The sequence below is a fragment of the Manis javanica genome, chromosome 6 (assembly GCF_040802235.1).
Source record: "Manis javanica isolate MJ-LG chromosome 6, MJ_LKY, whole genome shotgun sequence".
NCBI lineage: Eukaryota > Metazoa > Chordata > Mammalia > Pholidota > Manidae > Manis > Manis javanica.
In genome coordinates, this window is record NC_133161.1 from 120046514 (window position 1) to 120190692 (window position 144179).

General features: G+C 39.8%; 2 protein-coding genes across 2 annotated transcripts; both read right to left on the reverse strand.

Moving 5' to 3' along the window:
• Positions 1–1358: 1358 nt before the first annotated feature.
• On the reverse strand, positions 1359–69285 carry TMEM123 (transmembrane protein 123). Its single transcript, XM_073240012.1, has 6 exons — positions 69019–69285; positions 67382–68039; positions 63186–63242; positions 7288–7617; positions 5973–6126; positions 1359–3653 (listed from the first exon to the last, which is right to left on the reverse strand). The coding sequence occupies exons 1-6, from the start codon at positions 69283–69285 to the stop codon at positions 3629–3631; spliced, it is 1491 nt and encodes a 496-aa protein (XP_073096113.1). The 3' UTR covers positions 1359–3628.
• A 56901-nt stretch (positions 69286–126186) lies between these two features.
• Positions 126187–134565, reverse strand: MMP7 (matrix metallopeptidase 7). Its single transcript, XM_073239397.1, has 6 exons — positions 134380–134565; positions 132042–132268; positions 131808–131956; positions 130356–130484; positions 128649–128810; positions 126187–126475 (listed from the first exon to the last, which is right to left on the reverse strand). The coding sequence occupies exons 1-6, from the start codon at positions 134485–134487 to the stop codon at positions 126447–126449; spliced, it is 804 nt and encodes a 267-aa protein (XP_073095498.1). The 5' UTR covers positions 134488–134565; the 3' UTR covers positions 126187–126446.
• Positions 134566–144179: the final 9614 nt, after the last annotated feature.

Genomic DNA, 144179 nt, shown 5'->3' on the forward strand with positions numbered 1-144179 from the left:
GATGTCATTAGCTTTAGGCCTGTCATATATGGCGTCTATTATGTTGAGGTACATTCCTTCTATACCTAATACGCCAAGTTTTATCATGAACAGATGTTGAATTTTTTCAAATTCTATTTTTTTCTTTCATTTATAATATGGTGTATTCACATTGATTTGTGTGTGTCAGATCATCCTTGCATCCCAGGGATAAATCCCAGTTGATCCTTTTAATGTGCTGCTGAATTTAGTTTGCTAGTATTCTATTGTGAATTTTTTACAGTGATTCATCAGGGACATTGATCTGTAGTTGACTTTTCTCAATTTGGGATTAGGATAATGCTGGCCTTGTAAAATGAGTTTGGGAGTGAACTTTGGTTATTATGAAGTTTGAGAAGGACTGGCAATTTTTTCTTTAAATGTTTGGTAAAATTTTCCAGTTAAGCCATCTGTTCCTGGAATTTTCTTTGTTGGGAGATTTTTGATTACTGATTCAATCTCCCTACTAGTAATTGGTCTGTTCAGACTGTTTCCTGGATTCAGTCTTGGGTAGGGTTTGTCTTTCCAATAATTTTTCCATTTCTTCTAGAGCTATACTCAGCATTGAGCTGGACTGTGACTCACTCCCCTGCTTGGGCAGAGGTAGACCTGTCTTCAAGGCTGGTAAAGCTCTCCATTTGAGGGCCTCAGTCAGGCAGACCTGCACCCCACTAAGTTCCCTGTTCAGACCACACCACCAATTTGATTCTGTAGAGAGCACAGTGCTGGTTAGGACACTTGGGTGCTGCAGGTAGGAATCTGGCCTGCCAAGATCCAAGTAGTAGTTGTTGCAAGCCCATTCACCCTTTTCCATCACAATCAGATTCCCAGTGGGCAAGTTCAGCAGATTTCCAGGGTTAGACTAGAGTGAGAAGCAATCCATAATGCTGGGGGGGCTGGATGGCCACTCTGGGCTCTCTCTTCCCAGGGAGGCACCTAGGCTCAGAGGAGACCTCTCAGAGTGGTGCTGTGTTATCCTATACGTTAATGCATTTGTAGTTTTATTTACACAGGGAATGGTAGTTTTTTTTTCTCTACCATGAATATTTTTATAATTCTATCCATCAGAATGAGGTGGCTTCAAATGTAAATCCTTTGATCAGTGCTTCTCAGAATCACCTGTTAGGAGGCTGGTAGGCTCCACCCCAGAGCTTATGATTCACTAAGTCTAGAGTGGGGCTCAAGAATTTGCAATTCTAACAAGTTCCCAGGTGCTTTTGCTGGTTGAGGCAGCCACACTCATAGTGTCAGTTTAGCCCCAAGAATCTGCCTCTGTTTTGGGCTTTTTCTGTTCATTTCTACTTGCATTTGATGAAAGATGCAAACTATACACACAAAACTCTGAGATGGAGAACAAAATTTTATTCTAAAAATAGATCTCAGTAACAACAAAATACACCAAAAGCTGGTCATTATAGTAAAAAGAAAGGTACAGAAATTTGCTTTAAATTTTTTTTCTGAAAAAATACAAAATTATACTGTCAGTATATCTGAATTATTCATTTTATGGCTTAACCAAAGAAATTTTAAAATCATAGACTGGATTCTGCCTGCTATTTAGACATAGATCTGGATTGCTTTTATCTTCAAGTAAATATATTTTCAAGGAATGAAAACAAAATTGAACATTTGCTTAAGTAAGCATTATTAGGGATATGAATTTATGCTTGGGAAATACTGGTTTGCATCACCATTTCCCTCAATTTTTGTAGATAACCAAAAAAACTGCATCAAAGTACTCCTATTTGAAAGTAACAAATTATACAACTTATATACAAAGAAAAGGTGTAACTAAATTATTTCAAACCCAAAGCACAGGAAAGGCATATAATGAGATTTAGTACTTAAAAAGTGGTTTTACTTCTTCAAAGTGCTAACAAATACTCAAGAAAATTTCAGGCCTGTACCTTCAGCACTTGAAGTACTGAAATGTCAAGAATGCAGGAGACAAAGTGAAAATTAGAAGGCCCTGGTCACTATAAAACATACCTGAAGTACATTTTGTGAAAGGACAGCAATTAGGGCTAATTTAGTAACATACAACTCAGCTGCTGGACCACATCTCTTTTCAAATTAATGTAAACACATGTGGTCCATAGTTCCTGCACACTGCATGTGTCACATTACACCTTACAACCATATTTTGGATAATTCTTATTCACATTTGTCACTTTAACTGGCCATAATGCAGAGTAAGTAGAAATCCTTTTATATCAATATTCCTGACATGGCATGCTCTGAAAACCAGAAGCTGATTACAAGTTACATTAATTTCTATGAAACACAGGTGCATATTTATTAGGACATCTTAGCTTTTTTGGATTATCAAAAATTGGTGTGACTTAGTAGGACTAAATACTTTTGTCAAAACCTGACCCTGAGTTTTGAGTGCTGTAATATAAACTGTAAAACAGAACACAGTCCAAAATAATTTGGCTAATATTGGTGTCCCTACAATACTGTGATTTTTCCATCTGTTAACATAATGTCTCTTCAATAAGGGAACAAGAGGAGTGGTCTGAAGAATACCCACATAAAGATGCAGGGAAGAACCACTGTTTGAAAACTTGATATGAATTTATTCCAAAAACCACTGGTATCTTAGTATAAAAATCGTGTTTCCCCAATCCTTGAGTAAAATCAGCAGTGTGTGAAAATGCAGCATTTTCATCCTGTAGGTTTGGTAGCCTGAGGGGAGCCCACAATCCCTGGCTTGACAAACTGCATTAACCTACAGTTCTAAGTATAGTTCTAAATGTTTTGGAAATCACATAAGAGTTTAAGTTAGATGTGTTTACACTAAACATTTGTAGATCTACATCTCTTAAAAATATTTACTAAGTATAAAATTAGTAGCTGAATATGAAATAAAGCAATTTCCAGTGGTGACAATATAGCAAATAACCTGTTTTTACTACCAACAACTATGTCTTTATCATGTTAAACATCACAATTCACTGAAATTACACAGAAGAAAAAAGTTTTATCAACTGCTATTGAAAGCTCAAAAGAACTTAAAAAATAACAGGTTAACAGGACTAAGCCCAGGGTATTGTTTCTGGTTTTGATTTGGGGGTGGGGGAGCTGGGGGAATCCTAAACCAAGTATTCAGCTTGAAAACATAAAATATTGATGCCTAAGGCTGATTTACTTGTATAATTTCTCTTGTGTGGTACTAGTAATTAGGGTATATCCAACTCTGAACGGCATTAGTTCTTTGTACAACAAAGGTACTCAGAACTCCTAAATGCACTGAGAAACTCCTTATTTGGATGCCCACATGACATTGTGTGCCCTTCAATGGTGAGGTCTTCCAATTACCAGCCATAGCTAATGCCACAAAAAAATGGGACAGGACTTGTCATATATATTTCCTCAGAGTGAATATAACTCTTCCAGTAACTGCTCTGAATGTTCATTTAAAAACACAAGCCAAACTTTTTTTACCTTTAGTAATCATCACAAATCTTTACATATTTATATAATACACTGTATATTATATGCATTGCCTGTTTATACTATTTTCAAGAACAGAATATTGTTTTAAATAATCAGCCAAAATTAACTGACAGGGCCCATCAGTCACGTTTTCCACTGGTCCGTGGGTTCCTTAAATGATGGCATCATGTTCATCACTGTAATATATCAAAAGTTAAAATTACTTTTTGTATTTGTACCCAAACTACTTATATGTTCATATGTTTAAATAAAGTACCAAATAATTTCAAGCTTCAGAATCAAAACTGTCATTGTTTTGTATAAAATTTCTTAAGTACCTGGTTTACTTGTAGTGTTTAAGGAGTCAAGTGGTGGTTCAGAATGTCAAACAGACCTCTACCCAAATCTGCTGTGCCTCTTAGTGGCTGTGTAACTTTCCACCAGTTTACTATAATCCTCTTTAAAAAAGCAAGCAACTGTCATTTCTTGAGGGTTTACAGGGCCAGGTGTTACACTGCAGACTTTCCATCCCATTTAATCATCTCAGCCCCCTATGCAGAGGCTCAGAAGCTAACCAAGCGTATGAACTCGTCTCGAGCACTGTCTGCTGTGCTGCTGCTTCCTTTATTTAGGCATATGGGAAGGCACCTTCTAATCAGCAGTAAAACCAGACTCAAAACTAAGTCTGCCCCAAACCCCATCTCTTAACCATTTCACTCGTAAGAAACACAGAAGCTAATTTAATCAGTGTTATTATCCAAAAAATGAAAACCAGAAATAACTTATTATGAGATAAAGAAAGCCTGTTTCTAATAGAACAAATATTGTCTTTCTTACGGAATGTGGTATTAAAAATAACTTCAAAGTAACTATTTGCTTTAAAATGCACAATTTTTTTATGTAACACTATGAGAAACAGCCAATTAATTAAACTAAAACACAATGGTTTCTCATCCCATAGACTAAGGTAAATCCTAATTTCACAAGTGTTAAAATGTGGAAAAAAACAAACGTGAACTTAGACTGAACTAATTAATGGTATTTTCATCTACTGGTTCCTATGTGAAAATAAGACTCCTATTAGAGTCAAACTCTGTCAGCACAGTTCCATCTAACTTCCTCCATGGGGCAAGTAGCATTATATGGTCATATATATATATATATATATACACACACATGAGGAGAAAGTAACCCATAAAGCTAAAATTACATACTTGGTAATTAAGGCAGTTTAAAATAGAAGAAGCACAGTTTAATTTACTTGCTTCACTGTTTTAAAGCCTCAACTATATCAATAAATGTTTTTAAAAATATTACATTACCAAAAAATGAGTGGCACTTAATTTAATATAATTAAAATGTGCCTGGTGAAATTTACCAAGAAAACAGATGGTAAATATTTCTAGAAACAGTGATCTCAAAAAATATTTCAAAGCTTAAAGCATTTTTAAAAATTAACTATTTAGTCACAGTTGCCTCAAATACTTTTTTCTTTTATGGGTTGATCTAAAAGGATGAATCTGAATATGCTTTTAATCTGGCAAAACACCACTGCGATATCCTTTTAAAGTGATTTTGATTTGAAAAGGCAACTGAATTTAAATGTAATTTTTAAGTTGTTTTTTTAATTCAATGAAAAATTTGATAAACATTTTCATACTATATTCCTTTTCTAGAAATTCATAATTCACAACAACACATCGGAGGCTTAGATTCTTCCAGCAAAGTAACTTGTTCTATTGTACTTTGTTCAATATTTCACAGATTTTCTGACACGGAAAGTATGTGGCACATGTATGTGTATTACACCTTGAGCAAATTTTAGAAAATGATAACCTGTTCTATGGTGTTTATATACACTATCAAAAGAATGAGCTGGCATTGCACATACAAAGCTCAAAAGAGAAAACCAGAAGGACTATGTTAAAGAAACAAAGCTGGGCAATAATACTTCCCCAAACTGTAAGACTGATACAATTATATGAAAAGGTGGACATGACTTACTGACTGGGCCTTGATAAAGCTCACCTGAAAGAGGTAACATATTATTCTACAGTAAAACTAACAATTAATTTGATACAGTGAATTATTAGGGAAAATAAGGCTGCCAGAAGAACTTTCGTTTGTCTCTTCATAGAAGGCAAAAATCATGTTTTTACCAAACATATTATTTTAATGCTACTGACAAACACAGGACACACTAGGTCAGCAGCCTGGTAAAACCTGTATTTCTTAGGATCAGAGGAATAAACAAGTGAAAAGGATTGGCTTAACTTGGTTCTTTGGTAAAAAAAAAAAAATGTATGACACCAACATTTACATTTTTACACATGTACACATCCATTTTAATTTGTAAATATACTCATAAGCTTGTACACAGTTTACTATGGGCATATAGGATTAATGGGAATAAAACTCAAAAATCTACAAATTATTCATCACTGGCCCTACTTTAATACTCTTGATATTTAAATAAACAGAAATAATAATAAAAGCCCTGACCAATCAAAACTCACATGGTTCTATACCGAATGCCTCTTCTCGAATAATACATTTTGCATCCAATATAAAGAACAGATAGAATTCCCAGTGTTAATACAATACCACCAACAAAGCTGCCAGAGTCAAACTTCGATCCTTTATTTTCTTTAGAATTAATAGTAGCTGTGACTGGAACAGAACAAAAAAAATAGGCTTTAGTGCCTTTTAAAGACATTGTAATAAGCTAAAACTAAGTTTTTCTATATAAGAAAGCTGAATTGGGGGTGGGGGGGGACCTAAGCATAGAAAGTTGGTCTCCAGCCTACTCCGCGTCCAGCGCCTGCCTTGGCTCTAGCTTTCTTTGGTTCATCCACACGCTTCTTAAGGAACCCCCAGCGCCTGCAACCCCAGGACGTGAGGGTGCTTGGTGGTGCTGGACTTGGCCATCTACCAAAACCTCAGAGGCAGCAAGATTTGGAGGAAGTTTTTTCTTATCAATCCTCTTAAGAGTTCTTGCCTTAACAGCATCAACAGGCCTGGGCAACAGCTGAAAATCTTGAAACTGGGTCCAGTTTGAGTAAATAATTCTAACTAAAGTTTCTCCTTTTGAATAAATTGGGAATTTTAACTAGTTTGGTTTTATTATGTCACAGCCTCTGAGACACTGAACGTAAATTGCAGTAATCAAGAAAATATACGGAGAATATATGAAAACAAAAGAAACCACAAAGTCTATTTGTTTTGACAGGTGTGATCATCATTAGCTTTTACACAGAACTTCAACTTGGAGTAACTTAAAAAGAAAATCTTAACATTTTGAATTCATAGTTTCCTTCACAGGCATTGTATTTTAAACAAATGCAAAAAATGGAGTGCTGAGACTGATACTACATTCGTGATCATAGCTAATGCCACTTGAAAATATCTTTATAAGGGAGCTGAAATAGCTCATTTGGGAGAGTTATTTTAGACAAAAGATCTAAAAATATCTGCATGGCACAAATGAAATCAAACCAAAGTTCATGATTTCAGTTTAGAAATCATGTAGACTACCTCATGATAGAAAGGAATTAGGCAGGCTCAAAGAATAGGTATGACAAGATTTTCAAACCATGTAAAATAAAATTCCCTGTTAGGATAAATTACTTATTCACACATGGGTCTTATAGACTCATTATTTGGCATGATTAGTTTGGAAACTCGTTTGAAGATACTAGGTCAATCTACTATTTTCCTGGTCTCTACAAATACTTTAATTGGAAATCACTGTCAAAATTTTTCTGTTCTTATACATGTGGCACTGAACAACTATTTTCAGCATAGGAAAAATAGGTGAATTTTCATACATACTTGTTACTGATGAAGAAATAGATGTCACTGAACTATTGTGGGTTGTGGTCAGCTGGGATGTGTTTTGTGAAGCACTTGTTATCTTGGGTGTAGACTTTGACGTGATGGAAGTTGTATTTGTTAAGACTCCTGGTGGTGTCATTTTAGATGCTGCTGTGGATTTCAAGGTAGTGACCGTCACATTCTTTGAGACCGAGGAAACGGGAGTTGTAGATAGTTTTGCTGTGGGTGTCATGGCGGTGACTGTCACATTCTTTGAGACTAGAGAAACTGGAGTTGTTGATGGTTTCACAGTGTTGTTGGAAGATCTAGTTGTATGGCTGGTAGTTTCTGCAAGAGTATCAAGGAACATTAAAACTGGAGCGAGGACTTAGGGAATTAAGATCCGACCTCACTGTGGTGTTCATGGTCAACCGTAAAGAAAGGCTTAGCAAATACAGCAGCATGAAGGATACTAGCCCATTAATACTTCGCACTATACAGCAATAAAATATCTCAAACTAATAAAATACTCAACAGAGACTAGGCCTATGTTTACATATAGTTAGGAATTTTTGTGAAGATACGAAACAAAATCCAGAGGATTGAGTTCCATCAGAGTTCAATATAGAAATAATGTCTTAACCATCTGTCTCAACATCTTACCATATTTCATTACAAATGATGAATCTGTGACATGGAAGAATGATGAATCACCCACTGAATGGATGCACTAGCTATGCATACGAGAAGGGTTTTTAAAGTTTCGCTGCCACATGCCTCCACAGAGCTTTGAGGATAAGCAGTAGCTGCATGGTTCTAACCCTGGAGTAGGATGTGAGCATGAGAGAGATTGTTGTTAAGGGAAAGATCAACTCCCTACAGTGCGTTAGGAAGTGAAATACCATCGCAGAAAGTGTAGCTTGTTGGAAATTCCACACTGGTGATGATTTTCCATCATTGGGAGGACATTTCTAAAACGATTTCTTGAGGCTTTAAAAACCCAAAAGCCGATTTTATATAGGAGAATCACCGGTATTGATTTAAAATAAACTAGAACAACTCCTTAGTTCATACCTGAATCAAATTTTTCTTTTTTGCTATAAAATAATACTGTTACGTCCATGAAAAGGAAAAGGTACCAATCATGTCACTATTCCTTAAATTCCTATGAACAAATGTCTTTTGTTCCCCATGTGGAAAAATGTTTCCTTTTTTATATATGAAATATGTCATATGACCAAAAGCAAACCTTTCTGTGTTAATCTTACTTCATACTGAATCTTCTTTGGAGCTCCACAACTTAACTGATGTTTACAACTAATGGTACCAAGTTACAGTAATTTAGTATATACTGCCAAAGGAGTGAAAAACTTTAATAGCTATTTGCCCTTTTAATATGATGTAATTTATTTCTGTATTTGTTTTCTACTTTCCAAGTTTATTTGCAGGTTTATTGGCTTCTGATGTTTCCGGCATACTCCCACTTTACTCTCTGTCCAAGTGCTAAAGTGGAAAGAACTAGTAAGCAGCGAGCTTGCCCTTCCCCAGTGAGGCAGTGCCTGCAAGTTCCCTCTTCCACCACTGCTGTTAGGCACCAGTGATTACTTCATGTATTACCATCCTGCCGTCTATGATTATTTTGGACTTTCACTGAAAGACTTCCCATATTTATTTTCAATTTAGCTGTACAGGCTGGTTTTAACAGTGCTGCTTGTTTGCATACCGCTTTTACTATTCAAATTCCTGTTACACTTCCTTCACAGGTCTCTACTGTATGGTCATCTATTCTACTGAGTATTAATCTAATTTTTTTAAAAAGCCAAAATAGTATTTTTGTACTCTACAGACCAATAAATTGTAATTATTCAAATACATGATACAAATTCTATGAACTTAAATCTTACTATTCAATTCTGAATGTTCCATATAGAGATATAGTAATACACTTTAGAATGGAAATAATCACTTTTATTTTAAATCAGTGAATGAATCCTACTGTAGTGAAATTAAATACAGCAAAGAACCAGTGTATATCATATCTTTGAAACAGAATGGTATTTGCAGAGTAGAACAATAAACACAATGCTGCTTTTAACAGTGTTAACACCCACAGACCACTCCCCTCTCTCCACCATAATAATAAATTCTCAGAGATGCTATACAAAGTCACATGTGCAAAAAAGGTGCGATGTTAACAGGTTAGTTCTCCACTAAGAAAATCCAAATGTGCTAAGAAACTAAGCAGCTAAAATTTTCTACAAACTGACAAAACAGGCAAGTGTTTTGTATTAAACCGTGTTTAATGATGTTTAAATGTGAAAACTGCAATGCAAAGATGCTTTAAGGTCAGAACTCACATCTGGTAACCCAATCCTCGTCTGTAGTATAAGTGAACGGCCATTAGTGCTCCTCTGCAAGTGAAACCCTTCCTCCGTGGAAGTCTGGATGATCCCTCTCCCATAGCTGTTTACCTGCTGGCTGGTGCGTGTGTGCGTGCGTGTGTCAGTTAGAACCTGCAGAAATCCAGCAGGACAGACCATCCAGGACTCGCAAAGGGTTGCGCCCTACCTGACTCTGCCAGTCTCAGCCACTGAGTTTCCAGCTTCTGACAGGCAGAAGTTGAAAGTTCTCATCATAAGGAAATAAAAATTTTGTGACTAAGTATGGTGGCAGATGTTACTGTGGCGATCATTTCACAATATACACAGGCATCAGATATCACACCGCACACATGGAACTAACATATCAGTCATATCTCAATTAAAACAAAGTACTAAAAACAAGATCAAAACAAAAGAAGTTGTAAAGATCCCAAATGGGTGTTACTGGGTGTTTCAGTGTGCTGTGTCCACTCCCACCTCTGCCCGTGGAAGGAAGATGAGTGCCCCCCCTCACCCCCAGCCACCCTGGAGCGGCTTCAGGAGAACCACCTGTGGAACAGGACTGGCATCTCCCGGACTGGATGGGACACAGACTGGGACTTGACTCAAGCCTGGCCAGTCGGTGTAAAGGTGAGCTGCTGGGGCCGAGCTGGCTCCATCTCTCGGAGCTGGAAGTGGACTCTCCACTGATCACAAAGGCGCTCATTTCCCACGAACCCAATCAGACCCCATGGAAGACAGCTGGAAAGAGGGTGTCTCAACAGATGGCCTCCCAACAGAGTTCTGCACAGAGGGAGCTGACCAGCAGAGGGGTAGAACACCAAAAGCTAGGGCCAAGGGCGGGTGGGGTGGCGAGTGGGGATCAGCTGGAGGAGGCCCCGCCGTACCACGGGAGCTGCGGACAGGCTCCAGCTGAAGGGGCTCCCTGGGGAGGTACACGCCTGCCAAATGCTACGCCAGGTGGAAACACGGCAGCCAGCAGCCCCTGCCTTTCCTCCCTTAGAGACCTTTAGGCCTGATCCTGTCAGCGTCACAACCCACAGAAGTGAGGGGGAGAAAGGCAGAGCAAAGGAGGAAGACGACAGCGTCACCTTCCCCACAGCAGGCCCAGGCTGGCAGAGGGCAGGAATTCTGACTCAGCACACAGTTCCTTACTGTAATATTATTCTAGAAAGGGGAGGCCCCACCATTCAGGGAACCGGACACCTTACCGATCCCACCTCAGCTGCTTCCGGTGGGAGGGTGTTCATGCTTACTGTTCCGGGCTAACTCTGCTCCCCCACCATGCAAAGTCATATGTTGAAGTCCTAACTCCCAGTACCTTCAGGTGTGACCTTATTTGAAGACAGGATCTTCACAGAATAAGCAAGTTTAAATGAAGTCATTAGGATGGGCCTTATAAATGGGGAAACAGGGTTGAGTAACTGGTGTCTTTATGACAGGGAACATTTGGAGATGGACACACACATGGAAGAACACCATGTGCAGATGAATGCAGACCTCAGGGGGATGGTTCCCCAGGACACGGGGTGCCAACGACGGCCTGCAAACCACCAGAAATCGGGTGTGCGCATGGAACAGGTTCTCCCTCAGGGACCTCAGGAGGAAGCAACCCTGCTGACTTTGGATTCGATCTTGGATTCGGGCCCCCAGAACTGTGAGATGATGCATTTCTGTTATTTGATCCGCCCAGTGTGTGGCCCTTTGTTACGGCAGGCCAAGCAAACTAGAGCGCTCAGGTTCACCGTTCTTTTCGGTTCTGACAATGTGTGTCTGTGCAGCTGTACAAGTGGTACTTAGTAGTGGCCGGACTGAGCTGGTTTGTTTTACAGATCTTTGAAACGAATTACTGTGAGATGAATTAATTCAGCAATATTTGTCAAACCACTCTCAAAACTTGTTTGAATAAAACTTTGAGGTCATCTATAGATTTCAATTGGAGATACAAGGATTTCTTGATTTCTGGACTTTTAACTCCTGGTTTTAACTAAAAATTCAGAGGAAAATGACATGAAAGGCTGTGACGGTGGCATCGATGCACCTTCCTTCCCAGCAGCTGCAGCGCTCAGGAGCAATGGGGGGTAGGAGCTCAAACTCCCATCGGCTCAGCCATTGCTCGCTGGGCCGCCTTAGACAGGTTAAACTCTCCTTCCTCGTCTATAAATAGGAATTTACAAGGGCTTGGGAGAATTAACAGATAATTTGTACTGAGCACTGAGTAGAGCACCTGCTACAGCAGGAAGTGTTCAGTGAACGTCTGTTCTCTGTTTTAGCACTGGTTTTATTACATGTATCCCCCCTACAGAGCTGCACTGTGAAGCTCCCTCCCTACAGAAGGCTCAGGAGAGGGCACTCCCAGGGTCTCCTAATGCCACGAGCATCACTGCCAGCTGAATAACACCACATCAAAGAGGATACTCCTGGGCTTTGTTTCTTCAGTTCACCTATGCAATTCTGCAAACAGAAAAAAACTGATGTCCACGCCTTTTGCTATTAACACCTGCTGGCCACCTTATTACCACAAAGCCAAGGCCACTAGGAAGCAGCCTGTTCTTTTCCTAGGACCAAGTAAAACCACTCGCCCTCTTCAAAGTCTGGATTCATTCCAACTATCTCTGTATAACCATGATGTGTTGAAATAACTTTCCTTACTCCTATAACCTCGAGTCCAAAAATAATCTAAGTGCCATTTTTTTTTTCCTTTAACCTAAATAGTTCAAAGTTAGGGGGACAATTCATGTTCATGAGGGCATCAAATACACAAACCAGAGTTCAAAATATATATCAATTTAAACAAATATCAGTTATTTCTAAACATGATAGTAGTATTTTTTCATTTTTTACTACAGTTATCAAAAATACAGATGTCAAAAAGACATGAGCATAAATTTCTGATGCCACAGTTATTTTGAGAGGTCTGTGATTCTAAACACAGTCTTCAGCTTCAGTAAATTAAAGGGTAACTACTCATGTGTGGCTCTGTGGATATTTTTAAACATGAGAGCTTTCTTCCTGTGTGGAGGCTAAACAGTAGTGTAATTCCAGAAACATTCATTATTTAGAAAGCAGAGAGGACTTTCCTCATTGCACAAAGGCAACAGACTCATCCCAGAAATTCTTCTCGATTCAGATTCTCTGAGGACCAAAAATCCACACCGAAAAATCTAGATTCAAATCTATCTGAAATCTTTTGAAAAATCTACATTCAAAAAATCTGAGAAAACCATTTTTTAGAATAAGCCTTATCATAAAAGTGTCCATTTTCTGAAAATCAAATGTATCTTAATAGTTCCTAAATTTCTAAATTCACTAATTAAAATTTCAAAAGGAACTATATATATATATATATATATATATATATATATATATATATATATATATAAACACAGAAAAATAACAATTGGGGAGTTTTAAATAAGTTACAGTGTATCTGTAATAAATTTTATTTCCACACCTAGTTATACCATCATTTATTTGCTCTACCAAGATCTTACTGGATATTTGTTTACACTAGCAAGAACTGAAAGAGGCATTCTCAGTCAAAGCAACTGTCTGCCTTAAGGACAGTGAGCATAACAGGGAGACACAGACGTGTCTGTTTAAGGAAATTCAGTCTGAAGGGTGATGCTGTTGGTGCCCAGAGCTGTATGGAGAGCAGCTGAGTAGAGGGTCAGAAAAGCAGCGTGGCTTTTCAAGGCGGTCAGACTGCCAAGACACAAGGCCTGATGTGGCTGGGGCTGTGCAGACAATGTCCAGGCTTGGTCTTGTCAGAGGTCTCGCCCATGCGAGTCCATCACCACACATTCAATGTACAATCAGGAATCCTAGCTAATTACAAAAAAAGGCAAGAGTCACAGTCACAGAGCATCAGGCAAGACTGTATTATTTTTCCTCTGTTTCTGCTCAAAACCTTCTAAGTCTCTCATCCTGGCAAGCTCGCTCTTCATGGCACAGAATTCACTGTTTGCCATCCCTCCCCATACACCAGGCAGGCGGGCTTCTCACCGCCCAAGAACCAGCCACGCTCCTCCCAGCACTTGCTTAGTACCTACTCCACGCCAAGAACTTCACTAGGAGGCTCTGCAGACACAGGAAAGCAGCGATCCTTACTTGCAGGGAGCCCATGGCCCAGGAAGGAAGACAAGGGAACAGTACAGTTATACTACGGTGCCAGGGACTAGCTCCGTTTTCCCCAGGAACCTCTTTGTACAGCACTGTATTTTTATTTCTCTGAACTGTGTATTGTAATTACTATTGAAAATTCGTATACCTTGTTTAATCTTTTCAATGGAACTAGCTAGTTTTTAACTGTTAAGAACTACACATTGTATTTTCATTTTGCTTCTACAAAGGGCCAGGCAGTTTGGGGAGAACTTAATCATTTCTAGCATGTGCTCCCAACTGTGCAAGGAACCAGGGAGAAGACCCAAAAGGGTCCAAACAGTTCACGTGACAGAGAAGGCCCCCGTCTCCCTCGCTGCCCCATCTTCTGCGGCTCTCTGCTGCCCCTGCAGGCCTAGCTCCCCACCGTCCCTGGCACGCAGTCCACCTCCAGGTGTCTAACGCTCTGCTCTATTGCGTTCTCTGCCTGGAATGCTTCCCACCCACTCTCGGCCTGCTGAAGTTGTGTTCACCTTCAAGGCCCAGCCTGGAGCTCACAGTAAAGGTACAGTAAAGGGACTACACAGGCCACTTGAAGACAAACATTATCAGACTAGATAAAAAAACATGACCTTGTTACAAGTGATCTCTCTTAAACATAAGATACAGAAAAGCTGGAAAGTACTGGAAGTAAAAGCAGAGAAATAATTATACCATAAAATTACTAATCAGAAAGGTGATGGGTGGCTCTGGCTCAAGACGGCAGTACAGGAAGACCTGAATTCGCTTCTCTCACCGACACTCTGGATCCACAGTGACATAAGGAATGATTTCCTTTGCGGGGAAAAACCCCAAACTAACAACAACTCCCATACGTTGGGCAAATGAGGCAAACCCACAGTGACGTGGGCTGGGGAGGCTGGGGCCCTCTCACCATGATCCCACCCCTGGCGCAGTGAACTGCTGTTGAGAGGGAACTCGAAACCTGCAGCTTCTCCCAGAGGAGTGAAGGGATCAGATCCCTCATCAGGTACCCCAACTTTTAAAACCTATACCAGAGAGACAAGCCCTCAAAAATCTGGCTTTGAAAACCAACTGGGCTCACACCCAGGATATGAAGATGACTTTTAAAGGGCTCACACCCTCAGACTCACAGCCCCAGGGACCAGCCAGAGGTGCCCAGACTTGATGTGAAGGAGGCTCATGTGCTCACGTTAAAGCACTGGCCTGAGTGACAGGCATCTACTTTCACACACACCCAGGAGTGTGGAGGGTACTCTCTGGGAATGGAGGCTGGCAGGTGCCATCCTTGCGTCCTTGCCTAGCTAACCAGAGTCTCCCAGAAAGGAGTTGGTACCTTCCTCTGGTGCCCTGGGTCCTGTGACGGCCTCCAGTGAACACCTCTTGATCTCCTGGCTCCAGTGGCCAGCAGGGTATATACTCATAGGTCCCACAGCACTGTAACTATGGAGAAAGAGCTCTTAACTGGCTATCACCCCCAGGACACAGCAAGAGGCAACAATCCCACCAGCTCAGACTTTCTGTGAAAGAAGCAGCCTACCAGTTTATCTCTATAGCCGTTGGCTTCTAATCAAAACACACCTACAGGCTGACTGTACCTCTTCCCAGAGGCCTCAGCAGGCAGGCGCTGGCTTTGTGCATGCTCCCTCAGTCATGCTGCAGAAAAAGAGTATATCCTGGAGGAAAATCTTACATGTATCTGGTGCCCTGGTTTTTACCTCTGATGCCCACATTTTGCAGCTACCACCCAGGGGATGTCCCTTGATCACCTGGCTCCGATGGCATTGGGGGCTTCTATTCTGGGTCCCATAGAACTGTAACAAATGAAGAGAGCTCTTGGCTGGCTGCCACCCCAGGCACTGTACAGATGGCAGACTGATACACACCCCAAGTCTTTCTATGAAGGAGGCCTATTTGCTTCTCCTGAAGCTTTGGCCTCAGGGTCAGTCTTCTGGCTTGGCACACACCTAGGGGCCTACTGAGGTGCACTCTGCTGACAGAGCCCAGCGGGCACCATCTTTGTACTCTCCCTCTGCCCTGATGCAGATCGTTGGTATCTCCTGGAAGGATGCTGCTGTATTCATTCATCTGGTGCCCCATGGGACTTATGCTTGCAGTCCCACAGGACTGTATGTAATTTGCATGCTTTAAAAGCTACTACCTGAGGATCTGGTTTATAATCAACCTGAATCTAGGTGCTGACTGAGATCGTCCCCTTTGCAACATAGGTCTTGGCATACACTCAACTGCTGGGGTCCACTAAAAATACACAGGTTGCTTAACAACCACAAAGGTCTGAGCGACAACCAAGAGCTAGAGCAGGGTTAAATGATAAGATTCATCTCCTGCACTTCAACACTGGGAGGGAGGGCTGTTTTACCTACTGCTGAACACCAACAGACAGTAAAAGAAAATGAAGAAACAGAGGAATACATTTCATAGTAAAAAGCATGATAAAACCTCAGAATAATTTCTTAGTGAAGATACATGATTTATCTGATAGAATTCAAAATAATAGTCATAATGATGCACTGTGAGCTCAGGGGAAGAATGGATGAACACAAGAACTCCCACAAGAAAGAGAAAATTTAAGAAAATACAAAATAGAAGCGATAGAGCTGAAGAATACGATAACTGAATTGAAAACTATACTAAAGGGGTTGAACAGCAGATGAGATGAAACAGAAGGATCAGTGGAACTCATAAGAGCAGCAAAAAGAATAAAAGGGAAGATAGCTTAAAGGAATTATGGGACAATATCAGGCAGACTAACGTTTATATTACAGGATTTCAGGAGGAGAGGAAAGGGGCAGAAAGTTTATTTGCAGAAATAATGACTGAAAACTTCCTCAGCCTGGACTTTCAGATCCGGGAAGTCCAGATAGTTCCAAAAAAGATGGACCCGAAGAGACCCACACTGATACGTCATAAATAAAACATCAAATGTTCAAGACAGGGAGGGAATCTTAAAAGCAGTGAGAGAAAAACAACTTGTTACATACCACAAAACCCCATAAGACTACCAGCACATTTTTCAGCAGAAAATTTGCAACCCAGAAGGGAATGGCACAATATAGTCAAAATTCTGAAAGAAAAAAAAACAAAACTTTCAACCAAGAATACTCTACCTGGCAAAGCTGTCATTCACAATTGAAGGAGAAATAGAGTTTTTCATAAAAGGAAAAGCTAAGGGAGGTCATTACCACTAGACTGGTCTTATAAGAAATGTTAAAGGGGATTCTTTAGGCCTAAACTCAAGGGTGCTGATTAGTAGTAATAAAACATAAAATAATAAATCTGTCTGGGAAATGTAAAATCCAGAATCTAATGTTGTGAAGGTGGTGGATCAATCATTTATAAAGTTAGTATGAAGGTTAAAAGACAAAAGTAGTAAAAAGAACTATAATTACAACAATTATCTAAAAGATATACAAGATGAAAGATGTGACATGAAAAACATAAAACATGGTGGGAGGAGAATAAATATGTATAGCTTTAGAATACATTCAAGCTTAAGTTGTTATCAATTTAAAATGGACTGTTATAAATATGGTGTTATATGTAAGCTTCATGGTAACCTCAAAGCAAAAAACCCATAGAAGAGAGACAAAAGGTAAAAAGAGTTTTATAAGCATAATACTAAAGAAAGTCATCAAACCACAAAGAGAGCAAAAGAAAGAACAGAGAAACTACAAAACATTTAACAAAATGGCAATAAGCACATACTTATCAATATTTCCTTTAAATATAAACAGACTAAATTTTCCAGTCAAAAGACACAGAATGGCTGAATGGATAAAAAATCAAGACCCATCTATGTGCTGCCTACAAGAGATTCACTTCAGGTATGTTTATAGCAATAAGTGCCTACCTCATGAAACAAGAAAGATCTCAAACAACCTAAACCTTTACAGCTCAAGGAACTAGAAAAAGAGCAAAGTCCAAAGTCAGTAGGAGAAAGGAATAAAGATGAGTGGAAATAAAAATGAAAGAGACTAAAAAGACAACAGAAAGATGAATGAAACTAAGGGATGGTTCTTTGAAATAAGAAACAAAATCAACATTTAGCTAGCCTTACCAAAAAGCAAGAAGACACAAAATCAGGAAAAAAAAAGAGATGTTAAAATGGATGCCACAGAAATACAAAGACCTGCAGGAGACTACTATGGCAATTATACACCAATAAATTGGACAACCTAGAAGAAATGGATAAAATCCTAGGAACATACAACATTCCAAAACTGAGTCATGAAGAAATAGAAAATCTGAACAGATCTATTACTAGTAAGGAAGACTGAATAGGTAAACAACTTCCCCTGCCCCACCAAAAGTCCAGATCAGACAACTTCATTGGGAAATTCTACCACTCAGAGAAGAATTAACACCAATCTTTCTCAAACTTCCAGAAAATAGATGAGGAAATACTTCCAAACTCATTTTACAAGGCCAGAATTACCCTGATACCAAAACCAAACAGATGCCACAAGCAAAGAAAATTACAGCAAAATATTCCTGAAGAACACAGATGCAAAAATCCTCAACAAAATGTGAGCAAACCATTCAACAATACATGAAAAAGATCAACAACATGATCAAGTGGGATTTATTCCAGGGATGCAAGGATGGTTCAACATCCACAAATCAATGTGATACGCCACATGAACAAAACAGGGACAAAAATTATATCATGATCTCAACAGATTCATATGATCTCAACAGATACATGAAAAGCAATCTGATAAAATTCAACATCTAATTATGATAAAAATGCTCAACAAAGTGGGTAGAGGGAATGTACTTAAACATAATAAAGGTCATGTATGACAAGCCCACAGCTAACATACTGAACACAGTGAAAAGCTCAAAACTTTTCCTGTAAGCTCAGGAGCAAGACAAGGATGCACATTCTTGCCACTTTTATTCAACATAGTATTTAAAGTCCTAACCTGAGCAATCAAGCAAGAAAAAGAAGTAAAAGCAAACTGAAGGGGAGGAAGAAGTAAAAATGTCATCATTTGTAGATGACATGATATTATATGTAGGAAACCCTAAAGATGCCACCAAACACTGTTAGAACTAATAAATGAGTTCAGTAAAGTTTCAGGATTCAAAATCAATACACAGAAATCTGTTGCATTTCTATACACTAATAAAGAACTATTACAAAGAGAAATAAGAAAACAATCCCATTTACAATTGCATCAAAAATAAAATACCTAGGAATAAACCTAACCAAGGAGGTGAAAAATCTGAACTCTGAAAACTCTAAGACACTGGTGAAAGAAATTGAAGAAGACACAAATGGAAAGATACACTGTGCTTATGGATTGGAAGAATATTGTTAAATGTCCATACTACCACAAGTAATCTATATACTCAGTGCAACTTCAATCAAAATTCCAATGGCATTTCTCACAGAAAAAGAACAGTCCTAAAATTAGTATGGAACCACAAAAGACCTAAATAGCCAAATCTGGAGGTATCATGCTCCCTGATTTCAAACAATATTACAAAGCTGTAGTAACCAAAGCAGTATAGTACTGGCATAAAAATAGAGGCAAAGGTTCATGTTAGAAGAATAGAGAGTCCAAAAATAAGCCCACACTTACATGGTCAATTAATTTATCACAAAGGAGCCAGGAATATACAATGGGGCAAGGATAGTCTCTTTAATAAAAGGTTCTGGGAAAACTGCACAGCCACATGCAAAAGAATGAAACTGGATCACTGCCTTACATCATACATAACAACACTTAACTCAAAATGGATTAAGACCTAAATATAGGACTTGAATCCATAAAATTCCTAAAATAAAAACATGTGCAGTAAGCACTTTGACCTAGGTTATGGCTATGATTGTTTTTCGGATCTGACATCAAAAGCAGAGACAATAAAAGTAAAAGCAAGTGGAGCTACATCACATGAAAAAGCTTCTGTAATGCAAAGGAAACCATCAACAAAATGAAAGGGCAACCTATTGAATGGGAGAAAATACTTGCAAATCATGCATCTGTTAAGTGGTTAATATATATAAAGAAGTCATGCAACTTAATAGCAAAAAATATAAACAAACTGATTTTTAAAAGGGCAGAAGATCTGAATAGAGACTTTACCAAAGAAGAAATACAGATGTTCCAACAGGCACATGAAAACATGGTCATCACTAATCATCAGGGAAACACGAATCAAAACTACAATGAGGTATCACCTGGTACCAATTAAATAGCTATCTTCAAAAAGACAGGAAATAACAACTGTTGGTGAGGATGTGGAGAAAAAGGAACCCTGTGGAGAAAAAGGAACCCTTGTGCACTGTTGGTGGGACATTAAATTAGTGTAGCCACTATGGAAAACAGTATGGAAGTTCCTTAAAATATTAAAAGTAGAAATACCATAATATCCAGCAATTCCATTTGTGGGTATTTATCCAAAGATAACAAAAAGACTAACTTGAAAAGGTTATGCCATGTTCATTTCTGCCTTATTTGCAATAGCCAAGATAGGCAGACAACCTAAGTGTCCACTAATACATGAATGGATAAAAGAAAATGTATAAATACATGTACACAACATAGTATTATTCAACTATAAAAAAGAAGAAAATCCTGCCATTTGTGACAACCTGGATGGACCTTGAGGGCATTATGCTCAGTGAAATAAGTCAGACTGAGAAAGACAAATACCATATAATCTCACTTGTATGTAGAATAAAAAAAATACAATAAGGTCATATGTAAAGAACATATAGAATGGTGGTTACCAGAACTGGAGGATAAGGTCAAAGGGGGTCAAAAGGTAAAACTTCCAGTTATAAAAATAAATAAGTCATGAGGATGTAATGTACAGCATGGCGACTATAGTTAATAATATAGTACTGTATGTCTGAAAGTAGCTGAGAGGAAATTCTTTAAAGTTCTCATCACAAGTAAAAATATTTTTGTAATTATGCATAGTGATGATGGATGTCAACAAGAGTCCCTGTGGTGATCATTCTGTACTATATACAAATATCAAGTCATTATGTTGTACAACTGAGACTACTATGTTATATGTCATTTATCCCTCAATAAAAATAGAAAGCAGGTGATGAAACTGTGTTAACAATAATCATATGCAATAGTCTTGAAGACAAAAAGCATTAGTGGAAATTTTTTTTAAAAAGAAAGGGTAAGCAACCTAAGTGTCCATCAGTAGATGAATGGATAAAGAAGATGTGGTACATATACACAATGGAGTATTATTCAGCCATAAGAAGAAAACAAATTCTGCCATTTGCAACAACATGGATGGAGCTAGAGGGTATTATGCTCAGTGAAATAAGCCAGGCGGAGAAAGACAAGTATCAAATGATTTCACTCATATGTGGAGTATAAAAACAAAGAAAAAACTGAAGGAGCGAAACAGCAGCAGGCTCACAGAACCCAAGAATGGACTAACAGTTACCAAAGGGAAAGGGACTGGGGAGGATGGGTGGGAAGGGAGGGATGGGGGGCAGGTAGAAAGGGGGCATTACGATTAGCATGTATAATGTGCCCATTCACTTATTCACACATAATTCAATGACTGATTCATTCAACACTGAGTATCCAACTAAATGTCAGGCCCTGAGATACAAGGATTAATACATCTCCCTGTCTTCAAGTACTTGGTTTGGAGGAAGGAAAGACAAATAGAGACATTTTAGAGTATTTCATGGGGAGGCCTAGAAACAAATGAACAAAATGCTGTCCTAGCTAAAGCTGAATTCAGTTAAATTCAGCAAACATAAATAAATTTAACAAAATTTATTACACATTAAATATATATATGTATATTTACTAGTTGCCTATTTATTAAGACACATGCTAAATATTACAAGTGATTTGAAGGAAAACCCATCTAAGGATCTTTAAATTCAGTATGGAATACTAGACATGCATATTTTCTATTATTCAAGTATAATACAGATATTTTATACAAGGTAGAATACATGCAGTTAGTACACAAACAACAGAAAACTAGTATTTAAATGGAGGAAGAGTGTGGGGAAGGTGACTTTCAAGTAGGTCTTGGGTTGGAAAGGATGTAAAACAGCAAGATAAAGAGAGGTAGAAGGTTATTCCTGGGGGACGAAACTGCACAAGGACCCTGAGATGTGCAGGAAGGGCAAGAAGCTTTAGCTGAGTATGTTATCTGCATTCATCCCACCAGTTTTTCCCAGTATTTGTTAGACGTGAGCTGGCCACTGGAGATACGATGGAGACAAGATATGCAAATGCCTCCAGTTCTCATGGGCTCTAGTTCGGGTAAAGTCTGAGACAAAGAGACAATATAATTTAAAAATAATGTACTAGGGAATGGGAGAGGAAGACTGGATGGGTAGGCTGGGTCATCCATCACATGGAAGGCCTTGTTACCCTACTTTGGAACAGTTAGGCTGGGAACAACATTTAAGATCTGATGGAAATAAAAGATGGGGATGTAATGATGGCCAGGAGAGCAGAGAGGGGACCATCTGAGTATTTTACGTAAGAGGTGGGGCAGTGGCACAGATACTGTGATTCTCTCAGTAAGGCCGTGTATGCCCCAGCACTACCAGGACCTGGTAACAACAGTATGATGCGTTTAAAGAGCTTTAATTCCATGGTCAAAGATCATATAGATCAGGGTCAACAAATTATGGCTTGTAAGTCCAAATTCGGCCCACCCTGTTTTTGTACATAAAGCTTTCCTGGAACACAGCCACCTTTTTGTTTACATACTGTTTATGGCTGTTGTGCTCCAACAGAATTCAAGTTGATCTTGCTTTGGGATAGAGACCCTGTGGCCCCCAAAGTCAAAGATACTTACTCTTTGGCCCATCACAGAAAAAGTTTGCTAATTCCTGACACAGGTTTTTCGTCTGTTTAATAAGTGTTAATAGTTTGCAAGGTTCCTGTGAGAATCAAGTACATAAAAACTACACACTACCAGACTCATCTCTAACAGAAGTATTTGTGATTTCACACCATAAAGCATTGCTGCAATTATTTTAGGTCAGAAAACACCTTGACCATAAAGGTTTTTCTCAGGGAAGTATCCATAGCATACATGGCTTGGAGCAATGTAACTCCCTGGTATTCCCTCCCAAGATAAACTAGTTGCAAAATTATTCCTATGTCTCTATATGGGGGAGACTTCCTGTATGGCTGGGGTTCTCATCAGAGTCACCTGGGTCAGGTATGCCTGGGTCAAGCACACCTGGATCAGGTACCGCCTGGGTCAGGTGTGCCGCCTGGGTTAGGTGTGCCACCTGGGTCAGATGCCGCCTGGGTCAGGTGCCGCCTGACATTTAATTGCTCTGGGGAGGAGCCTATGTGATTCCAGTGGGCAGCCAGCATTAGAACCCTGCTGTGTAGGATTATTAGTTATACTTACTAGTTACAGTTAACCAATTTATAAATCAGGAAGTGTCAATTTATAAATCACCATAAGTGATTACTTTGGTTTTAAAACTATTTGAAGATGTTCAGTCCAACAGAACCAGTAATACACTATGACCATTCTTGGATAATAATGACAAAATGATGCCATCTACTTAAAACAGAGAGTGCTTGTCTGTTTATTCTAATAGGAAGCATGCATCTAATTCCTCCCAAAGGGTACAAAATGATGAAGAAACATTTATACAGAAAGGGAGGAAAGGAGAGGGTAGGGCAAGAGACATATGTCTATTTTACTCAACTGTAAACTCCCTGAACCATGAGAGAGCTCTTCCAACTCTGGCTCTTGCACTATTACTAAGATGCAGGTTTTGTTATTTTATGAGCACTTCTTGACAATTTAGTCCATAATGTCTTTCCTACAAAGGCAAAGACTAAAAAAAAAGTCTACAATCTGTAAATACTCTGTATTGTTCCTGACAGTTCTTCATGAGGTGGTACATACAGGTGAAACAATGGCCAAGAGAGGAGTACAGTGCCCACTACCTGCCTACTCTTGGGAGTAAAACATTCACTTGAAAGGTCCAGGCCTGTAAGAAATTGAATCCATAGTTAGATGAAAGGATCTATATATGGAGGGTACTCCAGGAGTTGCCCTTTTAAAAAATGGGATACACCGTGATCCAAAACAACCACAGATGGAGAAATGATAAAGGTAAGTAAGTCAGAAAGGGTAAGTACCGCTGTCTGAGTAGCTGCGGAGTCAGGCTATGTCCCCTGTACTAAGCTTAATACACAGGAGTTTAACATGAGGGAGAGTTTTTGGATCCATGGCCTTGTCCAAGAACGACTTGGGATCCAGAGCATATTAGCTTCCTACTGCTGTGTAACAAATTACAACAAACTTAGTGGCTTATAAGGCCACCATTTATTAGCTTGCAGTTGTGGAGGCGAGAAATATAAATGTGGGCCAGATGGGTCTATGGAGGCTCTTGGAAATAATCTGCTTTCAAGCTCATTTGGGCTGCTGGTAGTAATATCCTTGAACCTGTGGGTCTAAGGTCCCCATTTTCTTGCTGGCTGTCAGCAGGAACCACTTCATACTCCTAAGGCCACCTGCATGCACTTGGCCCCTCCATCTTCAAAGCTAGCAATCGCATGTTCCTCTATTTCAAATCTCTCCAATTTCCTTTCTGTCACCAGCCAGAGAAAGCTCTTTGCTTTTAAATGGCTCATATGATTAGGTTAGATCCATTCAATAAACTGTTTTAAGCTTAACTGTTTAGTAACCTGAATTACACCTGCAAAATCCCTTTTGCCAGCTAAGATAACACCGTCATGGGAATGATGTCTTATCATATTCACAGGTGAGGGAATTCCACACAGAGTGAGGGTCGCCAGTGCGGGTTTGGGAGGGCATCTGGGAGTTTTGCCTGCCACCAGAGTTTTGGGTCAAGTTGATCTTGCTTTGTAAATTTGGGAAAACTAAACTCCTAGCTGTCAAATGGGAGAGAGCATTAGCAACTTCTCTCTGAATTCAAACGTTCAAAAGTCAGAGTTGGCCCCCAACCACAGGTGGGCTAATGTTCTCCTATATGAATTTACTGAACATACTTTTTTCTTTGAGGCTATGGAAATCTTCCAGTATGCTTTCAGTTTATTAAGAGCCGTGTTTCCCCATGTCCTGAATAACTGCTTATTTGCTACTAACAGCTTATTGTCAAATCAGGGTCAATCATGTCCTGTGTCACCTGGACACAGAATTAATCTAATGTTGTGAGGCAAGGCAGCCTTCTCCTTAATCACCCAAGGGGAAGTTTTACATGGTCCTCTAGCAATCAAATCACCGAGAGAATCAGCAAGTCTCCTCATCTATCATCTCTCAGCCACCTCAACTCCCCAGGGCATCTACATTTCCAGGCTGTTAGACCATGGTCTCTCTGTAAGCATTCTTTGAACTACTTTCCTTATTCACTATAGTCCATACCATCCCTTGCTCTTGAAGATATGACTATTTGAGTGGGCTCCTGGGGCTCCACTAGGAGAACAAAGAGATGACTGATTTAGGAATAGATTTATTAATCTAAAAAGAGAATTTAATTTATTTATGAACAGAAATCACTGGTGCAGATTAAAAGCATCTGCTATAAAGATGGGGGCGGTGTAGTTTTGCCTGCATTTCTACCTGGGAGGTAGCATTACCAGTTCTCTCCATCAGTTCTTTCACATTTCCCATCATGCTTGGAATAGTTTTTCAGTATTGGAAAGAAGATGAACTGTTTCTCCCTTGTTTTAAGCCTCAGAATATTAATGCTGAGAATATGCTTTAAGTGTCTGTGAGAATTTTCATTTTCCATTCCAGCTACATGTTGACACCAAATTTCTCTCTGTAGAAACTTAGAAAATATATTAAAAGATAATGGCAAGGGAATTCAAGATGGCAGCGTGAGAGGTGAGATGGAGAATTCCTCCCAAAACCACAAATAATAGGAAAATATAGTTAATTACTATAATTAACCCTAAAACAGCAGCAAGAAAGAAGGCTGAACCAGACTGCATGCAGACATCATGAACAGAGCAGACCTCAGGAACACAGGGTAACTTACGAAAGCCTTTATCAGGCGGGACCCAAGCCCTTCCCCCACCCCAGCACATAGGCAGGAGGAAGAGAAATGGGGTAGGGGAGGGGGTGGAAACCTGGGACTGCTGAACACTGAGCCCTGGAGGTCTGGTTTGTGAGCAGAAACCTATATTGTGTGGTGCTCTGGACATTGGGGAGCTCAGACAGGTGGAGTGCTTGGGAGACTGAGATTCTGGTCATTTGTGGAGGACGGGGATCCACACCCAGCCACTCTGGGACAAGGTAAAGGCAGGCAGTCTGAGAGGCTTCCTTGCAGCGAGAGCACTGCTGAAGGAGTGGGGTTTGCACGGAACTTGCTGTGTGGGGGAGGGGAGAGCTGGACAAGGTTGTCTGGGTGCACTCGGCCCAGCTGGCTGGGAACTTTGAGGAGGTTCAGGTGCCCCATCCCCCTGGCTGCCTACTCAGCTCCGAGGCCCCCCCCACTGTGACACGCAGCCTGCTGTGCCTTCCTCCTAGCCTGCCGGCACCGGTTCACAAATGGGCAATCACTACGCTGGCATCAGGCCAGCCAGAAGGAGGCTCAGCCTACAACAGCTATAGACGCAAAGCACAGAGGCTTACACCTGTGTGCTTGGCCCGCTGGCTCTGACACTTGAGACAGGCACCACAGATGGGAATCAGGAAACAGATCTTTCCTCCCCCCAGGCACCAGCTCTGCTCCGCTACAACCCCCAGCCTCACTCTAGGGACTGAGCAGCTTCAGAGACTGGAGCTTCTGGGCACTAGTGGGCACCACACAGAATTATGAAATGTCAAAAGAACATGGTTCAGACCAAAATCTCACAAACCCCAGAAAAAGGGCCTAATGAAACTGAACTTACCAATCTGCCTGAGAGTTGAAAATAAAAATCATAAACATGCTTATGGAGGTACAGAAAAATATTCAAGAACACAGGAACGAATTTAAGTCAGAGATTCAATCATTAGGAAATTCCATATCTGAAATGAAACATACAATGGAGGGATTTAAAAACAGATTAGATGCAGTAGAAGAGATGGTAAATGGAATAGAAATTAGAGAAGAGGAATACAAAGAAGTTGAGGCACAAAGAGAGAAAAGAATCTCTAAGAATGAAAGAATATTGAGAGAACTGTGTGACCAATCCAAACGGAACAATATTCGTATTATAGGGGTACCAGAAGAAGAAGGAGAGAGAGAAAAGGGATAGAAAGTGTCATTGAGGAGGTAATTACTGAAAACTTCCCTAATCTGGGGAAGGAGATAGTCTCTCAGGCCATGGAGGTGCACATATCTCCCAACACAATGGACCTGAGGAAGACAACACCAAGACATATAATAATTGAACTGGCAAAGATCAAGGATAAAGACAGAGTATTAAAAGCAGCCGGAGAGAGAAAAAAGATCACATACAAAGGAAAACCCATCAGGCTATCATCAGACTTCTCAACAGAAACCTTACAGGCCAGAAAGGAGTGGCACGATGTATTTAATGCAATGAAGCAGAAGGGCCCTGAACCAAGAATACTCTACCTGGAAACATTATCATTTAAATTTGAAGGAGTTTGATTAAACAATTTTCAGATAAGAAAAAGGAGAGAATTTACCTCCCACAAACCACCTCTACAGTGCATTTTGGAGGGACTCCTATAGATGGAAGTATTCCTAAGGCTAAATAGATGTCACCCAAGGGATAGACAAAGAGCACAGAATATGATTCATAACATACAAAGAATGGAGGAGGAAAAAAAAAAAGAAGAACCTTTAGGTTGTGTTTGTAATAGCACATGAAGTGAGTTAAATTAGACTGTTAGATATTAATGGAATTACCCTTGAACCTTTGGTAACCACGAATCTAACCTGCAGTGGCAATAAGTACATATCTGTCAATAACCACCCTAAATGTAAATGGTCTGAAAGCACCAATCAAAAGACACAGAGTCACTGAATGGATTGAAAAACAAGACCCATCTACATGCTGCCTAGAAGCAACTCACTTCAAACCCAAAGACATACACAGATGAAAGTAAAGGGATGGAAAAAGATATTTCATGCAACTAATAGGGAGAAAAAAGCAGGAGCTGCAGTACTTGTATCAGACAAAATAGACTTCAAAACAAATAAGTCACAAGGGACAAAGAAGGACATTACATAATGATAAAGGGGTCAGTCCAACAAGAGGATATAATTATGACAAATATCTGTGCACCCAAAACAGGATCACCTATGTATGTGAAACAAATACTAACAGAATTAAAGGGGGAAATAGAATGCAATGCATTCATTTTAGGACACTTCAACACACCACTCACTCCAAAGGACAGAACTGCCAGACAGAAAATAAATAAAGAGACAGAGGCACTGAACAACATATTAGAACAGATGGACCTAACAGACATCTACAGAACACTCCATCCAAAAGCAACAGGATACATATTCTCAAGTGCACATGAACATTTTCAAGAATAGATCATATACTAGGCTACAAAAAGAGCCTCAGTAAATTCAAAAAGACGAAATTCTACCAACCAGCTTCTCAGATCACAAAGGTATGAAACTAGAAATAAATTACACAAAGAAAATGAAAAAGCCCAGAAACACATGGAGGATTAATAACATGCCCCTAAATAATCAATGGATCAATGACCAAATAAAAACAGAGATCAAGCAATATATGGAGACAAATGACAACAATAATTCGACAACACAAAATCTGTGGGACACAGCTAAGGCCGTGCTAAGAGGGAAATAGATTGCAATACAGGCGTATCTCAGGAAAGAAGAACAATCCCAAATGAACAGTCTAAAGTCACAATTAATGAAACTAGAAAAGGAAGAACAAATGAGGCCCAAAGTCAGTAGAAGGAGGGATATAATAAAGATTAGAGCAGAAATAAATAAAATTGAGAAGAATAAAACAATAGAATCAATGAAAGTAGGATCTGGTTCTTCAAGAAAATAAATAAACCCAAGCCAAACTAATCAAGAAAAAAAGAGAGTCTACACACATAAACAGAATCAGAAATGAGAAAGGAAAAATCACTACAGACACCACAGAAATACAAAGAATTATGAGAGAATACTATGAAAAATTTTATGGTAACAAACTGGATAACCTAGAAGAAATGGATAACTTTCTAGAAAAACACAACCTCCCCAGACTGACCGAGAAAGAAACAGAAAATCTGAATAGACCAATTATCAGCAAAGAAATTGAATTGGTAATCAAAAAACTACCTAAGAACAAAATGCCTGGACCAGATGGTTTCACTGCTTAATTTTATCAAACATTTTGTGAAGACATAATACCCATTCCCCTTAGAGTTTTCCAATAAGTAGAAGAGGAGGGAATACTTCCAAACTCATTCTACAAGGCCAACATCACTCTAATACCAAAACCAGGCAAAGACACCACAAAAAAAAAGAAAATTACAGACCAATATCCCTGATGAACATAGATGCAAAAATACTCAACAAAATATTAGCAAACCAAATTCAAAAATACATCAAAAAGATCATCCATCATGATCAAGTGGGATTCATCTCAGGGATGCAAGGATGGTACAACATTCAAAAATCTATCAACATCATCCACTACATCAACAAAAAGGAGGACAAAAACCACATGATCATCTCCATAGATGCATATGTTGAAAAAGCATTTCACAAAATTCAACATCCATTCATGATAAAAGCTCTCAACAAAATGGGCATAGAGGGCAAGTACCTCAACATAATAAAGGCCATATATGACAAACCCACAGTCAACATTATACTTAACAGCAAGAAGCAGAAAGCTTTTCACCTAAGATCGGGAACAAGACAAGGAATTCCCACTCTTCCCACTTTTATTCAACATAGTTCTGGAGGTCCTAGCCACAGCAATCAGACAAAACAAAGAAATACAAGGCATCCAGATTGGCAAGGAAGAAATCAAACTGTCCCTGTCTGCAGATGACATGATATTGTACATAAAAAACCATAAAGAATCCACTCCAAAACTACTAGATCTAGTATCTGAATTCAGCAAAGTTGCAGGATACAAAATTAATACACAGAAATCTGTTGCATTCCTATACACTAACAATGAACTAGCAGAAAGAGAAATCAGGAAAACAATTCCATTCACAATTGCATCAAAAAGAATAAAATACCTAGGAATAAACCTAACCAAGAAAGTGAAAGACCTACACCCTGAAAACTACAAGACAGTCTTAAGAGAAATTAAAGAGGACACTAATCAAGAGATTCATCCCATGCTCTTGCCTAGGAAGAATTAATATTGTCAAAATGGACATCCTGCCTAAAGCAATCTACAGATTCAATGCAATCGCTATCAAAATACCTACAGCATTCTTCAACAAACTGGAACAAATATTTCTAAAATTCATATCGAACCACAAAGACCCTGAATAGTCAAAGCAATCTTGCTTCCCAACTTCAAGCTCTACTACAAAGCCACAGTAATCAAGACAATTTGGTACTGGCACAAGAACAGACCCACAGACCAGTGGAACAGAATACAGAGTCCAGATATTAACCCAAACATATACAGTCAATTAATATATGATAAAGGAGCCATGGACATACAATGGGGAAATGACAGCCTCTTTAACAGTTGGTGTTGGCAAAACTGGACAGCTACATGTAAGAGAATGAAACTGAATTATTGTCTAACCCCGTACACAAAAATAAACTCAAAATGGATCAAAGACCTGAATGTAAATAATGAAACCATAAAACTCTTGGGAAAAAAACAGACAAAACTCTCTTGGACATAAACATGAGCAGTTTCTTCATGAACATATCTCCCAAGGCAAGGGAAACAAAAGCAAAAATGAACAAGTGGGACTATATCAAACTAAAAAGCTTCAGTACAGCAAAGGATACCATCAGCAGAATAAAAAGACATCCTACAGTATGGGAGAATATATTCATAAATGACAGATCCGATAAAGGGTTGACATCCAAAATATATAAAGAGCTCACGCACCTCAACAAACAAAAAATCAAATAATCTAATAAAAAAATGGGCACAGGATCTGAACAGACACTTCTCCAAAGAAGAAATTCAGATGGCCAACAGGCACATGAAAAGATGCTCCGCATCGCTAATCATCAGGGAAATGCAAATTAAAACCACAATGAGATATCACCTCACACCAGTAAGGATGGCCAACATCCAGAAGACAAACAACAACAAATGTTGGCAAGGTTGTGGAGAAAGGGGAACCCTCCTACACTGCTGGTGGGAATATAAGTTAGTTCAACCATTGTGGAAAGCAAGATGGAGGTTCCTAAAAAAACTCAAAATAGAGATACCATTTGACCCAAGAATTCCACTCTTAGGAATTTACCCTAAGAATGCAGCATCCCAGTTTGAAAAAGACATATGCACTCCTATGTTTATCGCAGCACTATTTACAATAGCCAAGAAATGGAAGCAACCTAAGTGTCCATCAGTAGATGAATGGATAAAGGAGATGTGGTACATATACACAATGGAATATTATCCAGCCAAAAGAAGAAAACAAATCCTACCATTTGCAACAACATGGATGGAGCTGGAGGGTATTATGCTCAGTGAAATAACCCAGCAGAGAAAGACAAGTATCAAATGATTTCACTCATCTGTGGAGTATAAGAACAAAGAAAAAACTGAAGGAACAAATCAGAAGCAGAATCACAGAACCCAAGAATGGTAACTAACAGTTACCAAAGGAAAAGGGATTCGGGAGGATGGGTGGGAAGGGAGGGATAAGGGGGAAAACGGGGCATTATGATTAGCACACATAATGTAGGGGGGTGGGGACATGGGGTAGGCAGTATATACAGAGAAGAGAAGTAATGACTCTATAGCATCTTACTACGCTGATGGACAGTGACTACTATGGGGTATGTTGGGGGGACTTGATAATGGGGGGAATCTAGTAATCATAATGTTCAAGTAATTGTACATTAACAATATAAAAAAAAAGATAATGGCAAGGATGATTTTTACACAGATATATGCATATATATACATATGTTATAGATGCACTATATATAAATATGCCCCTCGACACTGTGTCTTAGAAACTGTGATGGACATTTTCTGTTTGTCCCACCAGATGCCCTTGCTGTCCATGTCCTGCCTGCCCTGTGCCCTGAGAGGGGACCCTTGGGAGTTGCACTAACAGGCTTCCTTGCTTTCTACGCTTCTGGCTTAGTTTGGCCAGAGGGATAGCAATTATTTGTGGGTGCTTTATATTCCCCCTCATCCTTATTAGCTTGTGTAACTACTTTGACTGAAAGGACAGTGTCTTGTAGTGTTTAGGGACAGATGTGACCTGGAATGAGCCCACAAAACGGAGCCCAGTCCTGTGTGCTCTACAGCTATTTGCCTGAGCCACTCATATTTATTTAATGAATACTTAAACAGTGCTCATTCTGAGCCAGATACTGTTCTAAATATTTTATAAATATTAGCAATTTCCATAATGATCTTAGGAGATGTATGGTCACCCCCACTTTACAGATTAAACTGAGGCACAGAGAGATTCAGTGACAAGCACAAACTCATAAGGGGAGGAGCCAGGATTTGAACTTAGGCAGTCCAGCTCAAGTGTCTGTTCTTACTCACCATGTTAGGCTGTCAGTCATGAAAAGGAGGGGCACCAAGTCGAAAAGCTTTGGTTGGTATGGGTGAGTGATCATGTCCCTGTCGCACTGCTGACCTTCAACATGTTGCTGGCTAAGAATAAGCTAGTAAATAGGTTCTAGTAAAAAAACAACAATATCCTCAGAATTCCCCTAAGTGTTTAATAAGCCGCAGTGGGGTATGTACCACATACTCTTGATGTTCTATGTTCCACAAACCTACATATAGGAAATACTGCCAGTGTGTCTCCATCGTAAAATAAACATAAAATAACGACGATGACAATTTCTCATACCCTGAAATACCATTTCATTGTCTCAGCAGGGCCAAAATGAATGAGAAAACATGTCTGAAGTATTCTGAAATAACATTATTAGAGCTATATTTACAACCTCAAAAGGCTGTGCAGGTGGTGCTGTCATTCAGTTACAGAAGATTTACAGTCTAAACATGGAGAATAAGCATGTGTAATGTGCAGCTGCCACATAAGAATTTGGTCATTAACAAGTTCAAAGCACCACAACAAAAGAGATACTCAGTCAGCAAAAAAAACATCTGCTCAAATGTCAGCAAAAAGAACTGCGTAGAGATGACAACTCTAGGTTGTGTGTACACTTTAGTACCCACTAGGAAATAATTGCAATTCATTATGTAAAACGCATTACAAGATCTATTTAATACCAAGCTTTTTTTTGCAAGACAAAAGAAAAATGGGAACTTTGCAATTATTAAAAATACATTCTTGCTTAAATGCTAGAAATGGTGCCAGAATCAAGAAGGGCAGGAATCTGTTGGAGGAGGAGGAAAATACTGAACGTTTGCTGTGTGCCAGTCACTGTACTAGGTACTCCTTATATTGTAAAAACATTTTTTTGTGATCTGTATAATAAGAGCACTGAGAAATTAGAAATTTGCACACCACAATTCACTGATGAGAAAATGGAATGGACTCACAAGGCTAATTAAACACCCCAAATCACTGTCAGACAAGGTGGTGAGCAGACACCCACACAGGTCACTGGACTCGCCAGCCTGGTCATCTTTTCACCGGTGTGCTCATTGTTTTCTGATGAAAATCCACCAGCACTGCAGGGCCTTCTCTATTTACTTTTGGTGTTAATTTTACCACCATCTTCACTGCACTAAAATCACTATCAATAAACAAATGTATATATTTAATACCAAAAGTTGAAGCTAAAATAAGAGCTCCTCAGATTATTAAAAAATTAAGTGTAAAGTTCAGGATTCTCTCACTATTTTTTATTAAGCAATACTGAAGACACACAATTAATTTTGCCAATTAAGAAATTCCCCAAAGTGTGCCTCTCCTCTGCTGCAACCTCTTGGAGTAACTGCTATCCTGAATTTATCAAATTTCTTTAGATTTATTTCACACTATTTCTATGCAACATAATACTTTTCACATGCTTAAATTTTATATAAGTAGCATCACGTTATAGGTATTTTTCTGTTCTTGCCTTTTGTACTCAGCACTATGTCAATGAATTCGTTCACGTTGACATCTGTATCTCTACTTCATTCATTTCTCATAGTAGTTAAGCCTTTTTATTCTGATAGTTATGTTTCAAGATGTTTTCTGTTTCTGTGAGTCTGATTACATGCAATGACTAACTCCAATACCTTTCTGAACAATCTACGCAGAATACAGACAAAAGGCAAAACGTGTGTACACATTCAGACTCAGTAACTATAAGAGATCTATCCCCATGGGATCCTCACTCAGAACCCAACAACACCCACCCAACAATCTCATTTCTAGGAATCCAGCTAAATCCTAGCTCAGGATGGTAAAGGTCTGTTCACGGCAGCACTTTTTAAAAGAGTAAGAATATTCACCAATGGGGGCATGGTTAAAGGAAATTACGGTACACCCATACTATGGAACAAAACACAAACATGGAAATGAATGAGATAGAACTGTATTTACTGTGGTGGTTCTAAAACATGTCCACAAATTCCCTGATATGCTTCCCTTCCTAAGGTGAGGTTTAATTCCACTTGCCTTATGTGTGGACCTAACTCAGAGACTGCTTCTAACAAAGAATATGGCAGAAGTGATACTGTATGATTTCTGAGGCCAGGTCATAAAAAGGACAGCTTCTACCTGGCTCTCTCTAGGACTACTCACTCTTGAGGAAGCCTGCCACCTTGTTGTGAAGATACTTAAGCAGTCCTATGAGGAGAGGAACTGAGGCCTCCTGCCAACAGCCAGCCTGTGAGTTAGTCACCTAGAAGTGAATCCTTTAGTCCTGTCCAAGCCTTCATGACTGCAATCTCAAATCTGACCCCAGCCACTACTCAACTCCTGACCCACAGGAATCGTGTGGTAATAAATATAAGTCTTAAATTCCTAAATTCGGGGATTCTGTTATGTAACAATAAACACAAAAAGATCAGTATTTCATGGTTCAGTCAAAAAAGCAAGTTGCAGAATATTATGTATATAACTATTTTGTATATTAACACCAGTAAACAGTGATTATTTCTAGGGAGTTACTGAGAAGGGAAAGGGAGAGAGGGACCAGATTATTTTATATGCTTTTGCATTGCCTAGCAGATTAAGGGCATGCATGATTGATTTCTACAATTTTTTAAAGGCCTATAAAGATTTAAAACAAATATGAAAAAATTTCAAACCAGCTGAGGTAAAAAAAAAATATCTTTCACACCTTGCAAAAGAATAAATTAATTTTAGACACATTGCTAACAAGTTCTATCATGTGGTTTCCTAGTTGACTGCTGATAGAAAGCAGCTAATTGAGGGAGGAGTTGGCTATTAGAGGCAGGCATAATGCCAATACAAAGACACGACAGTGGATCTGTTAGAAAAAAGGCCAAAGCAGCTAAAATAAGCCATCTGAAGCCACTCAAGTGTAGTAACAAAGACCCTTATGTATCTAGAAGTCTCTGAGGATGCCAGTGTCTCACAAGACCACAATTATAAAAACAATATTTTAAAAGCAGTGAATAGTTTACAAAGCATTCCAAACATAGAATTTTATTTTATCCCACAATAAGCCTTGAGGCATAGAGGCATATAGAAGATTTTTTACTGCCATTTTACAGATTTGGAAAGAAGCCCAGGGAGTGAGTGGAGCCTGGGCATGAAAGATTCTGAATTCCCACCTAGGAGTTCACACTTCATTATGCAGGTAATGCTATTTATCTGATAAGGCAAAGGGAGAGGGTGAAGCTGGCAGATGTGGGTTCTGAAGTCATTACAGCACCCTCTCTAGGCCACCCAACCCTGCACTGACTGCAGGCTTACAAGCAACCTTGGGGAGAGGCAAAAACATGTTAATCAGGGGTTGCTGGAGAAGGCAGAAAATCTCTTGGAAATGTAGAAGTGCGAATGAGGGAAATGCTAATTTGCATAAATTTCTATTCTCAAAATGGTAACATGTATCTGTCTACCTGTCCATTTAATCACCTGAGATGCTGAAGAGGCACCCAGGTATGTCACAGAGAAATGCAGGCTTCTGTGTCAGCCACTCCATGATTCAATGGCTGCATACTTTCTAACTAGGGTAACTTTAACTCTAAAAGAGGGACAATAATACTTAAGTCATAGGGTTATTATGTGGAATTCAATAGCAAGGGCAACGAAATACCTGTACGCTTGGTGAAAGCATTATGCTTAATGAGTGGTTACCATCGTTACCACCATGCCACCAGCATTTTCCAAGTGGAAGCAAAGATAGCGTGGACCTTCTTTCCAGCACAGACCGGTCTCCTCCCTCCCTTTATGTCTCCCCACGGTAGGTCTGTTTTGCCTTGCTTCGTCTTTGACTGTCACAGCCACTCAGACCTAGCTCAGTGCTCTTTCCTTCAAGATTTTCCGATCTAAAAGTAGCCTCTCCCTCTTCTGAGTGCTCACTTACATTATTTGCACTCTTAATACTGCATTTAGCATACTGGTCTTTTATTATGCTATTTTGTTTCTATTATCTTTTCAATTCAATTGTAAGCATCCAGTGAGTCTCCATAGCTCTCACTGGACCTGGCATATTGCTCAACACATATAGGTTCAAAATGAACATCAGCTGAGTGCACAGAACAAAGGAGTATCGGAGGCTTGTGTAGACAAATTGTCACTGAACTTCAACAGGAAGATCAGCTTCGAGTCTAAGTTTTGAGTCTAAGTAACCATAGTAACCTACTACAATTCTGACCTCTCTACTCTTGACCACTGCATCTGGATCATTCCTAATGTACTAATTGTTTATGGGGTTGTGAGTATTAATATTCATTCATTAATGAAAGAAAAGCAGTACCACAAGGAAACAGATTTTAAAGTCATATCATAATTCTTTTCCCTCTAACTATATAAGAAAAAAGAAGATGAGTGAAAACTCAAATCAGTCAAGATAGAAGACAACAATTTTAAAAAGCTGTAATGGCCAAAGAGAAATATTAAGCATCATAACATCTTTATAGTTTATCTCAGTCACAAAGCCCTTGTGGGTTGGAATCAGTGGAACATTTTCCATTGTTTCCCCAGTCATACTTTAATGGATATTAATGTTTATGCTTTTTCCCCCAAGGTCAAAGAAGTTTCGACTATCTACCATCTACAGTCAGCTTCCACTCCACTGAAACACTCTGAGTTACCTCTAACTAAACAGTGCAATTGTCAAAATTATCTCCCTACCTATCGGCACTGGACTTCTACAGGCACTACGCCTGAGGACAGCTGCTCTGCAGTGACCTAGCGGATTGATAAAGAATATAAAATTAAGAAAATTTAAAGACAAAACAAAATATTCACCTAACTAAACTAAAAGCTTTCTGTTCCTTGTCTTAAACAGAAAATTACCTAGGATCAATTTCTTTACAATAATTTATCCCTCTGTAAAGAGGTTGCTAAATAATTGTTAGCTATCTCAAGGAAGTTATAACAATTGTTTTTGACTTCATCGTAATGGAAAATCCCAGAAAGTTTACAACCAATAAAGGTATGTAAGGATTTTGGTGTGCCTTTTGTTGCTGTTAACAGTGAAAGCAGATTTTCTTACTAGAATACAACAAGATAGATCGAATGAGCATGTGGTTTAATGTTTAAAAAGGCTGTTTTATTCCCCACTGATTGGTCAAAATCCAACTGGTTAATATAGTCACAATTAGAAGACTTCTTTTTGGCTTAGTGACATCCTGACTGCTAGAGAATATCAAACAACTTAGTTATATGCCCAGACACAGGACTTTTTAGTAACTGAATAGCCAGTTGTGGATAAAAAGTTTTGTGCATACACATCAGTTATTTGATATTCTATAGTATTCAGGTTGTCCCAAACCAAAGAGAAGTTTTCTCATTGTATTGCTGTCTACTGTGGGAGAAAGCTCTGGAATTAAGCTGCAGGGTTTTTTGTTTTTGTTTTTTGCAGGTTTCCTTTTTACAACTTTTAGGTCATGGTTGAACACACCACAGGTATCTTATCCACCTTCTATATCCAGCTAGCCTGCTGACAAACACTATTGCTCAAAGTTGGCTTTTGTTTAATTTCCTAAACAATACATACCTTTAATTTTTTCTGAAAAGGTTTTACTATGCACAGAAGGGGATAGAGGCTCAGTCCCAGGGAGCTGCTTTCCTCAAGGCAGCCAGGATGGGGCTCAGCTCCTCCCTCTTCCCCTAGGCGTGGATGTGTGTCCCCACCCTTTTCCTGATGAGCCAGAGGGACCTCTTGTCCCGGGGGACCTTGACAGCCCCTTAGGCACAGCACTCACACAGGGAGCAGCCATCATACCCCGCTGGGACAAGTCCCGCAGGAACTCAGTGTGCTTCCTGATGCGTATGGGAGTGGCAGCAGCAGCTGGGCTTTAGTTGCTCATGTTCTTGGTCACCTCGTGGCACCTCTGGAGGTCCCCAGCCATGGGGCAGTGCAGGGCCACAGCTACTGCGGCAGAAGGCCAACAGATACCTTTACTGTCACATGGCACCATGCTATCCCAATTATTTAAATTCTTATTCCTTGGTCTGTTGTTGACTATGGTGCATTTCACAAAAGAAGCCCCAAGTCCCTGTTGAAGGAATACACGCCCAAACTACCAGTAACAAGGAGTGAAGATACAAGTGTCAGGAAAAGAATAGAGAGGGTATAAATTCTAAGGCATAGAAATTAAATTCTGCAGATTCATTCAGGAAGACAGTATCTTCTCTACATTGAGATGTAGAAAGCACACACAGTTTTTGAGAATGATTCAGATACTTTTCTAGCAAGACACTTCTAGAATAAGAACTTGATGGGGGAAAAACGAAATGTGAATAAGAAAAGTAATTCTAGATAATTTTTATCCCATATCAGAAACTCCTGATTTCCTGAACAATTAATTTACAAAACTAACTGAAAAAGATATTCTAAGATTCATAAGGGATGATCATTTTCCCATTCAAAGCCGTGTAACATTTTTGCCATAGCTCATATATGAATACAAAGCTGATGAGATGTTTTCTGACAAAAAAGGACATCAGTAACTACTGGCCACTTACTCTGGGTCAGACAAAACCATTAGTACCAATGGCTACTCTGTGGCTGGTGCAGTGAACATCCATTCACTGTTTTCCCTACCCACCTCCTGGGCCTCATTTTTGTAACAGGTCCCACTCTTCCTTTAGGGAACCATCCTCCTTTCATTCTATGGGGTTTGGAACTGTCACTGGATAGGCCAGTGATTTAAATAAGGCCCATCAGACTCTCCCAGGATTGGAAACTTGGGAAGAGATAGTAAGACAAAGGACAGCTGACATTTTAATGGCAACCCCCACAGATTTTCCATGCATTCCTGCCCGTGCTAGGTCGGGTTGGTCAGTTTTGTTTATTTGGATTTTGTGAGTGACCCAGTATGTGTCCAACAATTCCTTGTTCACCTAAGTTAGCTACAGGGTTTCTGTTGCTTGCAACCAAATAATTTTAACAATACAAAGTTTAAATCTGGGGTGATGCCTACTTATTTCTTCCTGTTCTTTTCTCTTTGTAATTATGTTTATGGTTTCTCTTCAGTTATTTTTTTTCTTTCCAACAGAATGTACTTTTTAACTTGTGCCAGCAGGAAGACTATGTGAGGCTATTTGTTGAAAGGCTAGTTCTAGTGTATGAAGTGGAAGCTCCTAAAATTAGACCTCTTTTTCTCTTTGAAAAGATCTTTGACATCCCTCTAACTTTTTACTCTTGCCTAGAAAAAACATTTTCTAAAACTAACAAACATGAAAATATGAACACCTGTGTCTGTGTGCTGCAATGTTGTTAGACATGCGCCAAGCTAACCAGATTGATTTTGGTTCAAAAGTAAACCGCTAAAATCGTAGCTTTCTACTAAGCAAAAGCTTTACATCTTACACACAGCACCTTAAACTGTTAAACTAGCATATATTTTGTAAGATAAATTCTAGCTGAAATAAGCAGGCAAAGAGAGGCAACAAAGGGCCAGGTAATTTATTTAAATACCCCCGGGTGAGGTTCTGTGGCCTTCTTGTTAGAGGCCAGAGAAGTCATGCCCGGTTAGGGAGGTGGGGCGCTTATAAGGGATTAGGAGGGAGAGGAGTGGGCAAACTATCTTAGGGAGGTGTTGAGAGGTATGATTGGCTAAAGGTGACATAATAGTCAACTAGAAACTTTTTTCTTTCCAGGAGGGAGGAGGCTGACATCTGGGTCTTAGTTGGCACATCAGGATGGAATTCAGGGAGAGCTGTCCCCTTTCCACATACGGCACGGACTTTGGGGTCTGGTCTGTTCTTCCCCTATGGCATCTCTCTGCTCTGTTTGCATGTACTTGTTTTTCCTTTCTCCAGCCTAACATATTTCAGATGCAGCTAGGGTCACTGAATTTAGAGATTTAGCATCTAAAGCACTTAGTCTAAAAGTTTATTCTGGGTCAGAGTGATCTGGGGCCCAGAATTATAAACAGAATCATTCTCTATCAAACCCTGCATTAAGGGAGAATAACTTCTTTATAGAGACAGCAATACATATGCTATATATTTGACGCCAAATCTCATTAATACAATTATGCTGTAGTAAGTACATATTATCCTTGGTGTATCAGTTATTACAGATTGCTGACTCTCAAGGCTACTTCCTGAAACAGAAGCTCTTTGAATAAAATGGATGAAGTCATGGCAAAACTTGGATTACACATCAATCTCTTGCAAGAGAATTATTACCTAAAACAGTTAAATTCTATTGCAGAAAGAGAAACTGATCCCTTCCTCTTCTCTGGTAAGTTTGAGAGTTCACTAAAGAACTTTATAGTACTTTCGAGTTTGTAAAGTAATCTTCACATGTATTAATAGTTCCCAACAAAAATAGGTTAAATATGCCAAAAAAAAAAAAGTAGTCTCTCCATAATAAGACTCTGAGAAGTCCCTTGAATTTCACCTTTGTGACATCTAATGGACATCACTTTCTAGATTAACTTTATACAATCTACTTAGAGACAGCAAGAGTTGGGAAGCTGATTTCCCTTGAGTGGAAGATTCCATAGTGATATTCATTTTTAACTTCTTCCCTTGTATCTTCTGTTCCCTCTGTTCGGAGTGTTCTGTCCTGGTCCTGGTGAACTCCTACGGGTCTGGCAAAGTTAGTGACTTGTTTTCTCGCTGGGTCTGGAGAACAACCATCACATGATATTGGCTATTCCCATCTTGTTTCACTGTTGTATCCTGAGTCTAGCAGTGTTCCTGGGACTTAGGAGCCACACATTAATTTCTTACTAAATGTGAAAAGACGGCTTCTCATCTATAAAAGGGAAATGGGTCATTAAGAGCCACATTATAAAACTTTAAAAATTCACCCCTCTCTTTACTTAAAAGTATTTATATTATTCCTTTTCCTAAAATTTCTTAAGTTGTATATGTTAATGAAAAATAATTCAAACAGCAGTGGGTGCCTACTTCCAAATATTAAGAAACTGAGAGTGATGTCACCCAGATGAGACACAGGACATTCATGACTTTGCTCCCCCTTAAAGAACAACTATTAATGGACACAACCCCACTGCGAAAATTCTAGAACACAGGGACAAGGCTGAAGCACCCTCTTGGGCCACAGAAACCAAGACAAACCACGTTATGAAGGTAAGAGAAGCGGCTGCACACTGACCACATTGCCTCACACTGCCTCTCCCCCATACCAGTGCAGCACCACGAAGAGAGGCATTCCCTGGGCCTGCGGTTCTTTCAGCGGGAAAGGAGAGCCCAGGGCAGACATCCAGCTCCCCCATTTTGTAGGTGGATTCTTGGAAGCCCTGACTTTGGTCTCACCCCAGAGGAACTACAGGAAAATCTGCAGGCTTAACCACTGGGAATCTGACTGTGATGGAGAAAGGGAAGGGCTTTCAACAGCTAGCCCTCAGATTTTCACAGAACAGGTTCCTAACTGCAGCACCAAACCTGAAATGCCAACCTGGGGCTTTCTCATCTGCAGAACCAAGTCTGAAGCACAGTCTGACTAGGGAACTCAGAGAATCACAGGTCTGCCTAATTTAGGTCCTCAAAAGAAGAGATTTGCCAGCCCTGGAGACTGGTCTGCCCCTAGCTAAGCCCAGGGGGCCTCAGTCATACCCCAGTCCACTGCTGGCCCCTCCTGACCAGAAAGCCTGAAAGGGAAAACCTGCAAGCTGCTTGCAGCTGGCACTACCTTCTCACCCAGGCAGGGACGCTGAGTTGCTGAGTCACAGCCCTACCTACTGAATAGTGAAACTCCCAGCCCCACCTGATCAGTAAGACAGGCAAGAATACCCAGAAGCTGCACAGCCAAGCAAGGCTCTAGCAGAGAGGATGGCAGGCAAAACCGAGTCTGCAGAGCAAAGCCAGTGGCCCATTTGGCAGGGAGTGTGGGGCGTGGGTTGACTTGAGTCAAGACCTCAAAGGCCTTACCAGACTTAGAGCTGGTTCTTCCAATGTTCCTGGGTACAGAAATTAATTCATAGTCCTGCTCATTGCTGAATCGGCCTTCAGTCCACTCAAACATGAAAACAGAGCACACAGGGAGCTGCATATCCCACCCAACACCCTTCCTTACAGCAACACTTGAAAAAGCACAGCTCGTGTCTTTCCCTGTCTGTAAAGCAAAATTTCCTTTGGCTAGGGAATTCAGTGGACAGAACTGCTTGATTCAGGTCCCCAAACTGTAAGCCACGAAGGCCCTGGGACCCATTAGCTGTCACATCAGGGTAGAGAAACTAATTCTTATCGTCACCTGCTCGTGAGTATACTATGCAATCCAGGCCATCTAATAAGCCTGGCCTGAGAATCCAGGAAACTGCAGAACCCATCCTACAGTTCACTTAGGCAGGAAACCAAGCCAACCATCCTATCCAATTGTTCTAAGCCAGCAGTACCCCACAACCTGTGACCTCAAAGCTTGGGCAGTGGCCTCATCCAAAACAGATCCTGATAGTAAGCCCTACCTGTGTAGGGACATTATCAGCAGACATATTCACAAATCCAAACTGAGCTGACTGGTGAAGAAATGTCTGAAGGAACATATAAAGACTGGAAGAAGAGAACACTTATTCAGATGTGCAGAACCAACATAAACAATCAAGGATCGTGAAAAACCTGGTGGGCATGACACTGCCAAAGGATATTAATAACGGTATAATAACTGACACCTATGAATTGCCAAAGAATTCAGAATAATTCTCTCAAAGTTTAGTGAATTATAGGAACAGACAACCAAATGAAATTCCACAATGTAGGAACAAAATAAGAAGTTCAGTGAAGAAATGGAAAACATGAAAAAAAACCCAAACACAACTTCTAAACCTGAAAAATACAGTAACTGTGTTAAATAATTCAATAAACAGATTCAAAAGCAGACTCAATCACAGAGAAGAATTAGTGACCTAGAAGACAGGACATCTGAAATTACCCAGTCAGAGGGACAAAAAGGAAAAGAATGAAAAAGAGTGAAGGGACTTACAGGACATAACCAAAATAAGCAATATTTGTACTATGGGAATTCCAGAAAGTAAAGACAAAGAGAAAGGGACAGAAAGTATATATAAGGCAATAATGGCTGAAAAGATCCCAAACTTGAGGAGAGAAATGGACATACAGATAGATCCATGAGGCCCAAAGAACCCCAACTTGGTTGAACCTGAACAGGCCTACACTGAGACACACTGTAACTAAATTGTCAAAGACAATGAAAGAATTTTTGAAAGCAGCAGAAGAGAGAGATTGCATACAGGGCAACGCCCATAAAAGTATCAGCAGGTTTGTCAACAGCAATGTTTCAGACTAGGAGAAAATGGGATGGTATGTTTTATATTGAAAGAGAAAAACCGTGAACCAAGAATTATATATAGGGCAAAACTTTCTTTCAGACATGAACTATCATTAAAGATTTCCTGAATGAACAAATGTTGAGAGAATTCATCATGACTAGATGCACCTTATAGGATATACTAAAGGGAGTTCTTTAAGTGGAATTAAAAGGATGCTAAGCAACATCACAAAAGCATAAGGTAGTGTAAAACTCAGTGATAATGACATATTATTTAAGTTAGAATATGTAATATGGTAATGGTGGTAATTCACATAGAACTCTACTTTAATAAAGTTAAAAAACAACTGTAGTAAAAATAACCAAAATCATACAAAAACACAATATAAAATATATGTAAACTGTAACATCAGTAACCTAAAATGTGAGGAGTGGAAGTAAAAATGTAAAGTTTAGGAATTATTGAATTTATTATCATTTAAAAATAGGGTGTTATGATTATAAGATACTTTATGCACACTCCATGGTAAAACTTACAATTACACAAATGAACATAATGAAGAAATTAAAGCATACTGATATTAAAAAATATCACAAAAAACACTACAGGATATGAAACAAGGGACAGTGGATCTACAAAACAGCCAGAAAATAATGAACAAAATGGCAAGAATAAGTCCGTATCAGTAATTGCTTTAAACGAAAGTGGATTAAATTCTCTAATCAAATGACACAGAACAGCTGAATGGATTGAAAAAACAAGATCCATACAAGAGACTCAGGTTAGCCTTAAAGACACATGCATAGACTAAGAATGAAAGGATGGGAAAAGATATTTCAAGCAAATGGTATAAAAAAGCAGTAAGGGTAGCTATTATTTATATCAGAGAAAATATACTTTAATCTAAAAATAGGAAAAGAGACAAAGAAAGGCAACTATATAGTAAAGGAGTCAACCCATCAAGATGATATAACAGTTGTAAATATTTATGCACCAAACATCAGAGCACCCAAATATATATAAAGCACAACTAACAGAAGTAAAAAGAGAAATAAACAACAACACAATAATAGTTGGGGACATAGTAATACCTCACTTTCAACAGCAGACGGATCATCCAGAGTGTGGAGAAAATGGAACTTTCTGACAAGGATTCCTGCCTGGCCTTAATAGTGTCCACTGTGTATATAATAAGAACATGTTTCCACATTTATGGGATGGTACATAATTGGTCAGGCACTGGGCCGGGGACTGCCACAGAGTTCTTCCTGGTGTGGAAGAGGGACAGAGGAGGGTAGCTGGAGAGAGAGCATTCAAGAGCCCTGCAAGAGGAACCGGAGCTTGGGAGCTGTGCAAGAGGGGACCCTGAGTGGTGCCAGACAGAGCTGCCAGTGCGAGCCAGGAGAGACGGAGCCATGAGAAGAAACCCTTTAATTCCCAACTTCTCATCCTTGCCTTCCTTCCTTCATCTCAGTGAATTCATAGGCAGCTTGCCCTGGGTGGGGAAAGCCTCCACTGCGAGCTACAGAGAATCAATACAGAAATAGCAGATTTGAAAAACACTATACACCAAATGGAACTAAAAGATATATACAAAACATTCTACCTAACAACAGCAGAATACATACTCTTCTCAAAAGTACATGGAACATTCTTCTAGGATAGACCATATGTTAGGACACAAAAGAGGTCTTAACAAATTCAGGAAGATTGAAATGATACCAATTATGTTCTCTGACCACTGTGCTATGAAACTAGAAATAAATAACAGGAGTAAAATGGTTAATTCAAGAATACACCTGGAAATTAAATGACAGTCTCCTGAACAACCAATGGATCAAAGAAGAAATTAAAGACAAAATAAAAAAGTATCCTGAGACAAATGAAAGTAGAGATACAATATACCAAGACATATGGGAAGCACCAAAACAGTTCTAAGATGGTCAGTTACAGTAATAACGCTTACTTTAAGAAATAAGAAAGATTTCAAATAAGAATCTAACTATATGTCAAGAAATTACTAAAAAAAACAAGTGCAAAGCTAGAGAAAGGAAATAATAAAGATTATATTAGAAATAAACAAAGAATAAGAAAACAATAAAAAAGATTAACAAAGAGCTAGTTCAAAAAGATAAACAATCTAACAAATCTTTAGCTAGACTAACTCTGGAAAACAGAGAGGACCCAAATCAACATTATAAATGAAGAAAGAGTTACTGTAATTTGACACCACAGAAATACAAAGGACCAAAGAGGCTACTATGAAGAACTTACATGCCAACAAGGTGGACAACCCACAAGAAATGGAAAAATTCTAAGAAACATATGACCTACCAAATTAAATGATAGAGAAGTAGAAAGTCTGAACAGATCAATTATTACTAAGGATATGAATCAGTAATCAAAAATCTCCCAACACTGACAAATCCCAGGACCAAATGGCTTTGCTGGTGTATTTCACAAAACAGTTAAAGTATTAATCCCAGCTCTTCTCAAACTCATGCAAATAACTGAATATGAGGGAACACTCCCAAACTCATAAGGACAGCATTAACTGGATACAAAATCCAGAAAAGGGCACTAGCAGAAAAGAAAACTAGAGACAATATCCCTGGTGAATATATATGCAAAAGTTCTCAAAATATTAGCAAACTGAATTCAGCAGCAATAATTAAAAACATCATTAACCATAATCAAGTAGAATTTACTCTAGGGATTCAAGGATGCCTCAACATCACAAACCAATGTGACAATACCCCATGAACAAAATGAAGGATAAAAATCATATGATCATAGTATTCAGCCATAAGAAGAAAACAAATCCTACCATTTGCAACAACATGGATGGAGCTAGAGGATATTATGTTCAGTAAAATAAGCCAGGCAGAGAAAGACTAGTACCAAAATTTCACTCATCTGTGGAGTATAACAACAAAGCAAAAATTGAAGGAACAAAACAGCAGACTCACAGAACCCAAGAATGGACTAACAGTTACCAAAGGAAAAGGGACTGGGGAGGATGGGTGGGAAGGGAGGGAGAAGGGGATTAAGGGGCACCATGATTACAGTAAGTAAAATGAAAAATACACTGGAGGAAATCAACAGCAGAGTAGTGGATGCAGAAGAATGGATCAGCAATCTCAAAGACAGGGTAGTGGGAAACACCCAAGCTGAACAACAAAAAGAAAAAAACTTTAGAAAAGAGGCTGAATTCTGGGGACTGTAGGACAACATCAAGCATACTAACATTTTATGTTATAGGGGTTCCCAGAAGGAGAGGAAGAAAGGGGCAGAAAAATTATTTAAGAAATAATACCTGAAAACTTTCCTAATCTGAGGAGGGAAACACACTATTTAGGTCCAGGAATTACAGAGAGCACCAAGCAAGATGAATCCAAAGAGGTCCACACCAAGACACATAATCAATGTCAAAATTAAAAATAAGCAATCCTAGAAACAGCAAGAAAAAACCAACTAGTTACGTACCAGGGAAAACCAACAAGGTCATCAGATTTTTCAGCAGAAACTTTAGAGAAAGGAGTACAGGACACATTCAGAGCACTGAAAGGAGAGCCTGTAACCAAGAATATTCTACCAAGTGAGGTTATCATTCAGGGTCATCATAGAGGACAGAGAGTTTCCTGACAAACAGAAGCTAAAGGAGTGCATCACTAAATGAGCCTTACAAAACCAATTAAAGGGACTTTTTTAGGCAGAAAAGGCCGTAACTAGAGTTAAGAAAACTATGAATGAAAAAATATCTCACTCATAAAAGCAAACATATAATAAAGGTACTGGATTGACCACTTATAAAGCTAGCATTAAGGTTAAAACACAAAACTAGCAAAATCAACTATATCTAAAATATTTAAGGAATGTACAAAATAAAAATATGTGACATCACGTACATATGACATCAGGTACCTAAAATATGGTGGGGGAATAAAAATGTAGTGCCTTTAGAATGTGTTCAAACTTAAGCAACCATCAACTTAAAACAGACTCCTATATACAGAGGATATTATATATGAACCTCACGGTAATCACAAATCAGAAACCTTTAATAGATGCAGGCATATTCTATTTCCTGTGCTTCACTATATTTCACTTCATGGATGCTGTGCTTTTACAAACTGAAGGACTGTGGTCACCCTGCGGTGAGTAAGTACAGTGGCACAATTTTCTGATATCATTTTCTCACTTCATGTCTGTGTCACATATTGGTAATTCTTATATTTCAACACTTTCATTATTACTATATTTCTTATGGTCATCTGTGATCTTTGATGTGACTATTGTAATTGTTTGTGGGGAGTGCCAAGAACAGAACCCATGTAAGACAGTGAACTTAACTGATAAAAATGTGTCCTCTGATGGCTCCACTGACCAGCCACTCCCCATCTCTCTCTTTGGGCTTCCCTATGCCTTGAGAAACAACAATACTGAAATTAGGTCAGTCAGTAACCCCACAACAGCCTCCAAGGGTTCAGGTCAAAGGAAGAGTGCACATCTCATTTAATATCAAAAGCCAGAAATGATTAAACTTAGGAAGCCATGTGGAAAGTGGAGAAACACCAAAAGCTAGGCCTCTTGCCCAAACATCTGGCCAAGTTGTGAATGCAAAGGAAAAGTTCTTGAAGGATATTAAAATCACCACTCCAGTAAGCACAGGAATGATAAGACAATGAAACAGTTTTTTGCTGATAAAGAGAAAGCTTTAGTACTCTGGATAGAAGGTCAAACCAACAACAATGTTCGGTTAAGCCAAACCCTATTCCTAACACTCTTCAATTCTAAGGTGAGAAAGCTGAAGAAGCTGCAGAATAAAATCTGGAAGTGGCAGAGGTTGATTTATGAGCTTTAGAGAAAGAAGCTGTCTCTCTAACACAAAAGTGCAGGTGAAGCAGCAAGTGCTGATGCAGAAGATATAGCAAGTTATCCAGAAGATCGAGCTAAGATTGTTATTGGATGCGGCTACACTAAACAACAGATTTTCAATGTAGATGAAACAGCCTTCTATTGGAAAAAAATGCCATATAGGACTTTCACTGCTAGAGAGGAGAACTCGATGCTTAGCTTCAAAGCTTCAAAGGACAAGCTGACCCTCTTGTTAGTGGCTAATGCAGCTGGGGACTTAAAAGTTGAAGCCAATGCTCATTTACCATTCTGAAAAATCCTAGGACACTTAAGAATTATGCTAAACCTAGTCTTCTTGCACTCTAGAAATGGAACAACAAAGCCTGGATAACAGAATATCTGTTGACAACATGGTTTACTGAGTATCTGAAGCCCACTGTCAAGACCTATTGCTGAAAAAAAAAATCCTTTCAAAAAAGTACTGCTTAATGATAATGCACCTGGTCACCCATGAGCTCTGATGATGGAAGAGAGGAATGTTGTTTTCAAACCTACTAGCACAATATCCATTCTGCAGCCCATGGATCATGGAGTCATTTCAACTTTTAGTCTTACAATTGAAGAAATATATTTTGTAAGGCTACTGCTGTTACAGATAACGATTCCTCTGATACATCTGGGCAAAGTAAATGAAAAAGCTTCTGGAAAAGATTCACCATTCTAGATGCCACTAAGAGCACTTATGATTCATGGAAAGAGATAAAAATATCAACATTTAATTAATAAGAGTTTGGAAGAAGTTGATTCCAACCCTCATGGATGACCCTGAGAGGCTCAAGACTTCAGTGGAGGAAGTAACTGCAGATGTGGTGGAAATAGCAAGACGACCAGAATTACAAGCGAATCCTGAAGTGACTAAACTGCTACAAAACCCATGATGAAATTTAAATGGTTGAAGAGTTGCTTCTTACGGATAAGCAAATAAACTAATTTACTGAGATGGAAACTTCTGGAAGTCTGTGAAGACTGTTGAAATAACAAAAAAGACAGATTATTACATAAACTTAGCAGAGCAGCAACAGGGTTTGAGAACCCTGACCCCAATTTTAAAGCAGTTCTCCTGTGGGTAAAATGCTATCAAATAGCATCACATGCTGCAGAGAAGGTGTTCATGAAAGGAAGAGTCAATGGGTGTGGCAAACTTCACTGTCATCTCATTTGGAACACCTGCCACAGCCATGTCGACCTTTGTAGCCACCATCCTGGCTCATCAGAGCCATCAACATTAAAGAAAGACTTGCCACTAGCAAAAAGTTTTACTACTTGCTGAAAGCTCCACTAATGGTTAGAATTCTTTAGCACTTAAAGTATTTTTTAATTAAGATATGTACATTGTGTTTTTAGACATAATACTATTACACACTTAATAGGCTACAGTACAGCATGAACATAACTTTTATATGCACAGGGAAATCAAAATATTCATGACTTGCTTAATGCAGTATTTGCCTTCTAACAGTAGTCTGGAACTGAACCTGCAATATCTCCAAAGAATGCCTGTACACAAAAAATAACAAAATTACAAAAACAACCAAGAAATAATTAACAAAAGGGAAGTACAAAACTATCAATAATTACTTCAAATGTAAATGGATTAAATGTTCCTATCAACAAACATCCTGAATGAATGAAAAAAACAAGACCCATCTATAAAAAAACAAGACCCCCTACAAGAGACTCAATTTGGACCCAAAGACACACACAGACTGAAAGAGAAGGGAAGAAAAAATATATTCCATGAAAATGGAATTAAAAAAAAAAGCTGGGGTAGCAATATTTTTATCACACAAAATAGACTTTAAAACAAAGACTGTCACAAGAAACATACAAGGGCTTTATGTAGTGAAAAATATGCACCCAACACCCAACATAGGAGTACTTATATATATAAAGCAAATATTAACAAATAAAAAGGAGCTATTGGCAGTAATGTAATAATAGTAGGTGACTTTAACACCCAACTTACATCAATGGATAGCTCAATCAGACAGAAAGCCAGAAAGGAAACAGCAGTCATAAATGACACATCAGACTGAGTGGACTTAACAGGTATGTACAGAATACTGCATACCAAAACAAGAAAATATACATTCTTTCCAAGTGTATGTGGAATATTCTCCAGGACAGATCATGTGTTAGGCCACAAAACAAGTCTCAAATATTTAAGAAGACTGAAATATCGAGCATCATTTCTGATGACAATATGAAACTAGTAATCAATTACAAGAAAAAACTGGAAGAAACCACAAACATGTTGAGGCTAAATAGTATGCTACTGAACAACCAATGGGTCAATGAAGTAATCAAAGAGGAAATAAAAGAATACCTTGAGACAAATGAAATTGAAAACACAATGTCTCAAAATCTATGGGACAGAGGAAAAGCAGTTCTAAGACGGAAGTTTAGTGCAGTAGAGGCCTACCTTAAGAAATAAGCAAAATCTCAAATAAGCAATCTAACCTTGAATCTAAAGGAACTGGAAAAAGAAGAGCACGAAGTCCAAATTTAGCAGAATGAAGGAAATAATAAAGATCATAGTTAAACAAATGAAATAGAGACTAAAAAAAAATTAGGATCCTTCAATGAAACTAAACTGATTCTCTGAAGAGATAAACAAAAGTGATAAATCTTTAGGCAGACTAATTAAGAAAAAAAGAGATGACTAAAATAAAGTCAGATATGAAAGGAAAAGTTACAACTGGCACCACAGAAATACAAGGACTGTAAAAGATGACTATGAATAATTATATGCTAACAAATTTGACAATCTAGAAGAAATGGATAAATTCCTAGAAACATAGAACATTCTAAGACTGAATCATAAAGAATTAGAAAATCTAACAGCTTGATCACCAGTAATGAAACTGAATCAGTAATCAAACTATCCTACCCAACAAACAAAACTCCAGGACTAGGCCACTTCACAGGTGAATTAGACCAAACAATTAAAAAAGAGTTAATACTCATTCTTCCCAAACTATTCCAAATACTAAAGAGGCAAAAATGCTTCCAAATTCACTCTAAGAGGCCTGTATTGCCCTGATATCCAGACCACATAAAGACAATACAAACAAAGGGAATTAAAGGCTAATTTCCCTGATGAATATAAATGCAAAAATCCTCCACAAGATTATTAGCAAACCAAATTAAACAATACATTAAAAGGATCAAAGCCACAATCAAGTGGGATTTATTTCAGGGATGCAAATTCAAGATCCACAAATCAATCAATGTGATACATCACACTAACAAAATGAAGGATAAAAAGCAGATGATCATCTCAATAGATAAAGAAAAAGCATTTGATAAAATTCAGTATCTATTTAGGATAAAAACTCTCAATAAAGTATCTATAGAGAAAACACATTTCAACATAATAAAGGCCATATATGATGAATCTACATCCTCATATTCAATGATGAATTTATACAAACTCAATATCAAAATACCAAACAATCCAATTAAAAACTGGGTAGAAAACCTGAATAGACATTTTTCTAAGGAAGACACAGATGGTCAGTAGACACATGAAAAGATGCTCAACATCATCCCAGTCATCAGGGAAATGCAAATCAGAACCACAATGATAACATCTCATACCTGTCAAATTAGCTATTATCAAGAAGAAATAATAAATGTTGGTGAGGATGCAGAGAAAAGGAAACTCTCATGCATTGTTGGTGGGAACGTAAATTTTGCAGCCACATGGAAATCAGTGTGAGGAGTTCCCTCAAAAAATTAAATTAGAAATACTCTACAATCTAGCAATTCTACTTTTGGGTATTTCTCTGAAGAAAATGGAAATGCTAACTCAAAGAGATACACATAACTCTATGGTCCTCACAGCATTATTTATAATAGTTAAGATATGGAAATAACATAAGTGTCCACTGGTAGGTGAATGGTTAAAGGAGATGTGGTATATACATAAAATGGACTACTACTCAGCTACAAAAAGAATGAAATAAGGCCATTTGCAACATGGATGAAACAAGAGGGTATTATGCTAAGTGAAATGAGTCAGAGAGAGAAAGATAAGTACTGCAGGACCTCACATGTGGAATCTAAAAAACAAACCAAATGAACAAACAACACAAAACAGGTCACAAATCAGACAACAAACTGGTGGTTGCCAGAAGAAAGGGAGGTGGGGAGATGGGCAAAATAGGTGAGGAGGATTAAGAGGTACAAACTTCCAGTTACAAATAAATAAGCCATGGGGATATAAAGTACAGCATAGAGAATACAGTCGCAACACTCTACTTACTATTTACAGTGACAGATGGCAAGCAGACTTATTGAGATGATTATTTTATAATGCATATATATGTCTAATCACTATGCTGTACACCTGAAACTGATGTAGTATTGTATGACAACTATAGTTCAATCAACTCAGTAGCAAAAAAAAAAAAAAAGGACTTGACTAGACATTTTTCCAAAGATCTAGAAATGGCTAACAGGTATATGCAAAGATGTTCAACATCACTCATTATTAGGAAATAAATCAAAACCACAATATCACCTATTAGAATGGCTAAGATAAAAAAGAAAGTGATAAATGTTGGTGAGGATGTAGAGAAAAGAGAACCCTTGTGCACTGTTAAAGGAATCGTGAAGTGATACAGCCACTATGGAAACCAGCATGGAAGTTCCTAAAGAAATTAAAAATAGAACTACCATATGATTCAGCAATTACACTTCTGTTTATTCATCCAAGAGAAATGGAAACACTGTGTTGAACAGATATCTGCATTCCTATGTTCATAAGCAGCATTATCTGGAAGAGCCAAGACATGGAAACAGCCTATGTGTCCACTGATGGATGCATGGATTAAGAAGTTGTGATAGATATACACACAGTGGAATATTATCCAACTATAAAAAAGAAGGAACTCCTACCATTCCCAACAATAAGGATGGACCTTGAGGGCATTATGCTAAGTGAAATAACTCAGACACACGAAGACAAAGCATGGCAGGATCTCTCTCATCTGTGGAATTGAAAGCAAAGAAACAAACCAAACTCACAGAAAAAGATATCAGACTTGTGGTTACCAGGGGCAGAGTGTAGGGGAGGGGAAACTGGAAGACAGGACCTCCCAGTTATAAGATAAATAAGCACTAGGATGTAATGCACTACATGATGATTATACTGTTAAGCAGTTCAGCTGTATGATGAATGCGAGAGTAAATCCTAAAAATTCTCATTACAAGGACAAAAAATATTTTCCTTTTTTTTGTTTTTTGTTTTGTTTTTGCTATCCAGATGACTTGATGGTATTAACTAAAATTATTGTGATAACCATTTCATAATATATATATCAAGTCATTATGCTTACACTTAAACTTATACAGTGCTGTATGTCAATTATACCCTATTAAATTAAAACTATTTTAAAAAAGAAATTACTGATTAAGTGTAATACTGTTTAAAAAAAAAGAGTCATCACATTTTATACATGAAATACACAATTTCAACATGCACACCATTATGATTAAAAGTTACCAGAGTACCTCAGACAAAATCTTAACCCAATTTTCTCTGGAGAAAGCCACAAATGATTCACATTCCACCATTTATAAAGTTACTATGGTTTGCCTTTTCTCTTTTTTTTGTCACACTGATGTAAAAAGAGTTAATGGGGATGAGTTCATTTGGGTTGAGAGTTTGCTTTAATGTCTTAGGAATTTTCACAAATAATCCAATAACAGTTATTAAGAACATATATATTAATCTGATGTAAGCAGAATTAAATGTCTTATGAATGGACCTCACAATTACTCCCTATAGCTTTTCATGAGATAAGTCTTTTGGTTCTGAAACTTCTGTCAAGGAATTATGTATTTTGGGAGAGTGAGTTCCTTTCCTTTCTTGACAGCTACTGGGCAATGTTAAGCACAATAACAAAATTATGGTACTACTAATGTAATCACTACTATTCTGTTCCCATTTGTGTCCAGCTCCTACCCTTGCCCTCCCGCTGGGCTCTAACTCCAGCAAAAGACTAATCAGTTCTCTGGATCATTGCTATGTCTTGTCTGGGGGGGCTTTCACGGAATGCGGGAATAGCCTAAAATGAGAGTCAGTGTAATTTCTGCATATCCCCACCAGTTAAGATTTTGTAATTCTTTAATGCTTCGCCCCATTTTTTTTTTTTTAAAGAGCTAAACTTCATTGCAAAGCAGCCCTCTTTCCCAGTAATCCACCCAAGACTGCTTGGGAAAAGCGGCCCCCTCAGCCACTCTCTAAGTCAATGAATCTCAGCCTTAGCTACACATTAAAATGTTTTTCTGCTCTGCTCCTCCCCACCCAGACTTAACTGGTTTTAAGTGGGACCCAGACCAGTATTTTTTATGTTTCGGGTAATTCTAATGTGCTACTAAATTTTGAGAAACATTGCTTTAAGGTTTCTTCCAGTTCTAAGGTTTTATAATGGCAGAACTTAAGGTGCAGTAATATGACTAGATGTAATATGACAGTTTCTAAGATTTATCCTGTGAAAATCCTCTATAATGGGGTCACAGAGGAAATTAAAACTGCCAGTTTTCATGTTGTCACCCCCCACCCCCACCATCTTTCTCAAAGACAAGGAAGCCGTAACAGAATGGGATTCTCTCCACTCTCCACTTTGTCTAGCCCTCAGTTCCCCGTCCTTCCTCTGCCTCTGTCTGTCACCAGGCTTTCCCTCTTTGGACATGGCCCGGCCCACTCTCCCCCACCAGCCCACTGCGATCTCCCAGCTGTTCTCATTCTCAACGTCTCCACCAGTAAGAACCTCCAGAGGTGGTGGCCAACTATCTGGTTTTGGCCAGCACAATGAAACATGGGAGTTCCAACTCAAACGCCCAGCCTCCAGACACCACTTCTCACCACCCTTGCCTACGCCGTCAGCAAAATCTCTTCACCTCCACTGCCACCTCTTCTGACCAGTCATCTAATTAGACTGATTTGTTTAAAATCCAGCCATGGCTGCCCACTGCATGGCTATCAGATCTGAGCTCCCTGAGAGACTTTAGCAACCCTGCTCCTCGCCTCCCAGGATCAGTAAAGACTCCCAGCATCCCTTCCCCAGGTTGCCTTTATGACTCTCTCTTAGTCCAGTGCAGAGCACAGCTGTTCCTGTCATGAGGAAAAGCCAGGCAGCCTGAACAAACCGGGGCACCTGGTCAGCAGGAACAATGACCGCAGCACTGCCCGGAGCCAGCCAGGTGCTTGAGGGCCTCCTGAGCCTGAACACCCTGCCCCACCCCCTCCTCGCTTCAGGGCCTGGGTACAGAGGCTTTATCAGAACAAAACGAAAGAAAACAGAGTTGCCCAGGGAGACAAGAATAGATTATAGCAATTCTCCCACTAACATCTGAGCCCTGTTCTTCCTAATTGTAATGCCGAAGACCCTAGGTCCAGCTAAAGGAATATTGGCAGAGTGCAGGTGGTGATGTATTTTGAGCTGGGGCTCCCAGCTGATTCTGCAGGTGAGGCTGGGGTAGCTGGCACACAAACTGGTTTCCTCCTCCCAGGCCATTCGTTTCTCCTTTGTTCTTGCAACAGAAATGTGTGCTGGGTTGTGTGCTGGGCACGGAAAATGGTGGTAAGCAATGAACACTGCCCCTGTAGGAGTAAACTTTTTGGTAGGGGATGGTAGACTTAGATAAAGCATCACACAAAAAGATATGGTCCTCTGAAGGCCTGTAAAGAGAGGTCAAGGACTATTCCCTGCAAGTAAAGCTTGAGCAAAGATCTGAAGGCTGAATGGGTATTAACCAGACAAAGGCAAAGGATGGGAGGGATGAGCTCTTCAGGGTGCAAGAACAGCATATGCAAAGGCTCTGTGGCATGGCAGAGGAGCCAGAGACTAGCGGGATCAAAGGGAGGGTCACTGTGTCCAAGGAGCAAGGAAAAACACTTTTATTCAGCTTTTAGTTTATGCCAGGTGCTATTTTAAAGGCTCTATTTCTTACAGAAGGAACTGTAGACATACAGGGAGATTAAGTTAATAACTTGCCCTAATTCACATAATAGCAAAGCAGTTATTTTTCTCTTTGTATCTCCCCTGAAATACAAAGGGCACACGTACTACAGGGAAAAACACTAAAACTAGTGTACCAAATTCACTATGGAGTAAAAAATGTAGTCAAACCAGTTCTTACTGATCAGTCACGTAACAGACGAAAACTGGCCTTCTAACTAGCTGTTTTCATGTCATAAGATGGAAGCATAAGGCAATGTTTTGCAGGAGAGAGTTAGTTTCCATTTTAAGAAACTGCACCTATGTAAAGTTTGAGTTTAAAAAAACTAAAAATACTTGCTGGGAGTAATATGAATAATGATTAAAAAGATACTTTGCTGTAATTTCAAAATTCCCACAAGAACGATATACTACTTTTATTATCAGAAGAAAAATAATAAAAAGATACAGACAAGCTAACAAAGTGAAAGCCTAATTAAAATGGGCAAAGGACTTGAATAGGCATTTCTGCAAGGAAGATACACAAACGACCAAAAAACACATGAAAGATGCTCACCATCCTTAGCCAACAAAGAAAGGCAAATCAAAACCACAATGAAATGCTTTTTTATGCTCACTAGAATGTCTAAAAGTTATATAACCAGAAGTACCAGGAAGGATGTGGATAAATCAGAATCCTTCTACACTTCTGGAGGGAAAACTGTGCAGCAGTTCTTTATGTTACCGTATGACCCAGCAATTCTACTCCAAGGTGTATATCCAAGAACACAGGCCTACACAAAAATCACAGTGTGTACAGCAGCATTCTTCATAATGGCCACAAGGTGGAAACAACCAGAATGCCCATCAGCAAATGACTGGATAAACTTAATGTGGTCTGTCCATACAATGGAATATTATTCAGCCTTAAAAGGGAGTGAAGTACTGATACATTTTACAACTTGGATGAACTTAAAAAGTGAAAGAAGCCAGTTACAAAAGACCACATAGTACATGATTCCATTCATAGTACATGATTCCATTCATATGAATGTTCAGAATAAGGTGATCTATAGGCAGAAAGTAGATTAGTGATTGTTTAGGGCTGGGTATGGGTATGGGATGGGCAATAGGGAGATGTAGCTAAGAGGCACAAGGTTTCTTTTTGAAATGATGAGAATGTTCTAATATTGGCTGTGGTGATGGCTGCACAAAGCTGTGAACAAATTAAAAGCCACTGAATGTACACATGAAATGTGTGAATTGTATGGTATGTGAATTATATCTCAATAAAGCTGTTTTTTAAAAAAGAAATAAAAAACATCCAAGACAAAAATGAAAATATTCTCAATTTGATTAAAGGAATGTAAATCCAAATGCTAAGTTTTATTAATCACATCTCAGACTGGCAAATACCAAAATGTTTATTACCTAGAGCTGTTGAGGCTGTGGAACACAGGCACCTTTTACTGCTAGTGGAAATGAACTACGGTAATCTTCTTGGAAGAAAATTTACCAAATACATCACCAATTAAAATGAACATGCCATTCGAGTCTGCAATTCCCCCACCTGAAGAGCGCCAAGGTGCCTCTGCAGAGGTATGGGGACACTGGCCAGGAAGCACATTCACTGCAGCCTGAAATAGCCAAGATTGCAAACACCTACGTGTCCATCAACAGGGGAATGGGTGAATGAGCCATGCCACACCTGTGCTGTGGATGACCTGGAGCCATCGGAGCAATGAAATCTAAGTGAGAATCAGCTGGGTAGAGAACAGTACGATGATAACGTACACCATCCATTTACATTAATAGAAGGTGCATATGCAACATCTGGATTATGCTTAGAATTATTTTTTGGAAGGATACATGTGAAACTGATAACCATTTCTGCCTTTAGATACCATATGAATGGTTATTATTTGTTGTTATTCCAACAAATGCAATAAATACAAGAGCAGATCTTTGGGTGGAAATTATGAATCTGAATTTTAACTGTTATAGGACATTTGGGAGAAGGATAGAGTAGGACTCAATGGAGAAAGGAAGACTGTATCGTGTATTTCAAAACGGTAAGTGCTGTTTGAATTTTTTAAATTAGGTACCTGTGTTACTTTTAATTTATAATTAGTTGTAAACAAAATTACATATTTAAAAAAAGGTGAAGATTCAAACCGTGAATACCCAATTCCAATACCAATTATTGCTTAACTCTAATCAGTACATTAGACAAAGCCCCTTCCTAAGAACCTTATACATGTGGGAGCTGTTCTTGAGAAATCTTTACACACGTGATGGGATAAGTCATCAAGTTTAGTCTGAAAGAAATCATGAGAATCCATAGCAAGCCTACCTGCTTTCTATGAAAAAGGCATATTTAATGAAAAAGAGAAATGTGCTTTCCACAAAAGGACAAATACTGTATGATTCTGCTTATATGAGGTACCTAGAACATCAAATTCATGAAGATAGACAGTAGAATGGTGTTTACTAGGGCACAGCGGGAATGGGGAGATATTTTTTTAGTGGGCATAGTTTCAGTTTTGCAAGATCAAGAGAGTTCTGGAGATGGGTGGTAGTGCTGGTTGCATAGCAATATGAATGTCACTGATGCCACTGAACTATATGCTTAAAAAATGGTTACAATGGTACATTTTGTGTATTTTACCACAATAAAATTGGAGGCAAAGGGGGTAAGAAGTGCCACATACTCAATCTCAGTTGAGCCCATTCTCCTATTCAAACTAGAATTCAGATTCAAGAAGGACCTACTGTGCACCCGCTGAGTGCCAGACCCTTCACAGGCATTATCAAAACATGACCAGGAGTCTGGTGGCTGGCTTTCTGCCCTAGGTCTAATTTCTTCCTGGGGGTGAGGGATAATGCTAATCTTCTACAATATCCTTTGTTTTTTCCTGCTTTGGGGAAGAAAAAAAAAAGTATAAAAAATTCCTCAAACTTTAATTTTTCTCTTATTTCTGTTGCTGTTCAGCAACTCTCAGCATTTCTGGGATTTTGGCATGCTTTCTCAGTTCATGTACTTCTTCCACTGTTTCTCTCTCCTAACACTGTTCATTGTGACCTTCTCTCCCCTCCCGCCCCCGCAAACCCAAGCCAACATTCCCAACTTTTCTCAATCTTCCCAGGACACATACAACAGGCTGGCTACTCAGCCCCGTATCTTTAACTCTTAAAGTGACTTAAAATGATTTAAAATGTTAAATGTTTCCTTTTATAGTTCACATCACAATAAAGTACTTCAGCAGTTCTTGATCTGAATTGAAGAATCTCATCCGGCTCCTAACTCCACCTTTAGGATGCTTTAGGAGAGAAAGATACCAGGACAGTTTCCATTTATTAGTACATCTGCTGTCTTGAGGGTGCAGAGGATGAAGGTATAAGGTGGTTTAGAATCACGTTAGCATTTTGATGCTTGAAAAGCTACCCTCACCCCCGTAAGAAAAAAAGGCCCAGAGAAGTTAGTGCAGTTGCCAGTTACATTTCTGGCTTCCTCTCTAGAGCCTGCTCTATTATATTTCTGATGTCTCAAAATAGAACTCTCACAACTTAAATAGTGTATTTCCATTTCCTAATTTCCTATATGTAATAAAGTAACTGCACTTGTGATCTGGCACTGCCTGCCAGCCATGGTACCTGCCTGTGCTTCCTGGATGCAGGGGTTCTCTCCTGTTTTGGGGTACCTGTACAACTATTCCCTCTGCCTGGAATGCTCTTCTGAGGTTATCTGCATGGCTGGCTCCTTCCTGTCACGCAGATCTCAGCTCAAATGACCGCACCTTAGAGAGGTCCTCCCTGACCACCTAGCCTGAAGCAGACTTTCCCTAGTCACTGTTTGCCACATTACCATTTATTTATGTAATTATTTATTTTACCCTGTTTATTTACTTTTTAAAATCATGACCTAAAACCATCTTCTTTAGCTGTTTATCTTCTTACAGTCTGTATCTTCCCGCTTAGATATAAACTTCATGAGAGCATCTGTCTTACCACTACATGCGACTAGCAGAGTAGACAGTCAAAACAAACATCTGTTCAGTGAATAAGTGAACATAATATTGCATGATTTTCCCATTCTACATTCCTTGAGACATCTGATGATGTTAAAAATTACCAGCAATTTTCAAATGCAGTCTCAAAAACAAGCTGAGCACAAGCAGTAGTATTTGAGGAGTTGAAGCAGTCTTTAAGTACAAACAAGTTCTTCAAAGCAGGGAAATCCTTTCCTACATCAAATACCTAGTTACAAACAAATATCAGTGTCTATTGGTCTATCTAACACCATTTGCGTCTGAAGCAACCTTTCAGGTCAACTAGTTCCTGTCTTATCATAGCTTACGACATAATAGGAAGTTTCCACCTAATCTTTCTTTCATATCTAAAACATTTTACCCAAAATAAATAGTAGTAGTATGGAATATGGAATTATATGCCTCCTAAATTCTACTTCAGTAAGATTTTATTGATTCCACTGGAGGCAAGAATTGGAATACAGAATTATTTGAGTGAGCTTTTGCCAAATTTCCACTGCCCTCTTCTGCTGAAATCTAAGTCCAAGCCAAGCCCATCTGTTCAAAGTTGCTATGGTCATGCCATGTCTATGGACAAAACTAACCCTACTAGAGAAGCCCAAATGACTGGATCACAGACGAGTTACCAAGCAGAAGGCAGTCATAGATGGATGAAACGTTAAGGAAGATCAACTGCTTTGAAACTTGCTTGGAACAAATTACGCCCAAGAAAAGAGCTTCCAACTGGATGGTAGCAACCCACAACTCTGAGATTGCTCATTCTGGGGAAGCATCAAAGCCACGAGACCACAGAGAAGGCTCTATCCTCAGTGATCCTGAGCCGTTGTTCCCATTGCCAGTGAGACCTGCTGGCCATTCTAAACCATGTCATGTTCCTTTGTATCCTTGCCCTAAACCTGTTATGAAAAACAACCTGGGCATGTGGTTTCCTTGCACAATACAGAAAAAATTCATCTGTCCACAGACCCTAAAATATAAACCCTCTGACTATACATGAAATGGGGAAAAGTATTTCCTATATAAGCTGAAAATGCTTCAAACAAGTCCCCAGAGAAAAGAATGTCAAAAATATTGCTGTCCTCAGATAATGATTAGGGCATACAGAGAATGGAACTGTTACACAGAATTCAGTGGTTACTGGAAAGTAACCTCAATTCCTGTTTGACTTCAAGTTATCTATCTTATTCCTTAAAGTACCACCACAACAAACAGCTGTAATAACAATGGAGAAGGTTGGCCCATGGACCAGTTATGTCTGCAAACTGTATATACATAGTGGTTCTTTGAAAAGATAAGTCAGCAGATAAACTATGTGTTTGGTTCCATAATTCAGTTCAATGTGTGCAAACCTACTATGTATCAGGCAGTGTTAGGTACCAGGATGAATAAATCAGATACCACTCTCAAAGAACTCAGATGGAAACTAAAAATCAAAAACAACAAAAAATTAGGGTGAAGAAGATTTGTTGAATCCAATGTGGTGAGTCCGCATTAAAAGTGATAGACACTCAATGCTCTGAGTAGTGTTGCTGGAAGTCTCCACTTTTTCCAACAATACATTCCTGGAATACACATCATACAGGAGTTTGCCCAAGATATTATTTTCCCATTGGGATTGGTACCAACTAAACTGTACTACATAAACAGCACCGAATTAGTTGGTAAACAGTATGTTCAAAAAACAATGTACAACAATTCGAAGGGTCTGTTACTATAAAAAACAAGGTATTAAGCATCATTTTCTATAAAAATACACAAACACATGTTACACAAGGGCTTTTAAGATTCAAAGAAGACATAAAGGGAATGAAACAGTTATGCAAAGTGTTACATACTGAACAAAAATTTTTTTTATAATAGCTAGATTAACTGGTCTCTTTGGAAAAAATTTTTGAGGCAATGCTTTCTTTTTTGCTCAATTAATTTCCCTGGACTGGAAGGGGCATTTGAAATCATCCTACTGACTCTGGAGCCATTCTCAAAGTACTTCATTGATCTTTAACATGCTTTGATGGTTTACTATTGATATGTATGACTTCAGCCTGGTTTCCATATCTATCCATGCTAGTGAACTCAGAATTCCAAAGAAATTCACTTGTCCTAACAAAAAGCACAAGGGAAGTGTCTCAACACTTGCTTTTTTCAACAGGGAAGCAAGATGGTGGGTTGAAATCTGACTGGTGGTTGAAATATAAGTAGGGTCTCCCTAGCATCTGCCAGGTAAATTAGGGCTACCATAACTGACCAACTTAAAGAGTGTTCTCACCAGCAAGCCAGCAGGCTTATGTACTCACATTTTATATCTACTGGAAGAGTGAAAACTACACCTAATCTGTGCTTCAAAACTCAGTATGCATTTCCAAGATGCTTTTAGTCTTAGAATTTATTCACATCTTCGCTGGACTGAGAGAGACTGTCTAACCAGTGGACTATCATTTACTGATGCCTTCTAAAGGCAGTCCCTGAGGTTGGCTTTAGGGATTCATGAATGAATAACTTATGATTAAAACAGGTCAGTGTACCAGCATTCATGTACTATGCTGGCTGACAGAACTTTATGTACCCTAGACAACTGAAAATCCATTTCTTAAACCTTTTTAAACTCACCTGTTGGCTTAGCACTGGAGTTTTCTAGAAGCACAGGGTTCTTTGTGTTGGCAGATCCTATAAAAATAAAAAATATCCTGTGACGAAAGGACATTTAATATTTAACTAAGAACACTGGCAATATGTTGTGGTGGTGGTGGAGGCAGTGTGGGGGAGGATACATTATTCCACAGGAAGTTCTACTTTGCCGCTGTTGCTATGAAACACACCTTGAAACTGTCAGTATATTTGGAACTGTGTTACTGGGGTTTTCAAGACAGAAAACATACAGCTTATGTAACAAACACGTACAGACTACTTACTATGAGTAAGTAAGTACTCACTGACTTGAGTGCAATAGCTTGCCAAAGTTCATTCACCCACATGAGGACCCAGTGATTGGTGAGAGAGAAATGGATTTCTGCTACTGATAACTGTTCTCTGAAGTGAGGTGGAAATCTTGGGAGGGGCCCTTTCTGTTCACAGGTGCCCCTACTTCTTGTACCACCAACACCCCCAACTTCATACAATGGAGAGAAGATGACATGGGAAGGATTTTAACTATAAGCCTTCTCATCACAAAGTATGATTCAATTTTTAATGAGTACCTCGAGATTTGGAAAAAGTTTAGAAGAATTCTATGCCCCAATTAAGCAACTTTTCAGAGTGGTTTATTGACCTAGGGTCTCTATATCATGGAAGATTAAATACATGTATATCAAGTGGGAAGAAAACAAGTGTATTATTGTGTATTTTTCAAAAGGCAGACCTCTCCCATGGTAAACAACCTTCAAAGTACAAAGAAAGATAAGCAATGACAACTTTGAAGGATCTTTTGCTATGTTCAAATTTCTCTTGATGGAACTGTGTTATTCATTTATCACAAAAGGATATGGCATGAAAATTAAACTTGAAAAAGATCAAGTTAGTAAACTATACAGATGTGTTTAGCAGTAAGTATCAAATAACTGCTAACATGAACATTTTACTACATGCCAGGCCTCCTGAGGAGCATGTAACTTGCTTAATCTAAGCTTCCCAACAATTCTAAGACAGGATACAGTGTTGCAGCGACAGAAACTGAGGCCCAGTGAAAGCCACCCAGCCAGTAAGTGCGAGAGCCTGGATTTGGCCCAGTATGTTTGATCCTGAAGACTGTACATGAGTGCTGAAATGGAACTGTTAATTTTCTACTGTAAGCTCGCTTCTCCCCTAGTCTTCCCAGTTATTCAGCCCCCAAACCAAGAGGTCATCCTTTGACTCCTCCCTCTTTCTAACTCCACCATCTAATCTATTAGCAAACGATTTCAGTTCCATCCCTCAAGTGGATCTAGAATCCATCCACTACCATGTGCCATCATCCTTTGCCTGGGCTACTGCAGGAATCTCCTGGTTTTGTCTCCCTGCTGCTATCCATTCTTACTAGGGATAATTTCCTGACTTTTTTTTTTGGCTAAAGACAAAGCAGATGATCTTTGTACCTCTAAGACCTTTTTATCCTTTTTCAATACTTACGAAACACCTACTGGGGCAGGCACTGTTTTTGTATTCTAAGAGACATATCCTGGACTACCTATTTGCAAGAGTCTTGACAGTGTGACAGAAAGACCAAATATTAGAATAATGCACTGAATGGAAGAAAGTAAAGTTAAATTCATCAAGTGGCATAAACTCCCTAAGGATTAATTTCATCTCCGAATTGGCTACCAATTATAGAGGCTTTTGAAGCCTGGGACTCCTTTTAGAATTTGCCTGTTATTCGGAGGTGTAGTCATCTGCAGAGCCTCTCCCCACCTCCAGCTGAGAACACTTTGACTATGGCTTGCCTGAGATTTGATAGATGTAATCAAGAGAGCCAGAAGTGGCCATCTGCTGGCAATTTATTTGAACTCTTGGATATAGTATTTCCAAGTCTACCTTAATCCCTGGTCTTTTCAGTTAGTCAAGGAAGTCCCTTCTTTCCCCTAAGGTCCTTCAAAGTGGGTTTCTTGTTAATTGCCACCAAGAGCCCTGATTAATAGCCTCCCTAATGCCACCTCTCTTAAGTCTTTCATGGCATTACCACAATCTTATTTTATAACTTGTTCATAGTCTCCCCCTCCTCCAGCTGAGGATATTTTTGAAACTATGCAGCAGACTATGAGGGATATTTTAAAAGAACACTTTTTATCTTCTCCCACAATATTCTGGGCAATGGCAGTATTGTGGATTTAAGCATTATCTATTTAAAGAGCCAATAGCCCCTAATGTGATTTAGTGGCAAAATGGTTTAGAGTCTGGATTCTGGCCTCTGAAATCAAACATGCATTAGCTGTTTTACTTTAGACATGCTGGGTGCCTTCTAAACTCAGTTTCCTCATCTAAAAAAATGGGACTACGACTGAGGCTCCAATAGGATGATATACAGACCTCAACTAACATCGTGTAAGGTATGTAAGAAAAGTGCCTGTGAAAAATTAGCTACATAAGCTCTGATTGTTAAAAAACAGTGTGTCTCATAATGATACTTTATACAGATTACACATGGTATAGAGGACTAGGACATTTACCTGCTTTTTTTAAGGAATCCTCCATAGGACCTTCTTTTACCCCAGTTTCAAGGTGACATTACAGTGTGTAGAAACGGACTCCAGCTCACACTGGTTATACCAGTTCATGAAATGAAAGCTCCTGGTTCATGAAATAGAGCATTCATTCCAAGATTTCCAAATAGCACTAACCTCTAGTGGGACATTAAGTAATAAACAGAAAAGCTGAACAATGAGTATTAAAATAGGGTAAAAAAATCCATGTTATGAGGATAAAATAAAGAAAAGCAAGGACACTTAGTTTCTCTAACTAGTAATTTATTAGAGAAATAAAAAGGTTTACTTTCACAAAGTAACAAACAAGAAAATGGAGACCTCTCTCCATAAATATTAATATAAGTTGAGGACCAAGATCTACTGTTTCTTTATAGATTGTTAACTTCTACAAAAAAACATCTTGTAATACTGAAAATATGATGGACATGATTTACTAACCAATCCTTTCTTAAATGGTCTCAAACTTAGGTCTGCAAAGGCAGTTTGTCACATGCACAGTTCAGTAAAGCAAAGCAAACAAAAAATCAGCAAAGCAAAAACTTACCTATTTCATAAGATAATTCTAGCAAAAGAAGGTATTGTGCCTGAACCATATGGTTTTGCATACTGCCGTCTTTATCTGTTGCTTAGTAAAACTAATCTAAGGCTAAATATACATAAGACAACCAGAATTTGAAACCATGAACAACTTGGGTCACCTAAAGCAACTAGTTTACTGACCATTACTCAATGACCCAACTTCTGTAACAGGTGACAAAGAGAAAACGGAATTTACACGGCATTCTTAGCGTTCCGGCCTTCTCCAGAAAGAATTTTTTAAAGTTCCCCAAGGGCCAAGGGTCTAAAAGGAAATACACCCTCTCGCCCAAAACAGAAATGTTAAAATCATTTTGTTGTGACCGTACTGATGATGCCGTAGGCTAAGGATCATGCAGCTGTGATCTTTGGGCTGCACAGCTGCTGCGCGGCAGGGTGTTTACGGCGCAGGGGGAAGGCGCAAAGCGCCCATCCAACAGGGCGTAAGGCTCACCTGCGCGGGGGAGCCGTGCGCCCGCCCCAAAGCGCCCACTCACTTGAAGCCCAAATTCTAACGGTGAGCATCTGGAGACCTTAAGATTATAAATCATTTGTTTGACTTTACACAATTAAGACGATGAAACGCTGGGGGAGACGCCTGAAAGGTCCCCTAACTGGTAGACATGTTTCCACAGGAAGCGGTGGATAGTTTCCAATCCACCTAACACTGTTGACAAAAGGAAGCCTAAGATCAAACCCAAACCTTACAGGAAACATTAACTTAAGGGAAAGGCTGGAGAAATTAGGCGGAACTCTCCGCCGAAGGCCCGTACTTCGAGTAACTCAACAGGTTATATGAACTCCTCCAGGCCCGCGACCGGTGCCTGCGGAAAAACGGAGGGGAAGGACCGCCATCTCCTCCGCAGGCGGCTCCGAGGCAGGTGGAGGCCGGCCAATGCCTCAGTTTCCCCTAGCCCCTTTCGGTCACTGCCAGGTCTGCCCGTGCGTTCGGCCCAAGACGCGAAGAACTTTCTGCACAACCAGATCCGAACTTGGGAGACTCCGCGGGGCAGCCCGCCTCACGCCGGGCGGGGCGGCGACGCCGCGGCCACTTACCCTCAAGGTCCCTGCTGACCTCGGTGGCCTTCAGCAGCGCCAGCACCAGCAGCGCCCCCAGGATCAGCACCGCCCAGCCGCCTCGCGCGCCGAGTCCCATTGTTCCGAGCGCAGGACGCCGCGGCCTCGTGGGTCCCCAACCAAGGCGCAGGCTGCGCGAGCAGGAGCAGCCCCTCCGCACACCGACGCCGCGCACCGACGCCGCGCACGCCGCCCCTCCCGCCGCCTGCCCCCCAATGACCAAATAGGGCGCGGGAGCCGGGCCGGGGGCGGTGCCGAGCGGGGCGGGGCTGCGCGGGGCCGCGGTCCGGGGTGCAGCGGCTGCTCCGCGAGCCGCCCGGTGTGAACGCCGCTGCAGTTTCCTTCCTTTTCGGAAATGGCAGTTTTGTTCTTTTGGATAAAAGCGGGCCCCGCTGCCTCTCCGGATACTGAGCACGCCGGGCTCCGCGGGGCCCGGAAGGAAGTCTCTGAAGAGTAGTTCTCGGCGGGCGCGCCGGTGCCTCCCGCTCCGGCGGGACGGAGAGGTTGCAGGCGCGGGCGGCGGAGCGCGGAGGTCACGGAGAGCACTCCGCGGATGGGACGCACTCCGGGAGTCCTGGGCCGCGGGAGCGTTGTTTGGAGTGATCCCCCCTAAGGTGGGAGGGACTGGGGGGATGCCCTACAAATTTAGGCTACAACGACCGATAGCCTAAATGCATACAACGAGCATCCGTGATCTCTGTACAGGTAACCCCCACTTCCCGAAAGTTTGCGGTGTGCCCCTTCGCTTTCAGCGACGACCTGCTAAGCACTTTCTAAGTGAAAATCCTTAGGATTTCTTTCAGGTAGTGAAAAACAGGTAAGAATGTAGGTGATTCCTGAAAGCGAAGTGACAGAAAGGCGAACGTTAAAGTGGGTGGTACTCTTGCTGTATGCCATCTTGAGCCCAGGAAAGGTTTCACAGGAAAGCTCTACTTTTAGAGATTGCAGGGAACCTGTAAGCCAAATTGGACCGCATCCTTTTCCACCAGTTCCCTGCATCTGGGTAAGGATACAGTCTGTGCCAAAAGAAATTTGCCGAGTGGGGAAGGGTAAAGCGGGAACAAGCTCTTGAGGCCAGTATGGCCACTTAAGGCCATGGTTGCTCAAGTCTAGCTTAGGCTCTTCTCACTTTGGTGTCTGCTGTACCGGTATAAATGGAATACTCTGTTTTGAATGGTTTTTGGTTAAGCCCCTCTTAAACCCCTGAGCCAATTCTGCTCACCTGTCTTGATTTGCAGTGCTTCTAAAGTCTGTACTTCATTTCCACTAAGAACTCTGAAGTGACCTGTAGAAGTCTGTGGCTGATGCAGGAGAAGGACAAAGATCGAGTCCTGGTTTGGGTGGAAAGCCCTAAGCTGACATGGAAGACAGAAAGATCCAGTGCATAAAAATCAACGTGAATCTCCCTCCTGCAACATTTTAAATACTGTGGATCTTTGACGTCTGGTCCATATTTAATGACGTACAGTAGATAACATCACAGTTAAATTCCCACAATATGAGAGATGTACTTTTTAATCTCTGGTAAATCTATCAATGTGGACATGGCTGATCATAGTGATTAACTGGGCTATCTGTCCTAAATTACAGACTTCTATCTCTTGATTCAACCAAACCTGCAAATACTCCCTGGCATCCATGGGCAAAAGTAAGCACTGCATATTTAGCTTTAAGTTGCTCCATTTAATTGGGAAATCTGGTTTAGGAATACATTGTTCTGGCGACTGCCTACCCCACTGTCCAAGCATCTCACAATCCAGGCTCAGCGTGTCTTTCCAGCCTTGCATTGGCCACCAGCAGACAAGGATGGTTTCTGGGTGCTCGGCATTTGCATACCTGTTCTTTCTGAAATGCCCTCCTCCGTTCTCTTTACCATCCCACATCTAACACTTCCTTTAAGGTTTAGTGTTTATATACCTGGGAATCTGGGCTGGACTGTAAGATGCCCCCAGAAGTACAATGAGAAAGTAGGATGTCAGTTTCTCTTGGGACTGACCTTGTGGGACATGCCCTCAGATCTCTGTCATCTGATTTCCACACCACCTTTGCTTTGATAGTAACGCCACAGAACTGTAGGTCAACCATATTTTCTCTAGTCTGTGAAGGGAAAAGGTCAAGGAACTGTGTCCTTTCTGCCCTTTAAGAAACTCCTGTGGGAGGTCTGGCCCCCCCTCCCTGAGGAGAAGATCTAGACCCAGGTTTGTCTCGGTCTCTGCCAGCATCACAGCACCACCATTTTACTCTGGTGACAAGAAAGCTTAAAAGAATAGCACAGAGGCCCTTGGCAATCTAGCTCTTCCTAGCTTCCCAGCCTTGTGTCTGGATCCCGTCTGTAAGCTCACCAGACCAAAGTTCTCCACGTGTGCTGTGCCTATGTGTCTTGCTCCTGCTCTTCCCTGTGCCCAAGATGTGTTCTCACCTCTTCTCCTGGGCAGTGTTCACCCATCTCTCAAGATTGTCTCCATATCTTACCTTCCCCCAATCATCTGGGCAGATTTTAGTGCTTATACTTTGATCAGTTTGGTCTCTCTGCTTCTACCCTCTGTCCCTCTAATCTGTTCTCCACACAGCAGCCAGTGTGATTCTTTTAAATCATAAGTCAGGTGAAGGGGAAAAAATTAGCGAGAATGCTTGATATCTTGATCTCAGTAATGGTTACATGAGAGATTCACATGTCAGAATCCATTGAGCTGAGCACTAAGGTTTGTGCATTTCATTGTTTGTACCTCAATATAAAGAATAAAATACGTCAGTTCCTGCTATTCTGCCTTCCAGGATCCAAAATTGTGGCCTGCAGGGCCCTGCATGACATGGTCCTCGGTTGCTTTTCTAACCTTATTGTCTACCCTCTCCCCCTCCTCTTACTCAGCTCCAGCCTCTTTGTAGTTCTTTAGAGATGCCAAATCAGTTCCCACCCAGGGCCTTTGTGCTTGCTGCTCCCTCCCATCATTTAGGTCCCTGTTCATCTCTGAAAAGCCTTTCCTGGATACCCCACTGCACAGCTTGGTCTGTGGCATCTAGCACTGCTCATCATTACACCCATTTATGTGCCCGTTGTCCGTCCCTTCTGCACAGGTGGCCAGCTTCTTGGCAGCAAGAGCAGTTGCTCAGTGGTTGATAGATTGAGTTTCTCATGCAGAAGTGGCACTGGTGGGAACTGCAGTGAACAATTTCCTCACCAGGATAGTTCTGCCTTGATTTTGTGCATGATTCCTGTAGGCTTGGCCTCAGTCATGACTGGCTACACCATCCAGCAATTCTGCAAGCTACCCATTATCTTCAATATATTCCTTTTCTGTTACATCAGCAAGAGTCAGCTCTTCTATCTCACAGCTAAGGATCCTGACTTAGACAGTGTGTCTTTTTCCTCCAATAGGCTACAATCTGTGTTAGATGCTTTACCAACTATTTATTGAGTGTTTACTATGTGATGGAAGGTTCTAACAGACCTTACACTTCAGATACATAGACAGTTACTGTTTAGCGACTGTATGATAGTATGTTAGTATGTTAGATGCTTCTATGTGATAATGGATAAGCGCATACTGGGGCAGGGGTCTGTGTCTTCATATTTGTACTTGTGGATATAACACACTTCCCATCATATAGGAGACATTCAATTTGTATCTGTGGAGTGGATTTTGGATGGAGATAAACAGAACAGCAATTCTCTGGTACTTGTTTCTCTCAGTGATGTTCATTTTTTCATCTATCCTTTGTTTTCCATGTGTTAGTGTCTTTGACTTAGGGTCACTTGAAGGTGGACCAGAGTTTGGGGGCATCATTCATTCTTCATTTAATTGGTTGATAACCAAAAATTAACTGAACATTTGACATATATTAGGCACCATGTTAGGTGTTGGGAAATAGCTGGGGTAACACACAGATCTACCTGCCTCATAAGATAACAGACCCAAGAGAGTGGCTTCAAGTGAGTTGATTTCTAGATAAGAATGGCAGAAGCTGCTTCTGTTATGACTGTACAAAAGATACAGAGATTTGATGTTTTCCTACTAAATTTACTTTTATCCCACAGCAAAGAAAGAGGTGATAGAAGAAGGCTCACCTGGTTTGATGTCCACAGTAACTACCTTCTAAGCTATGTATACCTCCTTCTGTTGATACATCAACATTTACATGAGGAACAAATCAGAATCTGTCTCACTTTGAGACTGGGGAAGCTGAAAGGCAGTGGAGGGATTCAACAAATGATGGTAAATTGGTCTGTGGCCATTTCCCTGCTTCTGCCAATTTCCTCAATTTCCATTGTAGCCGACTAGCAACACGTTAGGAACGGTGATTAAGTCTTCACAATTACAGCTGACTTACTGGGTTTCTTCCCTTTTCTGTACCTCTCTGCTTCCTTTCCTTATATTCTGCAGCTCCTATTTTTCTCACACCTTCTCCCCTCTACTTTTACCTTCGTCTTGTTTCTTCCTTCAGAGCACAAACTCCAACCAGAGTATGAATCTGTTCAATTAACCCAAGAAAATTTATTGGATATCTATTTTGTATTCAGTGAGTGATATATGGAGTTCTCACATTAAGACAAGAGCAAAAGTACAAACAAGGAAAAAACCAAGTAAAGTTAAGTATAAAACAGTGAACAATGAACTCACACAATTGGATTTTCCTGTTGAAACACGGGGGGTCAGAGGAGAAAGAGTTCTGGAAAGACTAAAGTGTTTAAGGAATGAGTTCTTAAAAAAGGAGTGGAGACTCGGATTTGAATCTGAAAATTTGGGAGAGAGGTGGTGATGGGATTTTCAGTATGAGTTCAGGCAGGATTGTGTTGTGCTGTGAGGACAGCGTGAAGATGAGGTCTGAGGTCAGAGGTTTTAGGTAGTAGGCACAGGGACAGCCCATGGGCTTTTCCATTACTAGTGCCCAGTTATTTATTTGTTCCTATTTTGACTCCTCATTTTTTATCCATGGGAGGTGATAGGGATTCAGCTTACTTTTCTTTCCTGTTTAAAGTCACTACCACTGATACCATTCTTCTGTTATTTCTTCAAGCCTTCATTCACATGACTTTAGTTTCAAGTCCCCAGGCTGTCCTTCCTGGCTGCCTCAGAACAGAAGCACTTTCTATAGCAACAGTTCCATTGCTAACCACTATGGAGAAATTGACAAAAATTAAAATAGCTATTGGGAAAAAGCCAAAAACAAAAAGCTGAAATAAAGTTCTTAGAGCCTTGATCCCTGCTTAGTATTTCCTATCTCCCATCTAGGAAATGGAAGAGTTGGGCCTACAATTCATTCATTTAACGAACGTTTGAGCAATTGAAAACACACACCTACCCACAAAAAACAATTGGAAGTAGGTGTTGTGCTGAGAAAACGCAGCAACATGACAGAGAACAATTGGGTGGTTACTTTAGAATGAGTAGTCACAGAAGTCCTCTCCAAGAGGGTAACAGTCACTCTGCATCATTAAAAGGAGCCATGTAAAAACCAGGGGAAAGTACATTTCAACCAAGCTTGGTGTGTTGGGGGAACAGAAAGCAAGCCAGTGTGCTGAAGCTTAGTGAGTAGAGAAGTATAAAATTAGTTTGGGGGCTTTTCACGTAAGGAGTTTGGATTTTAATTTAAATATGATGAAAAGCCATTCAAGAGTTGGCAGTGATAGATTATGATTTCTATTTTTAGAAAAACCTGCTATAGAGAGGAACAAAAGAGGAAAGAAGGAACCCAGTGATGAGGCTGTTGTGTAGTGGCTTGACGAAGGTGGATAGTAGAAATGGAAGAAGTGATGGATTCGGGATGTGGACTGAGGGTGGAGTCAGGCAGATGTGGTGGTTGAAGGAAAGAGAAATTAAGTCTGACTCCTAGGTTTGTGGCTGAGCAATGGGTAAGTGGTAGCTCAACATCCCTTATCCTGAAATATTCACATACACTTTCCGAACTCTGTCCCATGTCCTTCTGTTACTTCTGAGTCTTATACAGCAGCCTCCATCAAGAATCCACACAGAGACTGCCAAAGTAGAACCAAAAGTGATTATTTCAGGGATCATCTGTTGGTATCCACAAGGGTCAAGGGGTATCTAGGCAGTATTGGGTGGTACCTGCATCTACTCTCACCCAGGAGTAGTACACTTTAGGCATTATTTAGATTAGGGGAAGAGTGAAATAAGAAATATAGTTAAATAGAGGAAATGTTTTTTGGAGGATCACCACAGTGTTGGGGAAATGAAATAGATTCCAACAAAAATCCCTCTATACCAATATAGAAGAGAGCATGATTTTAATATTGCATAAGCATCATCAGCGATAACATGCAAGATAACTCAAAAGTGACTACAAAGTCTGGAGACATTTTTCACATAAATGTATACAGAGAAGTAGAAGAGAGAAAAATGAAAGCTTATCTCCATGAGAGATAAGAGAATGTCCTTTGTGATTGTCTCATACTCATGGAACAGTTCTGAGCTAACTCCAAAGTAAGTATTTACAGTTTCAAGGGTCAGAAGCCTGTGTTTTGTAAGATCAAAAAATCAGACCATTTTCGTCAGGCCTAATATGTCCTCAATGTGACACACTAAAGAGGACAGAATGGCAGTGACTTTCTTCCTCAAAGAAAATTTCATCATTTTTCCTTTACCATTTGCCCCATTTTTTCTCCCAAAGACCGTTCATGTAGCCCATCCCACATAAATGGTATACGAGAATTTCATCATATAATGAAACTAAAAGGACATGCATTATAAGCATTTGTGATTTCTCCCACCTTTCCTCCTCCCTTCTCCTCTCAGTCCTAATGCCCTTCCGAGAGAGGAGTTGGGTGTGCTGCCTCCATTCCTGGGCCTTCATGGTGCAGAATCAGGGACTGAGAGAGAGGGGCTGAGCCGAACAAGCAGAAGGGATGCCCAGATGATGCAAAGGGTTCTGACTTATCGGCTGGAAGAAGTAATAGAAGTCAGAGGAAAAGCAAAACCAGGAATTAGGGGGACGAAGTTTAGAGAGAATTTTGGGTGTTGATTTCTCAGACTGGGGCTTTGAGTCAGTTGCAGATTTGAGGTATATCAAAGTGACAGGAACGGGGCCAAGGAGTTTTTAAGAAGTGCAATGTATTATGGGTTACAGGTTGAATTCCCTTTAATATTCTTTAAGTAAGGCAAATAAAGATTCAAATGACTTTGAAATTACCTTTTATTACTGGACCAATTTCTGAGAATGTGAAGCGCTGCCAAGACGGCCCTGCAGGGCCTGGGTTGGGTTACCCCTTATGGAGATCTGAGGAGTGTTACCCTTGAAGATGGTACGAAATCAGCAAAAATCTTCCAAAAATTCTTTACTGAGAACCTCCTGTATTTGTAGCAGTCCGTGAGACATGGAGGAAGAAACAAAATAGCATAACATGTGGTCAAGTTCTTGAAGCTCTTAGGTTTAGAAAAATGAAACATATCCATGGGACAGGTAATTAATAAATACCACCAAAAGGGATGTCATAAGACTAGGAGGGTTATGACTTGGTTAGGAGCACTAACTCTATGTTGGGTGCATTCCTAGAACTCCATATTTATTTTTCCTTCATCTATTTTGTAAGCTCAGCCCTCAAAGTTGTAATCATTTTCTTAAGCTTTAAGAGTCTACAATTCCAACTATATATATACCAAACAAAAACACCATTCTTATGAAAAAAAAAAAAGAGTCTGGGGAAAGTACCCAGAGGTTAATAGTTATTTTTCTGGTTGATAGTTCTCTAGGTAATCTTATTTTCTTTTCCACTTTTCTGAATTTTCCAATCTTTCTAAAATGAATATTTCTTGCATTTCAAATAATTTTAAAAAGCCCTTATTTTAGAGTTGTAAGTCTAATAATAATATAAAAAATGTGTCTATTGACTATTCTGCAACTAAGTATGAGGCTAAGACAAGTATGGTTTAGTTTTCTCTTAGAGCTTAGACCTGAGGGAAAAAAGAATCAAATGAAATTCTCTCCATGATAGAGAGCAAAATCTAGAATGTATTCACATGCTTTCCCCCAGATATATTGAGTGATCTATTTCTGATGGCAGTCTTTGTGTAGACTTTGCTGCCATCTCCGCCTGACCATCTGAATGAGGTCTTCGTGGAGTTGACCTTAGAAACAGGAGTGTTTTGGGAGTCAAGATACCTGTTTCTGATGTCAGTGCCACAGTGGACTTTCTGCGTATATGGTTAGACTATCTACCAGTTTTACTCTTGATTTCTTTATCTTAAAAATGAAGGATTTACTTGCATTTCTGGTGGGAATATAAAATGGTGCAGCTGGTGTGGAAAATAGGTTGGTAGTGCCTCAAAAAGTTAAACATATATTACTCAGAAGTTCTACTCCTAGGTGTATACCTAAAAGACTAAAAAACAGACTTGAGTATTTTCATGCCAATATTCATAGTAGCACTATTCATAATATCCAAAAAAGGATATTGGGAAACAACCCAAGCATCCAACAGAGGAATAGATCAACAACATGTGGTGTACACATATGAAAGTTTCGGCTCCCACTTCCACCGAGGTGGGGTGGGATGGGGAAGTTGGGGGAGGTTTCACACACCAACAGGGAATGTCCTGACACTAGCTGGGTGTCCTATGGTTAGGCAGAAAGACAGATGAGAGAAGGTGGAGGGAGAATAAGGCCAGTGGAACCCACTAAAAGACACCCAAAGAATTAACCAGATAAAGGCAGAGAGCCTGAAAGGACTCAAGGGGTTAGTTAGTTAATTAATGGAAGTTTCAAAGGCCAGAGTGACTTGGAATGTCCAGATAGTACCCAGATAAAGAAAAGTATCAGAGCACAGCCCATGTCTTCATTGTACCAATTAGATCACGCCATTGTAAAATCTATGTAGCCTGTGAAAAAGGCCCAGCTTATTCTTTAACTTGATCCATGCTGTTCCTCTTCTTCCAGCCCCTTAAGTAACTTTGTAACCAGGACAGGGGATAGACCTCAGAAGTGTAAATAAACCTATGTGGATAAAGATTGCTGAGATTGCGACCAAGGCAGTCACCTAAATAATCCTATTCTTAAAACAAAACTTCAAAGGCATTATAAATCACCTGTACACATCATGCCTGATACTGACTCCTACCCCAAAAGTCCCATAAAATCCCAGACCCTTAAGTGCATCTTTTCTCTGAGGTTGCCCGCAGTACCCTTTCTTCAAGTGTATCACAAGTCTTCACTCTGTCTCTGTTCTACTCCAGATAAGAATGGAGCGGCTACTAAGAGCTCTGATTTGGGCTTACAAGTTCCCATTACCTGGGTGACCTGGGTAGACTGCAGCTGTAAGGTTGTGCTCTTTACTAGCCTGCCTGAAAATCTCCTTTCTCTGCTTTTAGAAGTTCCTAGGACATAATCTCACTCCATCCAGTGCTCTATGGCTCCCCCAAATCCTGGGGTGGTGGGGACTTAGTTCCCATGCCATGCAGATTCAAGCAGACCCTGGACGTCGGGTGACCTGGCTTTAGGAGTTGGCAAGGGATTTGCCCCATGCCGAGCAGGAGTTCAGTGAACTTCCTTTTCCTGCCTATGTTCTTCCTTACTCTCTGCTGCCTGCAAGGCAGCTGCCACTCCCTGCTACTCCTGCTTTAATTAATTCCTTCCTTGTCCTTCACTCTGACTTCCCTGCATCTCTGAATCAAATTTCTTCCCAGCACTAGAATTTTATTCAATCTGACACTGTCTACCTGGAGCCTGCATCAGATTCTACAGGTGAAGGGCTCAGTCCTACAAAGCAACTCTCCCTCCCTCAGTCCAAGTTGTTACCTATACCCTATACTTCTGGCTAATTGGATCTAAACCAGAGGTTCCCATGACCCCATCTTGACTTCAGTTAATTTGCTAGAGTAGTTCACAGAGCTCAGGAAAACTTTACTCACTTGATTGTTTTACTATAAAAGGATATATATATAACTCAGGAGCAGGGAGACAGAAGAGATGCAGAGGTATAGAAACAGGGTGTGGAGATTCCGTGCCCTCTCTAGGCACACCACTCTCCATAGTCTCCTTGTGTTCACCAACCTGCAAACTCTCTGAACCTCATTCTTTTGGGGTTTACAGAGGCCTCATTACATAGGCATGCTTGATTAAATTATTAGTCGTTGGTGATCAATTCAACCCCCAGTCTTCCACTTCCTGGGAGGTCAAGGAGGTAGAACTAAAAATTCCAGCCCTCCAGTCATATGATCAGATCCCCTGGCAACCAGCTGCCACCCATAGGTGACCTACGGGCTTTCCAAAAGTCTTCAATTAACATAACAAAAGGCAACTTTACCTCTCACCACTTAGGATATTCCAAGGGTTTCAGAAGCTGTTTTGTACTAGAAATGGGAGCAAAGACCAAATACATATTTATTATGAATCATAATATCACAATATACAGTGGAATGTTATTTAGTCATAAAAAAAGAATGAAATTCTGATATGGATGAACCCTGAAAACATTATGCTTAGTGAAATAAGCCAGACACAAAAGGACAAATATTGCATGATTCTATTTATATGAGGTACCTAGAACAGGCAAATTCACAGAGACAGAAAGTAGATTGGAAGTTACTAAGGCCTGGGGAAAGGAGGGGTGGGGGTGGAGAACTATTGTTTAATGAGCACAGAGATTCTTTTAGGGGTGATAAAAAAATTTTGGAAATAGCTGGTGGTGTACAACATTGTGAATGTAAACTGTACACATAAAATTGATTAAAACAGCAAATTTTATATTATGTATATTTTGCAACAATAAAAAAATGAGGTTCTAATGTGATTTTTAAAAATACCTTTGATCTCTAATGTTCCACAATATCATGGCCAAAAGGTGAATGGAAGAGGGGGAACTGATCTAGGTCATAAATGGTGTGTTAAAATTAGTCCACTAGAACTCTGTGAAGATTGTAAAACCCAAAGATGGCAAATGGGAGGCTGCAGGCTAAATCCACCTGGAGATGTGTTTTGTTTGGCTTTTGCAGTATTTACCCACAGAGCATTTAAGATCTAAAAATATTAGTTGCTAAAATGTAAAACCTAGGGGTATTGCTATAAAAAATTGTGATTTCTGACTTCCCTTGAAATATTGAAAGATCTGGTAACACTAGATCCATCCTCTCAACTAGCTGGAATGATAGAATAGCTGCTCCCTTTACATAGTACATGCTCTCCAAACAGGCCCTCTGGTCCTCGCTGTCTTTTCCCAGTCGGCCTCAGTAATATCTGTTACTTGCCTGTCCAGTGGCATTTGAATTTGTGGTCCCTAGCAAAAATCAATAGTTAGGTAAACTGTTTCTGAGAGCCCAGGGTATGGGTTATCAATTTCTTCAATGAAAAGTGTTAAAGAATTCATTTTCTTTTAGTTCCTTTCTTACCTCACCTCCAACATTCAAATGGCGGTTCTGTGCTACCATAGAGGGTTTTAGGTTTCTGTAACCAACCCAAATACACGTGAATAATATTGTGAGCACAGAGTTCTAAAGAATGCTTTAAATAAATAGGTTATTGAAACATGCACTTGCTGAGGTTTGAACACTGCTCCCTAGAATATTCAAACATTTTATAAGTACATTTAAGGCCTCTACTTTCATTGGGTTTATTTTTTATCTCAAAAAGGGTCAGAAGTATTATATTAATGTTGAAAAAAAATTAAACAATAAGCAGAAGTACATAAAAGGAAAAGTCCTTCCTTTTTTACCCTCCTGGTAACCACAGTTAGCAGTTTGGTGTTTTTCATTCTGGACCCTGTTTCCTTTGCTTGTAGGTTTCTTTTTGTTCTCACACATACAGTTGTGTAGACATTTGCATGTGTATTTATATGAACATGGAAACACAGAACGTGTCTTTTTTTCCCCCACAACAAAGGAATTATACTACACTTCCTGCTTTGCAACTTGTTTTTGTTATTTACAATATACTGTGATAATTTTTCCATGTCTTACATATAGATATGCTTCATTCTTTGCTATGCAGCGTCAGAATATGGATGTAAGTTACTTAAACATTTCACTTTTGACAGATATTTAGTTATCTCTGATTTCTACTAATGTAAATTTATGGCACTGTGACCAACCTTCAGCCAATATCCTGGCAATGGGAAAAAGGTAAGCCTGTAGATTCTTCAAAATAAGATTATTTAGTCAAAGGATATATGTCTTAAAAATTCTGATTGGTATTGTAAAATGCCCTTTAAAATTCACATTCCCACTGTGGCTGACACTGAACATTATCTCTTTGGCTTTTGCCAATGTGGTAGGCAAATGATGGTATCTCATTCTGTTCAATTTGTGTTTCCCTTTTTATTAACTGAGATGGCACATCTTTGCCTCTATTATTAGCCATTTTATTAGCCTCTTCTGGGAATTATCCATTTTATATCCTTAGTTGCTTCTTGAGCTATGTATGTGAAAATATGTAATCAGAAAATATATCTGTATACCTATGTACTAAGCGATGTTTCAAAACCTAGCTCTTGACCTGGAGTGCACATATGGTCCTGTTCCTTGCTAGTTTGTCAGCTTCCTCTGCGGCTTGTAGATAACTGAGCCCAAAATGGGGCAAGCCACCTTTGTTCTTTGCCCAGAACAACTAGCTTGGTGAAGTGTGTTATTTAAAAAGAGATGAAAAAAGAAATGAGAAGGGTCTCTTACTGGCTTTAGAAGATGGTAATCTGATTGATATGAAATGTACATGGGAACAAGTACAACAAAAGCAATGAAAGTCACTGACTCTGATCAGTGCTTTACAGTCCCCATTCTTTTGATAAAGAAGCCATGTAAACAAATCATGGAAACATTAGGTACAAAAGGCAAGTGCCATAGAAATAACTTGGGAATGTGAGGACTAATGTTATGGAGCAGGAGACAATTCCAAGAAAGACAATGGAGAAATGGAAAGGATGTTTAGGGTGAAAGAAAACTGTGTGAAGAGACAGGACAAAAAGGCAGGAGTCTATCTTGGAAAGAAAGATCAGTTCCCTTTGGACTGAACATGGTATTTGAATGACTGGAGTGAAGAATCCCCTGTTAACTTTCTTTTGAGCACTTTACTCAATCTCAAGGTTATATCGTAATTTTTTTTTATCAGCCTCAACTCATTCCTGGTTTATAGTGAGTTTAAGATGAACTTAAATCTTCTCGTGTTTCCACATAGACCTTGTGACCACAGAAGGACGATGCCACATCTGAACCATCCTGTCCCTGGCCTTCAGTCACGGCGATGTCCATGAACTCACTGATTCCTTTATTCATCTACCTATTACAACATCCCCAAAGCATGTACTTCCCACCCACACGCAGGACCATGCTAGGTGCTGCGGAAGCAAAGATGAATGTGTCAAGCTGTCTTTCTTGTGGAACATGAAGTTCACCACAGGCTGGGATGTAGATACTGAGCTAGCCAGAACTCATGAGTACCCCACCAGGAGAGAAGCGTGTCCAGATCCGCACCAGTTCGAGGACCTCCTGATCTTCGCACCTGTTCATGAGGGCTCGCCTTGCTGTTCGGGGCTGCCAGGTGGCCTGCTGTGCCTGAGACTAAGGGGATCGTGAGATGAGCTGATTTGTATTAAGGAAGTCCTGGTTTTGATTTCTATTGTATTTCGCTATATCTGTTCATAGAAGATGAATATGCTTCAGTGGAAGGAGGAAGTTTAGCTGAGGCTTAACCAGTTGGCTCACATGACCCTCCAGCATGTTAGAAGGTTATGTGGATCTAATGATGGTGGCATCATAATCTAATCCAATTAAATACCTGTTACTTCTTTGAAGTTACTTTTGTTCAGATTGCTTGGTTTTGTATTATTTTGTTGGTTGCTGTAAGTTATAAATTATAAATTCCTATATTAATAAAACAATTTATATTTCCCCTATATCAGCTTAATCAGTTGGCTTATTTATAAAAAACCAGTATAAAATAGTCTGACTCCAGGATTAAGGAAGGCACAGTGAATGAACACTGTTGTTAAGTGTTAGAAGGTAGGGCTTCTGAAGTCATTTCTGCCACTTCTGTCTGTGGAATTCAAGTCACGAAGTTATAAACCCAATTTCCTTGTGGTAAAAGAGGGAGGACTCATTTGACAAAGAAGTTTCTAATGGCCCATTCAGTTGCCAAAAACAATTGCCACATGGAACCAAACCCATGAATTCAGGGGAAATGAGTACGTGCTGACCCCAGCGATGCATAGCTGCCCCCTTCCTGGTAAAATGTGTTCACTCTGCTGCCCAGCAGCCCAGCTTTGGATCTGTCCCTTCCTCCATCCACAAGCCTCAGTAATTCCCTTAGCTTCTCAGAACTCCCACTTCTTCAACTGTAATGTGGAGGTAATAATAGTACTTACGTCAAAGTGAGGTTAGAAAGAAGAAATGAGGTAATTCATAGAAATCCTTACTGTTGTGCCCAAGATGTAAGTATTTAGTATTAATTCTCTCTTTATATAACATACTTAGGTCTAGTTTCCCTAGGATTGACATGGACATAGCCTTCATATGGTTTCTCAGCCAGTGAAGTACGAGACTTCATTGTACTTCTAGGATTCTAGAATTATGTGAAAAATAGTTACTGGTTATATGTACACAATGGAATAATACTCAACTTTAAAAAATAAATGAAATCTTGGCACTTGTTACAACATGGGTGGACGTAGAGGGTATTATGTTAAGTGCAAAAGTCAGAGAAAGGCAAGTACCACATGATTTCACTTATATTTGGAATCTTGGAAAACAAAAAAAATGAACAAAACAAAACAGAAACAGACTCATAAATACAAAGAACAAACTGTTGGTTGCCATAAGGGAAGGGGGTAGAGGATGAGAAAAATAGGTGAAGGTGATAAAGGGGTACAAACATAATTATAAAATAAATATGTCTTATGGATGAAATGTACAACATAGGGATTATAGTCAGTAATGTTGTAATAACTTTAATGGTATATAATGGTATAAACACAATGTAGCACTTACTATGTGCTATTTAGTCAGGCTGTGTTCTAAGGGCCTTACACATGTAGTTAATTCCATCTCTAACAAGGAGGATACTAGTATTATCACGCCCATTTTATGCATGAGGAAGTTCAAGGCACAGGGCAAACAGCTAAGCAGCAATGATCATTTGAACCCAGGAAGTCTGGATCCAGAACTCATGGTCTTAACTGCTCTGCTTTACTGATTATTTTATTAAAGCCACATATAATCCTGCACTTACTTGTTTTAATCCAAGGGTAGAAAGTTTTGCAAAGTCTGGGAAACTTTAGACAAATTAACCATGAAATATGAGAAGGATCAAATACACTAAAAATATTAAAATATTCTATAATAGAGAAAACACTAGATAAAGGAAGCATTTTGCAATGAAAACAGTGAAACTCCATAAGAACAGCAAATAGAACTACCAATCAGAGAATTGCAATACAGCAGTCAATCTTGGGGGATTCTCATAAGGAAAGCACATAAAAATTCTGGATAAAACCCTCCTACGATGCTGGTGGGAATGTAAACTAGTTCAACCATTGTGGAAAGCAGTATGGAGGTTCCTCAAAAAGCTCAAAATAGAAATACCATTTGACCCAGGAATTCCACTTCTAGGAATTTACCCTAAGAATGCAGCAGCCCAGTTTGAAAAAGACATATGCACCCCTATGTTTATTGCAGCACTATTTACAATAGCCAAGAAATGGAAGCAACCTAAGTGTCCATCAGTAGATGAATGGATAAAGAAGATGTGGTACATATACACAATGGAGTATTATTCAGCCATAAGAAGAAGACAAATCCTACCATCCTACCATTTGCAACAACATGGATGGAGCTAGAGGGTATTATGCTCAGTGAAATAAGCCAGGTGGAGAAAGACAAGTACCAAATGATTTCACTTATCTGTAGAGTATAAGAACAAAGAAAAAACTGAAGGAACAAAACAACAGCAGAAACACAGAACCCAAGAATGGACTAACAGTTACCAAAGGGAAAGGGACTGGGGAGGATGGGTGGGAAGGGAGGGATAAGTGGGGGGGAAAAGAAAGGGGGCATTACGATTAGCATGTCTAATGTGGGGGGGCATGGGGAGGGCTGTACAACACAGAGAAGACAAGTAGTGACTCTACAGCATCTTCCTGCACCGATGGACAGTGACTGTAATGAGGTTTGTGGGGGGGACTTGGTGATGGGGGGAATCTAGTAAACATAATGTTCCTTAAAAAAAATAAATTCTGGATGAAGGATAAAAGGGCATTTAGAAAATAAGACTGAATTAAATTGATGAGAAAGTTAGGAATTTTCTGAGACTAAAAAATCAGTGAAGGCAGAAACACCGAAAGGTCAGAGTTGGCTTTCACCATGGAGGCATTTGCGAAGCCAAGCTCTGATTTTTCAAGTGATGGGGTTCATGACATGCTACCCTAAAATATGACATGTTGGAATATTGTGTATTTTAAGCTGAAGGATTTTCAGAAAATGTAAGAAACAGGAAACCCTTTAACCCAGAGGAAAGACTCTCTGACCTCCCCCTTCTGCCCTGAAGCAGGTTATGTGACCCTCATGTGAGGGGTGACCTCCCTACACCCGAGGAAAGAGGCACCCTCGTCTCCAAGGTGGAGGGAGAGGAATCTGAGCAGGTCTTGCTAGGTCTTCTCATACCCTTCAGCCTATCACATTTCTCCGTCACTGTTCACTCATCAAGCCCCCCATAAAAACATTCAGGTTTAGCCATTTCCTCAGGTCTTCATTTCCTTATGCAAGCTCTTATGTTATGGAAAACTGGTATTAAATAAATCATTGTGTTTTGCTCCTGATAATCTGTCTTTGTCAGTTTAATTTCCAGATCCAGCCAGAGACCCTAAGAGGGCCAAGGAAAACTTTTTTCCTCCATTCCGCAAGTCCTTAAGGGACCCAGGTGGCCAGGTGCCAAGGCCACCTGAGATGAGGGGGCTAATAGCCAACTCCTGCCAACCCCAGGAAACCAAAAGACTAGAATTCCTGGTGTCCTCTCAGATTTATTCTCTCTTTCCTTCTGGAAGCCACTTACTCACCAGGTCCTATCCATTCTATATCCCAACCGTGACTGACTCCCAGCCTTCAGCCCTTCAGCCATTGACATTGTCACCAATAATCACAATCATCAATAATCAGTAGTCTAACAACCTTAGGTCTCCTCCCCTTCGCCGACTCTGGGCTGCAAGCCCCTCTGTCCCTGTCTGCCATCCGTGTCTCTGACCCATGTCAGGGCGGGTCAGCCTCTTCAAGTCTCTGCCTTTGCTCTTGCTGTCTGTCCCCTGCCTCTGATGATCTTACCACCTCTACCCTTCAAGTTCAGGTCAAATGTTACTCTGCTGTGATACCTCCCCTTACTTGATTTATTCATCATTCTTATATTAAACATCTTCATCCCAGGTATTGTGTTAGTGGGAAAAGGTAAGTAAGATGGGTTTTTAGTGGTGGTAGACAAACACATTCAGTAGACAAATTCTGGAAAGAGATTCTTCTCTGTCTTCACATGGACGAGATGGTGAGCATCTACGATGTGTTATCCATTGTACTAGGAAGATTAGAGTGATTTTATTTAATCTCCTAATTTATTCTTTCATTTGTTGTTTTTTTCAGCACATACTTGTTTAGTGCCTAATTTGTGACAATTGTTTAAGAAAGATAGACATATTTCCTGCCCTTCCAAAGCCGGTAGTGTCGCTCTGGAAGCAGGCTGTTCTTACCCCCAGACTGCACACAAGGCAAATGAAGCTCGGAGAGGCTGAGTAGCTAATGGTCACACAACTCCATGGAAAAATGTGTGTTTGTCTCTATCTTTAGTCCTTGCCCTTCCCACCACACCAGCCCACTTATTGAAGATGTGTGTTAGTGAAGGCTTTGGGGTTTCAAGTGAGAGAAAAGGAGCTCAAACCACCTTAACCCAGAAAAGGAAGTTTGTTGGTTTAGAAAAAGGAGCTCTAGATAGGGAAGAGAAGGTCCTGCCTTCAGGGATGGCATGGCCCCAGGCAAGCCCACAGTGCTGAGAATCCTTCCCTTGCACTCCTGTTCTCATTCTTGTTTTCTGTGGATTTTTTTTTCCTACATCAAATAGATTTTTCTCCAAGTACTGGGGAACACAGCTACTGGCAATCTATGCCATATCCTAATGACACACAGCTAAGGAAAAAGGGTAACTTCCCTACTACTTAGAGTTAGAACAAGTTTGGGAAAAACTGATTTATTCTACATGGGTCATGAGCACCCTTCTGGGTCTGCCACTGAGGCCAGAGGGGTGAGGTGTTCTCATTGGCTCTACCGGTGTCACCTACCTACTTCTGACACAGCAGCTTTGCATCCATACTTACTAATGATAATGCACTTTAATTTTCAAATGCTATATTTATCAGGCTTGGTCTACTATGATGGCTTCTAAAAAAATTAGGAAACCTGTCCTGTTTTATTCTTTTTTTTTTTTTTTTGGGAAATGGTGTTTAATCTCTGATCAGTGCAGGTGACATTTGTAAATGGGGATAATGAAAGTCAAAGAGAGCTTGAAGAAGTTAACATTTTTTTTTTTGAGAGGGCATCTCTCATATTTATTGATCAAATGATTGTTAACAATAAAATTCTGTATAGGGGAGTCAATGTACAATCATTAATCAACCCCAAGCCTAATTCTCAACAGTCTCCAATCTTCTGAAGCATAACGAGCAAGTTCTTACATGGTGAACAAATTCTTACATAGTGAATAAGTTCTTACATGGTGAACGGTGCAAGGGCAGTCATATCACAGAAACTTTCGGTTTTGATCATGCATTATGAACTATAAACAATCAGGTCAAATGGGAATATTCGTTTGATTTTTATACTTGATTTATATGTGAATCCCACATTTCTCCCTTATTATTATTATTATTTTTAATAAAATGCTGAACTGGTAAGTAGATGCAAGATAAAGGTAGAAAACATAGTTTAGTGCTGTAAGAGGGGAAATGTAGATGATCAGGTGTGTGCCTGTAGACTAAGTATTAATCCAAGCTAGACAAGGGCAACAAAACATCCACGGATGCAGAAGATTTCTCTCAAAACAGGGGGGTGAGGTTCTAAGCCTCACCTCTGTTGATCCCCAATTTTTCACCTGATGGTGAGACTGTGTGTCCTGTTGTATTCTTATCTAAATAACATTTGATATATATGTTCTTATTGATTTAAAAAATTGACCCATACAAACACTGGGGACTTGTACTTTTTGTGGAGTAGATTTTGTAGTAGGATGCTAATATTTACTTAAAACTCTTTCCTGGGTATTGGATATATTTAAATTTGCATAACTAATAGCATACAGTAGGCACTGAAAATTTGTTACTTTCCTCTCTCTTTGACTAGAAAACAGAGAGGATTACACTGTTGAAGATACTTGAGAAACAGCGTAATATACTGGAAGCAGAATTTTAAGATTAATGTTATAGCAGTGTTGAAAAAGAAAGTTTTGAAAAAGAGAAGTTCTTTAGGATGGTGTGCTGCTCAAGCAACTTGTGCTGAAGAACCAGTTTCTTTTTCTGTTTCTAAAATCTACTGCAGCTCATTTTAAAGACACAATTATGAATTACTAGAAAAGTAAAATGTAAACAACTGGAATATAAAATATAAGTTTGATGTTCTATTTTTAGATTCAACAGACAAAAGATTACTGTAGGGAAAATGGAAGTTACCATGGCCAGGATCCTGTCCTGACCCTAATCTACTTTCCCAGCACATGCAGTGTTCACAGGTGCATGCTTGCACATGTGTTAGCAATGAGCTATTATTCACCATGTTGCTATATAAAGAGCTCCACCCAGTGCTTCAAACCCCACCCCCACCTTGCAGTGGAGAGACCCGGAGCTGGTGCGGTTCCAGAGGCCAAGGCTGAGACAGGCTTGCTGCAGGCAGACTCGCTGGAGGCAGAGGTCATTCTAGCACTCAACCTGCCATCATGAGAATAAAGCTTGCCATAAACCCTTTAACTCCCCCAGCGTTCTGTTGTCATTTTTCAGCCTTATGGAATCCAGAGTAAACTTGCCCAAAGCTGGGAAACCCCTCCAAACCAGAGCTACAATTACTCTCTCAAATTATTGTAAATGATTGTGAACAGTTACTCCCAATTTCTATACTTACCTGGAGTTGGACTGGAAATAAACTTTTCATGGAAGGATGCTGGTCCCCTTTGACTAGGAGGTTGTACAATAATTCCTGTGTCAATGCTATCTAATCAAAGACCCCCAAGAACACATCTATTCCTGAGCAAACTGGGTTATCACTCATTGTAGAGAGGGAGACGGCACACCCTGCAGCATCTTAGTAATAACTACTTAGAAAGGACTTATTTTAGGATTCGGGCTTTTGTTATATAACACTGAGACACAGGACTGGGTCCAGGATTGGCTGCTGTCAGGAAGTGGGGGCCGTTCTATGATTGGATATCTTAATAACTGGAAAGAGGCGAGAATAAACAGATTCTAAGGCTTTAACTGGCAAAGAGGCAATGGCCACTCATATAGCTGGGATGGAACATATTTTGTTTCCTTTTGTGGTCTGAACATGTTCCTGTTTTTGCCTCTGTTCAGTCATCATTACAGAGTGCTCTTGTTTGTGTCATGATCACAGAATAGCCTGATCTGATAATGTGCTGGTGAAACTGTTTTCTTCTACACCAAGGGGTAGCTGTGGGTGTCAGGCCAGCTCCCAGAAGTCAGGGACTACTTTTCCCTTTCTCACCTCTATAAGGTGACACAGGCCTGTATAGGGGTAAAAACATTTGAAAAATAAGGGAACAGGATGTGGTGAGTTGCAGTCACAGTTCAGTGTCAACCCTCAAAATTTAATATGCATCAGAATCCCTTGGCAGGCTAGTTAAGACACATGTGCTTCCCCCACTGTCCTCGTTTCTGATTCGGTAGGTCTGGGGTGGGACTTGAGAATTTGCATTTCTAACAAGTTTCCAGGTTTCCAAGTTGCTGATACTGCCAGACCACACTTTGAAAACCCCTGGAGTTGATGGAAGTATCAAAGGTGATGCTGATTAAGCGGAAGGTGTATTGTAGTTAGATGAAACCCCTAAGATAAAAATCTAGAGCATTCACCTGCAATACTCTGATGCAATTCTAACACCAGACTACACTGTGCATTTTCCTGTTTTATAGTACTGGATTTTGAAGAGGAAGTTCACAGAGGAAGAGTATCTCCAAAATAATTTGTGCAAATTAACTGATAAAATTTATAATTAGCCTGAAAATGCAACTTATGTTTATTGTCCATTTTCCAGGAAGTTCCCAGTTATGAGTAGGCAGTTCCATTTTAGGAAAATGGGTTAGAAAACCAGCTCTTTGCCTGGCTTATTTGCAAATAGACATTGTACCTACCGAATGCAAAGCAGTCTTTACAATCCTCTACTTAACCAATCTACTCTGCCAATATTAAGATAGAATTGCTTAAAAGGTATTTAACTGTCCAGGCTTTTGAAATATTTAAATATTTATTCTTACTAAAAATCTGACATTTTTCTACTTGATTTTCATTATTCCTTTCCGGGACATTTTGTGAAAAGAGGAAGTGGTAAATAGGGGTAGGAATGGGTAATCCCTTCTTCTGAAAATATTGGTTTCAACTTAATTTCCTCCACATTTGCCTGCATATGGGAAAAAAGCAAAGAAGGGTGATGTGAAACTTTTGTGGTTCAACTGGATTGCCTGCCTTGTAATTTACAGTGAGATTCAGTTAATTATTTTCTTTGAAATTAAAGTATCATTAATATACAATCTTATGTTGGTTTCAAATATACATCACATTGGTTCAACAGTCCCCATGATCAATACTTACACTGTGATGGTGAATTATTGTGCCCTTTTACCCCCTACTCCCTGCACCCAAAATAACTCCACCCTCTTGGTAATCACTAGTCACTTCACTATGTCTATGAGTCTCAGATTCAGTTAATTCCTGATTTTTAAAAATGTAAGTATCACACAGGAGTCTGTATAAGAACTTATTACTGTGGTTTTATAAAGCTCTTTGAACAAGTGATAAGCTATTTTATTAACATTCTCTTTATACCAGCAATCTGGTAATTCATAAAAACAGCTCAAATGACCATAAATTACTGTATACAAGTAGGAAACTTGGCCTTCTTTCTAAAATAATTTCATCATTTCTCTAGAGAGAATAGTCTTTGACAGGGAGCTTGACCTTACAAATCTAGTAGAAGTTTTTCAGTTTAGCGGCAGAATAAGAATTCAAATAGATTAAGATGATTAACTTTGGGGCTGAGGTGGGTCTACCCTTGATTAGCTGCTGGACCAGGGACAATCAACAAACATTTAATTAGTCAACATTCACTTATTAAACAATTTCTAAGTGCCAGGTATAGCTCTGGTCACTGGAAATGCAAAAATGCATAGACAGATCTTGCCTTCAAGGAACTCACAATTTTGTTGGGGAGAAAGATGTAAGGAATTTGGAAGTTTGGTAATAGAAACATGTAGTGAAACAAGAGCACACCCAGGTAGAAGAGCAAACTCAGCCTGAAGAGGGGAAGAGGGGAAACCTGAAGTCAGTTTCAAGTGAGGAGGACTTCACCAGGCATAGAAGACCTCACAATCTAGGTCTTGGAGGCTGTAAACAGAATGGTGCATATGGAAAACTGTAGATGGTTGTATGACCTAGTTTTGATTCTAATCCCCTGTGGATAAAAATAGGATGGAGGGGGGCGGAGCCAGGATGGCGGCGTGAGTAGAGCAGCGGAACTCTCCTCCCAAAACCACATAGAATTATGAAACTATAACAAAGATAACTCTACCTAAAATAGAGACCAGAGGACACAGGACAACATCCAGACCACATCCACACCTCCGAGAACCCAGCGCTTCGTGAAGGGGGTAAGATACAAGCCCCGGCCCAGCAGGACCCGAGCGCCCCTCCCCCCAGCTCCTGGAGGGTGGAAAGAAACCGGAGCAGTTTTTTTCTTTTTTTTTGGCGAGTGCTTTTTGGAAGCCTTAAAGGGACAGGGACCCCAATACCAGGGAAACAGGGCAGCAAGACTGGTGAGCGGGCGCCTGAGACAAGCGCCTGAGGACAAAGAAAATCACGCGATTTTCCCTTTTCCTTTTTTTGGTGAGTGCTTTTTGGAAGTCTTAAAGGGACAGGGACCCCAATACTAGGGAAACAGGGCAGCAAGACCGGTCAGCGGATGCCTGAGACCGGTGCCTGAGGACAAACAATATCGCGCGTTTCTCCCTTTTTTTTTTTTTTTTGGTGAGTGCTTTTTGGAAGCCTTAAAGGAACAGGGACCCCAATACTAGGGAAACAAGGCAGCAAGACTGGTGAGCGGGTGCCTGAGACTGGCACCTGAGGACAAAGAAAAATCACGCATTTTTTCCTTTTTTTTTTTCCTCTTTCGTTGTTGCTGTTGTTGTTTTGGTTTGGAGAGTGCTTTTTGGAAGTCTTAAAGGGGCAGGACAGGACACTTAGCCCAGAGGCAAGGAATCTGGGGATCTCTGGGCACTCTAACCCCCTGGGCAACAGGGAGCAAAGAGGCCCATTACAGCGATAAATAGCCTCCCAGCCACTCCCCCTCCAACAGGGCTCCACCATTTTGGAGGAGCAGCCCCAGCCAGGCCAAACCCACAGCTACAGTGGAGATAAACTCCATAGCAACCGGGCAGGTAGCAGAAGCCCTGTCTGCGCACAGCTGCCAAGCATAAGCCACAAGAGGTGCTATTCTCCCAGGAGAGGAAGGCCACAAACCAACAAGAAGGAAAGCTCATCCAGCTGTCACTTGTACCGGCTCTGCAAACTATCTCTATCACCATGAAAAGGCAAAACTACAGGCAGACAAAGATCACAGAGACAACACCTGAGAAGGAGACAGACCTAACCAGTCCTCCTGAAAAAGAATTCAAAATAAAAATCATGAACATGCTGACAGAGATGCAGAGAAAAATGCAAGAGCAATGGGATGAGATGCAGAGAAAAATGCAAGAGCTATGGGATGAAGTCTGGAGGGAGATCACAGATGTCTGGGAGGAGATCATAGAAGTGAAACAATCCCTGGAAGGATTTATAAGCAGAATGGATAAGATGCAAGAGGCCATTGAAGGAATAGAAACCAGAGAACAGGAACATATAGAAGCTGACATAGAGAGAGATAAAAGGATCTACAGGAACGAAACAACACTAAGAGAACTATGTGACCAAGCCAATAATATTCGTATTATAGGGATACCAGAAGAAGAAGAAAGAGGAAAAGGGATAGAAAGTCTCTTTGAAGAAATAATTGCTGAAAACTTCCCCAAACTGGGGGAGGAAATAATCGAACAGACCATGGAATTACACAGAACCCCCAACAGAAAGGATCCAAGGAGGACAACACCAAGACACATAGTAATTAAAATGGCAAGGATCAAGGACAAGGAAAGAGTTTTAAAGGCAGCTAGAGAGAAAAGGGTCACCTATAAAGGAAAACCCATCAGGCTAACATCAGACTTCTCAACAGAAACCCTACAGGCCAGAAGAGAATGGCATGATGTATTTAATGCAATGAAACAGAAGGGCCTTGAACCAAGGATACTGTATCCAGCACGACTATCATTTAAATATGATGGCAGGATTAAACAATTCCCAGACAAGCAAAAGCTGAGGGAATTTGCTTCCCACAAACCACCTCTACAGGGCATCTTACAGGGGCTGCTCTAGATGGGAGCACTCCTAAAAAGAGCACAGAACAAAACACACAACATATGAAAAATGGAGGAGGAGGAATAAGAAGGGAGAGAAGAAAAGAATCTCCAGACAGTGTATATAACAGCTCAATAAGCGAGCTAAGTTAGGCAGTAAGATACGAAAGAGGCTAACCTTGAAGCTTTGGTAACCACGAATCTAAAGCCTGCAATGGCAATAAGTGCATATCTCTCAATAGTCACCCTAAATGTAAATGGACTTAATGCACCAATCAAAAGACACAGAGTAGTAGAATGGATAAAAAAGCAAGACCCATCTATATGCTGCTTACAAGAAACTCACCTCAAACCCAAAGACAAGCACAGACTAAAAGTCAAAGGATGGAAAAACATATTTCAGGCAAACAACAGTGAGAAGAAAGCAGGGGTAGCAGTACTAATATCAGACAAAATAGACTTCAAAACAAAAAAAGTAACAAGAGATAAAGAAGGACACTACATAATGATAAAGGGCTCAGTCCAACAAGAGGATATAACCATTCTAAATATATATGCACCCAACACAGGAGCACCAGCATTTGTGAAACAAATAATAACAGAACTAAAGAGGGAAATAGACTGCAATGCATTCATCTTAGGAGACTTCAACACACCACTCACCCCAAAGGATAGATCCACCGGGCAGAAAATAAGTAAGGACACACAGGCATTGAAAAACACACTAGAACAGATGGAGCTAACAGACATCTATAGAACTCTACATCCAAAAGCAACAGGATATACATTCTTCTCAAGTGCACATGGAACATTCTACAGAATAGACCACATACTAGCTCACAAAAAGAGCCTCAGTAAATTCCAAAATATTGAAATTCTACAAACTAATTTTTCAGACCACAAAAGTATAAAACTAGAAATAAATTCTACAAAGAAAACAAAGAGGCTCACAAACACATGGAGGCTTAACAACATGCTTCTAAATAATCAATGGATCAATGAACAAGTCAAAATAGAGATCAAGGAACATATAGAAACAAATGACAACAACAACACAAAGCCCCAACTTCTGTGGGATGCAGCGAAAGCAGTCTTAAGAGGAAAGTATATAGCGATCCAGGCACACTTGAAGAAGGAAGAACAATCCCAAATGAATAGTCTAACATCACAACTATCGAAACTAGAAAAAGAAGAACAAATGAAGCCTAAAGTCAGCAGAAGGAAGGACATAATAAAGATCAGAGAAGAAATAAACAAAATTGAGAAGAATAAAACAATAGCAAAAATCAACGAAACCAAGAGCTGGTTCTTTGAGAAAATAAACAAAATAGATAAGCCTCTAGCCCAACTTATTAAGAGAAAAAGAGAGTCAACACAAATCAACATAATCAGAAATGAGAATGGAAAAATCATGACAGACCCCACAGAAATACAAAGAATTATTAAAGACTACTATGAAAACCTATATGCCAACAAGCTGGAAAACCTAGAAGAAATGGACAACTTCCTAGAAAAATACAACCTCCCAAGACTGACCAAGAAAGAAAGACAAAAGTTAAACAAACCAATTATGAGCAAAGAAATTGAAACGGTAATCAAAAAACTACCCAAGAACAAAACCCCGGGGCCAGATGGATTTACCTCGGAATTTTATTATACACATAGAGAAGACATAATACCCATTCTCCTTAAAGTGTTCCAAAAAATAGAAAAGGAGGGAATACTCCCAAACTCATTCTATGAAGCCAACATCACCCTAATACCAAAACCAGGCAAAGACCCCACCAAAAAAGAAAATTACAGACCAATATCCCTGATGAACATAGATGCAAAAATACTCAATAAAATATTAGCAAACTGAATTCAAAAATATATCAAAAGGATCATACACCACGTCCAAGTGGGATTCATCCCAGGGATGCAAGGATGGTACAACAATCGAAAATACATCAACATCATCCACCACATCAACAAAAAGAAAGACAAAAACCCCATGATCATCTCCATAGATGCTGAAAAAGCATTTGACAAAATTCAACATCCATTCATGATAAAAACTCTCAGCAAAATGGGAATAGAGGGCAAGTACCTCAACATAATAAAGGCCATATATGATATACCCACAGCCAGCATTATACTGAACAGTGAGAAGCTGAAAGCATTTCCTCTGAGATCGGGAACCAGACAGGGATGCCCACTCTCCCCACTGTTATTTAACATAGTGCTGGAGGTCCTAGCCATGGCAATCAGACAAAACAAAGAAATACAAGGAATCCAGATTGGTAAAGAAGAAGTTAAACAGACACCATTTGCAGATGATATGATACTGTACATAAAAAACCCTAAAGACACCACTCCAAAACTACTAGAACTGATATCGGAATACAGCAAAGTTGCAGGATACAAAATTAACACACAGAAATCTGTAGCTTTCCTATGCACTAACAATGAACCAATAGAAAGAGAAATCAGGAAAACAATTCCATTCACAATTGCATCAAAAAGAATAAAATACCTAGGAATAAACCTAACCAAAGAAGTGAAAGACTTATACTCTGAAAACTCCAAGTCACTCTTAAGAGAAATTAAAGGGGACACTAACAAATGGAAACTCATCCCCAGCTCATAGCTAGGAAGAATTAATATCATCAAAATGGCCATTGTGCCTAAAGCAATATACAGATTTGATGCAATCCCTCTCAAATTACCAGCAACATTCTTCAATGAATTGGAACAAATAATTCAAAAATTCATATGGAAACACAAAAGACCCCAAATAGCCAAAGCAATCCTGAGAAAGAAGAATAAAGTAGGGGGGATCTCACTCTCCAACTTCAAGCTCTACTACAAAGCCATAGTAATCAAGACAATTTGGTACTGGCACAAGAACAGAGCCACAGACCAGTGGAACAGATTAGAGACCCCAGAAATTAACCCAAACATATATGGTCAATTAATATTTGATAAAGGAGCCATGGACATACAATGGCAAAATGACAGTCTCTTCAACAGATGGTGCCTGGCAAAACTGGACAGCTACATGTAGGAGAATGAAACTGGACCTTTGTCTAACCCCATATACAAAGGTAAACTCAAAATGGACCAAAGACCTGAATGTACGTCATGAAACCATTAAACTCTTGGAAAAAAACATAGGCAAAAACCTCTTAGACATAAACATGAGTGACCTCTTCTTGAACATATCTCCCCGGGCAAGGAAAACAACAGCAAAAATGAGGAAGTGGGACTACATTAAGCTGAAAAGCTTCTGTACAGCGAAAGACACCATCAATAGAACAAAAAGGAACCCTACAGTATGGGAGAATATATTTGAAAATGACAGATCCAATAAAGGCTTGACGTCCTGAATATATAAAGAGCTCACATGCCTCAACAAATAAAAAACAAATAACCCAATTAAAAAATGGGCAGAGGAACTGAACAGACAGTTCTCTAAAAAAAGAAATGCAGATGGCCAACAGACACATGAAAAGATGCTCCACATCGCTAATTATCAGAGAAATGCAAATTAAAACTACAATGAGGTATCACCTCACACCAGTAAGGATAACTGCCATCCAAAAGACAAACAACAAGAAATGTTGGCGAGGCTGTGGAGAAAGGGGAACCCTCCTACACTGCTGGTGGGAATGTAAATTAGTTCAACCATTGTGGAAAGCAGTATGGAGGTTCATCAAAATGCTCAAAACAGACTTACCATTTGACCCAGGAATTCCACTCCTAGGAATTTACCCTAAGAATGCAGCAATCAAGTTTGAGAAAGACAGATGCACCCCTATGTTTATTGCAGCACTATTTACAATAGCCAAGAATTGGAAGCAAGCTAAAAGTCCATCGGTAGATGAATGGATAAAGAAGATGTGGTACATATACACAATGGAAGACTACTCAGCCATAAGAAGAGGAAAAATCCTACCATTTGCAGCAACATGGATGGAGCTGGAGGGTATTATGCTTAGTGAAATAAGCCAAATGGAGAAAGAGAAATACCAAATGATTTCACTCATCTGAGGAGTATAAGAACAAAGGAAAAACTGAAGGAACAAAACAGCAGCAGAATTCCAGAACCCAAAAATGGACTAACAGGTACCAAAGGGAAAGGAACTGGGGAGGATGGGTGGGCAGGGGGGGACAAAGGGGGGAAGAGGAAGGGGGATATTAAGATTAGCATGCATAGGGGTGAGGGAGAAATGGGAGGGAGGACTCTACAACAGAGAGAGGACAAGTAGTGATTCTACATTTTGCTATGCTGATGGACAGTGACCGTAAGGTGGTTTTTAGGGGGGGACCTGATATAGGGGAGAGCATAATAAACATAGTATTCTTCATGTAAGTGTAGATTAAAGATTAAAAAAAAAAAGAAAGAAAGAAAAGGGGGATTACTCCTTGATAGGATAAAACTATTGGTAAATCAAAGATTTACCATGCTTTAAATATCCTTAATGTTGATCACTTAAAGGGTGTCAGATGATCAGCTATGGAGGTACTCTTTTCTGATAATATTCCTTTCTCTTAATAAAAATTAAAAAAAAAAAAAGCAGTTCCTGAGTGCTGACCTCCAATGAGTTCTACACAGTGGTATAGAGGGCATGTCAAAGTGTGAGCAAAGGGTCTGTTTGTTTTTATGCATAAGATCAAGGCCTAGCTTGGATACCCAGAAAATGAACTAAGATACAATATGAGGAGGAGCTTCCGGCATCAGCACTCTCTGGAGGACTCGTGCCGGGGGATGATCATCAAAAAGCCTCCACAGGGATCCGGGCCATGCTGCACTTGTGGCTGTGTCCACCCCACCATTTCCTGGACTTGCCATTGGAATGAGGAGGGAGATGTCTAGGCTGGCATGTGCATACAGTGAGACAATGAATTTGACCGGATCTGTGCTGTTGGAACTCAATCAGGAGTTGGGAGGGGTGCAAGTTGTAGCTCTCCAAAATCTTATGACTATAGACTATCTATGGTTAAAAGAACATATGGGATGTGAACAGATCCCAGAAATGGGTTGCTTTAATTTGTCTGATTTCTCTCAGACTGTTCAAGTACAGTTGGACAATATCCATCATATCATAGACTAATTTTCACAAATGCCTAGGGTGCCTAAATGGTTTTCTTGGCTTCACTGGAGATGGCTGGTAATTATAGATTTGCTTTGTTTATGTCACCGTATTCCTATTATGTTAATATGTGTGCGCAAGTTAGTTAGTAGTTTAAAACCTATACATACTTAAGGTACTCTACAAGAAGATATATCAAAGAAATAATCAATCCTCCCATGTTTTCTTCCATATGCTACCTCTATAGCTTTTCTTCTTCCTTTCTAATTACAACCCTTAAATAGAATTTGTGCCTCATATGGAATTTACCGAGTATTGTAATTCCTCCAGGTGGTAAAGATACCTCGAGACAAGTGCTGGGCATAGAAGCTACAGGGCATAAATATGCAAAGAAGTAAAAAGCTAAACTTTTCAAACAATATGGCTTCTCTCTCACTTACCAACTTTACATTTCCTTGTATGGCCCCGGAAAATGACTTGTTAGCCAGAGACGGGTATGATTCCTCAAGGGAGGAACAACCTAAGACAGGCACAGTCGCAGGGGGGCCATCAGGTGAGAAATTGGGGAACAACAGTGGTGAAGCTTAGAACCTCACCCCCCCCCAGTGTTGAGAGAAAGCTTCTGCATCCATGGATGTTTAATTACCCTTGTCTAGCTCGGATTAGCACACAGTCTACAGGCACACACCTGATCATCTACAATTGCTCTCTTACAACACTAAACTATGTTTTCTACCTTAATCTTGCATCTACCTACCACTTCAGCAGTTTATTAAAAATAAAAATAATAATAATAATAAAGGGAGAAACGTGGGATCCACATATAAATCAAGTATAAAAATCGAACGAATATTCATATTTGACCTGATTGTTTTTAGTTCATAATGCGTGATCAGAACCGAAAGTTTCTGTGATGAATGCCCTTGTACTGTTCACCATGTAAGAACTTATTCACTATGTAAGAATTCGTTCACTATGTTAGAACTTGTTCGTTATGCTTCAGAAGATTAGAGACTGATGAGAACTAAGCTTGAGATGGATTAATGATTGTGCATTGAGCATTGACCCCCCTATACAGAATTTTATTGTTGTTAACAGCCATTTGATCAATAAATATGAGAGATGCCCTCTCAATAAATAAATAAATAAATAAATAAATAAATAAATAAATAAATTAAAAAAATAGGATGGAGACCATAGTCACTTGGGATATACAAGTACCCATGGCCTTTGATGGTGGATCCCATATTTGACAAGGCCGACTGATCATATATATTCATGAATTCATGCATTCTTTCAAAAATCCTTAAGTACACATTATGTATTAGATACTCCATTACACTGACTGGATTACAGAAATAATTAGACCAACTCTGTCCTCAAGGAAGATCCAGTGTAATAGAAGGATACAGATATAATAAACTAGATAGAATAAAGGGTCAAAGGTACTATGACAGACGTTTGTGTAAGGGCATTGAGGCCACAAAGACTAAATCAGGAGGAAGGACAGGAGATGAGAGAAGAGAGTAGACAAAGCTTCATAGAGGAGCTGCCCATGGAATTGAGCTTTGACAATGAGAGGATCTCACTGGAGGATGGGCCGTGAAAAGGATGCATGTCCATGGGAGCTGGGAAAATAACAGAGTGCACTAAGTCTGCCCAGTTAGTGCTTGTCCTGACTTGGGGTATGGGGGTACTGTGGAAGGAGGAGCCTTACCATGCTAGGGAATTCTAAGTATATTCTGAGCACGCCTGTGCTAACATGGGTGGGGCTCAGGGCCAGAGCACAAGCACAGTTTCCTGGCTGGGTCCCTCCTTTCCCTCTTCTGCAGCTCATAGGTCCTCACACAGATGTGTGAAAAGCCCAGACTACATGTCTTGGCTGTGTCCCATCTCCCTGAAAACATCTGCCTTTGGGCTCAGGACCTTTGGGTTGGGAATTCCAGAAGTATTGTCTAGAAGAGAGAAGGACACAAGTTCTGGGTGGCACAGCCCTTTGAACAGATGGGGCCTCGTGGCCCTGAGTGGATAGGGGTGTGGTTGGAGGAAGTTCATAGTGGAGTCTTCTAAACCTAGTGGAGGCAGCCAGCCTCTTCTGTCAAGGGCTAGATGAGTAAATATTTTGAGCTTTTCAGGTCACATGTGGCCAACATATTCTTCAATGTTTTCTTTGGTTAAAACCCTTAAAAAAAGTAAAACTCATTCTTAGCTCATACAGAAGTCCATATAGAAATAGGCTGCAAGTGGGATTTGGCTAGGGGCCATAGTTTGTAAGACATAGGACAGCAGAGAAGTGAGGCATCACTGAAGGATGCTAAAAAGGGAAAGGACAGTCACTTTGCATTTTAGAAAGATCCATCTGGATTTGTGGATGTTTGCAGATATTGGAGTTGGACAAACTAGGAGGCTGTTGTAATAATACAGGCAGGAGGTGAAGTTCTGAGCAAAACAGAAGTAATGGGACTAGAGAAGGTGGAGAATGAAGAACATTTTAAAAGAACTGGTGACTTTGGATTTCTGATTAAGGCAATTGGGTGGTGGTTTAATTACTGAGATGGGGACATTGACGGGCAGGGTGCCACAAGCTTATGGGTTCTGTTTTAGCATCTGGAACTTTTCTATGTAGTGTACTCAAGGGGGTATCAATAAGCCAATAAGCTGTCCCCCCCATATGAGCTTTTACTCTTCATGGAGGACAGGGCTGTAGATATATTGGAGAGCCACCGGGGGACAGATGGCCACCCCCTGCAGAACATTTGGAATGTAAAGTCAAAGAGGAGAAACTCCTTCCATCCTACAATTATATCTCTCCTGAGATGAACTACATCAAGACAAGGCAGGAAAGAAGATACTGAAGCCTTGCCCTGGACACCTGGCCTAGCTTCTGGGGGCTGAAGATATACTCTCAGACTGGAGAGCAGCATGAAGGCTGAGGCATTGTCAGAGTGTGGCAAAAATAACTCTGGAAGGGCAACCATGGACTGGTCCACAGAGAGGTCTTTCCTCCTCGGGGATAGCCCCTCAGCTACTGGGTTTATACTTGAGTCAGGAATCTACTGTTCTTAACAGATTGGAACCTAAGACCAGAGGTTGAAGTGTGCAAGAAACATCACATTTCTTTTAGACCCATGAGTCAGCCTAACTTTGACTCCAAGGTGGCATTTCACTGGGCTGATAGGAAGGTGAGCATAAGTCATCCCCACCTTAACCCCACTCCCTCACGGCACCAGGGTTCCTGAGGCCTTTCCTAGTCATGAGTCATTTCTCCACCCCAGTCACTGCTGGTCTGCCCATTGTCTGTGTCTGTGCAATCCTGTCAGGCCTGGCAGTTTCTGGCAGTTTCCCTCACACATTCAGGACACTAGACTGTTTGGCACAGCTCTGAGACCCCGTGCCGAGGGCTCTGCTTCCCCGCATGAACCGTGTGCCTCCTGTCTGGAGTCTCATTGCTCCCCGGGGTGATGAGAAGGCGCAGAGCTGGGCTTCCTCCTGATTATAGACCTACTATGGACTTCTTTTTCCCACCACCTCCAAATGATCTCTAGTCTGGATGGGTGTTCCTTCCTCTTGTGCTTTCATCACACACTTTAAATTCATTAAATCCTTAACTTGAAAAACAGGTTCCTTTTTCCTCCAGGGAAGGGAGGGTTCACTTCACAAAGATGAGGGAAAACATTTGGATTTCACTTTCTAGTGCATCAGAGGAAAGAAAGAAAAACAAAAAACAGGTCAGACTGTATGTTGAAAGAGTGTGAGCATTCCCACCCCGCCATATGTGGGTGGAGAGGAGATTGGCAAGTGCCAGGAGGAACCCAGACCTCCAAAGAGCTGGATGCATGAGAGGGTCCGCGGGGCAGCTGCTGGGGGCTGGGGGTGGCTGAGGGCAGCGTCTCTGGACTTGGGCCTCCCAGTTCTCAGGAGGGAGCATTGCAGGGAGCCTGCACTCAGGGATGAGCCAGACCTGGAATATCCCCAGTTACCCAGGAGATAGGCTGTGGGTGGGAGTGGGGGGAGGGGGTGCTGGACATTGGAGATTGTGCAGGAAAAACACCCAATCTTCCTCCTGTGTGTTTCCTTTACACTCACACTACCACGATATTCACAACACACCGGATGCGTGGGGTGGAGGGTGGTTTGCCCCACAGCAAGCAATCCTCTGTGACAATTTAACTCAATTCTGACAATACATACTTGGAGATGGCATCAGATCCCACCAGTTAAGGGCTCAGACCCAGGAGACTGTTCCCTCTTCAGATGCCAGTCACAAGTAGTAGTTTCCCCAGATCACTCAGAAGTTCTGTCTGACTCGGCTACAAATCGCAGGTTCCCATGACCTCCTACTTGGAGTCAGTCATACGCTACAGCAGCTCACAGAACTCAGGGAAGTAGTTACTTATGTTTACCTGTTTATTAAAAGATATGACAAAAGATACAGATGAACAGCCAGATGAAGAGGGACACAGGAGGGTCTGGGAAGGTCCTGAGTGCAGGAGCTTCCGTCCCCACAGAGCTGGGGTGTGTCACCCTCCCAGCAGGAGGATGGAAGCTCTGGAAGCTCTCTGAAGCCCATAATTTGGGATTTTTAGAGGCCTCAAGCCCATAATTTGGGATTTTTAGAGGCCTCATGATATAGGCATGGTCGATCATTAACTCCTTTTTCAGCTCTCCTCCTGTCTAAAGAGAATGGTGGACGGGGCTGGAAGTCCCAAGCTTTTCATCGTGGTTTGGTCTTTTCAGTGAGCAGCCCTCATCCAGCAGTCATCCGGGAGACCCACCCAGAGTCACCTTGTTGGTACAAAAGTCACTCCTGCCACCCAGGTAATTACAAGGCTTTGAGGAACCTCTGTCAGGAACTAGGGTCTCAGACCAAATATTAGAACAAAAGATGCTCTTATCACTTAGGAAATTACAAGTGTTCTGGGAGTTCTGTGCCAGGAACCTGGGAGCAGAGACCAATGTATAGTTTTTCTACTGTTAGAATATGTGGCCTCATATATACTTTCCCACCACTAGTTAAGATGGCTTTGGAGTTCTCTTGATGCAAATCTGGGTGCTGGGACCCTTGCTCCTACATGTGGATTGCTAGGGATGGCTGGTGCTGGAATCAATAACTTTTATTTAGAAGTTAGAAGTTGCCTGCTTTATTTCATTTGCTCTTCAAACTACCCAGTGAAGTAAGTGTTACAATTTCCATTCTGCGGATGGGCAACCTGAAGCTCCCTGAGCCAGGTGGATTTACTACAGTAATACAGCTAATACCTGGTATCAAACCACTGTTGTTATAGGTTCACTCTAGTGGATAACTTATTACCCAACAGTGACATTTTGAGAATGAATGGAATAAAAATTGTGCCAGGACAGTAGGTATAAAATGGAGTTCTCCTGGACAGACTGGAGTGTGTGGATAACTGGTTATTTCTCTATTTTTGTTAATTTTTGAAATTAATTATAATTTAATTGTAATTTTGGTAATCATTTTTACTTCAAAAAATTCTTTCTTTGATTTGTAACCTTAGTTTTATTTCCTTCCTTTAATAAAAGATAAGAAAGACTGCCAACTCCTTTTATGAAGCCAATTTAATCCTAATATCAAAACTTGGTAAAAGCAGCACAATAAAAGTAGACTGTGGTCCAGTCTCACTTGTAAACAGAGATGCAAGAATCCTAATATGTATTCAGTTAACTGAATTCAGTAATGACTAAAAGAATATAATATGTCATGACCAATTTTGGTTAACTCTTAGGAATGCAAAGAAAAAATTCTACAGTAGAAAAAAACCTGTAAGTGTAATTTCCCATACTAACAAGCTAAAGAGTGAAATGCTTATGAACATTTCATGGGTGCAGAAAAATCACTCACTAAGGTTTTATACTTATTTATGATTTCAATTAGTAGAAAACTAGAAATAAAAAGGAACTTCCTTAATGTGAGGGGAAGGTATTTATCTTTCCAACTAGAAAAACTTGAAAAGCATTTGCTTTAAGACTAGGAACAATAGAAGAATACATGCTATCCTAATGTTCTACATAATACTGAGGTTCAGGCTGACGTAATAGGACAGGAAAGACACCAGGAAATATAAGGAAGGATTGGGTGGGGAGAGATAAAATTGCTATTTGTAAGTATTCTGAATATTTACCTAGAAGACTACAGAAAATCAAACAGACTCTTAGAAGTAATAAGAAAGTTTAATATTAGAAGATAAATATACAAAAATCAGTAGCATTCCTCCATATCAACAATAATAAAATCAAGAAGGTAATAGGCAATAAGATACCATCCAAAACAACAAGAAAACTACAATGTATCAAGGACTGAAAAGACAAAAATTCACAAAACCATTACAGAAAAACATTTTAAAACTTTAGCAAGGGACAGAAAGAGAGAGCCGAATTAATAGTGAGATAAATCATCTTCATGAATGAAAATGCAGTATTTAAGGATAACAATTTTTCCCAAATTTAATGCAATTCTAAGCAAAGTTACAGCCACCTTTTGGGGGACTGTGCCCCCATCCTGCTTTGAATGCACCGTCTGTTGAGTGAGTCTTGGTAGAAGGCAGGGCCCTGCCTCCCTTTTTGGAAGTGGAAGAAGGGCCAGAATTTCTTCTTGCTCTGTGGAAGCTAGCGCGTGAGTGTGGAACCCTTGCTCAGACATAAAATCCTCTTTCCCAGGATCTGAATCTGAGTGAACAGGGCAGTGATGCAGGGGACGTTCACGAGACTTCTCACTGTTGCAGAGTCCGAGGTGGCATCTAATCAGGCTTTCCTGGCACGGGAGCCTTGTCTATTGTGCTGCTGCCAGGCCTCCCTTTGTTCTTCCCATTTTTTGAGTCGACTTCCCTAGCCTCCTTCCTGAGAGCTCCTGTGAACTCTAATATCTTCCAATAAATTCATTTCTGCTCTGACTTACACAGAACCAGTTCCTGTTGCTTGCAATCAAGAATTTGGAACAGGGAACCTTGCCAAAATAATTTTGAAATTTATGTGGAAGTATTCAAGTCTGTGAATAAATAAAACCAGGCCAGATACTAAACATCTTAGGCTTTGGTGACTGGATGCAATGACTGAACTCTGCTGTTGTAGTGCTCAAACACAGGCTCAAACACTTGTTGTACTAAGCAAATGGACATGGTTGTATTCCAAGCCATGTAAAAACTTTTTATTTACAAAAACAGGCAATGGGAAGAGTTTGGCCCATGGACTACAGTTCCTTAATTCTTGATTAACACAATCATGGAAAACCAAAGCAAAAGGAGACAGGAGACAGACTCACTCCACTAATCAGACTAATTACCCAGCCATAGAAGATGAAGAAAATGTTATATTGATACAGACACACACAAATGGACCATGGAACAGAATAGAACCCTGGAAGAGGCACATGAGGGTTGAGTTATTTAAATATTTTATAGGAAAAATGGATTCACTATAGGGAAAAACATAGATCCCTATCTCGGGCAAAATATAAAAATAAGTAAGAAGCTAAATATGAAAGATTAACACTGCTAGAAGAAAACAGATATCTTTAGGACTTTGGGGTACAGAAGAATTATGATTGTTAGCAAATGTTAAACTATTTTGCATTCTCACAAGACAGTAGTGAGGAAGTGATCAGGGCAAGTTAACCTGGAGCTGAAATCTGTGCGGTTAATTCAGGTGAGTGTAGCCTCATTCAGAGGAGGACTGGCTATGCCCTGGCACATGAACATTGTCAGGGTTGTGAAAAAAAAGAAAGCCAGGGTGAATAGGGAAGGGTTTCTGTTTTGACGAGGATGATGGGAAACTCTGAAAGGGTGGACTTTGAAGCCAAAAAGCAATACAAGGCCCTGACTGATGACTCCATAAATAACATGCCTTTCAGGTACAAGAATGAGGCAATGACTGAGTCTAGACAGAGATGCCTGTCTGTTGGAGAGGCAGTGAAAAAGACTGGATGCATACAAACATGGCTTCAAATCCTAGTACCATCACATACCAGCTTTGAGGATTTCCTTTCTTATGAATTGGATGAAATAATGCCCACTTTTCAGGGTTGCTATAATGATTAGGAGTAAATGTATAGGGTAGATTGAAGATGGTTACACAATCTTTGTTATGTTCTTTCATTGAGAAATGGAGTTTATTTTCCCTCACTTGGACTCTGGGCTGACTGGCATTGTGTTTATTTTAATCAATGGAACCTGGAGGAAATAATGTTTCTGTTTCTTCCTTCTTGGAAATGGTAGATCTGGGGATTCAGCCACTGTGTAAAGAAGAGACCATTCGGACAGAGGGGTCCCAGCTCTCCAGCCAAGGCACCAGACATGTGAATGAACCCAGCCACCATCTGACTGAAGACTTATGAATGACCCTAAACTAGACCAGCAGAAGAACCACCTAGTCAGTCTGCCAACTTAAGAGGCATAACAAGTCGTGGTAACAGTTTCAAGACCCTAAGTTTTGGGTTTATTTGCTTTGTAGCTATAGACAACCCAAAGAGTACATTAAGCAATCATGCGAATGCTTGGAATACAGAGTATACATGTTAGTGATTATCATCTCAGTGAGCACAGCATATGGAGAAATCATTTAGGAAAAAGTCACTTTTTGGTCAATGCTTTTCCAGGCCACTAGTTTATGCATCAATTAATTCTGTCATTCAACAAATATTAAATGGGTGCCTACTCTGCATCACACACACTTCTAGGTACTGAGCAAAACAGATAAATTCCCTTTCTGAAGGTGATTAAAATGATACTCTTTAGTCTTTGTTGGTGGTGTGATGGCTAAGATAAGCAAGATATTAGGGTTTATCTAAAAAGGCCTAATTGTCTGATATGAACTTGTAAGAAATGAAATTCCAAAGAAATCTATCCTAAGTAAATTATAATGATCATCTTTCTAAGTATTCTAAGCAAGGTGAATAAAAACCATTTAGCTATTTCAAATTTAAAGTAGCAAGGTCTTACCTATCATTCTTCATTTATACCATCATCTTCTGGAAGATATCTAAAATGAAAATTTTAATTGAACAAGTTAACTCAAATATTCATTCATTTAACCATTCAGTAAATATTTATTACACAACTTCTATGTGCCGGTGATTGTGCTAATTATTCAGTTTCTAACTCTGAACAATTCAGGCATAGACTCTGCCTTTTTTGCCAAGAATCCCACTTTATATATCAGCATCATAGAGGAGAAGTTTTTTAAAAAAAGTGTTAGATTAAACATGTTTTATATTCCAGAACGATTCCTTAGATTAAGAAGTTGTAATCTGCTCACTTTGAGGCAGATTATTCCCCAAACATGATCTAGTTATAGGTAACTTAGAATGTATAATTAAGTTTGCCTTGAATCCATTACTTAAAGTTCCCCTATTTTTCCATATAATTGCTTGTTTTTATTTGGGCTAGGTGAATTTGAGAGGCAAGGAAAAGAAGCCTCTCAAATGCATTCCTGTGAAGCTGAGGTAGTTCTGAAGTTCTCTTTCATGTGAATGTTTCGCCTGTCTGCATGCACACAAAACAAACTCAGCCACCATTAGGAAAATCTAGGAGAGTAGGTCCATCCTTATCTACAACCACGGAGATTCACTGGTTCTTGGTCCTAAAGTCTATGATCCTTAGGAAATATTCTCGAAAGATAAAAGAGATAGAAGACTGTGGTGTTCCGTAATGTTTAACGCATTATTCTTTAGTAATCATCACACCATGTGTCTTCCTCACTAATTAAAGTTGTCCTTTAGCTGGTGGGCAGGCAAAAGTGCAGTTCACCATCCTCTTTATGCTTGTTGGGAATCAGAGTTAGTCAGTGAATAAGTGGGCAGGGGTCATGGTGCATGACAGCATTGCATACTTGCAGAATATATGAAATTTATCCCCAAAGAAACAGTTGTGGTCACCAGGATCATGGTATATATATTTATATTCACCTGGACAGTAAAGCACTCACTTTGAATTCTTTTGGTTGCGTGCAGCATTGACAACTGGCCTGTAATGGCCAAAAAGGTGCAACCTAGAACTTAACTTTTGTTGCTCCACACAGCATTTTTTTGTTGCAAGTATACTTTCATCTCAAGAATGAATAAATCTTCTCTGGTTCAAATGATAGATGGTTTCATAAGAGGAAGGGTGACCCCATGTGGCAGCTTTAAAACATGACTGCAAATTCTTTGGCACACCCTATATCAAGGTGGAATATATACCCCCTCATTTTTACTCTGCGTAAGCTTGTGACTACTTTGACCAGCAGAAGTGATGCTCTGTGACTTCGGAGACTAGATGGAAAAGACTCTACGGCTTCTCTTTGCTTGCTGGAGCACTTGCTCTTGGAGCCCTAGAGCCACCATGTATGAAGTCTGGTCACCTTCTGATCTTGATGTATAGGTGACAGGGCTGTCATTCTCAGCTGAGCCCAGCTTTCCAGTCATCTATTAAGGTGCCAGACATGTGAGTGAAGCCATCCTGAACCCTTCAAACCAGCCCATCTACCCCATGAAGCAAAATAATTATCTTTGCCCCAGATCCTGACACACACAAATCAATATTTAATAAAATGATCATCATTTTAAGCCGCTACTTAGAGTAGTTTTTAATGCAATGACAGATAACTGGAACACCCTTCATGTTAGTTCAGGGCCTCCAAAAAACAGATGCCAAGTTGAGATTAGACATGCAGGAGATTTATTACCAGATATCCTTCCTATATTGAGGAAGGATAAAAGAGGAGGGAGTGGAGTAGGTGGGGAAAGCCTTCAGATCATGACGAAGGTCTGCAGTCTGCAATGTCTTCAGATATATCACAGTTCTAAGAAAGATTTCACCAGGCTGATGGGGAGTCCCAAGCCTGTAAAAGGGGTCTGACTTGTCCAGAATACTTTATGATCAAACTGGAGTTTTGGGCTTGCATAGTATCTGTGTATGCTAGAATTTGTACAATGTAGCTCAGAAACTTACAATAGCTTAGGTTTTCTCCCTCTCACAACCCTTTAATATAGCACTTAAAATACTGTATTATCAAAACTTCTTGAGGATCTGCTTGATTCATCAGATTTGGAGAACCTTGAAGGCAGGTTCTGTGTATTTTTCACCTTTGCAGGCTTCTTCATCCCAAGTTCCTGACTCAGTGAATGTTTGTTGAATAGTTAACTGAGAATATTGATCAAGCCATGCTTTCTGTGTAGTTCTCAGAATAAATTATAATTATCTGGTTTATTCACATAGATTCATTGTTGGTGAAATATTTGAATGTTAATTACCTCTTTTAAAATATGTTGTAAATAGACTTCTAAATAATCATGGTAAAGAAAATCATTTATGACCTAGAAATTTTTTTAATGGCACTTTACTATTCCTGCCTTGGCAAATATTTTTTATTGTCTTGCCAACTAGTACTGGGCCCCTGCCCTTCTCTAAAAGATTACAGATAGGAGAGTTCATAATTCATAAGGCTGACATTTTCGTTGACTTCCTAAAAAACAAATCCCATCTTGTGAGTTCCTTACCTAAAACCTTCCTGAAGTCTATTACAGTGGTTTGCAGATGTGTGGATTTCATGGACTAGGATCATTTAAAAAATGGAGGCACTGACATTTATTTCCCAAAGTAAGAGCATTAACCATAATTTATAACCTGTGCCATGATTTTACTAAAGAAAGAATATTTCCTTAACAAAAAGTAAGAAATCATGCTAGAATTTAAAAATAGAATGAGATGGATGGCAAATTTACTATAGTATCTTTACTAGTTTGCATTCCTTTGCAGATTGCTACCAGCCAGTGTGCCTGAGTTTGGAAACCTTTGGTCAGAAATTAAATCCCAACTTCTTGTTTACAAGCCTTCCCAGTTAGTTCTCAGCCTATATCTTCAATTGCTTTTCACCCCACACTCCATATGCATCAATTATAATTTTCCAGACATTGGGAAGGGAGAATGAGAAAGGAGAAGATGCTTCAGTTTTAAGGAGATGACTCGGAAGGTGCGCGTATAACATCTGTTGCACTGATCTGAACTTGGACACATGAACACCCTAGGGAGGCTGGGGATTCTGGTCTGTAGCTCTTGGTCACGTGCTTAGTTAAACCTTGGTGGTTCTGCTATTAAGAGGAAGGGGAGAATGGATCCTGAAGGTGACAGTGATCCTCCACAGTTCACTACCCTGGCCTTCCAGGTAGCCATGCTCACCTTTCTTCACATCATCATCACTGCCTCCTAATACTCTCAAGTACTGTCCAGGTGCTACATCCATCCCAAAGGCCAGATCTCTGGGTGATGTGCTGCTGTCCCTTCCATCAAGTGCCTCTTGCCTCCCATACCTACATCAAATATGTAATGGAGTAGAATGGGATATCTGCAATAAAACTTTTTCAGAAAATGGAAGAATGGGAAATGCACAGGACTTAATGGTTCATAATAATAGTGAAATCCTACGGGGCAGGGAAAAGACACTCCTTTCCCCAGCAATGTGGTAAATTCTTGGTTAGGCCACATTCTGTTTTCTCTGAGAAACTGTCTATTGTCCTTTACCCATTATTCTGTATTTTCTGTGTATGTGGGTATTGGAGATATATCCTCTTAGGGGGCTGTTCAGATTTCCCAGCCATCTTCTTGCTGGTGCAAGATTGGGGTGCCTGACCTATCCACTGGGTGTATGAGTTAGAGTGAGCTGGAGACTCCAAAATGTAATGGCTTAAAGGAAAAGTATTTCCTTCCTTTCTTACTCAACAGCCCAGGAGTGGTTTCTATATCACTAGTGCTTCTGCTTTTCACAGTCATTTGGGGATGAATGTCTGTATTAGTGGGGAATGGGTGTAGCTTCTTTAACAAGGGAATGAAAAAATGCAGTGGCTTAAACAAGATAGAACTGCAGTTTTCCCATTATATCCCTGACTGTGGCTGGGAAACAGAGATAAATAGACAATCTTGGGAGCCTCATGTTAAGCAGAGCTGCCCCACGAGCCAGGGGCTGCTTGCACTGGACGCTTAAATGAAAGAGAAATGAAATTCTGCTTTATTTGAGCTGTTCTCCAGCTAGTGTTGTAGGCTCAAGAAAGGAGAAAAGTAGAAAAGCATACCAACAGAGCTAACTTCCTTTAAGCTTCTCTAGAAATCCCACACTTCTGCGTACGTGTCACCAGCGTTTGCTTGCTTCCTGACGAAAATGGAGACTGATCATGCCATCTTGCTGCAGGACGGCAATGTGCTCAGCTCGATACTGGGGTTCTGCAAAAAGGAAGGGGAGAATACATTTTGGAGCAGGCTTCTAGCAATCGACACCGTCCTATCAAAGTATCCACTGGAGGAAGAGTACTTGGCTTTTTTAGTGACCTACTTCATTTATCCGTGCTCACAGAAAGTGGGTGGCTGCATGTGGTTAAGTAAAGTCTGGGCATTGTTAATAAAGTTTTAAAGGACAAGAAGTTAGAGAAAAGGAACTCTATGGCTATGACGTTGCTGAAAACGATTTCTCTCAGACTATTAAAAGTAAAACTGGAATAGCTATAATTTCTTTGTTGCATTTATTAACTCTGCAACAGCAAATAGCTGGTTCCTTTTTAATACAAACAAAATTTTAAAAAAACACTTTATCCCACAGTGACCTGTGTTAAAGTTTCTTCCTGAGAAACAGTTACACTTTATTTTTCATACGAGGTCACCCTAGTTTCTACCTTCTTTATCTACATCAGCGGAACTATTTGACTGAAGAAACTTCTTTCTCCTTCATTTGTCTTTCTCCTCTCCTCTCTCTCTGCTCTTTTTCTCTCTCCTTTTCCTTCTTTTTCTTTTGAAAAACACTGTATTTGTTATTATTATAAAAGCAATTCATATTCATTATAAGAAATACATATAAGGGAAACCTGGAGATGACCACTAAAAATATTTTTCTCCTTTTCATTCCATATCTGAGTCTATGTCTCTCCATATATGTACTTAAAAATTCGTTAGAAAATATAATTCAGTGAACAGTTTTATAATTTGAATTCTTTTTTTGTGTGTTTTTTTTCCATTGGAATGAAGTTGATATGCAATATTATGTTAGTTTCAGATGTACAATATAGTGACTCAATAATTATATACTCAATAACTATGTAACATGATCAGATGCTTGCCATGGTGAGTGTAGTTCCCCCTGTTACCATACAAAGATATTACAATATTATTGGTTATATTCTAGATATTGTGCTTCCATTCTTATAACTACAATTTACAGTTTGTACCTCTTTACCCTCTTCACCTATTATACCCCCCCATATAATTTGAATTCTTAGCTTAATAATACACCATCAGGAGGAGCCAAGATGGCAATATGAGTAGTTCAGTGGAAATCTCCTCCCAAAAACATAAATATTTTTGAAAATACAACAAATACAACTATTCCTAAAAGAGACACCAGTGGATACAGTACAACAGCCAGGCTACATCTGCATATGTGAGACCTCAGCATCACACGTAGGGGGTAAGATACAAGCTGCGACCCGGCGGGACCCGACTGCCCCCCTACCCCAACCCCCTGGTGGGAAGAAAGGAGCTGGAGCGGGAAGGGAGTGAAAGCCTAGGACTGCTAAACAACCAGCTCTAGTATTCTGCACAGGGAGTGCAGACATAGGGTGCATGGTGTGTTGGATATTAGAGAAACGGACAAGCAAAACCTGCGAGTGGGTCCCTGCAACTGGCGCCCCTGGGACAAAAGAAAAGTGAGTGCTTTTTGCACATTGTAAAGGGAAAGGGACCTCACGGCTGGACAAAGTTGTCCCTCCACACTCAGCCCAGCACCTGGGAATCCCGGGGAACTCTAGGCAACCTAACCCTCTGGGTGGCAGTGCAGCTCTGAAGCCCCTCATGGTGATAAGCAGCCTGCTAGTCGTTCCCTGAACTGGTGCGGACCCCAACACACTGGTCCAGTAGCGAGAGAGCGGCTGCACTCACTGGTGGTGGTGGCACCAGAGGGGCCCAGGAGAGGCCTGAGTGAGTGGCACCAGAGGGGCCTGGGAGCAGCCCACAGGAGCCAGCAGAGGAGCTCAGGAGTGGCCTGTGTGAGCCCGCAGCGGCAAGGGCACTGGAGGAGCCTGGGAGCGGCCTGCGGGAGACAGCGGCAGCTGCAGAGGAGCGGCCCAGGAGCAGATGCGCCCCCAGCAGCTTTCCAGAATCTCAACCCAGTGCACAGCCACCTGGGCCAGATCCAAAGGCCGCCGCCAGCACACAGCTGCCCGGTGGGGGCGCTGCTTTTGCAGGAGAGCACACCCGGCATGCCTGTCACTCCCTGTAGGGCTCTAGGACTCTGCGCTACTCTGATGGATTAACCCGGAGGTTGCTCCAGGAGTGCGGGTAACTGACACAGGCAGCAGAGAAGGGCAAGGCTACCAGCAAGCAGGAAAGGACTTTGTTCTCCCAGCTGACACATGCGCTATCTGCTTACAGCTACCTCTATCACCATGAAGAGGCAGAAGAATTTGGCACAGTCCAAAATTACCCAGACAACCCCCGAGAGAGGGCCTGGGGAGATAGATATAACCAATCTCCTTAAAAAAGAATTCAAAATAAAGGTCATAACCATGCTGATGGATCTGTAGAGAAATATACAAGAGCTAAAGGAGCAAGTACAGAGAGAGAATACAGAAATAAAACAATCTCTGGAAGAACTCAAGAGCAGACTGGATGAGGTGCAAGAGGCCATTAATGGAATAGAAATCAGAGAACAGGAACACAGAGAAGCTGACACAGAGAGAGAGAGATAATAGGATCTCCAGGAATGAAAGAATATTAAGAAAACTGTGTGACCAATCCAAATGGAACAATATTCACATTATAGGGGTACCAGAAGAAGAAGAGAGAGAAAAAGGGACAGAAAGTGTCTTTGAAGAAATAATTGCTGAAAACTTCCCCAAACTGGGGGAGAAAATAGTCTCTCAGACCATGGAGGCTCACAGAACTCCCAACAAAAGGGACCCAAGGAGGACAACACGAAGACATATAATAATTAAAATGGCAAAGATCAGAGACAAGGACAGAGTATTAAAGGCAGCCAGAGAGAGAAAAAGGTCACCTACAAAGGAAAACCCATTAGGCTATCATCAGACTTCTCAATAGAAACCTTACAGGCCAGAAGAGAATGGCATGATATCTTTACTGCAATGAAACAGAAGGGCCTTGAACCAAGAATACTGTATCCAGCACGATTATCATTTAAATATGAAGGAGGGATTAAACAATTTCCAGACAAACAAAAGTTGAGGGACTTTGCCTTCCATAAACCACCTCTACAGGGTATTTTAGAGGGACTGCTCTAGATGGGAGCACTCATAAGACTAAATAGATGTCACCAGAGAAAATCAAATCACAGCAAAGAAAGCAGACCAACCAAATATTAACTAAAGGCAAAAAATAAAATCAACTACCCACAAAAGCAGTCAAAGGAAACACAAAAGAGCACAGAATAAAACACCTAACATATAAATATTGGAGGAGGAGAAATAAGAAGGGAGGGAAAGAATCATCACACTGTGCTTACAGTAGCTTAATAAGCGAGTTAAGTTAGACAGTTAGATAGTAAACCTTGAACCTTTGGTAACCACAAATCTAAAGCCTGCAATGGCAATAAGTACACATCTCTCAATAATCACCCTAAATGCAAATGGACTGAATGCACCAATCAAAAGACACAGAATAACAGAATGGATAAAAAAGCAAGACTCGTCTATATGCTGCTTACAAGAGACTCACCTCAAATTCAAAGACATACACAGACTAAAAGTCAAGGGATGGAAAAAGGTATTTCATGCAAACAATAGGGAGAAAAAAGCAGGTGTAGCAGTACTGGTATCAGACAAAATAGACTTCAAAACAAAGAAAGTAACTAGAGATAAAGAGGGACAGTACATAATGATAAAGGGGTTAGCACAACAAGAGGATATAACCATTATGAATATATATGCACCCAATACAGGAGCAACAACATATGTGAAACAAATACTAACAGAATTAAAGGAGGAAATAGAATGCAATGCATTTGTTCTAGGAGACTTCAACACACCACTCATTCCAAAGGACAGATCCACCAGACAGAAAATAAATAAGGACACAGAGGCACTGAACAACACACTAGAACAGATGGACTTAACAGACATCTACAGAACCCTACACCCAAAAGTAGCAGGATACACATTCTTCTCAAGTGCACATGGAACATTCTCCAGAATAGATCACATACTAGGCCACAAAAAGAGCCTCAGTAAATTCAGAAAGATTGAAATTCTACCACCCAACTTCTCAGACCACAAAGGCATAAAACTAGAAATTAATTGTACAAAGAAAACAAAAAGGCTCAGAAACACATGGAGGCTTAACAACATGCTTCTAAATAACCAATGGATCAATGACCAAATTAAAACAGGGATAAAGCAACATATGGAGACAAATGACACTGACAGCATAAAGCCCCAACTTCTGTGGGACGCAGCAAAGGCAGTTCTAAGAGGAAAGTACATAGCAATCCAGGCCTATCTAAGGAAGGAAGAACATGCCCAAATGAATAGTTTAAAGTCACAGTTATTGAAACTGGAAAAAGAAGAACAAATGAAGCCCAAAGTCAGCAGAAGGATGGATATAATAAAGATCAGAGAATAAATAAATAAAATTGAGAACAATAAAATAATAGAAAAAAATCAATGAAACCAAGAGCTGGTTCTTTGAAAAAAATAAACAAAATAGGTAAGACCCTAGCCAGACTTATTAAGAGAAAAGAGAATCTACACACAGAAACAGAATCAGAAAGGAGAAAGGAAAAATCATGATGGACCCCACAGAAATACAAAAATTATTAGAGAGTACTATGAAAACCTATATGCCAACAAGCTGGAAAACCTAAAAGACATGGACAACTTCCTAGAAAAATACAACCTGCCAAGACTGACCAAGGAAGAAACAGAAAATCTAAACAGACCAACTACCAGAAAAGAAATTGAAGTGGTAATCAAAAAACTACCTAAGAACAGAACCCCTGGACCAGATGGATTAACTACTGAATTTTATCAGACATATAGAGAAGACATAATACCCATTCTCCTTAAGGTTTTCCAAAAAATAAAAGAGGAGGGAATAGTTCCAAACCCATTCTCTGAAGCCAGCATCACTCTAATACCAAAACCAGGCAAAGACCCCATGAAAAAAGAAAATTACAGACCAATATCCCTGATTAACATAGATGCAAAAATACTCAACAAAATATTAGCAAACTGAATTCAAAAATACATCAAGAGAATCATACACCATGATCAAGTGGGATTCATCTCAGGAATGCAAGGATGGTACAACATTCAAAAATCCATCAACATCATCCTCCACATCAACAAAAAGAAGGACAGAAACCACATGATCTTTTCCATAGATGCTGAGAAAGCATTCAACAAAATTCAACATCCATTCATGATAAAAACTCTCAACAAAATTGGTATACAGGGCAAGAACCTCAACATAATAAAGTCCATATATGACGAACCCACAGCCAACATCATACTTAACAGCGAGAAGCTGAAAGCTTTTCCTCTAAGATCAGGAACAAGACAGGGATGCCCACTCTCCCCACTGTTATTCAATATAGTACTGGAGGTCCTAGCCATGGCAATCAGACAAAACAAAGAAATACAAGGCATCCAGATTGGTAAAGAGGAAGTCAAACTCTCACTATTTGCCGATGACATGATATTGTACATGAAAAATCCTAAAGACTCAATTCCAAAACTAGTAGAACTAATATCTGAATTCAGCAAAGTTGCAGGATACAAAATTAATACACAGAAATCTGGCGCTTTCCTATACACTGATGATGAATTAACAGAAAGAGAAATCAGAAAAATAATTCCATTCACAATTGCATCAAAAAGAATAAAATATCTAGGCATAAACCTAACCAAGGAAGTGAAAGACCTATACCATAAAAACTATAAGACACTCTTAAGAGAAATCAAAGAGGACACTAACAAACAGAAATTCATCCCATGCTCTTGGCTAGGAAGAATTAATGTTGTCAAAATGGCCATCCTGCCTAAAGCAATCCACAGATTCAATGCAATGCCTATCAAAAAACGAACAACATTCTTCAACAAAGTGGAACAAATAATTTTAAAATTCATATGGAACCACAAAAGACCCCGAATAGCCAAAGCAATCCTGAGGAAGAATAAAGCAGGAGGCATCTCACTTCCTAACTTCAAGCTATACTACAAAGCCACAGTAATCAAGACAACTTGGTACTGGCACAAGAACAGAGCCACAGACAAGTGGGACAGAATAGAGAGTCCACACATTAACTCAAACATATATGGTCAATTAATATATGATAAAGGAGCCATGGACATACAATGGGAAAACGACAGCCTCTTCAACAGCTGGTGTTGGCAAAACTGGACAGCTACATGTAAGAGAATGAAACTGGATCATTGTCTAACCCCATACACAAAAGTAAATTAGAGATGGAAGAAAGATCTGAATGTAAGTCATGAAATCATAAAACTCTTGGAGGAAAACATAGGCAAAAATCTCTTGGACATAAACATGAGCGACTTCTTCATGAACATATCTCCCAGGGCAAGGGAAACAAAGAAAAAATGAAGAAGTGGAACTAAATCAAACTAAAAAGTTTCAGTACAGCAAAGGATACCATCAGTAGAATAAAAAGGCATCCTACAGTATGGGAGAATATATTCATAAATGACATATCTGATAAGGGGTTGACATCCAAAATATAAAAAGAGCTCATGCTCTCAACAAAAAGCAAATAATCCAATTAAAAAATGGGCAGAGGATCTGAACAGACACTTCTCCAAAGAAGAAATTCAGATGGCCAACAGGCACATGAAAAGATGCTCCACATCGCTAATCATCAGAGAAATGCAAATTAAAATCACAATGAGATATCACCTCACACCAGTAAGGATTGCCACCATCCAAAAGACAAACAACAACAAATGTTGGTGACTTTGTGGAGAAACAGGAACCCTCCTATATTGCTAGTGGGAATGTAAACTAGTTCAACCATTGTGGAAAGCAGTATGGAGGTTCCTCAAAAAAGCTCAAAATAGAAATACCATTTGTCCCAGGAATTCTACTTCTAGGAATTTACCCTAGGAATGCAGCAGCCCAGTTTGAAAAAGACACATGCACCCCTGTGTTTATTGCAGCACTATTTACAATAGCCAGGAAGTGGAAGCAACCTAAGTGTCCATCAGTAGATGAATGGATAAAGAAGATGTGGTACATATACACAATGGAGTATTATTCAGCCATAAGAAGAAACAAATCCTACCATCCTACCATTTGCAACAACATGGATGGAGCTAGAGGGTATTATGCTCAGTGAAATAAGCCAGGTGGAGAAAGACAAGTACCAAATGATTTCACTCATCTGTGGAGTATAAGAACAAAGAAAAAACTGAAGGAACAAAACAACAGCAGAAACACAGATCCCAAGAATGGACTAACAGTTACCAAAGGGAAAGGGACTGGGGAGGATGGGTGGGAAAGGAGGGATAAGGGGGGAGTGGGAGAAAGGGGACATTATTAATAGCATGTATAATGTGGGAGGGGCACGAGGAGGGCTGTGCAACACAGAGAAGACAAGTAGTGATTCTACAGCATCTTGCTATGCTGATGGACAGTGACTGTAAAGGGGTTTATAGGGGAGACCTGGTATAGGGGAGAGCCTAGTAAACATAATATTCTTCATGTAAGTGTATATTAAAGATAACAAAAAAAAAAGAAAGAAAGAGAAGGGGGATTTACTCCCTGATAGGATAAAACTAACTGTAAATCAACTATTAATGCATGCTTTAAATATCCTTAATTTTGATCACTTAAAGGGTGTCAGATGATCAGCTATGGATGTACACTTTTCTGATAATATTCTTTTCTCTACACAATGGAATAAAGGGCATATCAAAGTGTGGGCAAAGGGTCTGTTTGTGTTTATACAGAGGATCAAAGCCTAATTTGGCTATCCAGAAAATGAACTAAGATACGATATGAAGAAAAACTTCCAACTTCAGCACTCTCTGGAAGAGACATACCAGAAGATGATCATCAAAAAACCTCAACAATGATCCAGGCGATGCTGCAGTTGTAGCTGCATTCATCCCACCGGTTCCTGGACTTGCCATTGGAATGAAGAATGAGATATCTAAGCTGGCCTGTGCATACAGTAAAACAACAGATTTGACTGGATCTATACTGTTGGAACTCAACCAAGAATTAGGAGAAGTGCAAGTTGTAGTGCTCCAAAATCTTACAACTACAGACTATCTGCTGTTAAAAGAACATATGGGATGTGAATAGTTCCCAGGAATGGGTTGTTTTAATTTGTCTGATTTCTCTCAGACTGTTCAAGTACAGTTGGACAATATCCATTATATCACAGACAAATTTTCACAAATGCTTAGGGTGCCTAACTGGTTTTCTTGGCTTCACTGGAGATAGCTGGTAATTATAGATCTGCTTTGGTTATGTAACTGTATTCCTATTATGTTAATGTGTGTGCACAATTTAATTAGGAGTTTAAAACCTATACATGCTTAAGTTACTCTACAAGAAGATATGTCAAAGAAATAATCAATCCTCCCATGTTTTCTTCCATATGCTACCTCTATAGCTTTTCTTCTTCCTTCCTAATTACAACCCTTAAATAAAATCCATGCCTCATATCGAATTCACTGAGTATCATAACTCCTCCAAGTGGTAAAGATACCTCAAGACAAATGCTGGGCATAGAAGCCACAGGGCATAAATCTGCAAAGAAGTAAAAAGCTAACCTTCTCAATATTGCTTCTCTCTCACTTACCAACTTTACATTTCCCTGTATGGCCCCAGAAGATGACTGGTTAGCCAGAGACGGGTAACATTCCTCAAGGGAGGAACAACCTAAGACAGGCACAGTCGCAGGGGGGCCATCAGGTGAGAAATTGGGGATCAACAGAGGTGAGGCTCAGAACCTCACCCCCACTGTTTTGAGAGAAATCTTCTGCATCCGTGGATGTTTTGTTGCCCTTGTCTAGCTTGGATTAACACATAGTCTACAGGCACACACCTGATCATCTATATTTGCTCTCTTACAACACTAAACTATGTTTTCTACCTTTATCTTACATCTACCTACCGCTTCAGTATTTTATTAAAAAAATAATAATAATAATAAAGGGAGAAATGTGGGATCCACATATAAATCAAGTATAAAAATCAAATGAATATTCATATTTGACCTGATTGTTTATAGTGCATAATGTGTGATCAAAACTGAAAGTTTCTGTGATGAATGCCCTTGTACTGTTCACCATGTAAGAACTTATTCACTATGTCAGAATTTGTTCACCATGTGAGAACTTGTTTGTTATGCTTCAGAAGATTGGAGACTGACGAGAATTAGGCTGGGGGTGGATTAATGATTGTGCATTGAGCATTGACTCCCCTATACAGAATTTTATTGTTGTTAACAACCATTTGATCAATAAATATGAAAGATGCCCTCTCAAAAAAAAAAAAAAAGAAGTGGAAGCAATCTAAGTGTCCATCAGTAGATGAATGGATAAAGAAGATGTGGTACATATACACAATGGAGTATTATTCAGCCATAAGAAGAAAACAAATCCTATCATTTGCAACAACATGGATGGAGCTAGAGGGTATTATGCTCAGTGAAATAAGCCAGGCAGAGAAAGACAAATACCAAATGATTTCACTCATATGTGGAGTATAAGAACAAAGAAAAAACTGAAGGGACAAAACAACAGCAGAAACACAGAACCCAAGAATGGACTAACAGTTACCAAAGGGAAAGAAACTGGGGAGGATGGGTGGGAAGGGAGGGATAAGCGGGGGGTGGGAGAAAGGGGACATTATTAATAGTATGTATAATGTGGGAGGGGCACGAGGAGGGCTGTGCAACACAGAGAAGACAAGTAGTGATTTTACAGCATCTTGCCATGCTGATGGATAGTGGCTGTAATGGGGCTTGTGGAGTGGACTTGGTGATGGGGGTAGTCTAGTAAACATAATATTCCTCATGTAACTAGATTAATTATACCAAAAAAAAATAAATACAAAAATCGAAAAATATATATATGTACCATAATCATCTTTCTGTTTGTTAGATTTTTTCCCCCAATTTTCTTAATGTGGTAAAATATGCCTAATATTGAAGTTCGTATCTTAACCATTTTTAAGTGTACAATTCAATGGCATTAAGTACATTCATATTGTTGTGCAACCATTATCACCATTCATCTCCAAAACTCTTCCAGTTTGCAGAACCTGAAATCCCATACTCACTAAATAATAACTCCCCATTTCCCTTTCACCCCAGTCCCTGGCAACCACCCTTCTACTTTCTGTCTCTATGAATATGACTACTCTAGGAAGTGGAATCATACAGCACCTTATTGTTTTTTTTATGACTGGCTTATTTCACTTGGTATAATGTTCTCAAGATTCATCCATGTTGGAGCATTTGTCAGAATTTCTTTCCTTTTTAAGGCTCATTAACATTCCATTGTATGTATATACTACATTTTGCTTATCCATTCATCCATTGATGGGAACTTGGGTTGCTTCCATTGCCTTAGTTATTGTGAATTATGCTTCTGTGAACATGTGTGTACAAATATCTCTTTAAGGTTTTGCTTTCAGTTCTTTGGAGTATATTCCCAAAAGTGATATTGCTGGTTCATATGGTAATTCCATTAAAAATTTTTTAATGAGCCACCATACTGCTTTCAAAAACAGCTGTGCCATTTTACATTCCTACCAACAGCGCATTAAGGGTTCCAGATTTCTCTGCATTCTCATCAACACTTGTTTTCTGTGTTTTTGAGAATAGCCATCCTGTGGGTTCTGAGGTGGTATCTCATTGTAGTTTTGATTTGTATTCCCCTAATGATTAGCAATTTAAGCATCTTCTCATGTGTTTATTGCCCATTTATGGAGAAATGTCTGTTCAAGTCCTATATTACTTTTGAATCAGGTTGTTTTGTTATCATAGTTGAGTTTTAGGAGCTCTCTGTGTATTCTGGATATTATTGACTTTTCATATGTGATTCACAAATATTTCTCCTATTCTGTGGGTCACCTTTTTGCTCTGTTGGTAGTCTTTTGATGCACAATTAAAAATTTTTTTTCAAAGTATGATTTGTCTATTTTTTCTTATTTTTGCCTGTGCCTTTGGTGTCATATCCAAGAAATCATTATGAAATCCAATGTTGCAAGCTTTTGTTCTATGTTTTCTTCTAAAAGTTATATAGTTCAGGTCTTACATTTAAACCATGGATCCATTTTTAGTAATTTTTTGCATATGATGTTAGGTAAGTGTCCAACTTCATTCTTTTGCATGTGACTAACCACTTTTCTCCTCACCATTTGTTGAGGACTTCTTTTTTTCCATTGAATGAACTTGGCACCCCTGTTGCAAATCATTTGACCACGTATGTCAGGGTTTATTTATGGATGCTGTTCTAATAGATCTCTGTCTGTCTTTATGCCAGTACCATACTGTTTTGATTACTGTAGGTTTGTAGTAAGTTTTAAAATCAGGAAATGTGACACTGTAGCTTTGTTCTTCTTTTTGAGGATTGTTTTGGCTATTCAGGGTCCTTTGAAATTCCATATGAGTTTTTCTATTTCTGCAAAAAACATCATTGGGATTTTGACAGGTATTGCATTAAATCTGTAGATTGATTTGGGTAGTATTGACATTTTAACAATATTAAGTCCTCCAAACCATGAACATGGGGTCTCTCCATTTATTTATGTCTTCTTTAATTTCTTTCAGAAATATTTTATTGTTTTTACTGTACAAATCTTTCACTTCCTTAGTTGATTCCTAAGTATTTTAGTCTTTTTGATACTACTGTAAATGGAACTGCTTTACAATAAATTGTTTTCTTAATTTCATTTCCAGATTATTAGTGTACAGAAATACAACTGATTTTTGTGTGTTGACTTTCCTGCTGCTCTGCTGAAGTTGTTTATTAGTTTGAACAGATGTGTGCGTGTGTGTGTGGTGTGTGTGTGTGTGTAGTAATCTTGAGGGTTTACACATACAAGATTATATAATCTGTGAACAGAGATAATTTTAGTTATTCCTTCTCAATTTGTATGCCTTTTATTATTTTTCTTGTCTAATTGCTGTGGTTAGGAATTAGAGTATTATATTAAATATAAGTGGCAAAAGCAGGAATCTTTGTCTTTTTCCTAATCATAAAGGAAAAGTACTAAGTCTTCCACCATTGAGTGTATAATGTTTGCTGTGAGTTTTTCATAAAATGGCTTTGATTATATTGAGGTAGTTTCCTTCTCTTTGTAGTATATTGATTATTTTTATTGCAAAAGGGTGTCAAATTTTTCAAATGCCTTTCTGCAGCAGTTGAGATAATTATGTGTTTTTTCTTCTTTTTGTTAATGTAGTGCACTTCAGTGATGAATTTTCATATGTTTAACCATCTTTGTATCCCAGCAATGAATCTCACTTGCTCATGGTATATAATCCTTTGAAGATGCTGCTGAATTTGGCTTGCTAGTAAGAATTGTTAAGAATTTTTGCATCAGTTTCATAAGGAATATTGGTCTTTAGTCTTCTTTTCTTGTAGTGTCTTTGTCAAGCTTTGGTATAAGGGTAGCACTGGCCTTATAGAACAAGTTAGGAAGTGTTCCTTCCTCTTCAGTTTTTTGGGAAAGTTTGAGAAGTACTGATGTTTGTTCTTCTTTAAATGTTTGGCAGAATTTACAGGTGAAGCCATCAGGAGAAGCCATCAGGACTAAGGCTTCTTTTTGTCAGGACATTTTTGATTACTGATTCAATCTCCTTACTAGTTATTGGTTTATTCAGATTTTGCTGTTTATTCATGGGTTAATCTTTGTAGTTTTTGTGTCTCAGACTTCGTTCATTTAGCTTAGGTTATCCTATTTATTGTCTACAGCTGCTTATAGTGTTCTCTTTTATTTCTGTAGAAAAAGTAGTACTATCCCCACTTTTATTGCTGATTTCAGTAATTTGAGTCTTCTCTATTTTTCTTAGCTCGTAACTGAAGGTTTGTCAATTTTTCTGATTCTTAAAAAAAATCCAGATTTAAATTTTATTTTTATCTGTAGAGTTTTAAAAATTAAGACCTTATTTTTTAGAGAATTTTTAAGTTCATAGCACGGTTAAGTGGATGGTACAGAAATTTCCCATATACACCCTAGGGATACTGCTTAGCATCACACAAGACACAGGACAGCCTCTAACAAAGAATTATCCAGTTGAAATGCCAATAACACTAAGGTTAAGAACCTTAACTCTTGTACAACGATTTGAAAATACTTAATATTAAAAGATACACTAAAAATGGTGAAGATGGCACCTTTCATGTTATCTGTATTTCACTACAATTTAAAAAAACATGGATCCTTATTTTCTAGGGATGCTTTCTATTACAAGTTAGCTTTATGCTATTTGGATAGGAATAAGAAAACTCAAGTCTGTGCTCAGAGTTTCATTTCATTGTTAAGACTGGAGTATGTGGCGAGATACATAATGGAGTCCATGTGGCGGATACCATATGGGAGCCAGTCAAGCTACTGTGTTAGGGATTTGCAATCAACAGACATAAAGGGACCAATTTAAGCAACAGACATTTATTGGAAGGCAATGCAGAGAGTGGCAAAATTTGATGAGAAGCCCTGTACCTAAGTTGTTCATAAGCTAGGACACAGGGCAGCTTCAGAAATCTATCTGGTTGTAGGAATTAAGAGGCAGTGTTTCCAGAACTCAGTGCTAGAATGAATCAGCATCTGGTGTTTTCAGGGTAGTGTCTGATAGACCAAATTTGGGTCCTCTCAGCCCTGGCAGTGTGTGGCATATGAAATGGTGTCCCACTAAGACTGTACACACAGGGAAGAGGCAGTCCCTGTCCACCAAAACAGGGTGAAGCATAAAAGCAATTGATGTTCATTTCAGCTGCAAGGTAGACACTGCCTTCTGTTGCCCCAATCAAAATGCAAACAGGAAAACACAAAAATATGCTTTAATCCATTCTATATTTGCTTACTGTGAACCTTATAAAAATCATTTAACCTCTCTTGGTCTGTTTTGTTGACTACAAAATGAGGAGCTTGAATTTAATTACTTCTAACTTCCTTTCATTCAGGTAATATAGACCTGAATGTTTAAAAAGGGTCTGTGAATTCCTGTTCATATATATTTCATATTTTGCCTAGATTGTAGATTCCACCCTCGTCCTATCTATCTGTGGGATGGGCTTCCTAATGGAAGGCAATATGTCTGAGTTTTGGGTTATTGATGTGTTTTGGGTGAAAAATACCTTTACATGAAATATTTAAAAACAAGTGCATCTTTTAAGACTGTGTATGTATGGCATAATTTATATCAGTAAGAAAGTTGTGGTGTGTTCTTTTCCTACATAAATACACAACAATAGTACTATGCACAGTAGGAATAGTAGCATAACTCCTTCTGGGTTCCTGGACCTGATTCTGATGTGTGTAAGTATGTGGGAGGGGGATCTTCCCACACGTAACACCAAGCAATTCTCGAACATCACCAGGGGTCTGAGAACTCAGCTATCTGTCCAGAGACAGCACCAGATTCCTAGGTTACAGGTTCGTCCTACAAGAGTGCACTCCACCCCCCACTGCAGAAGCGGGTTGCAAGCCTCAGGCAGTTAACCTGTGCTTGTGACCTACCAGCAACAGATTGGAAGTTCCAACCACTTCCTCCTTAGGTTCAATTAATTTGCTAGAGTGGCTCAGGAACTCAGGAAAACACTCACATTTACCAGTTTAATAAAGGACAGCATGAAGGATGCAAGTTAACAGCTAAATGAAGAGATACATAGGGCAAAGTCCCAAACAAAGGAGTTTCTCTCCTTGTTGAGCTTGCGGTCTGGCTTGGTGGCATGTGGAGGTGTATTCTGGTTCTTCAAGCATAGAATCTCTCTCTGACAGGGAAGCAGGGTCTGAGAGAGCACAGAGGGATAGGCACTTCTCAGGGGTTTTTAAGAGAGCTTCACTGCATCGTCATGATTGACTACATTATTGGCCATTGGCTGCTTCAGCCTCCAGGCCCTGCCCTTGGGTGGGGGTCCAAAAGTCTCTAATTAACATGACAAGACACCCATTTCACCTTCAAGACTCTGCAGTGTTTTCGTGAACTGTAGATGAAGACCAAATACACCTGAGAAATATATATTTGGTCATTCAAATACATATATCTTATGACGCATTATATTGCAAAAGTAAATTCCAATTATTCATCCATTTATAGAGAAAACCATGCATGCATGGGGAGCATGGAAAAGGAAGAAAGCCTGAAATGTTAAGGCCTTTGCCAGCTCTGTGTCTTGCTGATGGGTTAAGCCCTGCATATAGATAGAGTGCTTCTTCCACAGAAACACATCAGTGAGTCTGTGCACGGACAGGGAGGGCTGTGTGATAGGCAACTGGAGTCTGCAGAGGTAGGTGGCCAGTGAGAAACTGTAGACACTGGGATAGGTATTGGATTTGAATGATGGTGATAATATTCAATTTTACTTTTGCTCAATTTCATTGTATGTGCAATGTAAAATCTCATGGTTGATGCAAATCTTCAGCAAGGCAATAGTCTCATAAAAGCCTTGTAGGACTGGTTTGGAAAAAGTTTAAGAGGGTGAGACCGTTATCTGGGTTTGCCTGGGCAGAGGAAGGGAACACAGAGCATGTGTGCAGGAAACAAGCAGTGAAATCAGGCCAGGGGTAGGAACCTCGAGCCAGGGGTGACTGTGAGTATGTAAATCCTTGGGAAGTCACATACATTTTGTGGGAAGAGTTGGACCTTCCAGAACAGTCATAGTGAGAGGTTGGGTCAAAAAAATAAAGAGAACTTGCTGTACCTTTGGGCTGCACCAATGTCAATAAAGGGTTGGAGCTCCCACCTTACACACCTGGTGACAGTGTGTGAGGTGGAACTGAAGACCCAAGATAATGTGGTGGAATTTTTTTTTTTGTCTTGGTCTTTGTTTTCATTGCATTGTATGTTTTCTCTTGACATAGAAATAGTGCTCCCAAACAGAAATCATTTTACCATGGAATAAAAATTTTATTTGTGTATTTAACATTTATTAAATCTACCAAGTGCAAGTTGCTGAGGAGAGTCAAAGATCATAAGGACTCAGTCATGGCACAAAGGAGCTCTTCCTTAGAAGGGGAGAGAGACTTGTAAAAACCAACCGCCACGTAAGGAAGGATGAAGTGCATGCTATGTGCAGTGCGGAAACTGTGCTCACTTATTCTGGTTGTGCAACAATGATATTTAATCCAATGAATGAGTATGTGTTCCCATGAAGTTTCTAATTTTTTTTTAAATTACTCTTCCTTCCTGTTAAGAGAGAAGATAAGAACATTCTGACATGTATAAAATACATAAAACTGTCCTAAGACTATAAAAACACAAGAAATGTGGCAGTACCTACAATCTATCATGTGCCCAGCCCAGTTTTCTGTGCCAGGGACAAAGGTTCTGAAGAAAAACCCCGGAAGGCTAAGAAGGCAGAATTGTGTAGAGAGCGGGTGCTGAGTGCCAGATATCTTTACATCCTGTCCCTACCATTTCACCAGCAGTGTGGTCTTGGGTAAATTAGTACTTGGTCTTTCTTAATGTTAGATTACCAATCGGTAAAATAAGGATACAACTCATTGATTGTTGGCTTAAATGAGTAAATGCACATGAAATGCTTGGCACACTGTAAGTATATGATGCCTTTTAATGATTACTTTTATTATTCTGAATAGAATACTGAGAATTTTACATCCATGAGTCTAATCACATTCTTCCAAATTCATATTTTTTGTTCATATAACTTTTTGGATTAATGAGATCTCTAAGTTTAAAACCCATATAATTAAATATTACTATTATTTGTTCAGAAGTCACCTCTTTTCAGCTTTGACTAGGGGCACCTCATGTTTACTACTTCAGGATTTAGTGCATCAGGCTGCCCTACTCATGTTAAATCTAATTGGCCTGCCTCAGAATCTTTTTTAGCCCCTTTCTAATTTTCTTAAGGTTTTAAGATAGTTATACATGCCATAGACTTCCAGAGTTCCGTAGTTTTGTGTATAGGGAGGCACTACTTTCTGTGTTGTTGCTGATAACTTCACCAAGGACTGTCAGTGTTCTGTGAACTGTTTTGACAGCAGCTCTTTGGGTGGCAACATTCAGGCACAGGTATTACCTGATTTTTTTCAAAACACATTCTCTGACAGGCTATTCTGAGTGAGGGCTCAGTGTGTGCTCCATAAAAAGGACTGTAATTTTGGAAACACTGAGTTAAACAAGAGTTTGTCAAGTACTTTTTAATATCCTATGTACCTGAAATACAGTAGTAGGTAGTGTTTCTTGAACCGATTTCTCCACAGCATCCTTTTTTGAGAATTGTCTTGTAGGACTCATGTTCTTGGAACACAATTTGAGAGATGCTGACTGATTGTAAATTCTGGGTTCAACTGAGAGCCTAAATATGTGATCCCATAGGAATAGTTTTCCCCTAAGGATGTTACTTTATTACATGGGAGCACAGGCATCGCTCATGTGACCAGTCAAAGACTTTTCAGAGATCCTTTTGCAGTGTATTCTTATCATTCTGACATTTTGCTGGAAAAGTTCACTTATATCTGTGGGCTTAAGGATATCGTTCTGTATCCTCTTTTCCAAATTCTTTCTAAAAGCTTACTAAGCAGGGGGTAGGCAGAGATCTCTGTGGTAGGAAGAGCGTGAAATCATGAAGCTCTGGCTGGGAATCCTTGTTCAACAGCGATGACATGAGACTCGGCAGCCACCTGACCTGGGACAATTCATTTAGCTTCTTTGGAGATCACTTTTCTCATCTTTATCTAGAGACATGGCTTTTTATCCTTGTCCTTTGCTTCCTTCCTCACTTTGCTATTTCTGATTAACTTGATCAAGAAAATATAAATCAGCCTTATTCTCTTAAGCTGAATTTTGAATTTGATCAAAAACAAAAAAGTGTAGATTGGGACGTGGGTATTCAGAAGTATCATGACCAGCAATTCTAAGCAGTTCTTGGCTACAATTAACTCCGTTCCCCACATGTAAATGTAAACAGGAAAAATTGCAAACAGGAACACTTTTAATCACTGAAGGCCAAATCCTTGCGAGCGTTTAGCTCAGGAGGTAGGTACCATGTTCCTCGTCCAACCCTATGTGGGGTGACTCTCCTAAAGTATTGGAACTGAGCAAGAAACAACAGTGAATAGCAGCTGGAAAAAAATAAAACCTTGATGGTGTCATTTTCATGATTTCATCAAATGATACTATATTAGGGAAAACTTAAAATCAGTATCCTCATAGTATAAAATATCCTAGTTAAATTTTGAGTATCTAAGACCCCAAATTTCTCCCCTCAGTAGGGTTTGAGATATAAGTTCTAGTTTGTTTTTCCAAGTAAATGTCCATTTTCCAGTCTTTTTTGTTCAAGCCTATCCTAAGAAGACAATGTGAAATTCTCCAAATTTGAAATCATAAACATTACCATATAATTTCTGAATTCCTTTGATATCATCCTGTGAAAGTTTGAGATTCTTGGAATCTCCATTTTGGTAGGTTGGATACATCACGGCAGTAGGATCAGATGAATGGCCCAGCCCCAAAGAATGGCCAAGTTCGTGAGCTGCAGCGTACAGGAAATCAATTCCTATAATTGAACAGTGACATACAGTAACTATAAAATAACTGTATAACTAATATAATATATAATAAAAATAATGTAACTATAAAAATACCCAATTCTCCAAATACTTTGTAGTTTACTTGTTTCTAGGTCTTCACAAGTGGGGAAGGTTTAGAAAGAGAATTGAGTTACAAGTGCTTTAATCTCATCACCACTTGCTGGTGTAAAAATGTAATCTTTTTCTATCTCTTTGCTTCTTATATTATCCCTCAGACAGCAGTATTCTGCAGTGGAAAACAAAGGCTTTCAAAGCATTAAGGCCGAGGTTTGAAATCCAGCTCTGCTACTTACTAGCTGGAGGACCCTGGACAAATTAGTTGATATGGCTAGGTCTCAGTTCCTCATTTGTTACAGATGATAATTCCTACCTTGTAGATTTCTCATAATAATTAGGAGTTTCCCAACGTCGGGAAAACAATGGCCATTCAATAAATGATAGCGACTTCGAATATCAGGGGAAAGGTAGTTTTAAGGCCAAGATGGAAAGGCAGGATCTCCAGGCAATGCTCGTTTGTTTTTGATGCATTTAATGGTGTTACATACATCCTGTTCTCTCCCTTAGACATACAGAAAGGCTTTGCAAACAAGGGAGAAGGTGTGAGACTATGAGTTTAAGGAGAGGCCAGAGTTGCAACTGTGGTGCATTAGACTGAAGGAAGTTGCCTGTAGTCTACCACGAGTGGGAAGAAAGGAGAATGGAAAAGACATGCACAATATGAAAGATAGAGCGTGTCACCATTTTACAAAGCTTAGATATGGACAGCAAGGCATCACGGTGGTGGAAAAGTTTACTTACACATGAACTCCCATTGGCAAATATGAGGACTGTTTTTCTTTCAGGCAGTTAGTAGTTTTTTTTTATTTTTTAAAGAATTGTCTCCAGTTAGGATTATCTACGCCAGGGCTTTTTTTCCATTAGTTTTTTTTTCTGTGATGTGTCTATAATCTCTTACTTTGTAAGGCTATGAATCTAGTGTGGGTTCTTCCTGTACAATAATGAATAATCTCAGAATTGTATATTTCTTAAATATATGGTCTCACCTCCTTTTCTTCCTCCAATTAAAAAACTTATTTTTGGGAAGTATAAAGAAAGAACTACAATCTACTGAATTATGAACATAGTCTAAGCACTGTGCTAAGGACTGTATAAGCATTATCTCATTTAATTGAAACAACAGTCCTGTGAGGTGGGAATTATTTATAGTCCCATTTCATAGATGATGAAACTGAAGTTCAGAGAAGTTAAATAACTTGACCAATGACGCATAGTGAGTAACTGGTAGACATACGTCAAATTGAACCCACTGTCACTTGACTCCATAGCCTGAGCTTCCATCTGCTGCATATGTAGCATTGTCATCTTATTAAATGAGATAACGTGTTTAAACCACAGTGGTTGACAGCAGGGACTCACTAATTATTAATTAAAGCAATTTTCAAATCGAAACTGGTATAAGAAGCTCAAGATTTTAAGGGGACATGCAGTAAGAGACCGGTGAGACGCTGTACCTATGCTGCTGCCATCAGTCCAGCGTTCATCCTCATCGAAATGGGCGTCTCCTCCCAAGCCTGGCCCAGGTGAAAAGGCATGAGCCAGTGTGTTTCCTGGCCCATCAAAAGGGTAGAAGTCCCCATGAGCTGAAAGAAAATAGGAGGACTGCCCTTAGTGACTGAGTTTATCTCCAGTCATTATATCTTTCAGTTAACATGACCATGGAGGCTGGAAAGAGTAGCCCAGCCAAGCAGTCAGCACCGTTAGCCAGCAGCCAGCTGCATGCACAGGGTGGGCTGGCTGGCTGTTTGCCACAGGAACTTTTCCTTTTACAGAACCACTGCTCACCACTGATAACCACCCCAGACTGAAAGCTGACTGGGCGGGGACTTTAAGTACATTCACAACTAACTTATGGTGGCATTAAAGTCACAGTTGATCACTGTGCTTGGCAGGATGGTGACCCGATGGAGAATGAGGGTGAGTACTGCATTCAGCAAGTAACTTGTATACCATTTAGTATAATTTTTCCTAAAAACCCAGCTTATTTGGGTGTATTACACAGTCTCTTGGAGAACCAGGCTCAAGGTGTCATAAATGGAACCTGATAGTGCTTTTATTTGTGATGTAGAGCTATTCATTTTCCACCTGGTATCAGGCCACATTCAGTTTGCCTAGTGCCATGATCAGTTCTTTCTGTAACATTTTCTCTGGTATTGTCAATATTGTGACTGTAGTTCAAATTGCAGCTAAATTCACAGCACCCAGGGAATTTAATATTTGAACAGAATAGGAAGAACAATATTTTTCTCTAAATCTCCAAACAGCAGTTCATGTATATGGGCTATACCTCCTTAAGTCCTTTAATATGAAAGTTCTCTATTATCTACTTTCTTTGAACATGGAAGGTGTTGGCAACAGGCCATAGGGGCTGTCCCACTTCCTGGAGACCACCTAAGGCCTTTGGAAATCGCTTCTCTTGGTTTTAGGTTGATGCTAGTTAGATATATTTTAAACTGTCCTGTGTATGTATTTGTATACACACACATACATATACATATATTTCCCTATTCATGATTTCATGATTCATCTATATCACGATTCATGCAACAAAACGGGGGTTTGCAAACTTTTCCTGTAAAGGGCCAGATAATGAGTAATTTAGGATTTGTGGGCTTGATGGTCTCTGTTACAGTTCCTGAAGTCTGCCATTGTAGCCCCAAGCAGTCACAGACAATAGGTAAATGGAGGACGCTGGCTGTGTTCTAATAAATACTTATTTATAAAGGCAGATGGTGGGGCAGATTTGGCTCACGGTCATAGCTTGCCGTCCTCTACTATAAAACGTTGTTCTAAATTAATGAACTGAAAAAGTGCAGCAACAATGATACACACACACATCATTAGGACGCTGACATATACCACAAGCAAAACAGCACGCACGATTAGCCTACAGGAACCTTCCCTACCTCCTCTTGCAAAGCCCATCATGATATCAGCAGTTCCTGTTCTAACCTTCTTGAAGCTCAGCGGGATCTCTTTGCTCCATAGCTGGAAGGCTTTTGCCACTAACTGGTTCACTATGAGAGGTGACAAGTCTTGAGTATATGATACGACCCTGGTAGCAAATGAAAAAATGATGTTTGACCTGTTAGGAAAAGGGCTTTATTGTTTTTGCCAAAATGAACCAAGATAAAACTAACCTGTAAGTGACTACTTTGGCAGTCCATTTTGGGCTACCTGGGAACAAGGAGTATTCTGCCACATCTGGCACTCCACATCTGGGCTTCTGCATTATTTCTATGATGTGGGAGTTTAATATTCCGGTTATAGGGAGGCGAAAGAATTTTTCCATCTCCTTAAGTCTGGCTTCTAAACTGTTGGCCTCCTTTGTTTTTGAGTCAGTTGGATAAAATCTCTTGAGGTAGTCCTATTGGAAAGAGAATAATTGACCTGCAATTCTTGCTTTTTGTCTTCTTTTTATATCTCAGAAGTCGGCACATCTTTGCTTCTGAATCCTGTAGTTTGGAGACAGAATAGTCACATAGCCCCCAAGTATGATAAATGTGCATTAATGAGGAGAAAATTTAATATGATAATGAAGCATTGTCACTGCATATCATGAGCAAAGAAAAGAGTGCCTCCATTTCTCTTTCATGCCATTAAATGTTTTGCGGAGAAACCCACTGTACACTTTATAAAACATAGTCCAGTGCTCTTTCTGCTGTTAAATGTCTAGTAAACCCCACTTCATGAAGCTGCAGAATAAAACATTTCTCCCAGGTGTGTTCAATGTACAATTGGTTCCCTAGGAATTTCTTTAAGGACCCTAGTCTCTGTATATGAGGATGACAGTCTGGCAGCCTAAATAGGAAGAAAATACAAAGAGAATGAAACAACAATAGTGGGAGCCTCACAAGAACTTTTATTAAGTACTTACTAGTGGCAGGGAGTGTACCTGGAGCTTCACATCCTTATTTACGTACGAAGAACCACAGCTCAGAGAAGTAAAATAACTTGCCCAAGTTCACCCCATGAGTAACTGAAGGATCCAGTTTTTGAACTTGTGTTCTGATCCCAAAGCCCATTCCATTAGAAAAATGTAGAGGCCTCTATGTAGCTCATGATGTTATTGAAATGATTCAAACATTGGCTCACTCATTTGCAGTGTAATTTGGAGTAGGTGGAGAGACTCACTTGTCTCAGACCCTCTTCAGAGTATGCACTTTATCTAAGTAACTTTAGTAATACTGTGCTCTCTCTCTTCCTGTTACCAATGATCGTGTTTCATTCAATACAACAAATACTAATTATTCATCTGTGACAATTAGGACTTAATCCCTTATTGAAAACCACATAACTCATTTTATCCCTTCCAGAGCTACAGGCTTTACAAAGACACTCTTTGGGAGAAATCTCTCTGCTTCTTTCCTGCCTTCCATTAAACCTAGCTAACCTCCCTCAATATTATTAGCAACCTACCCTCTAAGTAAAGGGACACAGGACTCATGCAGGTATGTTCCTTCTGGGGTCTCCATTAGAAGCAGCCATTTGAAACTGCTGTCTTGGAGGTAAAAAACAAGTCAAATGTGTAATTTGATAAGTAATTTCATATGGTTCAGTGTAACGTACTACTTTTTAAAAGTCAAAGTTAATGTAAAATAAGAATGGACTTACTGCATTTAAAGCTTAAGTATATACACAATACTTAGGAGTAAACTTCCCACTATTTTACCAAATAATAATTCTGTACATTTATTAGTCTTCTTGTTAAGTAATATATTGGAAAGAATATGATTTTCAAACCAGAAAAACTTGTCTTTGATCCCCATCTCTACCATCAACAAGTATGTGCATCAAGTCAACATTTGTTTATTCTTTTTCCTAGAATACAGCTGAGGATTCAATGACATAATGTATATGAAGAGCTCCATAATCTGTAATTGTTACATACATAATAGTTGGTATTGTTACTACCTCATTTATTCACTAGAATACTCCTGTGAGGTAGAAAGCACATAGTACTATTATTTCCATTGGACACAGAAGTTCATGCCTTGCCCTTCATTATCAGCTTGTAAGTGGGAGAGTTATAAGTTCTACACTTGTTTTCTGATTTTGAGTCTCTCCATCATTGGTCTCCCTCTTAAAAGGCAACATTCTGCTCTTTATGAAAAGAATTTGAAGTTACGATAAATAATAATAATAATTAACAAATTCAATTTACTGTGCATGAGCAATATTTCAGGTACTGCTAAATGTTTCATTCCTTCCCTCCCCAGTTTGGTTCATACCATTATAATCTCCAACTTTCAAGTCAAAAAAGCTCAGAGTCCATTGACATTCCTATGTTCACTACATAGTGAGTGGGGGAGCTGGAGTTTGAACCAGCTTAGGTAGGCACTAAAGCCTGCTCTCATTAGTTACTTGATAAAAACATGTATTGCTTCTGTAATCACAAAAATTGCCAAAATTGAAAACCATACTTCCTAATGCTGATGGGAAGACCCTGGAGTCCCAGGTGAATGGGCAGCGACATACCTGAGCCTGTTCCCACTGCAGCTCACTCATGCCTTCTGCCTCCCGGGGAAGTGGTGGGGCCAGGCTGCCGGGAAGCAGGCACAGAGCCCATAGCTCAGCCAGCTGCATAGCTGCTGTGCAAAGAGGATTGGTCTCAAATCAACGGTTGATTTGGTTCTTTCTGCCAGAAGGTGGAGAGATTTATACAGCTTCTCATCCCTGAATGTGGAAATAGGTGACTCACTGGAGTGTTTTCTTTCTTTTTAGTATCTACAGAACTTTGAAGTGTGTGTTATTTTTCATTAATGACAACGAGGAAGTATTATATTCTTATTGGCAGGAAGCACACAATGTATTTGTCTTTCAAAGGATTCCCCCTCCCCCCCGCCCGTCTGCTGCATAAATTTAATCCATGAGAAAACACATTTCATTTGCCAGAATCAAATTGCTACTCAGACATGCCTTCTCAATTTAAAATTTTGGGGTGCCTCATTCAGGATTATTGTACCACATATTTTAAAACAAAAAAAATTGAAATGCATAGAAAAGTGCATAAAACATACAAATAATCAAATAATTAGTAAGTAAACATTCTGTCACCAAAGTCAAGAAACAGAACACCTCCGACATCCTGTGGCAGGACCCCTCATCAAAGGGAATGATGGCAAGAGGCGTAGGTGGAGACGCTGGGCTGCCACTGGGTCTGTGGCCACCAGGGAGCCTGCACTCCATCCCTCACCCTCCAGGTACTTAGTGGAGCACGGAGGATTCCCTTCTGCAAGTCTCCTTTTAGTCAGATTATTTCTTCTCACAGTGGTCAACATTACTCTGAATTCCTCTTGAATTACATGAAAAAGCATCAAGCAGTTTTCAAGCTTGGGCCTGACGGTTCATCTCCCAGACTTACCATGCTTCACAATCTGTAGTTTCAGGTTTCTCCAAAGCCAGACCTTGGACTTGGAAACCACTTTATCCATCTTTCCCTTCCAATCACCCAGACTCTGGCTGCTAACCAGGGCTGGTTTAGTCCTTGATATACATAATGGTCATTCTACGTATAGCAAGTAAGGACCCATAATCTAGACATTCTAGCCCGATTACTTCATTTTTACCAAAGATGACATTGCAGCCAAGATGACAGATTAATTTATTTCCTTAAGGTCACACAGCTAGTTAATAGTAGTCATAACTCCCAGTCCAGGGCTTTTCCTATCACAACACATTCATTTGGTTGTTATACTATACATTTCTTGGGAGAGTGTCATCTTTGACATCATGGCAAACACCCTAAATATGGTGTACCTTAAAATTTTAACTATTCAGATATCTTCTAAATCATCTGGTAATTGGCTGTTGTGTGTTAGCAAAGGCAAAAATTCCAGCTCAATTCATTAAATAGATGCTTTAATTCTGTGTGGTCACAGTTCAACTATATTTGAAGACCTGGTATATTTAATCAGTGTCTGGAGTATAACAGGTGTATGTATAGTAAATGTTTATAGAATAAATATTTATGGACTTGGATCAGCTAATACATGTTTTATGAGACTTTCCTTGATCTTTGCATTGAAATAAAACTTAAAGGCATTCCCTGGATTTTATATTTTATATTTCTGCTTATCTTTAGTGATTCAAAGAGCATTAAATATTACATTGAAATGGATTTTAGTGGCCCTCTTAATATTCACTCTTGGATAGGGAGAAAGTAGTCTTTTTTTGTTCTCTTCTTCTAAATTACAATAGTGAAGAAATGAATGAATGAGTGAGATCATGCCCCAGTCCCTTTGGAAGCTTATGCTCACTGGTGGGGATATAGGGAGGTAAATACTCTTAAAACAATGTGACAAATGCTTACAATAACATAACATTACCTATGAGAAGGGAACAGCGAATACTTTCTATGGGAATTGACTGATCCATAGGAGAGTTATGGCTCCACACCACACTGGAGATAATTTAAAATTTAGAGTTAAGCTTCCCTGCTCTTAAAAAACTCTCACCAACTAGATCTCCTGCTTCCTACCCTGGCACTGGCCTTTCCCTATTTATACTTGCTTCCAATCCTAAACTTTTGTTTTATTATTATTTTTAAAATTAGGGGCCTCTTAGGAATCTCCAGGTTGTTTCCTTATACCTTACAATCTCGGGTCTCAGGGCCTCCCTTTCCACCACCAAGCACCTCATCAAGGTATTTTTCTAAACAAAGACAGTTATTTCTCTAGAGGAACTCTGTGCTTACTAGTAGAATAAGAACTAGCTATATCAGATAACGTGAATTGAGAGTATTTGTAGAGGTAGTTCATATTTATGACCATATAGCTTTTGTGATTTAAAAAATGATAAAGAGAAGAGAATAATGTACCTCAGATTGAGTCAATGACTGCAATGGCAAAACATCCCCTCTCTGAGTCAGCTTTTCTCTGATTTCTCTGTCCACAGGGCAGCCCCGGGGTTCTGGCTGGACCTTGCCTCTGATTCTCTGAGGCCAATCTGTGGGTCACCACGGGTGGCGTCTTCTCCCAGTTTTCTCATGTGGTTATGGGCGTGAGAATTTGCTGGTTTAAGTGGAGACTCAGTGCGGAGCCAGTTCCATGGTCAACCAGGGGTCACCGCTTCTTTCAGCCCCTCCGTCCAGTGCACCGTCACTACTCTTACCACAGCCTCCTCGGTCTCTGAGCTTCCTAATATGTGTTCTTCCTTCACATTAACTCTTAGGATTTTATGTAGGTCAGCGGTGTGACCTTGAACCTCCATTAATAGTCTGCAGGTCATTTGCATTTTAAGCATATGTCTGTAACTGAGGACAGTCACTTCCTTTTCAAGAAATTCCAGACATCAGTTAATAAGTAAAGGTGATTTTGGAGGGGTCTGTCAATGTCTGCTTCTGGGATTTTATCACCTGAGCTTGTGCCTTATGTGCTTCTCAAATCTCTCTATTCAGGTACCCCTTGGGGTTCCACAGGTGTGGTTCAAAGTAGTTCACCACGGTTGGGGAAATTTCTTTGCTGTCTTATGTTTCATTTTTTGCCTATTTGGTTACATACTTGCCAAGCCCACCATAGTCTACTGCCAGATTTAGGAACTGATCCCTCAGTTTTTCCCAAGAACATAAGCTACAGGACATTAACACGTGTTAGATGGAAACACCCTATGGCAAAATAATTATTTGGAAATAATATGTTAAACAAGTTAGCCATTTTACTTATTCCAGGTAGTTTCAGAGTTTCATTATGCAAATGTGTATTTTGAATCTGTGATTTTTGGATTTTTTTTTTTGCATTTCTCAAAACTAGTTGACCAAGGATCCTCCTCTATTATTCAGACAGTTCTAAGACTCTAGGTTCCCCTGAAGACGGTTTGGGAAAGGATAAAGGTTTCCTGCTGAGCAGGGCTCTTTTTCTTTGTCTTCACGGGGGAGAGGCTCGGTAAGGCAGAGAGGCAATCATCCCACTTCACTCGGTCAGCAAGCTTCCTTCAGTTCTCCTGTCTTCTTGCCATCTGAAGCCATCAAGTCTTCTCAAAGATTTCCTCAGTATTTTGCCATTTTGACTCCTTATTTTGAATGACTTTTTTACTAGGACTATCATTTTGCTGATGCAACATCACTGTGATGAGTAGGTGAGAAGATGAGATCATTCCTAGAATTACAACATGGTCCAAAGTTGTTGCATCATTTGCCCACAGTCTAAACCATTATTTTGCCCTTAGGATACAACTGCTATCATTGAGCTGGAGCCATAGCTTTAGATGACTTTTTAAAAAAAGAATGTCACATAGACTAGGGGAATATTGGTGAGGGCAAAGGGCAATGGGGGAGGGGACTTCTCCTAAAACTAGCTGGGAATGCTTCCTAAATTGTTTTGATAATTTATTCTTTGTAGATATCTTTTATTCATCATGATAGATCTCTCACTTGTCTATAAGACTTCATCTAGGAGAGGAAACCCTTTCCTGATCCCTCTTTAAGCTGGATATATTTAGCACCTTTAAGAAGCACATATCTATGTCCTCACAATTATTCCTTTATAAAATGAAAACATTAATTTATCCATTATATGTGCTTGGTCCTAGGAATAAAGGACTGAACAGACATACACTTCAACCTCAAATGTCTTACAGGAGACAGAATGGAGGCATCTTACAGAGTTTGAGCTAAGCAATAGAGTGTAAGTATGTAACGACGGGTTAGAATAGGGAACTTCTTTGTTGCTAAATCTGGAGGACTTCTCAGTCCTTACTGAATTTGAATCAATCTGAGGCAACTGGCTGACAACTGTCTTCATTCATGAAAGATTCTGTTTCCTGAGATTCTGTGATAATATACTAATAATAAACTCTCCCCACTTTTCTCCTACTCTGCTCCCCATTCTCCTGTTTAAAGCCCTCCTCTGTTCATCTCTTAGGCCTTGGTGATCCCACGGTTCTGTCCATGGCCTTTTCTTCTTGTTCTATCGATGTTCCTTGGGTGACCTCATATACTCTGCAGTTTCATTCACTGCCCATAGGAGGATCGGTTCCAGGCTTGTCCAGTGGTTAAGTGTAGGAGTTTGAAAACCTTTTCTTTGAATTTTGACTGATTCCTATTAGCTGTGTGACCTCAGTCAAGTATTAACTACTGCAAACCTCATTTTCTTGAGCATAATAATAACTCATGACTTGCTTGCTGTTGGGATAAATAAAATGTTTATAAAGCACTTACCTCATTCTTTACTATAAATTTAGTCTAAATCTGTTCCCTACAGATTTGTACTTCCTATTGCCTTCTAGAAATATACTTTTTGACATTTCATAGGAACTGCATGTCCTAAACTGAAGTTGTGATCTTTCTCACCAATTCTCTTTTTGTCTGTGGTTACTTACTTACTTACTTATTTATTTATTTTATTTTGTTATCATTAATCTATAATTACATCAGAATATTATATTTACTAGGCTCCCCACTTCACCAAGTCCCCCCCACAATCCCCATTAGAGTCACTGTCCATTAGCGTAATAAGATGCTGTAGACTCACTACTTGTCTTCTCTGTGTTGCACAGCCCTCCCTGTACCCCCCACCCACATTATACATGCTAATCGTAATGCCTCCTTTCTTTTTCCCCCCACTTATCCCTCCCTTCCCACCCATCCTCCCCAGTCCCTTTCCCTTTGGTAACTGTTAGTCCGTTCTTGGGTTCTGTGGTTTTTATATCAGTGAATGTTACCACAATTCTCATTTGCTTTTGTGGCTCTATAGGCATATGTCGTTCAGGAGACAACAGTTCTGACTGTGGCTTTCCGATCCTTGGGTAGCAGCTAAGGTAGTAGATTCCTAGGACAGTTGTTCCAGAGAGCAGATTCTTGATTTACTATGTCCCAGGAAGGAGGTTTTTTTTGACTGGTCAGTGTTGTGATGTTGTTCTGGAAGTCCTTCCTGAAGGCCTAGCTTTTCTATGGTTTTTGTTAACAGGTAATTCCTTGTATTCCTCCCCTGAAACCAGCTAAGGTAATTTCTGCCATTCTCACCTGAACTGTAACTGACTCATTATGTCATTGGGTTATTTTAACTGTTAAATGATATAATACACATGATACATTTAAAACCATGCCTGAAATATAATAAGAGCTCATTAATTGGTCTTTTAATTACCATTAAGTTACAATCATTAATACTGTTGAAATTAGATTGCTCTTGGCTTTTCTGTTCCATGCTACTTATTTTTGTACTTTCTAATATAACCATAATAGTAAACATTCTTATAAAGCTTACCATGTATTCAGCTCTGGGCTGAGTGTTTTACATGTTGTTAAATCCTCTAAATAACCCTGTAATAGGTAGTATTAATATCATCCCCATTTGTAGATTAAGACACCAATGTGCAGAGTGTAAGTAACTCATTAAATATCACACAGCTATTAAGTGGCAGAGAGAGGCAGTTTGTTCTCTTAATCGCTGAGTAGCGCTGCTTCTATCATGGGATGAAATATTGTTTCACACATTATTTCAAGGTCATTTCTTGTCTCAGCAGGACTGCAAGGTCCTCCAGAGCAGGGATTTGTCTTCCTTTGTGTGTCTGCCCCACTTTGCAGGTCCTCCAAGGACTTTGCTCTTTCAATATTTGCCTTAAAGGAAGCTTTTTAGTTTAAAACAATTTTAGTTTACAGAAAGTTTCCAAAGATAGGACAGAGAGTTACATAATACCTGGCTTTCTCAAATGTTATCATCTTATATAACCAGAATTAATTTTTCAAAATGAAATTAACATTGGCATATCACTGTTAACTAATCTACAGACTTTATTTGAATTTCACTAGTTTTTGCACTAATGTCCTTTTCTGTTCTGTGGTCTAATCTGGCATAATAAATTGCATTTCGTGTCTTTTTTTTTTTAATCAGCAAATAAGCAAGAGAGGAAAGCGAACTATAGAAGCCAATTTGATAATGATATCAAATTTCTCAGGGACTATTTCCATAAGGCATGATGACCTAACTCTAAGTATTACGAATTTGTAACTACTAAGTTCTCCTCCTTAGTTTTCACTGATACCGGTACAATTTTCTGTTCTTTAAATTAGGGCAGTATGACACACAAAATCCAACATGTAAAAAGAAGTGATTTTTTTTGGCATTTGAATAAGGATAAAATTCAAATTGAATGTGTAATTCTTATAATTACATTGAACTCCATTCCCCTTAAAAGCATTGTTATTAGTAATAGTTACTATTTATTGGGTGCCTATTATTATTTAGTACGTGCTTTACATGTGATTTTGCTGTTAGTCATCACATTAATGCTGGAAGATAATCACAGTGGAAGTATATTACTTTTTTGCCTGCTGGGCAACTTTCCCTTTTGTGAAGTACCTCTTTCCAACTTAGGTAATTCTTCAGGGCCTTCACCAGCCCCGGCACCCCTCACCAGGGGTTGGGCACAGTGATTAGTCCAGGAGGGGGCAGGTGACCCCAGAAGTAGCAGTAAGAAGCCTTTCCTGGGTTTGATATCAACAACTGCTGAGACATGGTCTTGTTCTTTTTTGGGACATGAATTATAAGAACCAGGCAACCTTGGAGCATCTGTAGCCATATTGCTACCACATGGAGAAAAGTTGCCTGAGAATAAGAGCTAAGCAGAGGTCTTTAGATTTTCAATCATATCATTTGATTCCTTGACTTTAACTAGAGCTGAAGGGATTCTCACTCAGGGATTTTCCAAATATGCAAGCCAGTAAAATTCTCCATATGCTTGTTTGTTTTTGATTCTGATTGTTTGGTTTGGTTTTCTAACACTTTCAGCCAAATAATTCAGAAAGGCATTCTTCTATTTTACCTTCAGAGTTGCAAAGGTAATAAGTGATAGTGGGATCTGAATCCAGGTCTGCCTGTCTGCTAATTCTGTGCTCCTTTCCATATTCCTGAAAGGAATACTATCTCTCAGTCATTAATTCAGACACCGAGTCATTAGTTTTACAGATCTATATGAAGTGCTGTCTCATGCCAGGCCCTGTGCTAGGCACTAGATTTATAGCCACACATGACAACAGATTTCTAATACTAGGTTTTCATGTCATTATGTTGATCATGGTTATTAATGAGTAGGTAATAAAATAGCTTCATCAACCTACTACTGTCTGGTCTGATTCTCCCTCTACCCTGATCCTGTTAGGGTTATGAAAGGCCACCCAATCCTGGTGTGGTGACTGAGACAGGGCATGCCCTGGGAACAAGGGACAAGGGACTCTCCCAGCCCACTGCCGCAGAAAAGGCTCCCAGTAGCTCTCATCTGAGTGTTGGCATGAGATTTTTACCCATAACTTACTTGTCAAATATTTATAAAGCATATGGCATATGGTCTGGCCCTGTTGGTAGAGCTATGGAATTCATAAAGAATAACACCTACAATCTGCCCTCAAGAAGTTGGAAGCCTTGTTGAAATAGACTCATGAAGTTGAAATGTCATATAGTCTGTGCAGTGATGAAGGTATTTGCTGAGAGGCAGAGGAATTCAGAGAAACGGCGTGGTGGTGCCGGCGGATGCCTGAGAGCAGGGAAGGCATCTCACAACCCCAATGTCTGATTTAATCAACTTGTCACAAGTGACTGCTTGGTTCTTTGGAGGTCCCGTATTGAAGGCTCATATTCAGCGCTTAATACTGACGTGTCACACCTGCAGCAGCAGCAGCTAGGTCAACTGTAGATGGGCCCCTGAATTGTCTCCATGCTTGTTACCCTGCCATGCTGTTCACGGGTAGCCGAGGACAGAGGGTGGCTGACCTCCACGGGATGTATCATCCCATCCACACAAATGTTCAGTGCTGTTTTCTCAGTAGATGCTCTCTTTTGGGCATTGATGTGAGACACAAAGATCCACACATTTTGTGCTTATGTAAGTATATTCAGGGGATGCTTTCCCAGAACTTTTTGCCTCTGATTTTATTACCTTTCTATCTTGCTCCTTCCAGACCTTGATGAACCAGTTAAGTGACTTGTGGGATTTACGTATATTCCTGCCATCACTTCCCTCTGAAGACTGAGCTGATGATGGCTTATCGTCATCAATCAGCACCAAGTGTTCTACTCAGTGCTCTGCTTACTGGAAGCATTACCCTTCCCTAGTGTCTCTCAGAGTCACCCTTGTGTGAAGCTGTGGCCCAGCAGCAATCTATTCTCAGTGAGCCAAGCATGAATTTGTTCCTCCTCATCAGTTAGGGTCAGCAGAATAGACCACCCTGGCAGAATATGCCACCCCAAAATATGCCACATTGGCATAAGTGTTATTTTGAGCTGAAGGTAATTGATAAGAAATAGAGACAGGAAAAGCTCTCTGGCCTCCCCTATCTGCCTAAAAGTGGGACATACATTTGTAAAGTTGTCTCCCCTCCCTTTCCTAGCAGGAGGGTGTAACTCCAGGGGGAAAAATGTGTTCCTGCCAGAGGCAAATAAACCTTTGAAGCTGAAATCAGTCAAAGGGAAAAATAAAGTGGAGAAACCTGTTTATTGCTTATAAGAAGTTGTCTACTCCTGCTCGCCAATGTGTCTCCCTGTCCTGGCTGGAAAGAAAAAAAAAAAATCTCTGTCCCAGTAGGCCTCTTCCCTGGTCCTTTACAAGCACCTTTGGTATGGAGATGGCAACTTCTCCCCACCCCTTCTAGACACTTACTGATATAGAGATGGACTAAGGCCGGGCTGCAGATTCTGGAAATATTGCAACTTTTACCTACAGAGGGACTGAAGTTAATCACCCACGACAACTCTAGACCCAGAGACGGCACCAGAAGAATTACGTAACAAGCTTTACTAACTAGATCTTATCTTCCATATGTATATTTACCACAGTTTGTCGCCTCTAGAAACTTAAAATTCTTTTCTCTTTGTCTTGTTACTTCTCTAAAAATTTATAATTCTTCTGTTAAGAAGTTATATAAGTTCAAATTCTAGTCACTGAGGGCTCCCATGAGATGCACAATGCACATGTTAATGAACTTTTGTTTGTCTCATTTATGGGCCTGCCTGGAGAGCTTGGAGGACAGAGGAGGAGAGTTGTCTTTCCTCCTCTGCACAAGCTGTACAGAACCCCACAAGGCTGGAAGCCTGAGCTGGGGGGAGCTATCCGCGCAAAAGACGCAGGTGACACAGGGGCACTGGCCCCTTGCTCACATAGTGTGTGCTCTCTGGCCCGGTTGGGTGTCATTCTGAATGTACCATTTGCATCATGTATGCTTTACATGCAGTGAATAGTTCTTTCCACAGAGAGCACATTTTTGCTCCAGAATCCTAGGGGTCTGTGTAGGAGACGATTGTGACTCTCTTTTTGGGGTGAGCTGGGTCTTAAGGTTTGAACCTGCA

Bases quoted from the DNA above. Each gene is read 5' to 3' on its own strand.
- TMEM123 (XM_073240012.1), bottom strand. From the start codon at position 69,285: ATGTGGGATGGTAAAGAGAACGGAGGAGGGCATTTCAGAAAGAACAGG. The intron at 63,243-67,381 runs GTAAGTGGCCGC...TTATTTTTATAG, and splicing joins GGTCAGCAGGGACCTTGAGG to GATCTGCCAACACAAAGAAC. The intron at 3,654-5,972 runs GTGAGTTTTGAT...GATATATTACAG, and splicing joins GGCATTCGGTATAGAACCAT to TGATGAACATGATGCCATCA.
- MMP7 (XM_073239397.1), bottom strand. From the start codon at position 134,487: ATGCAGCTGGCTGAGCTATGGGCTCTGTGCCTGCTTCCCGGCAGCCTG. The intron at 131,957-132,041 runs GTTAGTTTTATC...ATTTGCTACCAG, and splicing joins GCCAAAGTAGTCACTTACAG to GGTCGTATCATATACTCAAG. The intron at 130,485-131,807 runs GTAGGGAAGGTT...ATTTTCTTTCAG, and splicing joins GATGGGCTTTGCAAGAGGAG to CTCATGGGGACTTCTACCCT.